The 143,005-nt window shown below is 44.5% G+C and overlaps 5 protein-coding genes across 7 annotated transcripts; 2 read left to right on the top strand and 3 right to left on the bottom strand.

Annotated features, from left to right (window-relative positions):
* Positions 1 to 24,458: 24,458 nt before the first annotated feature.
* On the bottom strand, positions 24,459 to 46,957 carry MRPS31 (mitochondrial ribosomal protein S31). 2 transcript variants are annotated; one of them, XM_075717797.1, is made up of 8 exons: positions 46,812 to 46,957; positions 46,150 to 46,239; positions 44,329 to 44,619; positions 43,511 to 43,669; positions 37,516 to 37,662; positions 34,382 to 34,455; positions 30,005 to 30,148; positions 24,459 to 24,812 (listed from the first exon to the last, which is right to left on the bottom strand). In XM_075717797.1, the coding sequence occupies exons 1-8, from the start codon at positions 46,955 to 46,957 to the stop codon at positions 24,601 to 24,603; spliced, it is 1,263 nt and encodes a 420-aa protein (XP_075573912.1). In that variant the 3' UTR covers positions 24,459 to 24,600. The 2 variants fall into 2 exon arrangements, with proteins under 2 accessions (XP_075573912.1, XP_075573920.1); XM_075717805.1 differs by lacking the exon at positions 46,812 to 46,957 and having other exon boundaries at positions 46,189 to 46,361.
* Positions 46,958 to 55,468: 8,511 nt separating this feature from the next.
* On the top strand, positions 55,469 to 67,196 carry SLC25A15 (solute carrier family 25 member 15). Its single transcript, XM_009487270.2, has 6 exons — positions 55,469 to 55,523; positions 59,741 to 59,999; positions 64,360 to 64,497; positions 64,829 to 64,998; positions 66,001 to 66,159; positions 67,072 to 67,196. Exons 1-6 carry the CDS (start codon positions 55,469 to 55,471, stop codon positions 67,194 to 67,196), a joined length of 906 nt encoding a protein of 301 aa, XP_009485545.2.
* A 4,830-nt stretch (positions 67,197 to 72,026) lies between these two features.
* Positions 72,027 to 91,814, bottom strand: LOC104034310 (phosphatidylinositol 3,4,5-trisphosphate 3-phosphatase TPTE2). The gene is made up of 19 exons (XM_075720424.1): positions 91,678 to 91,814; positions 90,782 to 90,847; positions 88,737 to 88,814; positions 86,382 to 86,429; positions 85,680 to 85,841; positions 85,145 to 85,264; positions 82,239 to 82,338; positions 81,337 to 81,400; positions 80,739 to 80,803; positions 80,103 to 80,163; positions 79,119 to 79,200; positions 78,948 to 79,036; positions 77,619 to 77,680; positions 76,581 to 76,661; positions 75,469 to 75,574; positions 74,715 to 74,812; positions 74,241 to 74,336; positions 73,679 to 73,749; positions 72,027 to 72,129 (listed from the first exon to the last, which is right to left on the bottom strand). The coding sequence occupies exons 1-19, from the start codon at positions 91,812 to 91,814 to the stop codon at positions 72,027 to 72,029; spliced, it is 1,689 nt and encodes a 562-aa protein (XP_075576539.1).
* An 8,910-nt stretch (positions 91,815 to 100,724) lies between these two features.
* On the top strand, positions 100,725 to 108,763 carry LOC104029415 (fibrinogen-like protein 1). The gene is made up of 7 exons (XM_009480753.2): positions 100,725 to 100,802; positions 102,125 to 102,335; positions 103,442 to 103,601; positions 105,706 to 105,803; positions 105,884 to 105,972; positions 107,366 to 107,556; positions 108,574 to 108,763. The coding sequence occupies exons 1-7, from the start codon at positions 100,725 to 100,727 to the stop codon at positions 108,761 to 108,763; spliced, it is 1,017 nt and encodes a 338-aa protein (XP_009479028.2).
* A 4,603-nt stretch (positions 108,764 to 113,366) lies between these two features.
* On the bottom strand, positions 113,367 to 133,820 carry THSD1 (thrombospondin type 1 domain containing 1). Of its 2 annotated transcripts, XM_009480734.2 has the most exons (4): positions 133,763 to 133,820; positions 127,400 to 128,365; positions 118,960 to 119,118; positions 113,367 to 114,742 (listed from the first exon to the last, which is right to left on the bottom strand). In XM_009480734.2, exons 1-4 carry the CDS (start codon positions 133,818 to 133,820, stop codon positions 113,367 to 113,369), a joined length of 2,559 nt encoding a protein of 852 aa, XP_009479009.2. The 2 variants fall into 2 exon arrangements, with proteins under 2 accessions (XP_009479009.2, XP_009479016.2); XM_009480741.2 differs by lacking the exon at positions 118,960 to 119,118.
* Positions 133,821 to 143,005: the final 9,185 nt, after the last annotated feature.

Genomic DNA, 143,005 nt, shown 5'->3' with positions numbered 1-143,005 from the left:
GCTGGAAGAAAGCTGATTTTCTGAGGAAGGATGGGGGAGTTCAGCACCTTGAGTTTCCTCCCACACCTCTCAGAAGGGACGGATTTTGGTTTGTAGTCCACGTTTCTGCGGAGCCTGGGTAGCGGAGAAGTGGTGTGGCACCTCAAGCACATCCCCTCCCAGCCCAGGGTGGTTAAAGGTCTCCCCACACAGCAGGGTTTGGACATGTCTCAGGTGGACAGGGCATTCGCACTGCCCACCTGAGGGAGTTCAAGGTGCCTGAAGCTCTCCCAACTAGTCTGAGGCTTCTTATACAGCCGCTGGAGAAAGGTAGCCCCTCCGCAGTGCATTTCGGAGCAGGAGCTTAACTTCACTGCTGTAAGTTACCTCCTGGGACTGCACATCTTTCCCCATCAACCACACAAACACAGAGGGAATTTAAGGATCTCCTAATGCCTTGCCATGATTTGGTGGTGCTAATGCCCCCACTCCCTTTCCATCCTGCCCTTTGCCTCCTGCCTCGCACAGCAGCACCCACAGACAGGTCGGGGTCCAGCTGGTCCAGGGAGAGGTGGGTGTCATATTTAGGGTCACTCCATGGTCGACGGAGGGAAGCACGTCCCCCCGCAGATGATTTGCCACCCCAGATGGTGGAGCTGACTGGCCACGGGGATGCCAGGCTCTCGCTCCAAGTGGTTTTCAGCCAGCTGCCTTCAGGCCAGCAAATCCCACCCATCGCGTTTTACAGCACGCAGAAAACACGTAATCACCACTTCCCCTGCCATTGTGTCCCTTGGATTTTCAGGGCTCCAGAAGTGGCCGGTGGCTCGGTGCAAGCCAGAAGTGATGGGCAGGATGATGCTGATCCGAAGAGATGACTTGCTCGAGCAAAACAAGTGGCACTCAGCCTTGCCTGGCACAAACTTTGACGTTATTTCTTGTTATCCAATGTGTGCTAGCACCTATACACCCCAGAAGGGCTGCAGCCCTCCTGAGCTCAACAGTGAGAAAAAGGCAGTGCTGCACAGCGTCAGGCTAACAGGCTAACCAGGCACTGTGGAGAGATGGCAAAAGAAAGGCAAAATGATTAGTCCTACTCTGCAGGGGGGAAATTGGGCCACCATGGACTCACATAATGTGCAGAGGACCACACAGAGGAAGCAAGTGCCGAGACAGACTTTGAAACCAGGTCTACCAAGTCCCAGTCCTTAGGCCTAAAAAAATTCCTGTCACCAAACAGTTGTCAGGGTACTTGCTGGTGAGGGCTTTGAAGTTACCTTGCCTCAGCTCCACCTCGTGCTCCGCACAGGTGAAAATCCTGAATGCTCCCTGTAGAGGCAGTAAGGCCCTTCTGGATTTACATCTGTATGGCTGAAATTAGGGCCAGGAGAGCTTCGTAAATGCTGGCTGCACTGCCTGCCCGCCTCACTGGACATATTTCAGAGTCGAGAACTGCCAGATCCTCAAAGAGGGTGGTGCAGCTCCAGCCCCCAGAAAGCCTCCACACAGGCCACCCCTTCTTCTCAGTGGAGATGGGGAGCCATGGTTGGAGATGTGAGAGCTGCCCAAACAGCCAAATGCCTTCTTCACCTCCTCGCCGCCTGCCGAGGGAAGCCGGGTTGCTGCAACCAGGGCTCTGGCAGCAGCTGCTGCATCCTCCTTCTTCTTTTTCTCTTTCTCCTCCTCCTCCTCCTCCTCCTCCTCCTCTTCCTCCTCTTCACTGCCGGCAATCAACAGCGAGTCTCCAAACTGGACAGCAACAACCCACAGCCAAGCCCCTCCTCCTTCCCCAATTTGGCAGCAGGGAGCCTGTGAAAGGGAGCCATCAAGAGGGGCGAAGGTGGGGTTGTGGTCTCCAGACCGGGAGACGGAGCTGCTGGAGGTTGGGCTCAGTGCAGACCTAGTGCTGCTGAGGTTGGACCACCCTGACTTAGAAGAAATGCCGCAATAAATATTTAGTTAAATAAATTTTTAAAGGCTTTAGTGAAAAAAAAAAAAAAAATAAATAGCTAGTAAAAATATTTACTATGTATTTTTGGACAATTTTCTCTGATGTTGTTCATACCTCCTTTGTCCTCAGAATCTGCAAAAATATAAATGATTAAGATTTCAGGGCAAGGTTTCATAGAAAACATTTCTAAGTACCACTATTTGAAGGAATCGGAATTTAATTTTGAATTTCCTTGTGCAAGAGTTCATGTCAATGAAAAAAAAAAAAGAAAAGAAATACTAATATGACTTTACTGGTTGGTATGATTACTGCAGCTCAAATTCCTACTAAGTGTGGCCCTTACTTAGCATTTGGGTAAAACTATATTCACTGAATAAGCTCAAGTGAGGCATACATTACTGGGAACCACAGTCTGCTGCCACATTTCATAAACAGAAGAAGGTAAACTGAAGAAAGTATTTGAGACAAATTAATCTTTCGACTTCCTCACAATCTAGGCTCAAGATGTCCCATTTAAACATATATCTTCTCGCACCCATGTATACATATCCGTAAGTGAAAGACTGAAGTACAATATGCCTGAGCAATGATCCTTACCGGGATCAATACGATAAATACCAAAGGTGGTGTCTACGTAGCGGTATCTGTTTTTAATGTGTCATGTGCAATCACTGGCTGTGATGTAAAAACAGAAGGCAAGAGTTTATCAGGTTTCAGATTCAGCTGAATCACCCGGCCCACCCCTATGCAAAGGCCAATGTGCCTGGAAGTAAACACAGTTCAAGTGGTATGTATGTTTTCCAGGGTGTTGGGTTTCTGTTTTGTTGTAAATATGATCTATTATAATATTCTCCCACATCCTACGGTCAATGTTTCAACATTTTCAGGTGCGTTTCTCATTTCTTGTTTTCCTTGATATATGGCTGGAGGAAAAACTGACTGGCTTCGCATGATAGCTTTTGTATATTAAATAATTCTATTGTGTTTGAGCAACAAACTAAAAACAGGACGCTTGACAGTTACGGTATAATCAGTGGTTTTTCTTCAGCCTGTAGGAAGGAAAATTCATGGAATGGTATAATGCAGTGCTTGACAACTATTTCATCTTCTTTTCCTTTGTTTCACTGGAAAACTGATAGCTACCTGTCATCAACGAGAAAAATAATGTATGGCCAGAATCAGCACGGAGGTTTACTTTTAAAAACAAATATATTTTTCCATTGTTGAATTCGTGCCTGAAAAGCATATTTATGTATGTATACGACTGTATTTGCGTACAAATGAGTGCATTATGCATATGCTACACAAATGCATATGCATGGTATCGTTATATACATTTTACGCTAGATTCATATAGATGGACACGTGGTTAGACAATAATAGTAAGACAGTATTTTGACATATATGTATATATTCCTACACTGCTGGTGACTAACACATTACAGAGGGCAGTGTTTGGGCAGGATGCTCAATAGGTAAGGTTTGTAGCGTACAAATACTGTCCATGGCATAAATGTCCACAGCAAAAGGACGACAACCCCAGGCAGCTACCCTCTCTTTCTTCTTGTGAAACACAGTAACTCTGTGCTTTTTTTTTACCTCTCTGTAAAATGGGGATTAAAAATGACTGCCTATTGCAAACCTGTTAGTTAAAAGTTTAAGTGCTTTGTGATTTGGTGCTGCAAATGCAAACCTTGGTTACGCCTGGCCTGTGAGGAGAAGATACTGATGAAACTGAAACCAGCAAGGTCCCAGCAGCAGGTTCTGCCTAAAGGCAGAGGCACACCACGTACCAGCCTAAAAACAGATAAGAAGAGCAACCAGTAGTTTCAATTTTGCATTTGCATCTGCCAAACCCCAAATAATGAGCCTCAACCAGGATCGGACGAGCTTGTGCCACGTGATCAGTAATAGGAAGACACATGGCAGGCGGCAGCTTGGTGGCTTCTCTTCTTATCCAAGAGGGAGATGGAGATCTCCGATGAGATTTAGGAAGGGGCTCAAGGCAGAGAAAAGCATTGGGTGCGAAGAGGTAAATGGTGGGGCTGTTCAGATCCGTCCACCCACACGTTACAGAAATGTTGCTGCAGCTGCAAAGAAATCAGCAGTGGCTCCCTGAAAGCCACCCACTTTCACTCTTTGCTCCAGTTGTGGCTACCAACCTTGCTGGCTGATGAAGCAGTTTGCAACGAAAAAAAACCCAAACCCAAAAAAACCCCAAGCAAACAAAAACCAAAGTAGAGTCTCGGACAGCAACTGGACTCTCTGGTATCCCCTCTTTGCTGGGGTGGGGATCGGTTCATTGAGGTACAGCCTCACAGGGACACCATGGCCTCTCCAATGGGTGCCAGACCCACTGGAGAATGGGAAATGCAGTGAAGGGGCGGAAGGGAAAGACTGAGCGGAGAGAAAAAAGACAAGAAGGAAAGGGTGGGGGGAGTTAAGGAAATCACAAAAAGAAGTCACAATGAGGGAAAAACCAGCAAGAAAGGAAAGTTAAAAAATAAAAAGGAGGAAAATGAGCAGGAAACAGGGAGAGCAATGAGACTTGGCCAGTGTATGAAGAAAGAGGATGTGGATCTATCAAAGCACTCTGAATTGGAGCTTTTGCAAAACAAAGAACCCACAAGAATACTTAAAAGGCACTGAAGGACTGTCATCCCAGAGCTGTGCCTCCAAGGGACAACCTCCGCAGGTGTCCAGGGCACGCCTGCATGGGTGTCTCCCAGCGGGCTCACCCTGGCCACAGTCACGTCCCCACCGCAGTGTGCCTTGCGGAGATTTAATGGGCGAACAGATCCAGAGCTCCTGCCCCTGGTGCAGCCAGAAGTAATTTTGCATCTCCTTAGTTTATGCTGCAGTGAAGTTCACCCGGTCAAGCAAAGCTGGTCCTGCACCTTGCTTTCTGCCATGCGTCAGCCAGTCAGCATTTCCTTTCCCTTTAATCCTGGGGCACAGCTGACGTTGCCCTGCAGCACCCACAAGTCTAGAGTAAGCACCCCTGGGCTGCGCTTCCCTGCAGTGTCTCCAGCAAAGCCAGGAGGTGCTGCAAAAAGACACAAGATTTGCAGTTAGCCAGCAAAGGAGCCTTCGCCCAGCAGTGCTCTGTCCCAAACAGCCGGGTACAACGCATCGACTGACGGGCTCAGGGATGCCAGGGACTGACAGCTCTTGATGAAGTGGTATAGCAGGCAGCCAGCTGCTCTTTCCTTGACCCACCTGAATAAATGCCAAGGCACTCTCAGCATTTCTTGCTAGCGTTCTGCCCAGGGGGACCCAGCAGTTACAGTCACCGAGTGTTTGGATACACACTTGAAGAAGGACTCTGGAGTCAAAGTAAAACAGACAAGGGACAAAAATGAATTTTAAAAAATTCCTTAACATATGTTGATTTTTTAAAAACTTGAGCCTTGTATAGTTTTGTTGCGAAACTGCATTTTTACATTACAGGAAATCTGGTGCAAAAAGCAGGACTGCTTGTTACTTTTCCAGATCTGCCAGATGTGTCTTCCTTTCAGTTGATATCTTCCTATAATTCTTTTTAGTTAAACCTTTTCTTACAGCTTTTTTTTTCTCTTTACATATACACCTAATCTTATTCTTTGTAAAATCACCATGGTGTGGTTGAAGTCATTTTGCAAACAAGCAAGGAGCACATTTTTCTCAAAAGACTCAAAAAGCATTGCCTTCTCTGCGCATGAAGCTTCCTGCAAAATAAGACTTCTATCATGAAAGACAAGACATGCAATTCTAGATGCTGGAAGTGTTGTGTTAAGGCTTTAACACAGCCAGGCAGAGCTGCTTTCTCCATTGTTCCTGAACAAGCCTTTCCAGCCACTTGTGATGTCAGGAGGTGCCATTCAGACAAATAACAGCAACCCACATCTCTGTGGATTCTCCTCAGCCTCCGTAAATAGGCACTTTCTTTGCTGCTCCATCATGTGCATCTAACAAGGGGTTTTTTTAATATTGGAACTAAATCAGGAGTGCAAATACAGGCACCAGTCTGACCCTGTCTAGACTGTTCCTCCTCAAACCCCTGTTGCCCAAGGGGCACTTAGGGTGTGAAGCAGATGTACAGCCTCCTCCAGAGCAACACTCGACATTCAGCACAGCAGCGTGTAACCCATTCAAAGTCAGTTCCCCAAACCAGGCAGGCTCCAGGCCTCAGCCTGCCAAAAAGCACAGAGGAGAGGAAAGGACTTACCCTCCTGAGAGCCCCAGGGCTGTGGAGATGACTTTGTTTGCCACCAACAGTCTCCAGGTTTGTCACCCTGGAGACTGACCAATGGACAATAACTGCATTTTACACTTTTTATGTTACAGTGTTGGCACCTACAACATTCCAACCCCTTCAGGGCACCAACTTCAGCCAGTGTTGAACATCTCACAGCTTGAAGAGAGGGAGAAAGAGTAAAGGCGGCGATGTTCAGTCATCTTATGGAGGTCTCTGCGAATGGTGGGAAGGTAGCTCACGAATGGGCCTAACTGCTGAGATAAGAAAAGGAGAAGACAACAAAGAAAGAGGACAAGGGCAAAGAAGCCCCAAAGGATGTCATCATGTTCCTAAAAAGCTATGAAAATCTGGTAGCTGAGAGGGGACATGATCATAAAACTCACCATTGAGTACGTCAAATTTCTCAATAACTCACTGGTTATCAAAGGCTGTAGTTTGCAGACAGTGATGGCCAAATATTTCTGACTTACAAGAACAGCTCTCGGTTTTGTTTTGCTCATTTTGCTTTTCTGACAGATCTTGAGGAATATGTCTTTGCCCTACTGCAGTTTTGCAGCATTATGGGTTTGCATTACAATCTTTCTCTTCAATTCTTGTTTCTCCAGGGACAAGACAGTATCCTGTGGCCTAACACAGCCCAGAAGAAAGTCCCTGCAGAAGCAGTCACCCAGATCCCCTTCTTCCACTCCTTGGTTTCCAGCTTGATCCAGCCACAGGTGAGAAAGGAGACTCAGTGGTTGCTGGTGCTGTAAAATCAGCGCCCAGAGTAGCTCAGCGGCCAGATGGGTGGTTTGCAAAACATCAGCTGTGGAGCACTGGCACATCGATTACACAACTCTTCATCCCTGCTACATCCCTGTTACAGCATGGGTTGCGACACCTCCTCCATCATCAAACCCAAGATTTTCTTATGGTGGTCAGAAAAAACATCTATTTGAGCAATGTCTGTGAAGTCATGCAAATGGGTCTTCAAAAACACCTATGCCAATGGATTCTTTCTTTGACATTTTAATCAAATTCATGTGCCAATGTCAGATGAAATCAACACATCTCTTCCTCAGTGGGGTTACTCTCTAGCTGACAGAGTGCTGCATGTGCAGCAATGTCTGAGCCAGCCAACGAGATCTGCAGCTGAGCAAGGAAGTGGGTAAGTGCCATGGAGGTAAACACAAGGTCAAGAAAATGGCTATAGTGAGTGCAAAGGTAAATGCTAAGCAGAGCAGTGACAATCATCCAGAAGGGATTTTTCACAAACATGCTGGCATGCTGTGTTGCACAGCTTGCTCTGCTCCCATAGGTTTTGAGCAAAAGCAGTCTGTGACAATTTTGAGAGTGCTTCGCAGGAATCGAAGCTGCGAGATGTTGAATCTGCACTGGCAGAGCCAAGCACAAAAAGTGGTGAGCGAACTTTTTCCTACACAGATTGTACCGCAGAGTAAGTTTCCTGATTTGCAGCGGCTTTTTATACTTCTTGTCATAGGCAACCCTGCTATGACAAAGTATCTGGAAACCTCTTTTGCAAAACCTTGGTGGCATATCTTGTTTGAATCAACTGGGGGGAAAAAAAAGGCCAAAAATTTTGAAAGTCATATGAACGACCCACAAAAGCTGTTGAATGCTCATGTTGGGCATCGTCTTGCAGCAGACGAGGAGAGCAGCCTGACAGCTGCTGCGCTCAGCATGGTAGCGGCGCCGTGTTGTTCCCTCATGGATGATTCACAAGGGCTTGGTGAGGGAAGCAGACAATTTGCAACGGGGATTTCTTCTAATGCAGCAAGTTTAGCTAGAAACCAAAAGAGCAACCTGGGCCATTGGAAACAATTCAGAAGTATGATTTTCCTTTTGAGAAGACAACAGCTTTTGTTAGCCATATCACTGCGGGCACAGCAAGAACGTGGGAGAAAAGCCCTATTTCTCAATATAGTGCATGTGGCTTGCACAAAACCTTTGCTCAGCTTAGTTGGGGGAAAATGGAGTTAATGAACTTGTTATGGCAGTAAAACGGGCCTCTGCTGCCTTCTAACAATATCTCCAGGCAAAGGGGAAAGTACCTGCAATCTTCCCAGTCATAAGGTGGAAGAGCAGCTTTCAAGTCGTTTTTGTGCTGGCCAAGGCTTCTCGGGAGACAGGCATTTAAAAGCCTGCGTGAGGCTTCATTTAGCAGTTCAACGTGTGGGTAAGATTCACCTGCCGTGACTCAGGCATCTAAAACTTAATGTTTAGGTCCTTGCCAACCACCTTCAGCTCCATTTGTAGTCAAGGAAGAAAAACAGGCAGAGAGAATTCACCTATCCAAAGCCTGGCCTGAAAGCCAGGAAAGCTGAGCAGTCCTCTGTTTTGACTTGGTGGGAATAATGTAGAGGAGCTAGTGCTGACCTGGACACGAGTTACCTTCACACCTTTACAGCTGGGTGCAAAGCCCAACCTTCCTGCAGGCTGCTAGAGACATGAGTACAGCTGCTTCAACAGCCCGTGCTCGTTCTCCCAACCCTCACAAAATCAGACACCAGATCATGTCAACCATCAGAAGAGCTGGTAAGCTTTGGGTCTGGCTCAAACTTTACAGTCACACCACTGACAGGACATTGACCAAGAAAGCCCTCCCTCAAAGCAGTATTAAAAAAGAGTAATCTGCCTTCACAGTTGTCAATCAACTGCCTTTTTTTTAAGGCATGTCAAATGCTTTATCCAATCTTCGTCAAATACCAACTGATGCTTTTGAGGCAATTTCTGTGTTTGAAGACAATGTGTTGGCTAGCACCATCACTTCTGTTGTGGATGGAAAACCTTCACATATTGCTAAGTTTTGAGATGACTTACAGGTGCCCAACAGCAGTGAAGAGTGAGAGAGCGCGTATTTTCTTTATACAAGGGTGAATCGCATCATTCCAGGAAAGAAATAGAAGGCAGCAGCCATGCTGTATACAACACCATTTCTTAACCAGAAAGATCTTCAGCTGGAACTGCAAGCCATCTTCTTTTCTCTAAAATAAATTCACAGCTAAATGTAAAATTGTATGTTTGATAGCACCGTGTAATAATAGTATTGATGGTATTAATAAAAGAGTATTATTTAAAAGCATCTTTGTACTGTGCTTTGATAAAAGCTACATAAATTAGTAACCTCTGAGCATTGTTCAACCTCTGCTACTGAATTTACTTTGAAATGCCACGCCAGTGTTGTAGACTTAACAGCAACTTAAAAATTAATATGTTGACCTGAAAATGGGCTGGTGTCAGTGGAAAGGGAGAGATTGACAAGGACTTTAAAGTCTGATCTACCTGCATGGATTATAGTCAGAATTACCAATGGCCTTTAGGAGATCAGAATATTCTTGTCTGGAAGAGCTGCAGATGGAGTCAGCTGGTACTTGTACTACAGGGTAAGGTAGATTTCCCCCTCTCAGATTGCTCCCTTCAGCTGTTAACCTGTTATTATATACAAAGACTCGTCTTTTTTAGCTGCTCTGCTGTAGGGCTCACCTTATCGACTAGCAGAGAACGCTGATTTTGTATCAGAAGTGGAGGCAGGGCAAAGAGCGATGGGGAGGCAGGGCGACCAGTGGAGCAGGAACCTCACAGTAGCAAACAGGGATTACAGGGTGTCAAAGCATCCCGGGAATGCACTGAACACATGGAGAGGATTTTTTTTTTGTCTTTTCATGAAGGTAGGAAGGACTACTTTGTGTGCAGAAAGGGGATACAAACTGAGGGTCCAGGAAGACATCAGCAAGAAGCACTGAGAATGAACTTACAGAAAACAATGTGGAATACTCTCTAAAGCATGGAAAGAAACACACACTAGCAGCATCTGGCCCTCCAAAGATCTGTTTCACTTCAGAGAAGCAAAATGTTTTTGCAAGAGTCTTCAGACAAGGGCTTCTAGTACCTGCTGAGAAGTGGAGCATGCACAACCCGCACAGTTAAAAAGGGAAAGATTAAAGAGGAGCAGGAGAGACTTTTCAGAAGACAGCTATGTTCAGTGCCAGAAACATATCTTGACTATGAATGGGACTCTTCACCATTAGAAGTGAGACACTGATTCACAAAGTGATGTTGCACCAAGAGGCAGCAGGAAAGGTTTTGAAGAGCGAATCTGCTTTTGCTGAACACAGCATCTCATGGTCGGCTCAGAGCTAGAGGATCATTTCAGCAGTGAGTACTTGTGAACTAGATAGATAGAAAAGCAGAACACAGCCTCGAACATGCAAACTGTAAAACTGTTCACAGGAATGGAGGAGCAATGCTAGGGTCAGATGTCAAGTTTCTCTGAGAGAAGCTATACCATGGGACAAGGGCTCATGGGGGTAAGAACGAAATGAAGGCTCTCAGGCAGCCATCCAGGTAACCTGGGATGAATGCCAGGGATTAATATCCTCTGCAAGCCCATCCCTTTAACTCAGTAGGCAGCACCTGAGGGTAAAAATAGGGAATTCTTACACAGACTATGAAAATATGAAGCAGAAAATGCTCTGTGATAGCCCATGAGCTGAAACTCTGGCACATACAGAACCGTGTGCACATTTGTAGGGATGAATTGTAGGCTCACAGAAGCATTAGGTGCTTGTGGAGGCACTCCTGATTCCTTTCAGGTGAGTATTAAATCAAAGCAGACCTTTAAAACATTCTGGCCTGAAACAGCCCCAGCTTGCGTTGGCCTGTTAGCCAAGCACTAGTATCCTGATACCATGAGAAACACAGGTTCTTTTTCTCCCCACACTAGCTTTTTCCTCCTCAAACTTTTGCTTATCTATTGCTCTACAGAAGACACAATTATCAGTCCAGCTTATCACCTCCTTCACCAACACCAGCGTCACCAGCAAGGAGAGATTTCAGATGACTTTTGGCCAGAGCCAGAGGGGTGATCCTGCAGCGCCTGGGGCAAGTGCCCCTGCGGAGGAGTGGGGTGAACCCACCCACAGTGCTGACCCACAGCAGAGCAATCCTCCCACACGGGCACTCACGGTGAAGCTAAAGCAGCTCTTCATTAAAACACACCTACCTCATTCCTGTCACTAAGAAGCAATTGCATCAAGAAGCACCGCTTTGCAGCAACACCCGTTGGGGAGATATGATACGCTGGATCTGGGTCACCTCTCCCAGTCTTTGGGGGACATCTGTGCTGTGCTGGGATATGTGAGCATCCTAAAGCAGGTGTTGACACCTCCTCCCGGCAGTGCCTCTTCCAGGGGCTGCGAAACCCTGCTGAGCTGATGGTGCTCTCAGTGCTGCAGACACAGTTTATGGCAGCACAGCAGCTGGAGGAGATGGCCTCAAAAGGGCACTCAGCAGCAGAGCAGCCCTGAGGACAGGTTTCCTTACATTGGACATCCTCACCATTACCTCCACCACACAGAGGAGAGCTGCACAAAGCTATCTTGCTACAGGGATGTTTATGGGCTGAGAAAATCTCCCCTCTGCACAGGAAAGCAGCATATAAAGTGGGTGTACGTGGGGAAGTATCCCAGAACACGATAAACTGGTATTCACCACCCAGTGATTACACCGCAGCTCTCCCAGGCGCGTGCACCGATGGCTGTAGACACATCTTCTGCCTCCCAGCTGGAGCGGGCGGCGGACATTCACATCTGTCTCCCAGGGGACACAGGCAGGCAGGCACTGGGTGATCTGGGACTTCTTTTTTTATTTTGGATGGTTTGGGTGAGGATAAAACACAGGGGCATTATGAAAGGTTTCTGTTGTGTAGGCCATGTTCACACCAGCGGAGTAGGCACTGAGGAACTGTCACCCTCTTCTGTCTTCAAAGGGCTCAAATTCATCCACCTCCCACCAACTATGTCAGCCTTTCTGGGCTCCCGAGGAGAAGAATTAAGAATTACACTTTATGGGGCCTTCCTCAGATGCTGTCAGCCATGAACATACCCAGGGGCATCCATCACCCTCTGCTCCCAGCCAGCACCGGCGACAGCGAGCTTCTGGCACAGCTGCATCTTGTCACCCTGCTCTGTCACCCCGCTCTGCAGGCTCCGTCCTCCATCTGGGAAGCATCCTCTGGGGTGTGATTCCTCATTTTCTCCCAGCAAAGAGAGCAACGTCTAGAAATGATGCATTTCAGTGCCATGGTTTTATGGCCCTTATAATCAGCATGAAGCAAACATTGAGTTGGAGGAATAAGTAAATCATTGCGGACCAGAAAGAAGAATAATCCTTTGCGAGCACTTTCACAGGAGGTTATTGAAACACTGAACAAACATAATCTGAGAGACTTCGTAAGCTTCAAAAATATTTCTGTGAAGTATGCAAAAAAAGATAAATATATGCTGGAGCTCTCTGTTCACATCTGGGGTGGGAAGGTGTAGCTTCTTGGCCATGTATAGCAACCATAGCACCAGCAGTTAGGCACAGGAAGTTAAGAAGAATACCACAGACATTTTACATATGAAGAGATAAGTTAGCTAGTCTGAAAGTATTTTACCTGAGTAAGGGTGTGACTAGTCTATAGGGGTTAACATCTTTTTAGGGTGTAACAAGCTACAGCGTTCCTTCTTCCTCTGGGATAAATGTCCTCAGTCGTCCCATGGAGATTTCACCTGGGATGGAAAAGCCATTTATCAGGACATCGGCTCTAGGGAAAACCTTCCAATGCGCCGGGCGAGAGGCGGGGACAAGAGGCACAACATCTGGCTGGGACCAAGTACCACGGTGCCATTTGCATGCAATTTCTCATTCATTAATGCAACTTCAGGAGAGATTTCAGAGCTTTAATCATTCCCATTGATTGTGATTAGCAATGATTTGTTGCAGTGGTTTGCAGTGTATTTCCTTATAATCCAGTTTAAGTATAAATCTGCCTTGGCAGTTTCTGGATAATTCAGATAGCCTGTAAGAATTGTTCCTGTGGGAGCAAAAGCCTGGATCTTGTAACACCAATTTCCATCATAAAATGCTTTTTAAATAAATCAAAACAAATGTTTTCACTCAGGTCTTCGCACTGAAGCGGGAACTGTTTCTTGCCCAGCTGCTGCAAAACTATGACCCCATTTTTTAGAAAGCCTATTGTGACAATAAAATTGCTACATAAGCTTTAAAGGAATGAGTGTCGACCAGCTTGTCATACCACAACATTCATAACACCTTCAGGGAGCAGAACAAACGGTTAAAAGGAAAGTTAGCTGACTCATTTCATGAGTAGCTGGTGTTAGTCGTAGCAGCTTGGAAGTTAACAGATAAAAATGTTATCACAGCCAGCAGCAATATAGCTCTAACGACGACAGACAGACTTATGTATAAAATAAGTCCAATTAACTGCCTTAAACATGGGTGCAATTTGGATTTGTTATTAATATTCCAGCAGTATAAGGGAGACCGATTGACTGCTGTAGTGTGCTTTAGAGGAAAAGTCTTGCCTTTCCGCATCTTCCGCTGGAGAATAATTTTATTTAAAGACATACAGAGACTTCAAAGTGCTTCTCCTTTCGGGTAACTAGGCCAAATTTTGTATTCAGTCACACTGGTATAACTTGAGTTTACAGTAACTCCATTGACTTCATCAGCATAATTAACCGCTGGAACAACTTACCCAGCGATGCTGTGGACTCTCCATTGCTGGAAATTATTAAGACCAAAATATTTGGCTTGTTTGCTTGTTTTTTTCTGAAAAAAAAAAAGATGCTCTAGTTGAAATTAATAAGCCACCCAGCTCGTGCTGCACATGATACTGGATTAGAGGGTTATGTTGCCTCATTCTGACTTCATGATCCGTGAATGATGGGTCTTGTTCAGGTGGGGGATTCAGGAGCTCTAGGGTGGCATGGGACGGTGTGGACAGCCTTACCCCCCAGCAAGAGCGCCTTGGTGCAGCATAGCTCTCTCCATGTAGGACCATTTTAACGGGGAGTGAAGCACATTCCTCCCAGAGACAAACCCTTGTCAGGGACCTTTGAACTGACTTAGCCCTAGATGTCCTGGACTCAAATCTTTATCTTCATTCCTGCAAAAAGCCAAAGCATGCAAGCTGCTACTCACAGTTCATTTGTCACCATCGAAAAAACAGCATTCGGGTGTCTTCCTGTAAGATTCTAGGCAATTATACACCTACATCACCTGGATTATCAGATACCATGAGTTATTTGTTCTGTTTGGCTTCTGTGCAGTAAAATCATGTGTCACCATTTGTGGGGGTGAGCAGGTCTAGCAAATGGTTCAGAAAAGAGTAATGTCTTTCCATAGCCCAATTAAAATCAGGGACTGCTGCTGCTGCAAAAGCTGTCTGAGGGGAGCCACAGAAACTATTCAAATTAGTAGCTGCTCTATCTGGCCTAATTATGAGAATTGGAGGGAGGAGAGGTGTGTTAACAGCAACATTTAATTTTTATTGTAGTTCCTTGACAGCCACTGCAGTCATTTACTCCTGGGCAGGGTCATACTGCCAGGGCAGAGGAGGCACCACTCGTCCCACGCAACACTGTTACACCAGACCACAGCAAAGTAGGGAGTTTATGCTCCAAATAGGGTAGGTTTGGAGCCAGCAGCCCAAGGTAAATGCTTGTGGAAGGCCCCAAGCCCCTCAGTGTCTCTTCTTTAAGTATAGGAAAAGCAAAAAAGGTAGGGGAAACTTGCCATGGGATTTCTTCCCATGTTTCACATTTTATGCCTGCTATCCTGCCTCCTCTTGCAGCAGTAACAACTCCTCCTGACTCGGGTACGTGATGCTGGCGACCTCAGGCCACACACAAGTTGAACGCATGGGGTCCTCTCTCGGTGCCCGTGACCATTCCCGCACACCACAGAGGCGAGCCACGGCCAGAACCCTACAGCTGCTTCCAGACCTGCTGCCACAAGTGACCTTCTCCAGGACCAGCGCGTCCCATCTGGTGCCCGGACCCATCCCGGCTGGGTGGAAGGGCTGTTTTTCCTTCTCCAAGAGGCTCTCACGCCGCTCCAGGCATCACACAGAAACAGGCAGGGGCAGGCAGGGGCTGCGCTCCCTCTGCCAGCTTCCCCCTCGCCCGGATGCCTGCCCCCTCCTGCAGCCCCAGCACCCACCGCCCTGGCACATACCCCTGGTGCTTGTGGCCAAGAAATTGGGCTTGGGTTTTTGTTTTGTTTTTTTTTTTTTTATTTGGCAAGCATTAACCCAGCCTCACCTCCATCCATCTGTACCGCTCTGCCCTTCCTCATCTTTTTAACCACCACGCTTACCTCTTGTTCAGGTGAGGTGTGCAGGAAATCTCACCAAAGTGAGAATGGCAAAGTTATGAAAAGAAAAAAAAAAAAAACCCACACGTAAGTTTTGCTCTTTTTTATCAGCTTAGCGCCATTTTCTTTCCTGAGCAATGGCTTGAGTGACCTTCTCTGGCTGGGAAGAACTAGGACAAGTAAAAATAATAATAATTAAATGTTATAAATAACATCCAGCAACACCCCTGACACAACCACAGGTGGGACAGATTTTTCTCTGGGTCGCCTTCCCAGTTTGCCCTGTACTGTTACTGTACATCTCAGTAAATGTTTTCTCTACAAGTGGGGGTGCCACACTGCAGACTGCTCACCTTGTCTGCCCATTTCAGGTTTCAGCGGGCCCCAGTGTGGTCATCGATGGGATCCCTGTGCCCCAAGCCTCTCCTTTCTCCCTTTCCACATCCTCTTTTCTCATCCTCCTTCCAGCTACGAGGCAGTGGAAAGTAAATACGGCGTCTCTTTCCCATGCCAGCCAGGAGAGGAGGGGGGCAGGTTTTCCCTTCCCCATTTCCACATGGTGTGAGGAGGGAGAAGATCTGAGTAACAGGTCTCAGCGCTTTTCCCAGGGCTGGGTGAGAGGGAAAGCTGCGGTGCTCAAACCCTCAGCTCCGGCTGATGGCCAGAGGTGATGCTGCTGGGTCTCGAGGCACTGGAGATCCTGGAGAGGAGCATGGACACCCCCCATAGTCCCCTGACCAGGCACTAGCTCAAGCTTTGGCCTCCTTGGCCATGTCCAAGCCTGCTCCTGTTACTGACACGGCACTTTGGCAACCAAAGGAGATGCGGAGAAACCTCAGGGAGGGATGAAGAATGCCCCCCACACTGCAGTTCCGTTGAAATACTTCAGCAGTGGTGATAAGGCGGGTGAAAGCTGTCTGCTTCCTATATTGGCATCTAACTAAGCGTTCATTTGGGGGATGTGCTCCCGAAAGAGAAGAGACAAAGAACAAGTTATTGCCAGCAGCCATGGAGAGCTGGGAACGAGCCTTGCGCAGCCTCTTCCAGCCTCCAAGTAACAGCACTGCTGAGACAGAAACCCAGCTTCCTTTTAAAATGTTGTGAAATCCAGGGCTTGAGGAGCTGTGGGAGCTACAGCCCCAAGCCAGGGGGGTGTGCAGCCAGGTACACCACAGTTTGGGGACTGGGGTGCTGCGGGCCAGGCATCAGCCCACCCAAGCCCACCTTGCTTGTTGTCCAGTGCCGAACCGAAACACATTCCTTCAAAAGCACAGGGCCCGCTCACCTCCCCTCTTTACCACCATTTTTCCATGCAGAAAACGAACCACCGTGCAACCCAGGGCAGGGCAAGGCTTTGGAAAGGTGGCCATCCCCAGTCCCGTGGTTCACAATGGCAAAATGTCAGGGTTGGGTATTTTAGTTACAGTTTTAGTCAGTCCTATTATCATCACCCTGCAGAAAAACTGCCTCGGGTGGCAGTTACGCTCAAACCAAACCTACACATTACATGGTACGCACGTACCCGGGGAGTCACTGCAACCTGGAAGAAGGTGCATCCCCTCCATCACCTCTCCTTGGCAGATGCACAGCTGTGAAGTCTCCTCCAGTAGGAACCCAGCAGCTGGGAGGCCCCAGCCTCACATCCTGAAGGCGGGCATCAGTCTTGTCTCGCACGGGGATTGATGCTGGGAGCAATAGCTTTAATGGTAAAGCTCCTGTGGAAGTCAACGCACAGAGTCAGGCCTCCACGGCTTCTGTGAGTAGGTGACAACCTGCAGCGTTAGGCTCTGGGTGAGCAGGAGAGGCACGGCAGGCACCTGGAAAGACCACCGAGCTTGCTTCACCAGGTCTTTAAAAATTATTAGATGGGGAAAGGAGCCTGCCTTCGTTTGTTAAGAATTTTCACGCTTGCAAACGCCCCTTGGATTAGGGTCTTTTCCCTATGGAGGGGGAGGACACATGCTGAGCATCCTCCAAGGCAGCCCTCACAGCAGGGAAGCCTGCCAGTCACTTTTAAAACGGAAGGCGCTTCCTAAGAAGCAGGAGTTGTTTCAGGTCTGGAAGAGGGGAAAGTGGAAAATTAACAGCAGGTGGGACCACCGGCCTCTGCGGAGTGCCAGGATGCCCCTCTCCTCCCCACCGCATCCTGGCGGGACCCACAGCAGAGCAGGGCAACCCACCTGCGGCAACCTCACCAGCCGTGGGGGTGCCTTGAGTGGCTTTAGGCAGCCTTCATCCCTCCCCGCCGCTCTGGGTAGTGAATCACGCGGCTTGCAATGACAGAGGAACCAATTTGACTGCAGCCCTGAATTCAGGCCACCACCTTTTCACGCGCCTGGCGGCTGATTCTGATTTTGGAGCAATCGGAAACTCAGATTTACACCCTCACGATACCGGCACGATCCGGGTCTGGATATTGCCGCTCAGCATCGCTGCCAATCTGATATAGCACTGCCACACTCAGACCTGCATATCTCGTGACTGTCCTAAAAGAACCCTTTTCAAAAAATTGCCATACGAAGCTGCTTTCAGGAGAGAGGGGAAAAAAAAGTAACTTCCAATAATTTCATTAAAGCAATGTTTCCCAGGGTTTTAAACTCAGTGCTCACAGGGCCTTTCTGAGCAAAACAGCCGCTGATCGCATTGAGAGCAATGCTGCCGAAACATTCATTTTCAGCTTCAAATTGGGCTAAACTTGAAGTATTCCTTATATTTTATTTCATTTTCCCCCTTTTCCTTTTATTTTCCCCCTTTTTGTCTTATAGCTTGTGGGTTTATAAATCCAGCTTTATAAAACCCAGTTTTATAAAACACTTTTGCATTTCCTGCTATGTTATGGCTATTGTATCTTATATATATATGTATAATGGAATAAACCCTGGTCTAAGGGACTGGGAGTTTTTTAGGAGCAGCTGTTGGTATGTGCCTCCAGTTCCATTTTTCCCCTCGGAAAGCTCTAAGCAAACATCCCCTCACCAGGGAGGCTTAGGGCGAGTTCACAGTAAAGTCTTCTTATATCCAAAATGGTGTTTTGCTTGAGCAATCCCATTGATTTCAGGGGGTAATCGCTAACCTGAGGAACAAGCTCACAGCTTTGCCCTTAAATCCGGGCGGCTGTGTTGTTTGCACCTTTTTCCCTTATCCAACGTGGCTGCAGTGTGCTGAGCATCCAGGATTCATTCTATTTAAAAATCAGCTCTAAAGATAAGATTACCCCTTATCTTTGAAAACTGCCTGGCTTTGCAGAGCATCCCCTGTCCCGGGCAGCCCGGGAGCACATCCCAGCTGCCGGCCCACATCAGCGGCAAGCATGCAGGCAGAGTCTGGCCCCTGAACAGGGAAAACCCCTTTGCCAGCAGAAAAATAAGAATAACTCTCCAGCGTGGCTGCCGGTCAAGTGGAGCCCAGCAGCTGCCGTGGCGTGGAGAGCAGGAAAACAGGAATGCCTCCTCGGGAGCCCCTTGACCCCCAAAAGTCAGCTCAGCTGTCCCCGGGGTGAGCTGGTACATAACACACCAAGGGGAGAGAGAGTTTGCATCCCCGTTTCCAGCTGATCTGCACAATGCAAATGGTGGGGAGCGGCCAGGATGCTCTCAGGCAAATTTAGGTGAGCCAATGCTTGCCCGTAACGAAAAAGGGGCACTGCTTTTCTCTCCCGGCTGCGAGGCAGGCCTGGGAACAGGGCTGAGCACCGCATTGGTCTTCATCTCCCTCCCTGCCTCCCCACTTCCCCAGTGAAATGTGAAACGTGGCTATTTCTGCCACGGCTGACAAATACCGTCACCTTTCGCTCCCTCCCCTCCCTCGCGGGTGACAGGGTGCAGCGCCGGGGACCGTAAATGAATCATCGCTTGGCAGCTCCCACGGCTTTCGAGCACGGCGGTGGGAGCGGGGCCACCCACACCAGGCCAGCGCCACGGGGCGACCGCAGCACCAGCTGCAAGGAGAGGGGTGGGGGGGGTCTGCACTGCATTTGACTTTTACTGGGAAAATGGGAATAAATACCAGGGGCCGCAAGGGAGAAGAGAGGGAAGCTGGCTCTGAAACATCCCTACAGCTGCTGGCCACGCTGCCTCTTCTCCTCGCCGTGGCCACAGCAGCTGGGAGCTGGCAGCCCAGGGGAACCTCAGCTGGCCCAGCGATGCCCAGGGCAGGGTAGTCCCAGGAGAGGCTGGGCAGCGCAGGGGCACGGAGAAGCCCAGCCTGGCTGGGGAAGCTCCCCCCTGCACGGGGCCAGACCTGGGTTTGGGTCAGCACCTCCACCATCACTGCCAGCACTTCAGAGAATCTTCTTCCGTGGCAAAACTCCTCCATTGCTGACATCCATCTCAATGCACCTCGACGGGCATTAAAAAGCTTCTCTGACAGGCAGGGACTGCTATGCAGAAATGCTAAAAGGTGAAGGGGAACTCCCTTGGGTTGGACGCTATGTCCTGGTTTCTTTGCAGGGTGACAGCTCATTGCTCAGCGTTGCAAGACCACTTTTTGTACGTAAAGAAACAAAGCAAGCTTTGGATACCGCATGCCAGCAGTTAAGCTTCTCCAATACATGACTTGACCCAATGGCCCTCAGATCCTTTCTGCCACCCAGGCTGACCCTTCTAATTTTCTTCAGGCTTCCAGCTTTTCTTTCAGTAAAACATAGAGCACTTCATTGCACAAGTGCAATATCGCATATTACACATATGCAACTCGTCCCCAAGGGAGTAAGGGCACCTCAATATAAGCAAAACGTTGCCCTTTTTTTGCCAGGAGCTCTGCTCCCATTTCGGGCTGTCACTCGCAGCCTGCTCTGCTCCCATTTCGGGGTGTCACTCACACCCCTCCCCGGATGCCAGTGCTTGCCACGTTGCTCCTCCATGGGCGACACATTCCAGAGCACAATCAAACCTATTGTGCAGCACTAAAACAGTTTTTGCTTTAATCTGCTGGGGGGTGGGGGGGGGTGGGGGGGTGGGGGAACAGCACAAGGATTTTATATCTAATCCAATAAATCTACACTGACATCTTGTGGAGATCATGAGACCAGAATGCCGCAGCCACGCAGCAGGGTGGGATCTACGCCCTCGCTGTGTCCTGCTGGACACCATCGCAGCGGCAGCTGGACTTCCCAAAGTACCCACAGGTGTGTCCGCGGTGAAAACCAGGTCCTGCAATCTCCGAAGTTGTCGTTCTCTGTCCACGACCACCGTCTTGCTAAGCGATCCTCACAAACCCAACTAAAATCAGACTATTTACTTTTAAATCCTCACTGCAAGCAACACCATGGCCCCTCTTGCATAAATGTCATGATGCTTCAGGCTTCTCATCAAAGCATGAGCTTCTGACGAGGAGCTATTTTCATGCTGGAATTTTATTATCTCTGTTAAGTGCTGGAAGAAAATGGACCTGAGTAGCACTCCAGGACTCCTTTAATGATCCTCTTCATCTAAAAATGAGTGGTTTAAGCAAAAACTGCCTGCAGTTTGGGAACATCACAAGAGTTTCCTCCCTATTCATCCCATTCGTTTTAGCTCCTCTGCCAGGTCAGAAGGGTTAAATTAAGCCACTGCCATCTTTCTTCCAGTGCTCGGGTAAGTGTTCAAGGAGTACAACCCCCCTGTTAGGCACAGGCCGCATCAATGCCGTGGCGTAATTGCTTGGTAGGGGTTAACACCAAGAGCTGAAATCCCAGCACAGATAATCTTGCAACCAAACCATACAATCATTCCTCCAGCTTCTTCCTAATACCACGCGGGGAGCAAACGTGCATGCTTGCTCCATAGCAGGGGAAAAAGTTCTTATCAGGTCTGATCTCCAGCAAACCATTCGTATCGAATAGGTTCGAGAAGACCAAGGGTGCCATCAGGTGTCAGAGACAAGGTCTGGGCTGGCATATGACCCAAGGGGCTGGCATTTACACCTCACTGAGACCCCCTGGGTTAAGACAATAAATTATTTAGCCTTTCGTGGGGTTTTCACCCTACTCACTCCTATCCTTCCCTTTGGGCAAGGGACCATCCCCAAGAAGTTTAATTTTTTCCAGGCCAATTTCTGACCTGTCCAGCTGGGGGGGCATGGAGAGACACAGAGCTGGGTTCAAACTGGGTTGTGAGCAAGTGCTTTGGATTTAACTTAACTTTGATAATCAGTTCAACCATTGGCAGGGCAGGGCAAGATCTGCCCTTGGGAAGCAGAAATAAAGAAGTTGTGACAGAGATAGGCAGGTAATAAATTACATGCCTTGAACTTCTCCATTACACCTTTACAAACCATATGGGCCCCTTTCATTCCCCCCTTTCTTCCCAAGCTCTGCCAACACGCGGGCCTTTGCCAGGTCTTCTACCTGCGCCAGTGCCTCCGTCTCCTCCGAGATGGCCAGAGACCCTCTGGAACCGCTGCGGTAGCACCAGACAGGTGGAAAATGGAGACTACCTGGGTGTGATGGAAAGGGGGGAAAAGGAGCTTGGACTTCTTCACAGCACAGCAGCCAGCCTGGGGAAGCCAGGACCATGATTTCCAGCGCTATCAACAGCTGCCACGGTTGCCAACAGCGAGTCTCTGCACCTTTGCCTGCAACTTTGCAGTAGCTCAGCCATCTCCGCTCAACAAGACGTTCTCCTTCTGCTACGTTCCCGTTGTAGCCACCCCTGAGGAAAAACTGTCACCTAAAAATCGCACACCGACAACGCTGCCCGCAATTATGGCTCTGGGTCAGTCTGCTCCATCTTCTCGCTCTCCTCAGGGCAGCATCAACTGCTCCAGCCCCGCCGAAGCCAGACAACTTTCCAATGCAGATGTCATGGAGGCATAGCATTAGCAGCACATTAACACCACCTCAGCTTCATGCATAAAGAAGGAAATGTAAGACCGCAGAACATGACAAACGCTATTTTGCCTTGGACAGATCCTAATGCTGAGTCCACTAAGTTACACGTAATACCCCCTAACCAGTTACGAGAAGGAGAAAACCAATCATCATAAGAAAAGCCTGAATGACTCCAGCAAGGGAATCACTAGCTGCAGCACTGGCTCTGCTCTGAACAACGGCGGACAGCTTTTATCCTTAGGGCCGCAAAAGAAAAGGCGTGATTTTTATGCTTCTAAGTGACTAATCTGTAAGCAATGCTTTAAATTCCTACAAGCCTACTCCTTTGAGACTACCAGGAAGCATACACCCCAAAAAACCCCCACACATAAAAGCCCTGCCACTTGGGGTCTCTTAACATGCTTGGCAGTCCCAGCAAGCATCCGTACGTATGTGCAGCTACGTCTGATTATTCAAATCCTGTTGCCTAGTATTAACTCTCAAATCTATATTTAAGCACTTAAGTAGGAATTACTACAGCTTTCCAAAGATCCTAAGCACCAAGAGCTCTTGTTAAGAGCTTGTCCAAGTACTGACCTCCTAATGAATCTTTTTAAAAATGGTAACACTCACCTCGCTCCCAGTGCTGCGAAACTCAGTACTTTCATACACAGCTAATGCTCCCGAACCTCTTCTAGTAAAAGCTGAGCTTGTAAGTGTCCTGTCTTTCATATCAAAACAGCTTAGATACAAATACACAGAGGAGCTATTTCTAAAAGCCCACACTGAATTCAAAGTCACTGTACCTTGTTTGAGAAAACACTTGAAATATAGCAGAACGCAGGCTGTGCATCATAGTTTGGTAGAAATTCGGGAAAAAATTCGGTACTGAACCAAAAATTAAACCTATCCTCGTACTGAATGGAGATACTTTGATGTAATTGTCATTCTCTCCATTCCAAAGCCAGGAAGTCTCTGAAAACTTCTGCAGAATTTGAACCTTGCTGTTCTTACAGCTTAGAAAGTCAAAAAGCTGCTTTTCCCTCCCACAGCCCGTCTTGTCCTTCGCCAGACAGGCAAACTCACTTCCTGCAGACAAGCAGAACACAGCAACAATATTCCAACTCATAGAAAAAGGCCAACTCTTTAATTTTTCATTTGCTGTCTTGTAATTCTGATTTAAAAATCAGTCTGCATACGAAGCCAGTGTTTTAACCTTCATTCCATAACCTCCTCCTTCCTGCCTGAGTTACGACGAAATGCGAGAAGAAGGAGCATATTTATAGGGCCAATAGCTGCTAACGTGGTTGGAGTGAATGCAAGAGAACAAGGAAGAACACAATATGTGAGGCTGGAAATGCTATGGAAAGTTAAGCAGTGAGATGTAATCCAGGATTCTGAATGACCGAGTGAGTAATCCCAGATAAAAATTTAACAAAAGATAACTGAAGTAAAATATATTGCAATTGCTTAATAGATACGAAGGACCATACATATTTAATTAGAATAAAGGTTCATCTAGGAAATACGAAGTTACTTCACCAGCATCAGAGGACTAGACAGAAAACAGCAGTGGCTCATGCGACAGCAATCTGTAGTTAACAACTCTCCTTGCCAGCAGTGCCAACTCCTCTTTCTAGCCCTGCAGATGCAGCAGATAAGGCCTCAGCTCCAAACATTGTAGTAATCATAAAACTGCTTGCTCTAATGAAATAGAACTTTATGGATTACTTGACAACCAGAGCCATTTTTAAACAACAAATACTGACGGGAAGTTGGTCAAAAGCTTCAGAATGGATGTATGGATGCTAGAAGAGACTTCTTGCATTATTTTGTATAACTCACTAGTATTACGCTGTGCACACATCTCAGGAATACAATAGCCTTTCATTGAGCAGATGACTAACAAGCATTCAATTCAAATGACTTAGTCGTTACCGAAAATTTTAAAATGAACCAATAAAGATAATTAGTGAAAGGAGGATAGGAAGGATTAATACCATCCAAATACCAGTGTATTTAATGAATTAGCAAAATTAACTGTTACTATCTCAGTAACAGCTTTTCAAAATTAGAGCTGTATCAGGAGTTTTTAAAAATGAAAGCATTGCAAGGTTTCCAGAATGGGAATGATGATCAAAGCTGTCAAGATACACACCAAGTGTGAAAGGTGTAGAAGTGGAATTAGACCTAATATTTTGTATGGTCAGAAGATTAGTTTCAAATTTAAAAGACCACAATTTTGATAAACTAAATTTTAAGTGCACATTCTACAAAAGCTGTACTTTTCAGTTCCTTCTTCTGTTGTCAAAGAATATCTACATATACATGGACATACACACATAAAAGTAGGACCTTTAAATTTATTATTTAAAATATAACTCTCAGGTCACATGATTACTATGTTCTGACAGTATTTCCATTAGAAGAAATCATCAATTTGGACATAATGATTCTTCATTTCAAGGTTAAGCACTTTCCCAAGTCTCAAATCTCTTGAAGAAATTCCTTCTTTTCCTCAAAATACTTTTGAAACCACTCAATATGTTCAATCTTCTGTTTAACACTGAGGTATGGGTTTTTCGAAAGCCCACAGATGACTAGTTCCATGAAGTGGCGAATAGGTCCTTGCTTGGGAAAGTCTTCAAGGTGTTTCTCCAGAAAGATATGTTCATGAAATTCAGCATCATCCTCCATCCCTAACAGAATGGACAAAAAAAATGACAGTTATTATCATAATATAACAGCAAAGTTAACAAGTAAAAAAGAATATACTTTGCAAATAATCTTAAATTAATAAAATTAATGGTTCTGAGCCTTTTAATTCTTTTGCACAGTTGAGCCAACCACACAGAAGTGGAAGAAACTGCAGAATTTTAAGATATTAATTTCTCTCTCCACACAAAAACTGTCAGCATATATCATACTCCTGTCTACCATATTACTTCAATTTTGTGCTCTCATTAATACAAATATCTAATATTTAAGTCAACTTTCTGACTGGTAATCTCACTGAAAGCTGATGCCAGGGCCAGAGCAGGGGAAATAATTAAAAAAAAAAAAAAAAAAAATCAGTCTTCTTGCTAAAAACCTCTTTGTTCAATACGTGAAAATTGTGATTCATCATGGGTACCACCTTTTAGATTGGGGACACTTTCTTAATAAATTCTTTAAGAAAACACTGATTGCCTAAATTCTGCAGAGGATTAAAGAATACAAGCTAGTCTTGAACAAATGAGGCAACCTCATGAAGTACCTAATACTGAACAGCTAATACACACTTGCATGTTCATTGCAAGTCATGGTCTTAACATCTTATTGCTATCACACAGGCACAAAAAATTGTTCTTCTAACACTTTCTGAATCTTTGAGTGTATGCTGATGTAAAAATGTGGTGCATCTCACCAGCTGCTATTTTTAAGTCATAACCAGCGCAAAAGATGATGCATTCTAAAGTATTCACAGGAACACGGGACAAGGGATTATTGTCTCTAATCAAGCACAGCTCAGATCCTACGGTAAATTTTTTTTCTCTGTCCTGTGGATTTCCTTTGCTGTTGCTCATACTAGGATGCTAGAGTACACAAAAGACTCAGAACACAAATTCTTACATACAGAAAAAAGGCTGCTTTTGCAATTCCCAATTCTGAGACAAAAACCCAAGCCAAACTGGGACTTGCAACTGAAAGATTTTTGTTCAGTAGGGATACTTGAAAATTTTTATTTGATCCCAGTTTGCTATAGATTTGTAAATTACATTTGCACCTTTAAGTAAAAATCTGTTATTAGAGAAAAATATTGCATATAAACATTTCCAGACGACAAAAATGGGAAGTCTTCACCACAGACATAAGTGTATTTGTTTTTCTGTACTAGCTAGGATATGGTGTATTATTTGACATCATTAAACCAAGAGCACTGAAATTGAGGTAATTAAGCCACATCAGTCCTAGACTTCCTCTTGTGTTAGAGCTTCTACAGTTTCAGAAGAAATGATGCACATCTCTGGGATGGAGAAGTCTCTCAGCTTGTATTCATTAAGTTTGCATTATTTCTTTCCTGTTTTAAACTTTAGGTACTGCAGTATCTGAAGGAGCTGGGAAATACCTCTATTTTTCCCCACAGATTTTTCCCAGAAATACGTGAGTATATCAATACCAGCTACATGCCACATTGATCTCCCTTGTCCTTGAAAAAGAAAGCACATTTCCTTCTTCAGAAGATCTCTTCTTTTTCCTTTATGTTAAAAGGAAAAAAAACAGGTCATGCCAGCTTCAGGAGGTATATTTCTGCTGTGTTTGGAAACCTGTGTCCACTTACAGAAGCACAGATATGATCCTTTTACCATGCCACCCACACTGACTTTCCCCCACCAAGGGAAGGTGGAACCTCACTGTACCTGGATGCTTCTGGTTGCTTTCACAGGCTAACATCCTTTCCAGATTTCCATACTTTTGCTGGTCACAAAAATCCAAGAGAACTAAACCAACGAAACCACTACTGTAAGAACCTGAATAATGCTGACAGTAAAATTTGGCCTTCTGGATGCTCTTCTTTTGCAGCTAGATACAAGGTATCCAGAGAGGTTATGTCTAATTAATAATTTCACCAATTTTCACCTCTAACCCAAAAGAAATTAAACCATTTATAGTTTCACAAAAATGCAGGTCAGAAGGAAATATCACATCATGTATTTTCATCTGCCATTTGTCAAAGACGTGGTATATATGGTTTGGGGATGAAGTGTTAAGTCCAAACATTTCAGTTAGACCACATAATTCAGTCCTCAGAAAATTAAAGTGTACATCACAAAAAGAGACCACAATTGCCCAAAGCAGCAGAGGCTGTGACCTCTGGTGGGTACTGATTAGATGAGAGATGCTCGCATGACTCCCCCCACCCCCAGCAAGTCATAACTCCAGCTGCATGGGACAAGCCTGTCCCTCAGCCTCTCTTGCACTGTCCTAGAAGCCTAATTTGAAAGAACATGCATGGTGGGAATCTAAAGTAGAGGATTTTCTTTATCAACTTCAAAGCAAGAAGTCACCCACTCTCAATACTCTATTTCTAATCCCCTTCGTACTACAAAACAGAAAGTCTGGAGAATTTCTCTAGCTAAAACACTAACCTTTCCAAGACAAGACCAACCTTGCCTTAAAGATGACATCTCAAATGCAGGTGTCCATCCTTATAGGGAGTGTTGCTGACATGCTATAAAGATCACCGAGTATTCTGATCTAGTGAAAGGTGTCCCTGCCCATGGCAGGGGGTTTGGACTAAATGATCTTTAAAGGTCCCTTCCAATACAAACCATTCTATGATTCTAGAATTTTCAGAAGGAAATAAATCATGCTCTTACAGTAGGTCCCTAAAATAGACCCAGAATTAGTAAAGCAAAGCCCCCCTAAAATGGTTGTGTACCGTTTGCCACTTCTCTTAGCAAACTAATCCAATACTTCTCTGCATCTCAGCAAAACAGCCAGAACAGGACTTGGTGAACTTTTGCCTACAGAAGCCATAAGGGGCAATTAAGGCATTAATTTTCCGAGACCTCCATTAAGCCTACCACTTCTGCTGTAACAATCTCTGGTGCTTCCACCAGAAGCATTTGCTCCTCAGAACGAGGTGCTAAAGCACAGTAGCACCGATAATCTTCTCTGCCCTTTTTAACGACTGCAATCCTCAGGATTTGAGTCATCAAGGCATAAATGCACAAAAATAATTTTAAGAAAAGGGGCAGAAATTGATGTTTTTCCCAACTTTTTGCCATGACAAGTCATGGAGCAGAACTAGAGCTACTAGAAGCAAGCGGGCAAGGAGGAGGAGTGAGCAATATTGTGCAAGCTATACTAATTAACAGTTTGCTAACCTGGTAAAAATTAATCAGAAGTCAGAGAGATGGAGGGAAAAGAAAAAAAACCCGTAGTTTTCTGCCTAACAGTGACTTCAACTGCATCAGACAAGGGAAAGGACATGCAAGCAGGAGCAGATGACAGGGCAGTGGGGTAGGGGGTGGGAGACGGCTACTGGCCACTGCAGCAAGCCAGTACATTTGCATCAAGGCCAGAGAAGTGTTAAAAACCATGACCTTGCCCTGATGCCTCAAAGCACAGCACAGTGCCTTGGTAAAGCACTCTAATGAGAACACTGGAGATGCTCTGGAGCTAAGAAAAACAGTTATAAGCGGTCTTCTTTCTTTTTTATATTTCATTTAAAACTTTAAAGGCTTTCATAATGCTAAAAGTTGAGTATATGCGCGTCCTCAATGGAAAATTTAATTACACTTATGTTTTTAAAGCCACATGCTTGTGGCATAAAGAAAAATGACACATTTCTTGATATAGAACAAGCCGAGGTAATGTCCTCCTATTGAGGGAGATGACTGTTACAAAATTAAGAGTAGGAAGGGGCATCTTTCTGTTGCAGAGCCACTAAAACTACAGTATGTTGATATAATTGGAGCAAGTTTCTCAAGCTTTTAACTGTGCTTTGACATACATGATCTGATTAACAGCCTGTTGCTGGCAGTTTGATAGGATGGAATTTACTGACTTGATATTTCAACCTGAAAGGTGATAGATTTTGGAACGCTCCACTGGAATTTTCCACATGACTAGTCTTTGTGGACAAATCAATAAAGATTCTTGTTTAAGTACATGTAAAGACTCTTTGTCCACTTGCCACCCCATCCCAGACAGCACGGTTCCGGCCACATTGCTGCAACAGAAAAACCATTGGCCGCCAAAGACGCCTGGTCCACTTACGGTCCCAGACAGCAGGGTTCCAGCCACATTACAACAACAGAAAAACCATTGGCCGCAGTGGTTTTAAGCTTGCAAAAACATGACTAGAGCATACTCGGATTTCTACATGATGGAACAGATCAATTCTGGGAGCAGTGATTAAATTCTGTGAAGAAACTGCCAAAACAGGATGAGAATAAACATTAAGAAACAATGAACCACATTATGCAATTTGCAACTCAGTATAGGACAGATTTTCAAAGACTCCCAGCTTCAGATACTAACCTGTTTTGCTTTCAGTGACTGAATCATTCTAAAGTAGTTCTGTTTGATGTCTTTAAAGTATTTTTTTTAAAAAAAAAAACAAAAAAACAACCCACAGCCAAGCTCCCCCTGATGTTATGAAGTCCCCTTTCCTAAAGTGTACACTTGCTTTGTGTAATTGTTCTTCCCTTCCTTAACATTCGCTCTCTCTCTGCTGGCTTAACTTCAGAGTTTTTTTGGGGGTTGGTTTTTTTTTTTTTTTAAATGGTAATAAAAGTAAATACCATGCACAAAGATGTGTAGTTAAAGACAGATGCTCAGAGTGAGTGAATATTGGGACTGTTTATTCTTATGAAACAGATAGCACAAAGGGAGCAAACAACTGTTTAACACTCAGCCGGCGCAGATATGGAACTGGCAGATAGCTGATTAGGATCCTTGGTCTGAGAGCCACACCGAAGAACAGAATCGTCATTATAAAACACACACAGCAGTTTTAAGATTCCCCATCCTCTGCTAGAAGCTTCTTTAAAGAAGTTGCATAGTAAAAGGTATTATGTAATAGACTTGAATGGCCTTTTGGTGTTGAAAGCATCAGGGCTGAGGGAGGGAGGGAGGGAAGGAGGGAGGGAGTTCTCTGCTTTTTGGCAGTAGCCAGTCCTCAGATCAGCCAAACCACCTGCAGAACTTCACCTGAAGAGTGCCAGAATGAGTTCATCTGAAGCATCGCTGATTTGGGACAGTTGGAAAGTTGTATTTGTTTACTATCAAATGCATGACTTGTAGCTGAAACACTATGTTAAAACAGTCAAAAGTCGTAACACGCTCTAATTCTCAAAAAAGATAAATGCAGACAGAAAATAAAAGTTAACAGTGCACTTACCAGCTTCATTGTCAATTGGGAACTCCCACAGTATTCCTTCTTTTGTCCACTGGATCATCTCCTCAAAACCATTTCGGGGAGGCTGTGCAGTTACTGCTGCAATCTCCTTCGCAAATTCCAGATCCCAAATTGTTGGTGAAGATACTAAAAAAGAAATTTTGTAAAGATCTGTCAGCATACCAAAGACTTCTCACTAGCTAAAACAAAGTCCTTTAACCTTTACAGAGACTAATACTTTCAGCTGCACAAATTTTTCTACCTTAGATGCCAGCATCACCTTTCTCAAATGAGAATTCTCTGTTGAAATGAAAGTCCATTAAATTCTCAAATGTCTGGTGTAAATGTATTCTGAACTCCTAGGGGACAATTTATTTTTAAGCCTTTCACACAGAGCAGGAATTTAATTTTTCCACAATCATCATCTCCTTTTTGTCTTTCAGAGATAGTACATATGACAAACTCTGAACTCAACTGGTGCACTCTGCTAAAGGAATCTTGCTTACTACAGGAATTTTCAGGTACTTCACAACTATACTCTCCTTCAGGGAGACAACTCAATCTACAAATGATGGCAGTTCCTTCCCCAACACTCTTAAGTGTCCCAGTTTTTGTCTTGTCTTTGCCTTCCTGATGCATATAATTTTTTTTTTTTTTTTTTTTTTAAATCAAAGTGTACTCATATGGCAGCGGAGTTACTCTTAAGGAGTTCCTGCCCCTCCACCCAGGAGAACTGGTCATGAGCCCAGACTGAAGGGAACAAGCTGTTACCACAGGACAGGGAGGAACCGCTGGGAGTGCCTTGGGCTGCTGTCTCATGAGCTGGCCCAAGTCGCATTCCCCTTTGTTTCCTTGTCTCCCCCCGCCCCCCCCCCCCCCCCAACCCGTTATCAATTCACCCGAAGCTCCTTAGAACAGAGATCTTGATGTGAATTCAAATGTTACAGTCCATTTGAAGTGGATCATGGCCAATCAGCTATTATTTTACTACTCGTAAGCTTAAGTGTTTGAAACTAAGATATAACTTCATCTTTGGTTCAGTGGCTTACAACTCAACTGGATTTAAAAAAAAAAAAAAAAAGAAATCTCCCCCCTTCTTCAAGAAAAAACAAAATGAAAGGGCAAACAGTATATTTACATACTGAAAAGTGTTTTCATTTTTTGTGTTAAATCAGAAGATACTTTTTCAAATTACCTCTTACTTAGCAGGGAAATTTCCAGTACTATATTCCCTAGCTGCCTACTTTGATTTGAGGGCTGGAGGCAGGAATACAATACAGATAAAAGACAACATGGGAAACCATATCAGAATGAAATTATTGTTCACAGCTTAAAAAATACCTTCTAATAACGCGCTACTAATAAATCTTCTAGAAGAGAGCAGAAACTCATTTTTTCAAGCTTGCAATAGAGGTGATAAACATTATCAGAAAATGAAACAGAAAATAATACTGATATTTTATGTTAACAGTTATGAATAATTTTTTCAGGGTGTCAATTTACTTTCCGGTTAACATTCAGGTTTTCAAAATAAATATTCAATACGTAACACAGAACTTGTTTTTCTGTCATGTATAAACAATATTTTAACTCATTATCTCCACTAATGAGCCAAGAAAGTGAAAGCAAATTAATCAAGGTATCAAGTATCACACTGGTATTTCCTGAGATTAATGCAAAATTTTTTTTGTCATCAGGTTTAGTCAGTAAGCCAAGTAATAAGCTTCCTGTCTTAGAATATATTGTAGATTTCCTGAAGGTTACCTGGAATCAAACAAGGAAACACCACATAAAAGGTGAAAGAAGCTTACTTCTTAATATGTAATTACAAATCCAATAAAGTCCACCTGCTTTCTTACACAATTTGTGCGCATTCCAGTTTTGTGCTAAAAAAAGCGTATCTCAACTTTTTATCTAGGGTGACTACTATGTGCCATTGCTTCTGCATTGTGCCTATGCACAAAAGAAAGGTTAAAATCTCACCATTTTACCTGAGTAAATTTTATTCAGCTCAAATGCCAGTTACTCAAACATCACATTTGTCAAGATAGCTAAAAACAAACGCTGCATCATTCATTATGTTTTTATATGTAAAACGGACCGATTAAGGAAATTGGCAGTCTTAAAAAACAGCAAATTGAATTCCATTCTAATAAGCAACTTTCATAGTCCACCACAGAGGTGGTTGCATTCAGAAAGCTCACAGCTGCTTGAAAATATGCAAATAGCACTATCTGACATTTTACTAAAGAAATTAAGTAAACAAATTAATTTTTCCCTGCCGTTTCAAGTGTAAAAAGAGGAGAAAACTACTCAGCTAGAATCTGGCAAAAGCTAACAGTCCTACTCTTGAAACAGAAACAAGTATGTATCATTTTCTAAGAGAGGAATACTATTTCTTCTGCAGCTGCTGGCTTTATATATAGTTCTAAGTCACTACACTGAAATAAAGTCTTTTTTCCAAAGGGCCTCAGAGTATCTTAGGGACATCAGCATATTAAAGATCAGTGCTGACAACACACAGTTCTATTGTTCAGCCAGAAAAGTGAGGGAGTTCTTTATATGACTTACCCATATTCACACTCTTAGCCAAAACCCAGTCTGTAGTAAAGCTAAGTCTTCATGCATGAAAGCTATCCCTCTTATGTGGCATTAAGGTTGCTCCTGCAGAGCTGCGCTATTCAGTGAATATGAAGGTGGGTAACACCTGTTTTGTCATTGTTTTTTGATTTTATCTTACATGAGCTTTGGCATGTATATTTGGTGGATAAGGAATCGGTTGGATGGTCACATCCAGAGAACAGTCGTCAACAGCTGAATGTCCAGGCAGACATCAGTGACAAGTGGTGTCCCTCATGGGTCTGTACTGGGACCAGTACTGTTTAGTATCTTCACCAACAACATAGTGGGACTGAACGCACCCCTCAGCAAGTTTGCAGATGACACCAAGCTGAGCAGTGCTGTTGACACGCCTGAGGGACAGGATGCCATCCAGAGGGACCTGGACAAGCTCAAGAAGTGGGACCACGTGAACCTCATGAGGTTCAACAAGGCCAAGTACGAGGGCCTGCACCTACGTCAGGGCAATCCCCAGTACCAATACAGGCTGGGGGATAAATGGATTGAGAGCAGCCCTGCCGAGAAGGACTTGCGGGTACTGGTGGATGAAAAACTGGACATGAGCCAGCAGTGTCCACTCATAGCTCAGAAAGCCAACCACATCCTGGGCTGCAAAAAACAAAGTGTGGCCAGCAGGTCGAGAGAAGTAATTCTGCCCTTCTATTCCACTCTGGTTGAGACCCCACCTGGAGTACTGCATCCAGCTCAGCACAGGAAAGACATGGACCTGTTGGAGCGGGTCCAGAGGAGGGCCATGAAAATGGTCAGAGGGATGGAACACCTCTCCTGTGAGGAAACGCTGAGAGAATTGGGGTTGTTCAGCCTGAAGAAGAGAAGGCTCCGGGGAGACCTTACTGCAGCCTTTCAATACTTAAAGGGGGCTTATAAGAAAGATGGGGACAGGCTTTTTAGCAGGGCCTGTTACAACAGGACAAGGGGTAACAGTTTTAAACTAAAAGCAGGTAGATTCAGACTAGATATAAGGACAAAATTTTACGATGAGGGTGCTGAAACATTGGAACAGGTTGCCCAGAGAGGTGATAGATGCCCCATCCCTGGAAACATTCCAGGTCAGGTTGGACGGGGCTCTGAGCAACCTCATCTAGTTGAAGATGTCCCTGCTTATTGCAGGGGGGTTGGACTAGATGACCTTTACAAGTCCCTTCCAACCCAAACCATTCTATGATTCAAAACATATATGACAAGCTTTACAGTAGGTAAAGCAAGGTGCCATTTGTCAGCCACATACAGGATCTTTCAAGCTACATATACAACTTTTAGTGTTGTATACGCAGAGAAGGCCACAAAGCAATCGATTGTGTGGTCTTGGTTTTTTTCTACCCGCTTATGCTTAGCCACCTGTAGAGCTGGGATCTGGGATCACAGCCTCGTGTTTCTTTGCCGTAAAATGAATGCAGCAAGTTTGCAACTTGACCAAATAAGCTACTGGAGCCAACATACCCATTCTCCATGCTGGTTTTACACTCACAGATGAAAGACTGGCCTTAGTGACAAAAAGCCAGTTTTACCCTTCAAGTCCAGTAACAGAATGTCATGATTAGTACAGAAAACATTAATCTATTACTCTGCATGGAAGTTTTGCTTACTACAAATCAGAGTTACATTGAAGTATTCATTTTTTTATAGGTCTGAAAGCAGGAAGTTAACAGGTCAGTCTCCTTCACAACACTGAATCTCTTGATATTCTAAAAATTCATTACTTGGCTTCACTGGGTTTTTCATTATTCAGTTTCCACTAACCTGTTTTCAGTGCATTTTCTGTTTCTGTAGAAGCCTTAGTGAATATATTAAGCCTCCTTCCTACTTTGAGACTTCTATAAACAAAAAAGAAAAACGATATTTAGTATTTCACAACACTTCACAACATTGCCAGATAACAAATTTAAAAGCACAAAATAACCAACAGATCTCTGGACAAAAAAAATGAGATAGTGACTCTCACTAAATCCTCAGGCTTTTAACCAGAGAAAGTGTTTATGACTTTATTATTTGTCTGTAACACAGCTTCCCAAAACATTTCTGTGTGAAAGAATGAGCATAAATCAAACATTATATTTGCAGTAATTGTTCAGATTCCTAAATATTTCAGTAAAAAAAGCTAAACAGAATCAAACCACAGTACTCAAGCAATTTTAAAGTTGCAACTAAAAAGCGAACCTGGTGATTTGAGTTTTTTCCCTGTAAAAACCTATTGCACAATTCAGGAAGAGAGGAGGCAACAGCTAAATCAAACAAGTCCTGCTTTATGACATAAATAGCCTTTTTGGAAGATTACATAGCCACCTTCTTTGCCATATGGCAAACACTCAAAGTATATCTGTATGATATATTTTAAATAGCATCACCCTGATGCTCTCTCTTCTGAATATAAAATATTTCACTCTGACCATTTATTTTTAATCATATTTATCTTTAGCATAGGCCTATACTAAAAAAAAATTTTAAAAAATGAAAGAGTTCCATAAGTAATTAAAATAAATTTTCTTGTAAGTGGAAACAAAGAAAAAACAATGCCTTTACTGTAGAACACACTTAAATTTAGAACAAATGATTCTTTTAATCGTACAATCTTCCAGTTTTCCACTGAAATTCTCATAGTTCCTACTTTATGTTATTACATATTCACTGTTACCCTGGCAATGCTTGCCCTTCCTGACCTTAAAATTTCACCTCTCTGGGTTTACTGCAGATTTCTGATGGTCACAACTATTTCTGCAAACCTGCTCTTGTCATATTACATTTTACTGATGTAACTACCCTGGATCTATTTCAGCACAGAGCAATCTAATTACAGAACCTTAAAAGAATGTTGATTTAGGATTATATTTTCCTATCTGTCTGTAACTCCCAATAACACTGGCTGAAGATACAAGCATGACTTGGAAGAACATTTATTTTAAAATGCCTAGTTCAAGTTACTATAAAGCAACATCACTCATTTCATTGAAATCTACTACCTCTATTTAAACTTACTCTTCCTAATCCATTCTTTTCATATTATCAATAGATAAGTATACCCATTAGATTTTCAGGGATGCAGGAGAAAACTGAAACTGGAGACACTCTGCTCATTACAGGGATTTTAAAAACTAGTTTAAGGTACTGTTCCTGAAGTTACATACCAAGTACAGTTCCATCACACAAAGAGAGTGGGACAGCTTCTCAGATATCATAAATTTAATAAATGTTCTCAAACATAAGTGAAATTCACTTTAGTTTGCAGTATGTTAATAAATGAAAAGTTTAGCAAAGATATAAAATAATATACACTGTACAAGCACATAATAGCTCAGGTTTTCAGTTTACACTTCTAGATCATACCATTTCTATTCTTTCAAACTTTGAAAAACTTTTAATCCAACAACTTAAATAAAATATTTCTCATAATCAGTCAAGAAGCATAGCCTAATAACAAAATTACTTTCATGTGACTACCAACTCTGTCTGATAATTATCCCTAGATTAAAAATATCTATAGAGCTATTCAGCAACTGACAATGAAGTCAGTTCCCTTGCTCCTTAAACCAGCAGCTATGAAAATCCCAGGACAGAAATATGTAAGTCAGGAGGGCTTGGTCTAGAACCTTGTTCCACTTCTTCCCCTCAAGTTCCATTACAAGAAGCCCCTCTCACACTTTCTACAAGCTTTGCATCAGGAAAAGAAAACACTGCTTGTTGGCCTTGTAACACTGAAGAGGCCAAAGAGATACTTCCCTAACACACCTTAACAGCTTCATAGTTCAAGAACAAGGAAGTTACTCAGAAACATTTCAGCAAGCAGGCTAAGTTCTTCTAATGACTGGCTACAGCCACTTCTTTAAAGTTTTTGCACTATCTACATGGCTTAATGTATATGTTACAATTTGTTCCTTATGAGAAGTCACAACTCTATGATACACTGAAATAGATGTGTTAGTGCCAAAGATGGCAGAGCATTGTACATCTACTCACCCATAAATTTAAGCTTTTTTTTTCCTTAGTTATCCAAATTCTGCCTTCAGCATTATCTGTGTAATAGAAATGACTCCCTCAACTTCCAGCCCCTAGCCCCAAGAGAAGGGGATTAATTTGCAAATTAAATTAATGATTAGAGAAGTTAATCTTACTAAAAACAGAACTGCTAGAGAAAGAATATACTGAGAAAGAATGTGATGATGAGCTGCCATGGGAAAATCAAAAGGCTGCAGGCAAGAAAGCACAGCTTACAAGGGGTGGGGGGGGGAGAAAGAAGAGTACTTCTTAGTTCATTAAGAAATAGACTGGCCACATAACCAGAAGCAAGACAGATTTAAGGAGTATCCTGAAATCATCATGTAAATCATAAAGTCCATTTCATACAAATTATAATGTCACAGACAATAGAGAAATCAATTACAGAATGACTTATCAGTTACAACAATGTGGTAAAAAAAAAAAAAAAAACTTTAAAAACTCTTTAAAACCCCAACAGAATGGATTAAACTTTTCTAAACATAGAACATTTATCAAAGTTTTCCATGAGATGAAAGTAAGCCTTCAAACACTCCGTTTCCCAAAGAGTTAAGAAAAGTGATATAAGATTGTATTATGCATAAGTGAGAATAATTTAAACTAGTTAAAAGAAACAATTACATTTCAACACCAAGGATTTTTAATTATATAAAATTCAATATTAAAAAATGCACATTATTTCATTAGCTGGTTAACATTAACTAATGTGTTCTCACAGAAGTTTATTTTAACGCTAACAGCACATTTTTTTGAAAAATACTTAAGTAATTTCTTTAAGCTCTGAAGTATCATGGTAAGATGAATATTTACAACTAAATCCAAAATATGATCCATCAGTAATCTTTTGCACACTCTTCCTATTGAAGGGAACACCACAAAAATACCTTCTGGAGTCAAAAGACTGAGGTGACAATATTCCAGGCTTGATTCTTTGCCCATCCTCATCCAACTCCAAGGAAATGCGACTGGATATCCTCACACCTCTCTGAGCTGGGGACTGTCTTTTAACTGCCATTTCTGAAATAACGTGGCTGAAATTAAAAATGTGAATGTAAAAATTCAACAAATGGACAAAGCAAGGAAGTTTGTCACAGGTATTAACCAGAAACTCTGCTCTCAATTGTTTGCATAAGCCTTTATAAGACAGAATTATACATTCCTCACAAAATACACCCATTTTTAAGTCATCAAACATTCAAGTCTTACTTTTTAAACCACCTCAGTTGATACATTCTATATAGATCAAATGAAAAGTGTTATTTTAGCCTACTAAATCTATAATGAATGCTTTCTTTGAAATTATTTAGTTTCCAACTAAAAGAAAAATTTCAGATATCTGCATATCAATATTCAGAGAGTGTGCCAGGTGTGCTTTGCTTAAGTAAACGCGGAGTTTCTCTGGATACAAGGAATACACTGAAATAGGGAGATAAAAATCGCCAGTTTTTTGGACAGGAACCAGCACTGCCCAGGGACAGAGCTGTGCTGCTGCAGACCAAAAGGAAGCCTGCCTTCACACATCAGCTGACATGGGTCAATCATGCCACCCTAATAAGTAGGTCACTCTTCCTGATCCACTGCAATCTGTTGTGTTGCGTAATCATACTACAGCATTAACAGACCACATCTTCCTTCACAATTCTGTAGTCAAAATCATACATGAAGAACAAATACCCTGATCTCTTCCAGCGTGGTTTGCAGCTCATTCTGAATGCAAAGGGCAAAACACACCACCGTTCTACCTCCACCAATTAGTCCCCTTAACTGGTAAGTCTGTTGGTTGGTAAAGACCAAGCTGATAATTCTTCCTCACAGCTATCCTCTCCTCCCAACCGCTTCCAGTAATGCGCAGTCATCCAAAACTGCAGCGCTCAAGCTTTAAGAGAAAAATGTGGTCTCAAAAACCAAAAATAGGCCAAGCCAAAAACACGGCATAACCACTTTATGAAAATCTGAATGCTTATCCATTTTATGAAAATCTGAATGAAGTTCAAACTATGGTTTTGGTAGGTTAAGTCAAAAGAGATTTTATTAACAAGAAAGAAATACTCGCGGAAAATTGTAAAAGCTAATTGCCACAGCAACACAGTAGGATTTTCTCTTTGGTCTTAGATGTGGTTTCGAATGGCAGAACAAGAATAGCGTAGCACTTCAAGTACCTACTCTGAAAGAAAGGCGTCTGAAAACAAGTTTTAAATCATTTGTTTCTTCTTGAAGATTAAAATGAATCTCAGATTAGTTGCATATCTCACCCTAGAAATTACTCTATGAAGTGCCTACTGGCATTAGTGAGCTGGTGTTGGGCCAGAGGCTTGACACACTTCTGAGGGCCAAAGGGACATAATTCCTAAGGTCAGTCACACACGGCCCAGCCCAACTGCTTGGCTTGGCTCCAACCTACAAGGCTGGGGTGTTCCTGTGCTACAGGGGCATCAGGCTTCCTTAGAGCAGCTCTTCTCACAGCCAACCTTGAGTTATTTGTGGTTTTGCACAGTAGGTCTGGACAGACTATGCTACCAAGCTATCAGAACATGCAGTCAATGGTATCATATTCTCACTGGAAAGTCCTAATGTCACCCCATCATTGGTATATGAACATTTCTGCCAGCAACATTTATCACTCCATCATTAAAAGTGCCCCTGTATTAATTGAAAATAAAACTACAAAGATGTTTTTAATGTCTTTTGTAATGAAAAACATCAGATTACGAATTCATACTCCAACCTCAGTGTACCTACAGTGGTCTGATATTACATGATATGACTCATGTCACAACAGGAGGTTAAAAAAATAAGCTCCTAGATACTTCTGCCTTCGAGAGATGGGAAGAGCTTTTGTAACAAGCACAGATCCTCCCTCCTTCCTGATCACCAATCAATAATTATAACACTAAAAACCGAGACCCAAGGAGCTCTAGATATACTTTAGCCTAAACTCTGAATTACTTTACTACTTCTTCACCCAAAACAGGAGCTGAAATTTCAACTTGTAGTGCAGCTGATTCTATTTTGGTATAGTGCTGTTGTAATTTCCACTGAGTGAAACTTCATCCCACACTGAGAAAAATAAATTCCTGTATCATTAATATTTTCCCCTCCTAGTGAACACGCTGTCCTCACGCTGCCTACAAAACAAGACCATGAGCCGACTGCATACAACAGTGACCTCTGGAGGCCATGCCACAATCCTGGAAAAAAAAAAAATTAGTATGAACCAAAAGATCCAGACAGCATACAATTTATTTCATACCCTCATAAATCTCAGTAGCAGTACCCCAATTTTTTGCAGTTGTGCACTACATGGCTCTACTGCTTGTGAAGGTATCTCATTTGTAAATAGTTTTAAATAACAGAAGACTATATATTGGGTTTTTAAAATGTATCAGTATATTGAAGGCAAAACCTTTATGGAAAAAAATAGAAAGTTAAACTGCCCATATTCCCTTGTTGTCAAGTAAAAATCAACACAAAATAATCATGCATGAATAAAAGTAATTGCTTTCTAATATATTAAAAGCATTTTAGTGCCTTCTGCTGGACTTTTTAAAATCAACAGTTTTAACACTGACCAGAAAGCCGAAAGTACCAAATTAATCTCAGAGTCTAACTGTGAAAGGTTACTACTAACTAAGTTTTCAGTCATGAAAATCATCAGGAGTTGCTGGTCTTTCTAGAAAACTCATCCATTGATAGAGTTTCAAACTGTTACCTAACTATTATGGAAGAAAACAGAACTTTTATTCTTTAGTATCTTCTTCAATGACAGAGACAGTGGGACCGAGTGCACCCTCAGCAAGTTTGCAGATGACACCAAGCTGAGCAGTGCTGTTGACACGCCTGAGGGACAGGATGCCATCCAGAGGGACCTGGACAAGCTCAAGAAGTGGGACCACGTGAACCTCATGAGGTTCAACAAGGCCAAGTACGAGGGCCTGCACCTACGTCAGGGCAATCCCCAGTACCAATACAGGCTGGGGGATAAATGGATTGAGAGCAGCCCTGCCGAGAAGGACTTGCGGGTACTGGTGGATGAAAAACTGGACATGAGCCAGCAGTGTCCACTCATAGCTCAGAAAGCCAACCACATCCTGGGCTGCAAAAAACAAAGTGTGGCCAGCAGGTCGAGAGAAGTAATTCTGCCCTTCTATTCCACTCTGGTTGAGACCCCACCTGGAGTACTGCATCCAGCTCAGCACAGGAAAGACATGGACCTGTTGGAGCGGGTCCAGAGGAGGGCCATGAAAATGGTCAGAGGGATGGAACACCTCTCCTGTGAGGAAACGCTGAGAGAATTGGGGTTGTTCAGCCTGAAGAAGAGAAGGCTCCGGGGAGACCTTACTGCAGCCTTTCAATACTTAAAGGGGGCTTATAAGAAAGATGGGGACAGGCTTTTTAGCAGGGCCTGTTACAACAGGACAAGGGGTAACAGTTTTAAACTAAAAGCAGGTAGATTCAGACTAGATATAAGGACAAAATTTTACGATGAGGGTGCTGAAACATTGGAACAGGTTGCCCAGAGAGGTGATAGATGCCCCATCCCTGGAAACATTCCAGGTCAGGTTGGACGGGGCTCTGAGCAACCTCATCTAGTTGAAGATGTCCCTGCTTATTGCAGGGGGGTTGGACTAGATGACCTTTATAGGTCCCTTCCATGATTCTATGATTCTTTTCAGCATACAACAAAAAATGTTAACATGTAGTCCCAGGTAGAAGCAAGCTAGTTCAAAGCTGCCTCAGGGAGTAGAACTTGCCAACTCAAATCAGAGCAAGCCAGCTAAGACATTCCTAGCCAACCAAAAAGGCTGCTTTTGGTTGAGGAAAACGCATTTTTCTAACCATAGTGATTCATCCACAAGCATGTTATAAAATATTGTAATAACACATCTTAACCAATCAACCAACTACACAGAGAGAGTATACAGCTGCAGGGACTTCAGCTTTTAAATTTCTGAAGAATTTAAACTCTTTCAACAGAAAAAAGCCTTTTTGCTTAGACTACAACTTCCTTCGGTGCCTTCCTTCTTCCACAGCAGCCACAGCTGGGTAAAAGTGCTTCAGGGAAAGTGCAATGGGTGGTGAGAACAGCGAGGCCTTGTTGCCAGTAGGCAGACCAACCACATTTAGAGAAGAGTACATATAACTTAAAGAATAGATGCAGGCTCATATGAGGTTAGCCACTGCACGTATTAGCTCAGTCAGTATCAGGATGGTCCTCCAACATCTTACCAGGAACTGAAGTTGGTTCCAATTACATTTAAGTTGGCCACCCAGAGCCCATGCCATTATTAAGACATTTGTGTGTTCTGCTCTTCTAAAAACCCCAGTGACAGAGACTGAACAACCTCACTGGTAATTAATAGTGAACATATTCTTTATATAAAATACTCCTTAGTTATTCTCCTTACATTAATAAGTGTCTCAAGTTTTTGGTAACACTGCACACAAAAAAAACCCCAGAGACACATCGATTTCACATAAAACAGCCAGACCTCTAACCTTTAAAGCTATTCATTTTGGCTCCAAAAGCCTATGGAGAGAGAAGATTCTGTCAAGTTCTTGAGATCTCCTATATTCAGGTTGAGAGGACATTATGAAAACAGAGCACACACACAAAGCCTTTGGAGATGCTTGTATGTACTACCTAAAACTATACTTCCTCCTCAAATAGCACAGACTTCACACATTTGGAGAGAATTTCATTCTGCTCTCTACAAGCACCGTTAGCACTCTTGGTAGAGAGAATCGTGAATACAGGCTAAAAGGGAAACACGCACAATTTCTCCCTTTTCCCTTCACAACCTCTGAAGAATACACATTTTGTTTAACAAAGTTATTCACTGAGCATTGTGCTTCCCAATCTATTTGTAACCATCTAACTCGATCTATTTGCATTCGTCACATTCTTCCTTAGTTTTCACTCACATAAAGGGCAGACATCAGCCACAAACACCATTAGTTTGTTGGCTACTCTGCAGTTCACTGATGAACACCCAAAGCAGATCCTTTACTGATCCCTAGAGCAACCTACAAATAATAATTCACGGGTCAAACTTAAATCCTGGTTTAGGACAAATTCATTTTCACAGAATAAATTAAAACTAAGATGATAAGCAGGTTGCAGTTCACATTGCAAACAGCCATAAATAAAAGGTTTCACATTCCTATTTTTTGAAGATCCAATTTTGTGTTTAGTTCAGCATTTCACCTGGATTTAACACCTTATTTTCTGAGTAGTTATCGGAATACTAGCTGAAAAAAAAAAAAGAACAAAAAAATCTGTCTTTAGCCATCATCCAAAAGAGCAGTATGCACAACTGTTTCAGTTTCCAAACAAATGTTTCTCATCTGTTTGAAAGCCACACTGGAAACGGAGTTAAGCCAAGAGATGAGTTTCTTGGGTTGACTGGAAAGTTTTGAAAGGAAGGGTGGGGCTATAAATAGAGCTGCTCTAGTTCAGTTCTGCAGAGCTGTCATGAAAATTCACCAGTCCAGACAGAATGTCTGAAACATTTACAAATCCATCCATTGTGTGAGAATTTCAGAAGCTTGGAGGAAAAAAAAAAAAAAAAACAACCCAAAACAAAAAACACCCAAACAAAAAAAAACCCTGTTATTTTGCTAGCCTGTCCAAGAAAGTAATGATCCTGGGCAGGAAAACAATTCCATTTCTGCAAAACCATTTTAGAACGAGGATGGCAAAATGTAGGGAGTTTGGTATAACCAGACCAATGATGTTCCCATTATTCATTAATTCCAAGTATAACCTGTTCAAATGTATCTTTTAGGGCCATCTTTCCAACACAGAACACAGTCACCTTCAAGATGACATTGCAAAATTGGAATTCTGAACATTACTAGAATAACATTCAATATACAGACCGTATGTTAATAGTTCCCCCCTTTTTCTGTTTATCTGTGGTTTCTTCGTGTCGTCTTAGCTGTGCGAGTAGTTCTGATTCTGTCTGTTTCTTGTTGAGTGGTAGGGAAGATGCGACTGCAGAAGCGGCCTCCACCAGTTCTGGATTTAAAGGCTTGCCTCTGTAAGAAACACAGCAGACATGGAAATATGAAAAAAGCCTTACTATATTTAAATTGTCATTTCTGTACTGTCATTTTGTCTTAACTCAGAAGTTAGTTACACATTATCCCAAATGGGGGTTGCAGGTGGACAGAGGGAAGGCTAGGTTTGCCCTATGTTCCACTAATTATCAGCTGCTAAATTACACTGAGAAGCTGTTGTACTCAAGCGGCCAAAGACAACAGGCAGCACAGACCTGCAAGATTATAAACATGACATGGTGGGGAGACATCCATAAGCCTCAACAATCATGATGCCATTCTCAATTTGCGGTTTGGCTATTTTTTTCCTTTTTCCTCAGCCTTCTTGTATTTCATCTGAACAATAGTTTCCCCCTCTTACTAAAATAACTTCCCACAGGCAGCTGCTAGTGCTACCTTTCAAGAGTCTCAGTGCAGAAAAAGGTAACATATTATAGAAAGCACACAACATCTTTTATCCAGATTATCCCCTGTGACTTACCGCAATCTACCTCTACACTACATTCCCTTACAAGACTCTTTTCCATACTTGGAAATGCTATTTGATACTTTATTTTGTCCTAGATAATAAAAAAAACAATTTGGGGGGGGAGGGGGTGGTGGAGATAACAGGCGAAGAAAAGTTTGCTATACTTTACCGCTGGGTGCCTTCTGTAGTTTTCTGAAGCATACTATCCCCACTGTCCAGGCCTTCCAGCTTGTTTGTGGCTTGCTTTTTGATCTCACGTGTTTTTAACTGTTGGAGTTTTTTCCTGTAGCTCACTTCTACTTTCATATTACCAATAAGGTCTAACAACTTCTGCTTTGGTGTTTCTGCTGTACCCTCCTGACGCTTTGATGCCACTCCAGTGCTGCTGTCTTTGGAAGCGGTAGATTCATCTTTCTCAGTAGAAAGCACACTGCTTGTGCTGAAGGGTTTCTGTACTTTGCTACATGATAAACAAAGTTTAAAAAACAAAACAAAACAAACAGACACATAAAAAATCAGAAGTTACAAATAGGGTCCAATGCTGAGTTTTGTAAGCCTACAAAAAAAAAAAAAAAAACAACAAACCACACCACACATCAGTTACAACTGTCTAGGCCTAACTGAGTGCAAACCGAGTATGTTAAGTACATGCCAAACATGTACCTTTTGATTTCTGAGATGGGCTAGGACACTCTTGATTATTTATGGTTTCTTAAAACTTTTAAAGTATCCCTGCATTAGGTAGCAGACTGAGAGTTTGAATCTACTGGTATCTGATACTTAAATTTATTAGAACTACAGAAAACTCACTGTAACTCCTAAAATGAGGCAAAGAGATCACTGCTAGCCACCTGAAAAAAGATTGTACGCACACATTTAGCTTCACATTGGTTTACACTTGTGGCACTACTTTGGACTACATTCCCCTACCCTGTGTCCTGCAATATAGCAGTCAAGCATTTGTGCAGCCTTATGAGGAAATGGATCCTCCTGCAAGATAACCCAGTAAGAAACAAAAAAGTTATTTTTGGTTATTTTTCCATCTGGAACAGCTCCTCTACCTAGTTTACCACATCACTGCAAAGAAGTTAAAACTGGCATGGTGCAGGCAAGGATGTGAAGCCAGGGACAGTAGGGAGCCGCTTAAGATATTGCTTCAACACAGACACAAGTGCATTCTCTAGAAAAACTATCATAAAATTCAAAGAAATGTTCTCTTTAACATTCTAAAATGAAATGTTTAAATCTTTAAATTCACAACTACTTTTTTTTGCTTAAAAACCACCTTCAAGTTACTAAAGAAAAAAAAAAAACCTTTACAATTAAGTATTTATTTTGGTACAAGATAAAACACTTCAACAGATCTGAAAGAATTTTTAAGTACTTGCCACCTCCTCACACACATTTTGGCTAAAAAAGAAAATTCTGCTAGTATCAGCAGGCACCACATTATTACTTCAGTCACTGTGCACTTAATAAATTGCCAGCCTTAAACTGTCAGCATTAAAACCTAGATTTCGATGTTGAAAAGCAACAGGAAAATTTAAGGAAAGCTTCAGAACCACATTACTGAGAAGACGGTAGGAGTCCTGCTGTTTTACACAGAGCTATTTTCCACAGATCTTTTTCAAACACGTTTTTCATTAATTCAGGCTGCATGCTCCTTAAAACTATTTATCCATTCAGAGATCTTTGCCCACAGCATCAGAAAAACACAGCAAGACTGCAAGCCTTAAACATTTAAAGCCAGTAGTACATTGCAGTTTGCATTACCATATTTCACCTACCATCAGGTTCGTCTTCTGCTCGGAAGCCTAACCTTAGAAAGCAAACACAGCTACAAAAGAAACCAAACTGCTTTATACATGAGAGTATCACAGTATCGGAGCTTGTTCAAAAATACCACGGAGCTTTGAAATAAACAAAATAAAGGCACAACTGACTTTTCATTAAAAGCAGTTAAAAACTTTTAGTAAAAATAAAAACGAACTTCCAAATACTACTTTTAGCCACTGCTTTGGGCATGTACCTCTGCCAACAGGCAGCACCGCTCCGCTGGTACACACGCTGTAAAATTAGGCTCAGGTCACACATGCGTATCCTTCACCCCACTCAGAGATGAGGAGGGCTGCAAGGAAAGCAACACGAGAAACACAGCCCAAACCACTCCCCTCTACCTGACTTCACTTTCCCAACGACTTCTGCCCACTGGTGTCAACAGCCGGCAGCCCCAGAAGGACAGACGGACCCGGGCTTGGCCTGCGTGCTGCCCGAGCGGGTTTGCAGCCCGAGGGACGCGGCAACAGGGCAGCTGAAGCCAGGGCGGCGGGGGCGGATGGGGGGCGGCCGGAGCAGGGCGCAGCGCGGCACCGGGTGGGCCCCGCACCCGACCCAGGCGCCACGGTCACGGGAGAAAGTCGCTAAAACACGAGGCTCCCGTTTAACGCAAAGGCGAAGAGCGGCAACCTGCTCTCGGGGCGCGGGCCTGCCCCACCTGCGGCGAGCCGGAGCAGCGTCCCCGGCGAGCCGAGCAGACCCCGTCCCTCAAAAGGCCGCGGTTTGGGGCGCCGCGCCGCCGCAGCCCGGCCCCCACGACAAAGCCCCCCCCCCGCCCCGCCGCCGGGCGCCCCCTCCCCCAGGTGAAGGATTTACGGGAGGCGACGGTACCTGCGAGGCCTCCCCTCCAGCCGCGCTACCCCCGCCGCCTCCCGGCCGCTCGCTGGCCCGCCGAGGAGCCGCGCAGCGAGGCACCGGGAGCCCCCGGCCGCGCCGCCCCAGCCACGGAGGAGGCTCCACATCGTGCCCGCGGCGCGGCGGCCCGCGGCGCTCCGTCCCCCCGCTGTCCGTCCCCCTGCGCTACCGGCCGGGAACAGGAGCTGCGCCGAGCGTTCCGCGCACCAGCGTTCCGCCCCCCTCGCTCGGCCCCGGCCCGGAGCAGGGTGCCCGGTCCTCTGCCAAAACCATCCCAGTCACAGCCAGTTTCGTACAGATTTTTCACTTGGTGCCAGGAGTTGCAGGCACGTAAACCATGTCTTGGGATAGCCCTTGTGAAGCACTTAATGGTTGCAGAAGACCAGATACCCACGAGGGTTCCAGTTAGGGCCACAAAGCACTTACCTCTAATCATTCTGTAGAGGAAACAAAAATATCTGTGTTTATTAAGTTCACGTGTCTAGTCCAACAGTTCTCATTATTTCCATCACTGAATACTCACTAAATTGGGTCTGCATTAGAGACACCGGTCCTGTCCCAGTGGGAGGATGGCTCACCCATGCCAGTTTCCTAAGCGTTAAGTACATAATTGTTGATATTTAAGAAATAGATTTAATAGAATCCATAGATTTAAGTACCAAAACGAGTCCTTTTTTTGACTTGTCAGCAGTACAGATGAGGACAAACGAAACAGCAGCACCCAGAACTGTGCTGCTAGGGTATCTGAAGACCAAAGTTACCCCTCCAAAGGACAGACGATCCTGTATTTCAGGGCATAAATTGTTTTAAGAAATTTAAAAGTAACTTCCTTTACAGCCAGCTAATTCAAGCACCTCTCACCTTTCTCTAAAGCTTGTGGTACTCTAAACATTAAATATAAAACACCGGGCCTCGGGTTTCAGCCTGTACGGTGCTTTTGGTGCGTGGCTGGTTCCACAGCGGCATTTTGGCACCCAGCTCCTGTTCATTGCCTCGCTTCTTGCCGTTTTCAGAGGGACCTCAGGTACCCAAGGAGTGCGGAGCTCCTCTCTGCATCCGGCAAGGCTGCTGCACTTTTTTCCTTGTGCTCTCTTTCCACCTGGGTGGCAGATGTCAACCACGGCTCAGAGGTATCACGTAGGAAGCACAAGCTGGCAAGGGAAGGGAGAAAGGAGACAACCTTCCTTTTCCGGGCAAAATCTGTCCACAACTAAAGAATAACTGGGCTTACAAATGCCAGAGATGTTCCAGGATATGCCCGTGATGGCTTTGGGGTGTCCAGCCTGGGGTCAGACACATAGAGTGGATCTGCCTTGAGACCTTTAGCTGTTGCTGAGGAAAAGGCTTCCTGCTGTGAGTGCAAATACTAACAAGAACCCTGATCTAGCTGAAAAGGATCAGAGGAACTTCAGACGTACCAGAAATGGAAGGAAAATATTGGGTCTGGCTCAAATCAGTCTGAAACCAAACTGAAAACAAAAATCCAATGAACTGGGAACTGCTGCTGTTGGCCAGTTTCCTCAGACTCTGCCTGACTTTTGGCAATACTCACACGTCCGTGTGCTTTCTGTCCTCCAAAGTGGTTTTTGTTTTCCTATTGCATGCAACAGCAATTCCCAAGTGACTTTTTTACCTTTGATATACAAATGCCCCATATTTCCCCCACACAGATCTTTCAATCTAGGTAACTTCACTAACAAGTTACTTTTACTCCTAAAAATCCACTCTTTTGCATCACAACCCTCCTTCCCTGTGAGCTGCTGCTGGGTAGTATCACGTTGCCCCAGCTGAAGCGATGTACTAAGACAATTCCCAGAGTTTGGTTGATATTCAGTAACTAACTCTCCATAAATCCATTGCGCTGCCTGAACCATTACTCATTAAAATAAATTGATAGAAGTCTTACAAAAACATCCAAGAAATGGACCATTTTCAGCTCTGCGTGTTGGTCTTTCAGGTTGCTCGTTTTGCACAAGATTTTAAGGGTAAGTATTTGCAGCTGGTTAATAACCAGGCAGAAAAGGCTCATGGTGCCCCATAACTCCATAGCAACTGGTAGTTACCAAGAATATTAAGCAAACTAAGAAAAACTATTTATTGTGCAGTCAAAGTACAGAAAACAGAACCTGGAAGTACAATTCTTACCCCGCAAAGAAACATTCCTCCAAAGACCTCTCTCTGTGGGTGGTTTATTCTGCTGTAAATCAGACCATATCAACACAATCCTTGAACACAGCTGAACACCTCTGACGTTTTCACTCCTGTTGGAATCAGTAGTCACAGTAATGTCTGTGCCAGCAAATCTGCTCCAAATTATTTTGGTGGTCTTCAGCTGCCTTTTCACACAGCTATGCATCCTGCACTGCCCGGCTGCACTGTTTACCTACATATTCTCCATTGCTTTAGAGTCACAGTGAGCAAATACCAAGTGATAAAATGGTGGCTGCAACTAGTCTCTTCTCTCTCTCAGAATGATCCCCATAGGAAGAACATGAGCTTTTTTCCCCTCTCAGACTTGCACTATCCTTCATCCCTGTGCTTCCAGATAGATTTGCAGTCAGGTCTTCAATCTCCACACTTACTAGGAAGACACCACAGTTCAGGAAGTTCTGGAGTTCCCAAGGTGGTGGGACTGTCTACGCTAGTAATTAATTTGCAACAGAAATGGGCTAGCAGACTGAAATGCCTAGTGCTGAGGCTCCTCACCTCTGACTTGGGGAGTCTATTTTGCACTAGGTTAGGGCCAAAGATCCTTGTAAAACATGTGGTTCAAAGCTGTCGCCCAAACCTTCCCTTCATTGACTGCAACCTACTCTGGAAAGGCCAACACTGTCCTCTCACTTGCAGCTGACAGTAGTACATCAGTACCCAAATCACTATCACCTCTGTAAGGCCTTACATGCAGAAGCCATCTTACTTTCTCTCCATGTACAAACCCCATGCACTGCTTGACCCACCTCTCCAAACAGTCTGGACAACATCCGCTGCAAAGTTTTGATAGTCTCATTTCTGCAGCTCTGGCTGTTATTCTGGGACAACACTGGCAAAGAACTGATGTTCATCCTCCTGTGCAATGAGGATTTCTCTAAGAATCAGGAAAGGCAAAATGGCTTTCAGGGAGCAAATGGTTTGCCTGTGGTTGGCTGGAGATGGTGGGCCCAGGAGACAGGCTTGGACTGTTGGGATCCTGCAAGATGGAAAGGAATGCACCTTGCAAGGAAACCCTTTCCTCTCCTGCGTCAGACAAGTCTCCATAGCATCCCCCTCCCAGCTTTTCAGCTCCCAGAAGTTAGCCATCCCTCCAGTGCGGGAACACTCTGCTCAAGAGCGGTTGTGCCCCTCCCATCACACAGTGAGCTGTTGTCCAAAGCCAACCACCCATACCCCAAGCCAGACCCCTTCAACCCCAGAAAACACTTCCACGTTCCTGCAAAGCACTTGCAAGCCAAGCTCTCTGCACACATGTCCCATCTCTGTCCTGCCTAAATCCTTTGAGGGGAACCTTGAAGCAAAGCCCCAAACAAATTGTCCATCAGGACCTCCACACCAGCACAGTGCAAGGACAAAAAATACCATTTGACTCAGTAGACACGGGTGCAGGTAGCAGAAATAGCCATGAGGTGGCAATATGCTCATTGTAGCGCTGCATTTCACGGCTACAAAATCTCCCAGGCAACATTTCAAGTACTCTCACCAACTCCATCTTTTGTACGGGGTCCAAACAAGAGCAGACCAGGCCTGGTGTTCTGCCCGAGGAACGTGGTTCTGAACAAGCATCCTGGAATACTCTAGGCCTGTTGCTTCAGCTGGTAAACGGCAGCAGCAGGCAGCACGTGATTTAATGGCATCTTAGTCAAGCTTCATTGCATTAGGGGTTAGATACTTTTCACCAGCTGAATCTTCCAATAGCGCTACAGCCCTGCTAAAAAAGAAGTCAGCACACAGGTCAAAATTCTTTATGATTAAACAGTAATCTCAGCATTTCAGATCATCTGAGATGCACAACTAACTCACCGTCACTAACTGGTTACCACAGACTCAGCAATTATTTATACATTAAAGCAATAAAGTAATTTACAATTTGATGTATTGTTTCTAAAACCATTTATAACCTAGCCTGCTCTTCCTTAACAATTGCCATATTTTGAAGAACTGCCCCAAAGCATTTAAAAGGAATGCTTCAAGAAAATAACCACATAGAAAAATCAGCTGTATCTGAAGCCTACAATTAATTAGAAGTGACAGGAAAAAAAAATGTACTTTTAACTTTCTGGTATTTATAATGCTTTTTCCTTGGTTTGGGCTTTGAAAGTAGGAACAGTCAGTTTTATTTTGGGGAATACACCATGGATCTAAGCTCAAATATGTAGGTCTGTGTGTCTCAATCCACGCAAACACATGCAGCTCAGCAGGGATTGCAGGCGTACAGCGCTTCCCAGAAACACTGCCTGGTCTGGCAGAGTATCTCGAGTATTACTGATCACTGATATGCATTCTAGATAATGCTCATTAACCTTTCCACAGGCTGTACACTGTCCTACTGCTTTCACCTGGGCGTTGCTTCTGAAGAGCCTTATTGCAAGCACCTCTATTAATTCTTAATCCAAAGAAGAAGGGAAAAAAAGAAGTTTTGCACAGTTTCACCTGAGGAAAGTGGTATTAACCCTCAGCACGCCGGTTTAAGCCACCATATTCCACTTCATATTGCCAAAAAGTTAGGACTACAAAAGTGACATCTCAGCTTAGCAGAAGTCACTTGCTGATCTGCAGCAAATTGCTTACAGATTGCTTACAAATTGCTCACAACTGCAATGTCTGTCCACGTCCAATTTGTAGCACATAAATGTGCTACAGGTCACTGTCTTTTATGTGCAAGTAAAGCTAGAGTTTTTAGCAGACATCTGAACAGGAACACCTCCTAGTCTGCATCTCCACAATTATTTGATTATTGAATTCAACTAAAGAGGCAGAAGAAAATCCTTTTTATTTTAGTTAGTATCCAAGATATCAGGTATAACTATACCTTTAGATGTAAGATTTTAGACTGCTCTATCCTTATTTTTTAAGTATAAAATAGCTCTAAACCTGTATGGCTTAGTCCTCTCACATGTACATGAAACTTAATGGGGAATTTTGTATTTTAGGGAAGACGGAGTAGTCATTTTTGTTTGACATAACCTTTATTCAGGCATGCAGTACAAAAAGATGGCCACCGGTTCATTTTCCTTCTCCTGCATAGCTCGAATGACATTGAAAACATGTGTCAAATACTGCAAACTAGCAGGAGGCCAAAAAAAAAAAAAAAGCTCTAGTCAGACTGTGGCTGCTGGATAAATACCTGTGTTGGGAGTTACAGCAGCTCTGCTAGGGTTCCCCTGTAGGCACACACTGCTGTTACTTCAGGGTACTTAATTCCTAAAGAAAACCTTCTTTAAAAACAAACAAACAAACAAAACAAAAATGTTGTGGTTCTAATTCGTAAATTCAGTTAAATCCTGCTCAGTAAGCTTAAACACGGCCCACCAATCACAGGTTTTTTGGGGGAAAAAACGATGATGTGCTGCTATTCGGCCCGAGCAGCAGCAGCCCGCGTCTTGCCCTCACAGCCGCCACCACGTCCACCCCCACCCGCGGGCCGCGCCCTCAGGGGCCAGGGCCTCCGCCACCCCCCCCGCCCCTGCCGGGGCTTTGAGGGGGAGCGGGGCGGGGGCGGTGCTGCGGCTGGTGCTTGCCGGGGACCCCAAACCCTGTCCCCGACCCCCGCTGGGCGTTTCCGCGCCCGCCCAGCCCCGCACCGCCTCTCGCCGCCGGGGGCACCGCAGGCCGCCCGGCCCCGCTGCCCGCCCACCGCCTCCCCGGCCCGCGTTTTCCGCGGGGCCGCGGCGGCTCGGCCGCCTATATAGGGGAGCGGCGGCGGGGCCGCCCGGGCGGGTAGCGTGCTGTGGTGAGTGCTGGCGCCGGGCGGCCTTGCCCTCCCCGTTGCCGGGCCGGGCCGGCCGCAGCTCGGCGCGGAGCGGAGGGGTCCCCGGGCGGGCTGCGGGCTGCGGGCTGCGCCGCGGCCTGCGGGGCCTGGCGGGCGGGCCCCGGGTGCGGCGCGGCCTCGGCGGTGCGCGGCCCCGCGGGAGGCTGTGGGCTGCGCGCAGCCGCCCGGGAGAGGCGTCGGGGCGGGGGCGGTGCGGGGTTGGGTTCGGCGGCCTCCTGGCCCGGCGGGCCGCTGCCATCTCCCCGCCAGAGGCAGGCCGGGGCCCTGCTGCTCGGAACGGGTGGGTGTTCTGGGAACGCGGGGTTACCGCGGTCGCAGCCTGAGCCTTCCTCTCCTAAGGAAAGCTGCTCTTTGGCTTTGCCCGCCCTGGAGCTGGCGTCTGGGCAGCGGAGAGCCCATCTCTGCGCCGGCCATGAGCACGTGTGACAGCCTGCGCGCTTGGCACTGGTGCTGCCCTGCTGCTGCTGGGGTGCCGGCCTGCCGTGACCTGGGGAAGCGGAGTTATGGCCTGTCTTTGCAGGCTCTTGCAAGGAGCAGTGCTGCCTTCTGGGTGTCTTAGCGTTTGGAGAATGCATCGGCGGAGAAGAACATCTGGGGCTGCGGGTGGAGGACTCTGTGGGACCTGTTGCGCTAACTTAACGCCTCTGTGTTTCCAGGTTTGAGGCTTGGATTCGCTTTGGAAAACTGAGTTGTTGCCTTGCTATATCTACAAGCACTTTTTAATCTGCTACTATTATTACAAATAGGAAAAAAATAGGAGGGAAGGTATGTACATATATAATACCGGCGTAGTTTTGACTAAGTCTTAAATCTTCTGAAAGTGGCAATGTGCTCTTGCGGATCGGGAAACTAAACTTCCTTGGTGTTTAAAACTTCCATATTTTCATAGGCATGTCTGTTTTTCCTTCTGCTACCAAGCTTTCAGTGGGTATCTCTGGGTGATTTGGCATGTGCTCCCTTCAGGGACTGGCACAAGTTGGTAAGCACTCAGCATGATGCAAGCAGTGTACATTTTACTGAAGGCAGGCAATTGTTGCTCTCTAGTAATTCCCTTCATTCAGACGCTGTCTCACTGATCTGTCGTTCCTTTCTTCCTCTAAATGAGAAGCAAAACTGCAGAGTGCTGTGTGAACGCTAATGAGGTGTATAGGATAATGAAATATAACTTGGTCTTGGAGCCTCTGTTTTGAAATAACACCTAGCATACCATGCTGTCCATAGTGAAATTGTTCAAATCTGTAACCACAACTTGGAAATAGCATGTATTAATGTCATTTATTACAAAAGTAGTGACTATTTTTTTTAGACCCATTACATGCACATTCCTGCAACACATCTGAAACAAATTGGACATGTGGAGTTACTGAGTGACAGTATTTGGCCTACTGGGGTTTTTTTAGGCTTCAGGAATAATATATCTGTTTAGAGACAGGCTTTCTAAAAGCCTTGCTTGTATGCAAGTGTCCGTGCTTGTAACGTAAAAGTTGTAAAAAGAATGTCGTTCATATAGTGTGGTTTTTTTAAATTATTCTTTCAATGTAGCCTACTGGAAATTATGTTTACTATTCATATTACTCCAAAGTATATTTTGGGAGACAACAGGCTTCAAAGGAACCATTACAGTCGGTAGAAGAGTGAAGAACATTCTGTTTACTGATGTATTCTGCTTGAAGACAAGCTTAACAGTCAATGAATGGTGGATTCATGTGTGTATTTGTGTGGTTTTTTAGACTCATGCAACTTTTTTGACAGCACTTCCAGCCAAGTGTCTAGCTCAGCGACATGGTTCTGAAACAGTGGGAGATCTTTGGCTCAGTAATCTTACTCCAAATAAGCAAGCTTGTTTTAACTGCTCGCCCAGTGAAAGTACCTTGCTGCAAACTTGAGAACTGAATTAATTTGAATGTTTTATTTGAAAGTGTCACCTTTGTATTTCTGCTTTCCAGCTGTCTTCCTGAGAGATGAGGGGTAATTCTTATTTATAATATGCTGGTGTGTGAGGGACTTGCACTGGGAACATGACAGCCAGACACAATTCTAGATGTTCATATTCATTCCTTTTCTGCTCATATCTTCTGAGAGCCACATAGAAATACCTAATGTGCCTGTATTGTCACAAATACAGTTTTCTTAGCTGCTGTTCACCATAGGGAGAGCAATTCTCTGTTTTGTTTTATAGGTGGGGAGCTGAGACGGGGGTGAAATATTCCTGCCAGCTAGCCTTAGACACCTGATGGAGACTATGCTTCTATAATCAATAGAAAGGTAATGCTCAACACTGTTCCCTGGACATACTCTTTGCTTTCATTTGAGAGATCCAGGGAGACTAGAAGCTGGAAAGCCCAAGTAATCTGAAGCCAGGCAGTGATACTCCAGCAGACTTGCCTAATGTGGCAAAACTAGTCAGTCAAAATACAAATATGCTATGTCTCAGTCCTGGCATTTTCTGTCTCTAAACAAGCTAAATGGAAGAGTGGAAGCACAAGCATTCGTGTGATGCTTTTGCCTGTCAGAGTTATTGCTGTGAATCGTCTATGCTTCTTTGTCTTTCTCTTCCCTCAGGAGACAAGTATCTCTACACCTGCCAGGAAACGAGAGACTTCACTCTGAAGTGACTGATAAACAAGTGTGAAGCATGAGGATCAACTCTGCTATTCAGGCTGCTATTGACCTCACAGCAGGAGCTGCAGGTAATGCTGGAGAGAACTTAATTGCACAAAACTTCTGAGGGACAGTTTTAATAGCTTTGACAAATATAAAAGCAGTTTCCTGTTGCTAGAAAAAGCCTCTCTGTATTTTAAGGATATGGAGGTGAAGCAGCTGACCTCAGCCAGTGTTGTAACTGCATCACTGTCGCTCCTCCCTGGTGAAACCCCTGCCAAACAGCGAAGGTGTAACCCTTATTTCAGACTAACAATTTTCCAGAAGGAGGTTTAATTTTCAGTGTTGGTTCTCATACTTACATGAGTTTAAGAATCAGTCGCAAGTAGAGTTTTGGAATGAACTCAGTGTGTGAGTGATTGAGGTGCTGCTTTTTGTCACAGGAACCCTCTCTAATTGAAACAGGCAAGAGGTGATCTGAAGGGTAATTGGCTCAGACAACATCCCAGTGTGAATCTTTAAAAGCTGAGAATCATAGAATCGTTTATGTTGGAAAAGACCTTTAAGATCATCCAGTCCAACCATTAACCTAACATTACCAAGTCCACCACTAAACCAATTAAGGGTAGAGTAGCAATTTCATGTTTCCTGGCTTGGTGGCTGGGTTATTTATAATGAAGCTAAAAACTAAGAATCAGTAAGATTGGAAAGGATCTCTATCAGTCCAATCATCAACCCAACACCACCATGCCCACTAAACCATGTCCCAAAGTGCCACGTGTACCCATTTTTTTTAACATTTCCAGGGATGGTGAGTCCACCACCTCTCTGGGCAGCCTGTTCCAGTGCTTGACTACCCTTTCCGTGAAGAAATTTTTTCTAATATCCAGTCTAAATCTCCCCTGGTGCAGCTCAGTAGTGGGACTGATGATGAATTCGCTTAACTAACTTCCACTTCTGTCTAGTCTGTGCTATAAAGTTTTGCTGGACCAGTTGTGACAGTCACAAATGTGAAAACAGTTGCCATGTCTTGCTGACATTACGACCTTGGTAATGTCTGTGGCTGAGGGCTGAATTGTTTTTTAACTCTACTGGGAAAAAGAGGTCTTTTTGGCATTTCCAAGCTGACAATGTTTATACAGAAAAGGTGGAAGGAAAGATTTGCCTAATGTGCTGTTGTAACCAGTTTAAACAGTTTCATGTTTTTTCTTTCCCATACAATAGCTATTACAGTCAGTCCTTTTATGATGGTGTTAATGCTGTGATTATGACAGTATTAATGGTGTTGAGTGCATTCAAGGGTAGTTATCTGAGGCCATTTGTCAGAGTGGAGTTAACCTAAAAGCAGTGAGAAAGCAAGGGGGGACAGATAACATGAGTCCAATGTGGCACCTTCATAAAGCATTTCACCTGCTGCCACATTTTGCCCAGTGAGTTATCTGCTTTGTTAGCCTTTGCAAAATGTGTCATTGACTAGACAACAGCCTCTTTCCCTGCAAGGGAAGAGAAGTGTTTCTGCTATTATTCCTTCATTGCCTTAAAAAAAATATGTTTCTGTTAGTCTGTTCATTCTCCTTGGTTTTTGGGTCCTCAGTAAAGAACGGCTATTAATATCTGCTCTATTTTCCAAAGTAGCAACTTGGTATCTGTGCAGTTCTTGATGGGTTTGTGGATGGTCCCAGGTGCTTAAATGGGAGGCGTGATTGCTTCCTTCCTGGTACTTCAGCTCAGGAATGCTGCTATTAACATCCAGGGCAGTGGAGCACTCTGGCCTAGGAAGTTGTCTTTGTGAGTTGAAGCCTGGTGTGTCTCATCTTGGCTACTACAAGAGCTGGAAACTAGCATTAGCTTAGAAATCCATTGCTTGGTGATACTGTTCCATGCCCACATTCAGGCTAACAGGGCATGCACTTGAGGTTTGCCTGGTTTTTCACAGTAGAGCTTAGAGGATCTTAGAACTAATTGTGCTGTTTTCTTCTCTGATACAGTTCTCCTTCCTTCAGATAAGATGAAGGCATTCAGACCTTTTTCAACATGACTTCAATAATCCTAAATTATTGTTCTTGTTCTTTTTCTTTGCCACTTCTGTTGTAATAGATAGTTTTACCATTCCTCTAGTGTTTATTTTCCATATTCTTTCCACATACTTGCTTTGTATTGCCTATGTTCATTGGTAGTACTCATTTCTGTGTTACGTATGTCTCTATACCCTTTAGAAAGTTTATTTAACTAGGCAAACAGCTAGTTCCTCCAGCAAATGCGTGACCTGGTTTTACCTTCCTCTCTGGATACAGTCTCGACTAGCTGATAAGTAATGACATTGGGGCAGGTAAATTCTGAACAGGAATAAATAAGTCATTTAGCTGCCTGTGGGTCATAGTCCTTTGCCTAGGATCTGAGCAACCTCTAATCACTTCTTTGATTAAGTAGGACTCTCTTCCCCACCATTCCCATGTTCTTATTAGGACTACATTTGTCTAAATGATCAAGCAGGGTTGACTTTTGTTTTTCTGGTTTGTTTTGGTGGTGGTGTTGTTTTAGACTATTTACTGCTGGCTGGAAGAATTATTTTTTTCTTTAATATTTTAGATATTAACTGGGATTCTTGGTCTTCACCTTGAGGCTTACAAGTTCATTGCTGTAGTTTACTGGGCTTCTTGTGCCACCTCCAACGACAGCGTAAGGAGAGCCCTTTCTCTTTTTGGAGTGGCTTTCACAGTCAACTCCCAATTTTTTAGTTTTGCATTCCAAAGACCATTCATGGTTTTCTTGGGTGTCTTCCAACGGCCGTTATTTTACTACATGTGGATGCTTTAGGTCTACCTTTATACAGGAACCTAGTGTTTGTCCTGTAGATTAGTATCTACCTGACTTGCCTGCAAGTAGCATTGGCTGAGCCTTTTCAGCTCTGCTTTTCAGCTGAGGCTTACATGGATGTTACTGGTCTGAGCCAGCTACTTTTCTCCTTGGTTATCCCTCCCAGAGCAAGAAGCTCTTCATGCTTCCTTGCATGATTTGCTCTGAAGCTTTAACGATCTGCCTGGTTGAGAATGAAGTTTTATGGGAGCTAGGATCTTGAGTTCCTCTTTGCAGAGGAGCAACAATGTAACACAAATGTGTTTGCAAGGAGTAGAATAAGTTGAAAATCACCCTGGTTAAACAAACACTTGCTTACTCTTCTACTCCCCACTTAGAAGAAAAATAACTAATCTTAATTGGATTCGTACTTTTTTTTCTATTTCAGTTTCTTTACATTATCTGCATTTACAGATAATTATTTCAGTTTCATAGCTGAAAAAACATCCTGTTAACTTGCCCTCTTTAAGGTTTATGCATGTCAACTGTGCTTTGGACAAAGATGAGCTTCTGTTTTAGGATGGTTCTTCTCTCTTACTAAAAAAGCAAAACCATAAAGTTTATATAAGGTATGCCTATCTTGCTTCCTGTTAGGTATTGGCTCCTAATAGATTGCTGTCAGTGTACGCTGGTATTTCTTACTGAAAAAGTGTAACGTTAGCTCTTTCTGCAGGCTACTGAGTTGAGGTAGATCATGTGGAAGAACACTGCACTGTGGGCAAAGTGGTTATTGATGATGTTGATGGAAATATCTCACAAGTTTTCAGGGTATTGACCTTGCAGTTCAGTTTGGAAAAGATAACATGTTGAGAAACTTTGCCCTTTTGCCCTTTTTCAGCTTATCCTGGACGCTTTCTTCCAATATGTGGGAATAAATGTAAATAAGAATCATCTGGAGTTTTGAAGTAAAGAGCTGGAGTCTTTTGTTATCAATTTATAATGCATCATCAGTTTTAGCACTCTCTCAGCAGTGTTCCTCTTGTCCTGGGGGAATCTTTGTCTCAATTGATTACAGATCTTTCAGTTTTTTGTTATTATTGGAATGTAAAATCAGATGGCTTCTGAACCACTGCATTAATGAGCAAGGGAAAATGTTGCTTAACTCATTAACACAAGTGACTTGATTGCAGAACAATGCCTCTAATTCAGTACCTGTTTATGTAAGGAAACAGATTCATTTAGATGGTTGCTTTTAGTAAGGTAGAAATGTTTAATGAGAATCATTAAACTGAGCAGCTGTTACTGCTCTTATGCATGATTTTTTTCTTCAGGTAACTAAACTCACCACTGACAATTGATGCCATTGTGCTAAAATCAGTGCAGTTGTCTTTTCCTGCAGAGAACTTTCATTTGTGCTTTCTGCATGATTTTCCTAATGGTGCAGTTTGTGTATAGGCATTTTAGTTGTGATAACCTTCACCTGCCCTCTTAACTTCCACTGCTTGCTTAGGTGGGACAGCATGCGTGGTGACTGGCCAGCCCTTTGACACCGCAAAGGTGAAGATGCAGACGTTCCCCAACATGTACAGAGGAATTGTTGACTGTTTTGTGAAAACCTATAAGCAAGTGGGGTTTCGAGGCTTCTACAAGGGAACCACACCAGCGCTTGTAGCCAACATCGCGGAGAACTCCGTTCTGTTCATGTGCTATGGATTTTGCCAACAAATTGTGAGAAGAATTGTTGGAGTAGACAGGAAAACAAAGCTCAGGTTAGTAATAGAAATCCGTTTCATATTTTAAAATAAATAAAAAGTCATGCAACTGCTACTTGCAAATACTGTATTGTCAGGGTGCCACTGATGTCACAGCTCCCCCCTCTGCCAGTATGCAGTGTTTTGGAATATAGACCTTTGGGCTAGGCTATGGTGTCTAACTACAGCAGGGCCATCTACTTGTCACTGGAGCTGGCTGGTTTAGATAATCACAACTTAATTGAAATATTCAAGACCTGGAACATCTTACCAAAGGGAATGAGCATTGTAGCACCTGAAAGTTGGTATTCCTTTGGTCTCTAGGCTGTTCTGGTTTTGCAGGGGAGGTAATGGTTCCTCTTAGAGGGAGGGGAAAGGACGCTTTTCTAATACTGCCTTGCTTTTTAAATTTATTTATTTAAGTTTCAAAAGCTTGAATGTAATGGTAGTTAGACTGAGGGTCTAATTTTGTGCAGCGTGTCGTCTTCAGTACTGGCAATAAGTGGTTACCTAAGGAATGAGAAAGAAGGGAGGAAGTGTTTAATATTTACTGAGTCCTCTGCCAGGCTGCATTCTTAGTTCAGAGGATTTCTTGAGCCTGGTGTGATCCAGTCAGTGATTGTGGATCTCTTTTGAAGCACTTGTCCAGTCTCCCCTCAGTTCCTTGCATCTGTGGTGCACTTTGGCAGGGAGTTCTACAGGTGATAATCATTAGTTCTCTAACTGGAAGAGGCAGTTGGTCCTTAGCCACTGTCTCCATGCCACTTGGGATTTTGTAGACCTCTATCCATTGCTCCGTGCCCCTTTTTGCCACCTGAGTTGTTTGCTAGGTGGAAGGATCCCAGCCCTCCTAGTCAATGAGCACTCAGGAGCTGTTCCTTTAACTGTCCTTGTTGCTTTTCTCTGAAACTCTTGCAATTCTAATGCATCTGGGTTTGAGCTCATAAAACCAGAGCGGTGTGGAGTATTCAGGATGTGAACAAGTCATGGATTTATGCACTGGCATAACGATCACAATCTCTTTCTAGCTGGGATGACTTTTCTCCAGGTGCATCACTTTAGAGCTGTCAGTGGTCCAGCAGTCTCAGTGTGCCTTACTGTTACGCATTTCTCAAGGTATGTCTTCTGTGCAGCACTGAAAGTGGCTGCACCTTCTCCATCCTTGTGCTGCCCCACAGTGTGTAAAAGACTTCTCATACTGTCCTAACTCCATTCATTCAAAGAGTAATGCAAGGTTAACCACATTCAGCTTTTCATTAATAGCTTTGTTCTGCCTGTCACGTCTGTCTCCAAATGGAAGGATGCCATGATTCTGCATTTGAGATCTCTGACATGACATGGGTAGCTACCGAAGTGCAAGACAAGTATCTAAAAGTGGCATTATGTGAGGTGTTCTCCTGTCGTGTGTTAAGATGTGCTGTATCTTAAGACTGAGGCCTGCTATGAGGGAATATGAAGCGATGAAGAAACATACTAATGGTGCTCTACTTCAATTCTCTTTCACTATTTTCTGACAGTTGAGACCTCTCATCTGAGACAGAATTTTTTCCACCTTTTTACTGCTTTCTTAGGTCAGGGATTTTCTGCTTGCTCAGCTTACAGACCCCTCATCTTTTTCTACCCACTAAAATGTAGGAGATATGCCTACCAACAGCATACTTCACTTCTTAACCATCTTTTGTGATCCTCCTGGGGGGGTAGACCACAGACTTGCAGGGGTCCTAAGATCATCTCTTCAAGTGACTGAGACATCATGTTTAGGGTGTATATAGTGGAGGTAGCGCAGGAAACTTTCAAACAGTATACATAGGTGTACTACTCCACATCTTTGGAGTAGGCTACAGAATGGGAATGTAATTTTAATATGTAGCAATAGCAAGTGCCTCTGACATCTTACCCATCTTCCCTTGGCCAGGTACTGGTACTTTTCAGATCTAGTATGGCTCTTTAATTCATTGTTGATTGAAGAGCAAATAGTGTGACTGCATGACTGCACTAGAACATAACACAAAAGGATTTAAGTTTACTTGAAAGATTTCTACCTTGGTGCTGCTCCTTTGGTCTCTTCATCTGGATCATTGTGGGAGCATCTTAACGAGGTGCACGTATGAGAGAACTGTATTGACATAGTCTGCAGTGGTGCCCTGAGTACATGTGGTCTGTCCAGGATGTCTCCACCCATTCTCATTGTGGAAGAGTCGAGAAGCCTTTGTAGTGTGCTGTAGGGGAGGGAAGAAACCCTGATGAGGTAGCTATCCTCCAGACATAACACGTAAAGAACTAAATTACCTTCATTGCCTCTGCTGTTTAGAAACTGTCATACTGTCTTGGCCTGAAGAAGAAAATGTGTGAAGTCGCAAACTGAGGTGAACCTGACTATTTTTCTTACCCATATCTAAGCAATTGCTTGTCAGTTTCTCATTATTTTTATAGTGTTTGAGGTTTCTCAAAACCAGCTATAATACTTTGTCTTTGCTTTAAGTTGCCTTTTCAGTAATACCTTTAAATGGCTAGGAAATAAACTTGCCTAGCCTGCCTGTGTTTAGGGATACCCTGGTGAGTGCCTTGCAAAACAGTTACAAGGACAGTTACAAAACAACACTTTTTCTAGTTAAAGGAATACATGCCACTGATGCATGAGTCAAAAAGAAAACAAATGCAGAGAGAAATGCTAAATTCCATTTATCTTTTAACATCCATTTAGTCCAACCAAACTGATTTCATTCCGTGCTAAAGTCTAAACTGGGACAACCATTATCCTTGTTCACCTCAGTTTGACTTTCTCTGTACGTGACTAGTCATCTTCAGCAGGTTATTTTCTTGGGGGGGTGGGGGGAAGAAAAGATAAATGCCTTTTATAGAAGAAGCAGCAGTGTAAGAGTAGAGGATTCTTGCTGTGCTCTGTGATCAAAACTCTCCCACCCAGAAAAAATACTGAATTAGGCATTTTGAGTTGAGAGGGAACTTGAACAGGATTCAAGGCTTATCACTTCTGCAATGAGGTTCATTGTATTAAAGACCAAAGCTTAAACAGTGGGTGTAGCTGAATTTTTGTATGTAGAATTAAATGTCAACAGGCAAAAGTAGAAAAGATCTGAATTATGGCTAAATCGAGGTCTTTATGTACCTGTGTCCGAATTCTTCTCAAGTCTGATAGCATCTGTTTTCTTTCTCACCTGAAGGAGATATGAAGGAGATCCTGTGCATCCTTCAGTGCATAGTTTTAAGGCACTTCTTCCATATTTTCTTATCCTACTGTGTAACCTTATTGCCTTGCTCTAGCTTATAGCTTAATGACCGCAGGGCTCAGCCACATACTGTATTTTTAACTCTGCCTTGCTCTGTCTTGAGCTTTATTGGGTTGCATCGCAGATCCCTGTTAAGCCAAGCTTTGTGTGCTGCAAGAGGGTTGTGCAATTAATGTTGTCGTTTATTTACTGCATATTATTCAGTTGCTGCTCTGTGGCCGGTTACTGATTTCTTCCATTTTGACAGTTCTTGTTACTGCCGTATCTGAATGTCACAAGCTTTGCTTTATGTCACAACTTTAGTTCCGTGATGCTTCTGCAAGGTGAAAAGTTGTAGCTTTAATCTCTGATACTCTAGGTTATAAAACTGCTGGGCACAGGGCAAACATCTCCCTTGTATGGAAAGAATTTCTGTGCAGCAGTGAGGTCAGTCTCTGCTGTGCTGACTCCCCAGGCTCTGAAGGAAGAGAGAAGTTCCACTTGTCTGTGTTATTGTGCGGCTCCTGTCCAACACACCAATGTCTGTAGGAACCTGTTTAAACTGTATCATAAAGCAGTACCATCCTGGAGTACCAGGACTTTTGAGCCCTGGCAGTTTAGCAGCCCAGACTTTGCGATATGTGTAATACCACTGCAAAGTAAGTCCCAGTTTCAGAATATTGTGAGTCAATGCAGATTACGGTGCTGTCCTGTTCAGTGGTGTGGTTTATGTTTGTCTGCGCTATGTCAGATTCACATGGTTGCATTCATGGCAGCACATCCACAGAAAGATCATAGTGGTCCATTGTGCCTTGGTTTCAGATTTTTAGCATCTTCCACTGAAAACCTCTATTAATAGTCTATTCTGCTGCAACCATTAAAGTATAGCAGGAAGGGTAAATGTTGCAATATATCTTCTCAGGTGTCAAAAGGATGTATTTGAGTTGTATATGAAGATGGGATGAGCTAGGTTTTCATTTCCCTAGTTCAAGTAACTGCCCTTTTCCTTTGAGACTCTTTCCCCCAAGACTGTCAGTCAGTTTTTCGTGATGATATTTAGAGTACAGGTTCAGGAAGCTGATAGCTGGTGCAGCGGCTCCACTGCACCGAAGGTCAGTGCCCAAATACCTTCTGCAGTTTCTCTCTTGCAGTGATCTGCAGAACGCTGCTGCAGGCTCCTTCGCCTCTGCCTTTGCCACCCTTGTCCTCTGCCCAACAGAGCTGGTGAAGTGCCGGCTGCAGGCCATGCATGAAATGCAGTTGTCAGGGAAGATAATCCAGGGACACAAGTAAGTATACACCCTGCCCAGTATCTCTGAAACCCTTTTATGTGCATTTATTATTTTTAATTCTGCATCAGCTCAGCATCACATTTGTAGTGCGCTGTTAACCAGAGACAAGTTGTAGCTGGGAGGGTCGCAGCCTGGAGATCTTTCAGGCACTAGTAAAGCTGGGTGCCAGTGAAGGGCTCCTGGCAGGATCTTGTTCTAAGTCTTACTTGAGACCTGTTGTCTACACAATGGATCTAACCCTTCATTGTAGCTGCAGTTGCTTATTGTTCTGTAACCTTCTTATTATCTGGCTATTAAGCGTCGCTAACTGGATCAACCTCTCTATCAGTACAGTTTGGTCAGTAGTGAAGGGTGTTATTCAAAAGGATGGTCCCCTTGGATTTTACCGTGGCCTGTCAAGCACTTTGCTGCGGGAAGTCCCAGGCTATTTCTTCTTCTTTGGAGGATATGAACTGAGCCGGACGTTCTTTGCCTCTGGGAGATCAAAAGATGAATTAGGTACAGTGCCCCTTTTTGCAGGAGGATTCTAGCATGCTGTCGTGGGGGACGTAAGGGAGGGAGATATTTCACAACAGCAGTTGTGAAATACATGTAAAATGAAGGAAACTGGACATACACAAAATGCAGACCTCCATATTCTGTATATATGGTAATGAAATATTGAAGTGACCACTTTCCAATGGAGCAGGATGCATCGTAGATGGAGAATAAATACAGTGGGCTAACAGTAATATTACAAAACTACTTAAATGTCTGATTTTAGTGTAACACAACTCTGAACTATTTCATTTCAGCGGCTGTTTAGAGTGATTTTGATGGCTTTAGCTGTATTCTCTTGAACTGTATGTTCAAGTGTATGCTGAAAAGTATGCTGACCATTAGTTGTTATTACAGTGATAGTAAGAGAACACTGAGATTGAAAATTAGACATGAAAAAGATGAGGAGATGCCAGAATAAAGATTGCTTGTCTCCTGTTGAAAGACTGCACAATCATACTTTGTCTTGCTGGGAGTTAGGATTTCAGCTGCATGCATTCTGGTCTTTGTTGTTGCAAAATGTTTATAAACATGTGATCTGAAACACAAAATGAAAAATGACTGATCACAAAGTAACTTCACTGAACTGAATCTCTATAGGTGATTAGTGACACTATGTGATGTTACTCTAAAACATTTCACAATTAGCATTGGAAAGTGATTACAAGTGTGAAAGGAGTGGAGTTCATTTAGTTAATACAGTCAAAACAGAACTCCGAGTTATGTTTTTTTAGCATGGCCAATAATCTAAGAGGCACTCCTCATAACCTTTGAGCTTCTGGTTAGACTTGCAACTTACCAGTGGCTTAAAATTAACTTAAAGGTTTTGGGGGGAGCAGAAACTGCTCTTTTGTCATAAGCAGGTTCCTTTGTGTTCTCTTTGACTTCTGTAGATGAAATAATATGATATTTCTGTTGGTGAATATTTTGCGGTGTGTATAAAAGCTTATTTCTTAACTTTAGGTCCTGTTCCTTTGCTACTAAGCGGAGGTTTTGGAGGCAGCTGTCTGTGGATTGCTGTGTATCCTGTGGACTGTGTCAAATCTAGAATTCAGGTTCTTTCAATGGCTGGAAAACAGGCAGGCTTTATGGGAACATTTGTAACTGTTGTGAGAACTGAAGGTGAGTATGTAGCATATCACCTGAACCTGTAGGGCTGCAGACTGAAATCTATACCCTCCAATACCAAAAATTGCTTAAGAAATCCAGTCCACTGATAACGTGTTAGAGACAGACCATAACTGTTTCTAACAAACAGAAATCGTGTTGCTTCATGTGGTCTGGAAAGCTTGGAATCTAGAAACTGAGACCTGCTGTATCTGCCATGCCTCTTGGTTCAGGAGGCAATTCACTTAAAGCTAACAAAAGCTCAGTATGCATTAAAAGCGGATAAAGGAATGAGCTCTATCATCCATGACCAAACCTATACATGAAAATTGAAGGAACTGGTTAAGTTCAGTACAGAGTTTTTCTTCACCTCTAGAAATTAATATATGGCTGGCTGAGGGCTGTTTGATAAATCAGTCCTATCTAGCCTGGCAGCTTGGGGCATCTACCTCACTGTCTCACCTCTGGAAAAGGCCTGCACCAGGCACTTCAGAAGATGGTGGAAGAATGTACATGGCAGCAGATATGAATCCTGGCCCTCTTACTAGGGAAGATACTCATCAGAGCAGGAGTCTGTCTCAGGGCAGAGCTCCAACATAGTCCTGCTGTTCTTTCTGTCTCCTTGCTAGCTGTGGTACAGCTGCTGTGAACTGTGTCCTCAGGTGACCAAGGTAGCCTTCTGAAGACTCATGTCATACCTGAGATAAGCGCTTAAATGGCAACACTCGTGTTACAGCTCGAGATACTCAGTCTGTATCAATATCCAGTAACACTGTGGTTAGCTGCTACACCAGTGAGTTCAGCTCTGTGTGTGTGTGCCCCTCTAAGCCGAAGCATTACTTCAGTATCCTCCAAAGGTAAAAGCACAGTGGCTGATGCAGATAGGCATTTTAATAAAATGCTAACTGGTTCTGATTTCATTTCCAGGTGTACTTGCCTTGTATTCTGGACTAAAGCCAACTATGATCCGAGCATTCTTGGCCAATGGGGCACTGTTCCTTGCCTATGAGTACAGCCGGAAACTTATGATGAAACAAATAGATTCTTACTGATGCCTTCTAACAGCTGGAGAACAAAAGGTTGTTTAAGGATCATTTAAATAAAGGATCAAAAACCTGTAGATCACATCATGGTTTGAGCAGGGCCAAATCAGTGACCTAATTTTAGGAACTCAAATCTTAAGCTGGAGTTGTAATTTTTTTAAATTCAGGTGATTTTATAGAGATGCGTACATGCTGCTTGAATTGGACCAGCAGAACTGTCTCCATCTTGCAGATTCTGCATTAGGTGCATTGCATGTCATAAATGTATCTTCCTGACCTGTAATGGTGCTAAGAAGAGTTATGTTGACCTGTTGGATTTAATGTAACATACAGCAGTAGGCTGTGATTTAAGGCAAAGCACTGTTTTAAAATCTGTGCTGTGGTGGTGAACTTTCCCAGTTGTTGCTGGCAAGCATCTAACTCAAAATAACCAGTCCTGTCTAAACGTGCTGAGTATGACTGACTGACTGAGACGTATCCCTCAGCTAGGCCCCTGTCCTTCTCCAGCTCCCTTCTGCTCCATGGCTTTCCAAGGTCATGGCAAGTGCTGTCTGACTTGCGTACTCTGTCCCAGTGAGTGGGCTTATAAAAGTAGGAATTGTTTGCTCCCTACCTTGTATGACTTAGAGCTGAGGTAAAAACATACAGTCACTGGGTTTAAGGACACCATGCAGCATTTGTAACAAGTGGGTGGCAGCATTTTATTATTTTCTAAATCCTTCCAAGAAGTGCTGGAGTATATACTAAGCACCACTGAATTAAACACTTAACATAAGGGAGACCACTGGAAATAGCTGCTGGTTCAGAGCACAGAATTGTAACTTTGTGCAGGCTCCGGTTTGGGTCACCTTGACATGAATGAGTCCATATGCTTGAAGGGCAGGAAGCTGAAGAGGAACAGAAAGCCAGAACTGAGTTCTTAAAGATGACTGACACCATAGTCTCTGTGGTGTAGCACACACATACTTAGGCTGGAGTCCTGCCACTTGCTCCGTGTGTCTCTTCAGCTGAGTGGAAAAAGCTCACATGGCTGGATAGCTCATATCACTTTCAGGCCTGGAGGGCATGCCTGCTTGGTCATGTTACTTGATTAAACATGCAGTATTAGTGTTATCCAAAAATGATGCAGTAACAACTATTTCTAGATGCCACTTTTATTCTTGAAATAGGATGCTCGTTATACAAGCATGCTCTGCCTTGCAAGAAGCAGCTACTGCCTCTCCTGGGAGAAGGCAAAGCAGGTCTCAGAGCAACACAATTCATGACTGAGGGCTGGAGTTGTACAGAGGGATGTTGCCCGTATGCTGTAAGTGACAACCCACCCAGCTGCCCTCTGGGGTTAGCGGAGCTCTTTTGCACACCAGGCTCATCAGAGCTGCATAGCAATTAGCAACTTGTCACAGCAACTGCAACTTGTGAGTAACTGACAACAGTCACAGGTGGAACAGCTTAGTTCTGTGTTACAGCTTCCATTTCAGACCCCAGAAACAGGAAAAAGCTTTAGGCATAGATGAAAGCACCTCAGTACCTGCTGCCTCTTGCAGCATAGCCGGTGTGTACTTAACCTGCCTACTCCACTGCACTGTTACGGCTGCTTTGGTGAAAGGTGGTTGCTGCAGTTCCACAAACTCTTCTTGCTCCCCCCAGCCTTCACATACAGCAGGAACCGTTCATCTCCCTCTCATACACCCCTCAGAAAAAGCAGGGCATGGCTGAAGAATTTTCAGTGTCTGTTGTGCCAATTTACCTTGATTGACCAGTACACTGGGGCAGTAATACTGTGTATCATCAGTACTTTAAAAGGCATTTATGCCAAATGTTTAAATAATTCAGGTACAAGGGTGAGGGTTTAAATAAGAGTTGTTAGACTTCCCCTTCTTTTCTCTTGTCTACCCAAGAGAAATCATGTATTTGTATACATTTCTAATAGTTATGAAAAGGTGAGGACTGACTCCACAGCAGTGGAATACTTCAATCTATTTCTTAGATTTGTCTCTGCTTTCATTTTTTAAAGCTGATGGTTGCAGTTTTTAATACAAAAGTTGAAGCTTCAAGAGAAGCAGGATATTTAGAACTGAACCTACAGCAGGGAGCTGGTAGCTGAAGCAGACATGCATTTTGAGCGTTTACCTTTTGAACTTTATATAAGCAGTAATTTTTCCATTCACAGCTACTTAAGCTGTACACATGTATCAGTGGTTCAGCTCAGAACTTTGTATGTTAGTATAGGAATTCACAGGAATAAAGTTTGATTTGATTAACTGAGTGCCTGATGACCATTTATGCAACAACACCGAGCTTGTCTAGCTGAGGAGCAAAGAGAGGTTGAAGTCAGTGTCACCACCCCTCCAGGGCTAAAGGAAAAGGGGTTTTGCAATCAATGAATGTATAAAGCCCTCAAAACTGAAGGGAATGTGCCAGCTATAACAAGGTGCTGTAAGACAACTACAGATTTCACATAATGTACTATGGGAAATAAAGCCCATAGTTTAGCCCTTAGCCTGGTGCTTTGTTAGTACCAAAGTCAGTTCTAATATTGGAACTCGAGTTGAGCCTTAAGTTTCTAGATTGTTGATTACCATGATACACACTGTAAGGGTAAGTTTTGTGCCAGAAGAATGCCAGGAGTCCAGCACAGGTCACCTAGATTCCACATGTGTAAGGGACAAGTGTCCACTGTCCGCTGTCACAGCTACTGCTGCTGCTACGCAAGGAGATAAGCTTACTTCATAAGCAAAAAGACGGTTCACCTTCTTTGCCCTGTGAGCAATTGGAAAGGGCATCCTAGGACAGGGATATCCAATTGCCAGAGCTAAGCCAAAAGGAACTGAGTCACCAGCCACTTCTAGCTGCAATAAAACAGCATCCTATTCCAGCTCCCAGTACTGCCTTCTTGCTCCGTCGCCCTCTAGCGATGCAGCTCTGGTCCCACACCTTTGCAAGCAGGCGTTCCTTCCTCTTCTCAAGCCAGAGATGCAGGGGTTGCATTAACTTTGCCAGCACCCCTTAACTTCGAGAGGCAGTTTACTAAGTTTATGTGCAATAACACATGCAGCCTCTGAAGCAACACTGCAGTTTGGGGAACAGTGTTGCAGCAGTTGAGCGTGAGCCAGCACACCCTTGCAGCAAAGGCTAGGCTGCAAGAGGAGGCTCTGGAGCCAGCAAATCAGACAGTTCTGATGCTCTGCTCATACCTCTCGCAGCTGTCAGAGTGGACCTGGAACACCACATCCAGTTTCATGTTCCCCAGCACAAGAAAGCAAGCAGAGGGCAACCAGGATGGATAGTGGAGAGAACTGGGTTTGTTCACCCATAGCAGAAGGCTGAGGAGAGATCTTACTGCTGGCTGCAGTTGCATTGGTCATGGGAGGAGATAGAACCAGGCTCTTCTGGGAGATATACAGGGACAGGACAAGAGTCAACAGCCACAACATGGAACATAGGAAATTCCAACCAGGAAGGAAAAGTACTTACAAGATTAAGGCTTGTGTGAAATCCCTATCCTTGGAGATCTACAGAACTGAACTAGGTTGTGTGAGCCTGCTCTAGCTGGGCCTGTTTTGCACCGGAGTTTGGACTACACAACCTCAGCTCCTTCCACTCAAATATCTAAGTAACCCAGTCTTCCTCTACCCTGCACCTAGAACCACAAACACTTGGTGGAACACTTTTTGTCATTGAAGACAGGTTTCAACCTCCACACTTTAGAAGTAGAGTGCTGACAGAAGCAGCTTCCAACTGTGTGGGAGCTTCCAACAGCCCAGCTCCCAACTACCGGGTAATTACACAGCAACAGCAAAACTTGAGTGCACACATGTACCTCATAGTATGCCACTACCCTCAAGTAAGCACCTGGAAGGTATGAGATCTCTCTGCCTACTCCATTAGCAAGCTATTAGCTATGGAAAGCTATGTCAATCCCCTTCTGCTCTTGGTTCCTAACAATAAAAAACTAAAGCAGCAACAGAACCAAGCAGCTAACCTCAACACATCTCACATCTGTGGAGACTGTTCAAGCCTTCCTTGAAGAGCTGCACTATGAGAACAGCCAGAAGCAGAATAAGTAAGCACTGTGCATTACAGGTCTTAGTCTAGCTCAAGAAGGGTCAGTGAGCATTTGCAGTGTTAGCTCAAAGGAGTAAGTGCACAGACCAAACCTATCACATGCAGGTATTGAGGCAAGCATGGCTAACTGACTCCAGGCAGTTGGCATGCTCATGAGCTGATGGGCCACCTCAGCCCTTTGTGGGGAGGTACAGTGGCAGAGAAGCACCTGTGCAGTCTCCAACCCCCAGTGTCAGCTCCCAGGCCAAGTGTTGCTCAAAACCCTACATCATGGATTTCTGATGAACAGTGGTTCAATACCAAGACTTCTACTCAAGAAGTATTAGTCTGCCTCTGCCAGATTACTATTCCTCCCTCCAAATTCCTATATTCTGCTGATCTGTGGAAAACCCTGATGCAGAGGGAAGGTGTGTCAGATTCTTCCACCAGTCTCCTGGTGGATGCTGCTGGTCTCCACCCACCATCAGGTTAATACCCTTGCTTAACAACAGGCAATTGTCTTAAAGTATGGATTACCTGTATGTAGAGACATCTAAGCTCCAAGGGATCCAACAGCTCATTAACATGACATGACAGTCAGCTGACACTAAGTAACTCTTCAGAGTGTTATTGCTCTGCACAACAGAACTTCACATAAGTTTATTTGAGAAGTTGTATCTACACAGAAATACATTAAGTACATCCAAATGAGACTGCTTCAATTTATACTGAAGTAGCAAGACATTCTCCAGGAAGAGAGATGAATTTTTGTGTTTCCCTTCTTTCAGCTTGCCCTTATGGTTCAATAAAGTTCACTTCCACAGCAAATGTCTCACTATAGACTTTCCACGTTTTAGACTTGTGAGGGTTATCCAGCTCATTCCTGGGAAGGTAGAGTCTGAAAGACAAAATTCAGTGGCATATCTTACAGCCCAAGACATGTTTTTCCTTTCAGCCAGCCAAGAGAACTTCAAGCTCAGCCCTGGAATATTAAATATAGCCCCAGATCTTGAATTCAGACAGGTATCAGCCATGCCTGCATAGGGCTTTTGGGTCTGAAGTAGTCTGAGAAACATACAATCAAGCTGATGGGTTTGTGGGTTGGGTTTGGTTCCCCCCCACCCCCCACCCCTTTACCACCACCCAGAGCCCCATAATGCAAGGCTGTTAGAGTATAATTAGTGTTACCTTCAGCTCAAGGCCTCCTGATGAGATGCAAGTGGCAGGAACTTAATAACTAACCTTCCTAACAGCAAAGATTTGATTCAGTACTCAGCCAAGCTCATCAGGCATGTTCTCCACTTTTAATGCTTACCAAATTCACATCTAGTTATCACTTAATAGCACTTGCACATCAGCTGTGGCTGAATTAGAGGCACAGAGATAAAAGCACTGCCTTAGCAGCTGTTTCACTTCTGGTCAGACCTAGTCCACCTGAGGTCTACCAGAATTCTCTGGACAGAAAGGGAAATGAACACAATTTAGTAGAGATTAAGAGAAGGTCTGGTGGGGCATCCTCCCTAGCCCTGGAAGAAACAAAGCACTTGGGTGAAACTTTTGAGTGGTACAGTTGCAGGGCTATCAGACAGCAAGCATACATTTTTCCTGGCACTGGTTTGGTCTAACCAAATGTCTGCACCTGGACTGCAAGGAGCATTGCTGGCTCAGCATATTAATTTAGAGTTATGAACACAGGCTCATGGCTATTTCTCCACATGCTCTGATGGGATCAGTTAAATAAAAATTGTTTCCTTCCTATTCCAGTCATGGAGAAAACAGTAATTATGTCTCACATGTCAAGTTCACTGTTCTTTTGCCTAAATCTGTCAAGTTTGGTAGACAGAAGAGAAGGATCTCCTGTCTCTGCATTTCTACATCACTTTCCTAGCAAGACAGCCAAGCCCCACTTTTGCTAGCTGGAGCTCCACCAGGAGTTCTAGTCTCAACAAGAATGAGCCACAGTAGTTTCTAACTTGAAAAAAGTCATGAGAAGGAGTAAGTTAAAGAGCCTTTCTTCGGGATCCCAAGCATTGGTACCTCTAACTCTGGTCTTAATGTTTGCATGCTAAGCTGCTGAATGAGTTCCAGCCTCTCGGTCAGCCATGCTATAGAGGATGGCAGAGTTACCTTATGTTTGAATAGTTAACATTAGCATTACCTATTTGAATTCAAGTTCATTAACACCACTTAAAGTGCTGAGGAAAGAGTCCAATGGATTAAGTTGATTAAGATAAAGGAACTCAAATATGTTTAAAACACTTGGCACAGCCCAAGCAAGCATGTGCCAACTGGCCTGCTTGCAAGTTACAACTGGGAGTCAGAGACCAGTACCACACAGAAGCTAAGATCAGCCAGCCATCTCAACTTTCAGTACCATCTTTAGGAACTTTCAACTCTGTTCAGATACCAGAAATTAGGATCTGCAGGCAGTCACTATGATCACTTACCTGTTATTTTCAATAAAGGAAGTGTTGAACCAGAAGAAGAATGGGCAGGCATCATAGCCTTTTGGTAGATCCTAAACACAAAGACCTTGTTTAAAGACTCCATTAGACAATAGGACTCATTTTTTGCAGAGCAAGAGTACCCACCTGTCCTCAGTAGTTTGGTTTACAAGCTACAGTATCAGAGTCAGTACACTACAAGAGCCCAACATCACACCCAGGTCATGATTTTCACTGAAGTTATTTCAGGACTATGTCACTCAAACTAATACAATTAAGTAAGACCCATGTTAGAAGCAGCAGGTACTCAACTAAGATGTCTTGGTTGTACTGTATGACAAGCCAGATGCCTCCCCCACCTGCACAGACTGATTTAGCAATGTTTGCTGCATCACTCACTGCACAGAGGTGGAATAACAGCTGCTAGTGGGGCCACCCCACACAGCAGGAGTCACTGGGGAGGAATACCAATTCTGCCCCACACAGTACAGCCAGCACCCAGCTACAGTTTGCACTGCAGCCTCTCCTCATAGTCAAGTGAGCATCTTCATGCTGTTATACTTACAGAAGCGGATTCAAATCTGACTTTCACATCACCACTTATAACAGGGCTGTCTTCCAAGCCAATGACTACAGAGTCACTTTCAGAATCAAAGAAGAGCTGGATAACAGAATAAAGTATTACTTTTAAGAAAAGTTACTGCAGAGAGACAAGGGACCAATTCATGACAACACCTAGCTGCTCATTCGTGGTATACAAATACAATAGCAGTGCTAGAATAATAGCCAACAATGTAAGCTACTTAGGTCAGAGTGAGCTATTGCATTTAATTGACCTCTAGGGAAATCTCACTATCTTACCACTACTTTTCCTGTGATTTAGCTAAGCTTAGCTTTTTCGTTCTCTCAGAATTTACAGCATCCATTTATATAGATAGTTTTATGTCCAGTATTCAACTTTTACAGGAAGACACTTTTGACCTATAAGTCAGCTTTCACCTTCTGTGACTCAACTGACATGATTTCATAGTACACTCACCTTGCAGTTTCCTTGAGTGGCACAAACACATTCTAGTACAACTTGCTTCCTCACTATTATCTGCACCTTCATATCAGTTCCATTGCCTTTTCCAACTCCTAGGAAGGAAGTGTTGCATTATACCATAGTACATACATTAGCTAGAAACACAAGTGGTCATGAAAACCAAGTGCAATCTTATTTAAAAGTGCCTTCTCTCCAGAATGCCTTGTTATAGGAGTTGAAAACTCAAATCCTAAAAGGTAGCTCAGGATTCAGTGGTTGAAAGCTGTATTTTTAAGTAGCAGCAAATCCTGCTAGTGGAGCAGGAACAGGCTAATGTAGAGTCTAGTTCCACTGACTGAACCAGAACAGCAGTTAGAAGTCCCCTTGAACAAGTAGTGCTGAACTTCCAGCCTTTTATCAAAATTACTAGTACATATGTACAGAAACAGGTGTGTATCAAACTGAGAAACATTAGTGGATCCAGTTCCACATGTGGAGTTAATCTCACCTGAAAAGTGAATCCCCTCCCAAAGCAGAGCACATTGTATGTGAGCCACCATTTGACCAGACACCCAAAAAGTGACAGAACACATGGGGCAATTGCACTCCAAAATGCTCTTCATTGTATTTTAACTGTGCCATTTGAATTCTCAAGTCCCAGTAAGTCTATATTCTGCTCATGGGCTTAGCAAGAGAGACAGTAGAGATCAGCTGCCTGTACTAGGAAACCATAACCAGACAGAGGAATGCCAAATTCAAGAGTTCTTACCATGTATAGAGTGGATTTTGAGGTTTTTTATTTTGAGTTGTCTCTCTGGTGGGAGTTTCAAGTTATACTTGTTTTTCAGGATCTCATAATACCCAACATACCTACTCTGTAATGCAAAAAACCCAGACACATTATGCAGTTTCTGTACCCCACACAGACTAATTCTAGGCAGAAACAGGATTAAGTAGACCAAGTTCTTAGCTCTAAGTCCAAAGCAAAGAAGAAAGTAGCCATTTTTTCTCCTTCCCCTCCCCAGATAAAACAATCCTTTACATTTTTAAGCAGTATTTAAACATGTTCTAAGAGGAATTTTGTATTTTTGAGTTCAGCAAGAAGGTGAAGAGCTTTTGTATTGTATTTTAAGGGACAGAATGCTTAAGTGTACAAGATACTTTTATTTTACAGATGCACATACCAAAGGACAGCTGTACTTCCATTCTATTTTATACCAGCAACTAAAGTACCTTTGTCACCAGCTTCATCTCACAGTACATGGTGAATCAAAATGAGCAAAGCCCCAAACTGTGGTCTGAGGCAATAACTTGTTTAGTATTTCCTTGTGAATGCAGTCTCTAGAGGATGCATTCCTCCACCCAACCACATCAGTGCCATAGCCCTCCCCAGGCCAGGCTGCAGGCTTCAGTGCATCCTTGATGAACAGCCCAATTAGACAGTTGGGGTCATGCTCCTGTGAGGGTGGGCAAGACATTGCAAGAGGTTGCGGAGTCTCCATCTGTGGAGATATTCTACAGCTGAAGGACACGGCCCTAGGCAACCTGCTCTTGCTCACCCTGCTTGAACAGTGGGGCTGGACTGAAAGCTCTCCTAATCTCAACAACACTGTTATTTTAGATAGCATAATTCAGATTTGATGATATTATGCAGAGAAAGTCATAACAGATGTGCTTGGACAAAGCGCATGTCAGGGAGAAGATGCAGTGCAACCCTACCAGTTGAGTCTTCCATCCCTTGGAGAAAGAGTACATAAATTCAGGAATTAAGGATTAGTAAGAACCTACATCTCCAAAACAAGGCAGGGGAGGTGGGGTAGTGTAAGTGCTCACAAGGCTGGTGTTGGTTTGCCTACTGTTACTGGACCTGTTCAAGCTTACCTGGGATGGAGTTTCAACTCCTTGAAACTTGGTACTTGTGCTTCTATCAGTTCTTCTCTCCCCAAAGTAGTCCAAACTTTCCTACACAGGAAGACAATTCCAAGGATTAAGATATTCATCCTACCACTATTCCCCTTCCTGAGAAGGGGATAGTAAACTAGAATTAGACTAGTCAATTCCAATAAGGGAATGCAAGTGAAAATATGCAACAGTTGTTTTGGTACCTTCTAAAGGAGGCCTTTAACTAGAATAAGAAAATACTAATTAGGAAGTCAGATACATTAAGTCTGTGATCCATGAAAGAGTGCTAATAGAGTTCATTGAATGAAGAGAGCAGTATGCTTTAAGCAATTGTTTTAGAGCCACCTATGTTTCTCAAGCAGTCTGTGGCAGACCAAGCTGAACATTAGTTCAGATCTTCACAAACCAAACTCAGAGAAAAACAAGTGATTAAATGGATACACACTCTTGCCAGACTACCTTGAGTGACCTGGGCCTTCTGCAACCCAGGTCTCCAGATTGCTATATCAGACCTGGGATACTAAAGGAGCACATGCAGCTGTCCTGACTGGGACTTGCTGATCTTTCTTCCTTTCCACAGAAGGGCTTCTTGCTGCAACACTGGCAGTCAAGACAAGACAATTCTTGATGCCTCACACTACTTGGAGGGAGACTGGGGGAAAAAAATTGCACTTGAACACTGACATTATCTTTAGTAGAGCATGCTCAGAAGCCATCTACAGTTTAAGAAAGTTGTTGCTCAAGATCCTAGGTCTATTATGCCTCAAAAAAGTGCTTCAAAGTTGGTATCCTATTAAATTCTACTTTCCCAGTTCTTCCTGATCAAGAATAGTCTTCATCAGAAAGGAATTTACATAGTAGAAAGATTTGCAAGAACTTTTTTGTAAAACAGATTGTTCACAGTATCCTTTTTCCAGTATATACTTTTTGCAGAGTATTAGTGCATTTCACCAATTCTAAGGGCTCTAAAGGGGCATTTTGAATACTAGAAGAATCAAAAAATAAACACGTTTTTACCTTTGCACTCTCAAACTGGTCGCTGTCTATGAGCCAGGTACAAACCATTGTTCCAGTCCTGCCTGTATTAGAAGTAAGACAGGTTGAACTACAGGAGTTCAAAGGTATTTAGGATTATTTTTGTGAAGATGAAGGTATAATTTTTGGAATAGAAGAGATAACAGGAGATAAATGACATTAGAGTAGTCAGGTGCCTGTATTTCTGGGAAGAATGAGTTAAAGACAAGATACTGCAGCTTGTTAACCTGTTCCTTGAAAGCAGTCCCCAGTAGAGATACTTAGGAAGCTGGCCACTATCTGCATACTCCATTTAGCAGGCAAGAGTCAAGTACACACTACTAGATTAGGTTATAGACTAGCATTTGCCAATGCTCTAAGCCTCAATAGTTGCTTCTTTGTTCCAACTTCCCCCCAACCCTACTGAGAAGGCATCAAGACTGCCAGCACAAAGACTCCAACACAGTCTCAGTTTTGAATTTAAACTCTCAGACGTCAAGTCACCCCTCCCTACACTTGCTCTTCAAGCTGGTTTTGGCCTTCAGGTAGTTTCAATGTTCAGTTTTGCAAAACCTTTTAAGCTATGGTTCCAAGTGAGGGAAAGAGCCTTCTTTATGTTAAGTAACCACTTGGTTTAAACCAAGTATTTGCAGTAGTAACAGCAGGCAGCTAAAGATGTAGCAGATGTTTGCAGGGAAATTTCGCTTATTTGCATAGCTAGCTATGCACTTCAATAGCTCTCTCACTACTACAGGTTGTGGATAGCATCTGCAGGTCAGCTCATATACAGTAGCTTTGACCAGCCTGTTCCCATAAGACTACATTGTACTCTATCACATAATACCTTGTGTACCTTGATTTAAGATCCAGCAGTACCTACAACATTCCACCCTGCCACCACCACAAGAAATTAAAAAGCTTGAGGTATATTACAGTGCAGGATATTCAGTGTGGGTGACTGCCTGCCAGGGAGCCAAAGCAGCAGCTTAATACCTTTGCTAGTAGGAGTTTCAGTTGCTTCCTCTCCCCAGCCTCTCCTGCAAGACTGCTGTCCCAACAGTGAGGACAGCAGGAAGTTATTGAAGGCCATTTTAAGAGACCAGGTGCCAGCTTAGATTAAGAACTAATTTGCACTACCTAGAAATGGGGTTGTGTAATACTAAACACACAGCACTATACTGTTGCTAGACAAATTCTGCAGACGCTGTGATGACAAGTTACACTCTAAACCCATCTCATGCTATGGCTTAAGGCCATACTTACATCAAAGAAGCTATGATAAGAATAACATGTAGTTTGTAGCACACGCAAATTACACACAAGAAGTCCTACCTTTGCCTCCTTTACAGTGAATTGCTATGATGTTCTTTTCATCTTGACTCATCCATTCACGGACACTAGCAGTGAATTTCAGCATATCCCTAAATAAGAGGAAGATTATTGGATCAAAGCAAATGCCCACACAGAACTATCATCATGTATGTATTTCTCAACAAGACTCACTGTAGCGCCGGGACATTATGGTCATCAATAAAGATCCTTTCCACCCTGTAGTGGAAGTACTTGGGGTCATAGCCTTTTTCACCTGCAAGGAAAGATCTGGAGTTATGCCAGGAGAGGGAATAGACTTGCAACAAACAAAGAGGCTTGTGACACACAACTGCTGGTCTGAGCATATACTAGTGTTTGAAACACAGTAGTAAAAATAGACAGATAAAAGTGGAAAAACTATGAGGTAATTTGTCTAAAACCATGCCTGCTTAGCTTCTAGTTTCACACCTCTAACTTTTAAGTGAAAATTCATCTCCAGGCCCAGATGGCCATTGCTTTCTGTACAGGTTATTTAGGGATCTGAGAGTTAATGTTATGATGTACTGTCAGGGTCAGCCACAGCAACCACCAGCTATAAAGTGGTAAGGAGCAGCTAACACCACACTCCTCATCTACCCCTCTGCTGGCTCGAAGACAGTTTTACTTTTTCAAGACTTCAATACTGATGCTTCTATACCATACCTTGTGTGCTTCCAGCTCTGATGCTCAACTATGAAAGCAGAAACCACAGGACAGTTGTTCCTGAAGTATTTTTCATTGTTTTAGCCACCTCTAAACAGAAGAGCTTTTAACTATTCATCCACCTCATTCTTCTAAGCCTTCATGAGAAAAATCCTCCAACATCACCCCAAGGTTTAGCCCAGGTTTAGTTTTCCACTTCTTTAGTAAGAGTTTTGGAACACTGAAGCAACTGTTCAGCATGAACAAGGAAGTCTAAACTGCAAGGCATCCAGTAGCTCCTTTGCAAGCTTTGGTACAATATATTAGATGCTCAAAGTCAACAGCCACATTCAGGACAGAAAGTAGTCAGAGACAGCTGTGTACTTTCGACAGACTTTAAATTCTTAGAGATCTAGTATTGCCAGTATCATACCTTGAAAAGATGTTTTTCTCTTTAGCAGTATTTCAATACAGTCAGCAGCTAAACATACTTACTGCAGAGATTGTAGACTTTATAGTGGTCTGCATGTTTGGTGTCCAAAAATCTTGCAACTTCCTAAAGCAATAACAATACACAAGTTCAGAGTAGTTAGTGCTCTACTCCTTATTTCCACTGCCACCTCATCCCCCACCCGCCAAGTGGGGTCAGCAACTGCATTCATAAACAACACTTGGGCAGCAAGCCTTTCCAGCCCAATAGCTCAGGTTCTTGTCTGGAATAGAAGTACTACTGTGACTATCTTCCCTGCCCTACATATTTATGTTTCCACAATATCAGGCAGCATTGCCCTAAAGCGCATTAATGCAGACCTTTAAACATCTTTATTTAGATGAGTATATAGTTCTCAGTATACAGGTACTGAACAGACTTGGTTCTCCAAAGCATTTCCAAGGAACAGGAGCATCAGAGCACCAGTGTGTGCACACTGTGAGATACATCCCACTAGGCTTAGCTAAGAGACTACAACACAAGCAGCATAGCACAGTGGAGACCACCATTTAGTCATTCCAACCAGCCAAGACAGCAGGACCAGGACTGACTTGACAATCTAGTCCACATGCAAATTAGTGGGAACCTAGAAGCGAAACAGCACTCAGAAATGCTAAGCTTGGTAGATGAGAGATTTTTACCTCTATAGGGTTCCTGTAGAAAGACTGCTTCCCAGAAGATGGAAATGACATTGCAATAATGCGATCTGTGGAAAAGACAGCAATCAGAAATAACAAGGGGAACCCTCCGCATATGTAGGAACTACATGATTGAGAGCAACACCATTATGAAACAGCTTATTTCTACCCTAATTATAAGAAACACCTACCCATTTCTGAGATGTTTTCTTCTGCATTTAGTAGAGCTAGAGCAGGAGAATAATGCTTCCTGAAGCATCAGCTACCATTAAGTGTCAGTCCCCATAGAAGCACAGGCAAAAAATACTATGAGTTAACAGTATAGTTTTTCAGCTCTGGTTCCCTAGGCCTCAAGAAAATTTCTGTCATTACATACAGCATGTACAACCCCTCTCCCAGAGGGCTAATCATTGAGAACAGTGTCAGAGTCAGGAATCCGTATTTCAAAATCCCACAGAAAAGGAGTAGGCCTGGTTTGACTTCATACTTAAGTTTCATTAGTCTAAAACATTGCCTGTATTTCATGTCAAGCACTTATTAACTGAATAACTAGTGTTAGCAGGATGTAACATGCTGCAAAGTGTCATTTGCTTCTACAAACCAGTAACATAAGTGAGATCCAGATCAAAGCCATCTTTCATATAACGCCTTTTGTTTTCAGAGACCTGCCAAAAAAAACCAAAAAAAGAGTAGAATTAGTCTTCCAGAGGAATGCCAAGGATCAACTAGTGTTGCCTGTTACTAGGAAAAGACAACCATCTAGACTCTGAAGTTAAGTCATCAGTAGCAGAGCCTTTTTTTGCTATAGCAAAGTTCATAGCATTAGCCAAGAATAACATTTATTGTGTTAGTTTTTAGGTAGAAGCTCCATACATATTTTTTACCCTGAAGTATCAAAGTTTATTTTAGTGGAAAGAACACTGCAGATTCTTTGCAGACTGCAGCATGAACCTGTCATTGCTGCTTGAGTGTTTGGAGGCTGAGAGGAGGAAGAAGAAAGTTAAGGGCAGCATAACCAAGACAGCTTATTCCTGAGCAAGAGGAGATACTTGAAGCTTCAAGTACCACTTCAGAGCCCCTGATGAAAATAAGAGGCATTTACAACAGGTAGGGCTTCAACAGCTAGGTTGTGTTGTTTTCACCTGGAATAAGCAGCAGAAGCATTAAAATTCCTATCCTCCCCCATGTGAGAGAAAACAGTCCATGTACCACACAAACCTGATATTATCAATTGAGACACATGGTGGTGTGGCAATCACTTTGATATGCTGGCCTTCCAGGTCAAGTTGCTGCTTACTCAAGCAAAATTAAGAATTACTAGCTATACTGAAGTTGGAGGCAAAGCTCCAGCACCCTGTCCAGACATACTGCTTAGGCAATATCATCAGTTGCAGACCAATAGGCTGCGGGCAGTCTTGCTGCTCACCATTGACGCCTGCCTGGAGAAAGAGATAGAGTTGGAAACAGTAATAGTAGCCTAGATATATCAAGAGGTCAGCTTACCATTCTCCTGGTCACCACTTCAAGTTGCTTCTTTTGTGAAGCCAGGCGAAATATTCTTATTAAGATGACAATTCTCAGAACTCGGAGGAGAGTAACCATTCTAGAGAGTCAGATTCACCATGAAAGAAAGTGAACATGATTAAACTTAGATGAAAAACTTATTTAAAAGCTGTTTCAGAGACAGTTTAAAGCTTTGTTTCATATACTGAACTAGGACTTCTCAGGCCGATTTTGGAGAAAGAATACTATGCTTGAAGAATACCATGGTTTTAATGAGGGTTTTTTGGGAGTACATGTTCTCAACAGTTAACAGAACTAGGAAACCCCCTGCTTCCTTGAACAGACTTTCACAGGCACCTCTGCCCAGCCAGGAACAAATTCCCTTAACATTACCTATGTTATTATCCCCAAATTCTTGTTCCTTGAAGCTTGTTCTCAAGTATACATTTAAGTATAAGTAGCCACCTGAAAAGAGAAGCTAGACAGGCTATATACATCATGCGTTGATTAAGAAACCTGAGAACAGATTGGTATAAACCCTGTGTTTAATCATTCAGCAACTTGAGCAGATGATTTGGTTTGAGGAACTTTGAACTGCTGTTGAACTTTGAAGCAGGCAAGATGCTTATGTGAGTGGTTCTGCAGAAACAACTGAACAGGGGCAGTTGCTTTTGCATACCCTTAGGGACTAGGGCACACTAACATTCATTCCTTAAGGAGGTCTGTGAGCATATGCTTTTAAGGAGCACATGCACATATTTCAGGTCCTGATACACTTAGTTAAGAATTTTGGTGAATACCTACAGTATGGGGGACAAATAGTATGGAAACATTATTCCATCACCTCCAGTTGAAGACAATAAGCTCCACATCAGTGGAGAGCAGAAAGTCAGCAAGATGAGGTTGTCCTGGACACCTGGAAGAAAGCTTCAGCTTTTCCCCCAGCTTCTTCCTAGTTCCAGGATCACCCTGCTGTTTTCAAAACAGAGGTCCCTTGAGGCTAGCAGCCAAGGAGATGAACCAACACTGGAGTCAAAGCCCCATAGCCTCTCTCCCCAGCCTGAACCACAACTGAGAAGCAGCTCTTCAAGACAAAAGCAGTTTGCATTCTGCACTTTAGGAAGTTAACCAGTTAAGCATTAGCTCCCAGACTGATACCCAGCTCTCATTCCTCAATGTCCTTTTATAGGTCAGAATTCAAGAAAACAGCTAACTCTTCCCAATGAACACACCCAGCTAGACCAGATTAGAAATAGAGACCACACCCCTCCATCAGGGCATGTTACTCTATGGACTGCCAAAGTTTCACTTGTCACATATATGCTCTCATCCACATAAAAGGTGCTTAGATTCCAATTATTCTGAGATGCAACAGGTGCTTTAAGACTGCTGTTTGCTTCTGGAAGATGGTCTATGAGGAAAGAAGAGTGATAAACCTCAGGTAGGCTACCTGGAATTAGTTGGACTGTGTGGACACTACTGGAGTGTTAGGTAGGAAAACCATCTCATCTCAAGATTTGATATTTGGCCAAATCTGAGGTATCACCTACTGCTAGGTAGTAATATTTTGGTCAGAACAAGACTGAAGAGCCCTTAACAAGAGAAGGCTTAGAGGCCCTCAAGAATTGCATGGTTGAGATGATAGGCCCCAGCTGAGTATCTTCTGAGAACATCAGTGTTAACTCCATTTTATGTGACCCAAAAGCCTATTCTAAACCCCCATCAACTTCAGCAAGTCAGAATACAAGGAACTTGCACACACCAATCTACAACAGGATGGGTCAGTGCAGGATCAAGCCTACTACTAACACAGCCTAAAGATAGCAGTGCATATTACCCTGTCGCAGTGCTATTTCTCCTATCTTTAACTGGATGCTGCCATAAGATGAAAGCTGCTTTAGAACGATGTGGCCAGAGAGATCAGAAGTAATCATTAAACTCAGATTAATGTTTGAAAAGACCTAGAATGAAACAGCCTTTTATGATTCTGAGGCTGTAAAAGCTATTCCTTTGACAGTTCTACTTTTTGAAACCTGTGTTTAGTTGGCATTTGAAGAGACAACTAGTACTTCCAGATGTTTGTCCAACTCTGCATTCTTCAATAACTAGACTTTGAGTTTCTTTTAGAAGAATGTTTCCCCCCTTGTGCCCAGTAGCTAGTTGAATTGGGTGGGTGATTTTTTTTTTTAAAAAAAAAAAAAAAAGCTCAACTTCTTTCCCTGGCTGATGCAAGCAAGTTTATCTGCACTAGGTTTGAATTAGTGAAACTAATCTTAGAGTTGTAGTTCTGTCTCCATCAGGAATATATTCCTCTCACAGGTTATCATCCGATCAAGCTACAGAAGTCAGATGCAAATATGACTTGAATTAACCTATACACATGAACAACATGTTTCCCCTCCCCAGGTCATGGCTGAAAAATCCAACATATGTTACCGTGGGGCTTTTGGGAAAGGCAAGGTGTAAGAAACAAGACAGTGCGGCAACTCTTTCTACTTCAAGACCTATTACATGGGGATCCTCCCTCAGTTGTCTGTTCCATTTGCTATTATAATCCAAATCTTCTTTCTGACCTTCTTCAGATTCTCCTCTCTATCACGGCTGCTGCACACCTTCCCCCAAGAAAATGCTTAAGTCAGAGTATTTGATGGCCTCAGTATTCACCTTCAATTACCCCAACTGATATGTTTAGATCCTCTCTGCCTTCAAGACAGGGACAGTCTACAGTGTAACTGTAGACCAAAGTCAGGTGTCTCTAGCTTTCATTAGTCTGTACCATGAAATACTATCACAGCCACATTTGTGATCTAGTATGCACACACCTAGCTTAGAGGTGTCCAAGAAAATTCTTAGAAGACTATCAAGAAAAGAGAGCTCACATTTAACAGCTGCCATACCATTCTTACCTTGGTATCTGATCTGCTGCAGCAAGGTCTGAGAAGGAGTATGTTACATTAATTAACAGAGTGCCCACCACTATGAACGCATCCAAAATATTCAGTTTGGAGCGGAAGTAGTTCCTGAAGCTGAAACAAAGGAGAGTTTTAGACAGATGCCCATATGGACAGCAAAGACTGAAACACATCTTCAGGAAGGGAACCACCTATACAAAACTACTGCTAGAGACAAGCTCTCCTGAAGTAGTTCTTAACACTAAGCACTGAAGACTCACTAAGAAAATAATCTTATACCTGGTGTACACACATAAGTCACAACAAAGCTGATGCAGTTTCCAAGTGCTCACTTATACCAAAAGCACTTTACAGATTATTCTATAGAAGGGTAACAGCCAATATACATAGCCAAGAAAAGATGTGGCCATTGTCTGTGGCCAGAAAATTAGCCTACAGGTCATCCATGTTCATAGTCTAAGCTTGAACTATTGCTTCCTCACTAGCCTGAGGGCTTGCCACACTGACTTAGCTTTTGCCCATGTCTTACCCTTCAACAAACACCCTCAGGAGAACATCGATGAGAAAAAAGAGTGCTATTGCCAGGGAAACACCTTCAAGAATCTCTCTAACACCTTTCTTCTTCTCACTGATAGCCAGATCCACAATCACGACTATAATGTCCACAATGATAAGTACAACTCCAAATACTCTGCAAAAAGAAGAATACAACTTAAGAGGTAGGAATGAATTCCTGACATTTATCAATTGAAGAACAGAAGTCCAGATTTTTGTTTTAAGCTGTTCCAGCAAGGGTATGTTTTCTTATATACAAATTGAGGCCTGCTTGTATAAGCAGCTGAAGGATTCAAATTGCATTTTTAAAGTGATCTGCACAGAGTACATCATCCATGTGGAACTGTACATTTACTTTAGACTCAGCTGTAGTTATTAACCCATAATTCCACAGCTACCTAGAAGCAGTGCAAGCCTGAATGGAGTAAACCATTAAAGAGCTTTTATCCAAGTCAATGGCATTCACAGTTCTGACTTTGAGCTCTCCTTGGAGAATGTAGTCATATCTGTTTAAGACTTCTTTCCCAATTAAAGTACTTTTCTCAAGTCACCCTTTCAGTACTTTCCAGACAGAGCAGGCTGGAGTCACTGTTGTTCAATGGACTCTCCAGGTTCTTACACCAGAAATAAGGACTATTTCTACCTTGCCCATATCATTACAAGCATGATCTTTTACCTGAATCCAAATGACATCACAAATGGGGAAATTTTGCTCCTAATTGCACTGCAAGAGAAGAGAATTGGCATCAAGACAAGTGACATTTTGCTACTGATATTAGCCACAAGAGCACTGTTACATTCTTTTGGTTTTAGAATTCTGTATAGTAACAATTTCTTTAAGACAAGATTATTCAGTTGCATTCATGAAGTATATAGGTTAAGACAGTACTTGAAAGCAATAGTTTGACCACTTACTAGAAGTAGTATTCATCAGTTACATACCCTAGAAGTACAGTAGTATGTATGTATGCATAACACTATTCAGTGTCACTGGAATTGTGACACTAGAGGTCTGGCTTAATGCCCAGTTATAAGGTTTAAGAAGTGGGCTTATATAATAGCTATTGGTCAAGAGGAAGATTGAAGGATAAACACGTCTTAAGGTATCCCATTTGAGATATTAGCTTTGTATATCAGAGGATTTTTTTTTTTTCAGGCCTGGAAAAAGCTGCACTTGTTAATAGCTCTACTACTGCTTCTGTGCTCTTGGAATAGAAGAAAACAAATCCCTCTTCTACCTTTAAAAGGAAATATTGGTTTGGCTTTCAGATTGAAAACTCAAGAACCTTTTAAGAAAATGAGTTACTGAAGCTACGTTCTTCCAATTGTGAGAGTTATCTCCAGCCCTAGCAGGGTTCCAGCTCCTGTTTTCAGTTACAGAAGATTTGTTGCCTCTTTGGTATACTTTAAGCCTTCTGGTTTAAAGCTCGGCCTTTGTGTAACTAGCTTACTAGCTGAAGTCTCTTTAGGCTACACCAGGAACTAAGGCAGAAGCCATTATCTGCAAACCCCAAGTTCTGACAGTTTGAAAAACAGATTGCCAGTCTGTTAAATAATCTTGGGATTGCTCAACTACTGTAAGCACCGAGTCTTTTCTTAGACACTTAAAAGAAAACACCTTCTCCAAGTATGTCACTAACAGTAGGACCTACCAAAAGTTCTGACATACTGACAAAAAGTACCGGCAGATTGCTTTTCTGTTGTTCACATATCTACCCTATCTTTCCTGTTATATACACTTCCCCTCCCCACCACCATTAGAGATACCACTGTTACAGGAAATCTTTGTCAGCTCAATAACGCATATTGCACCCCAGTGGTCTTGTCCAAGCTACTTGTTTCCTCTAGGATAACTTGAGCATTGCATTCCACCTGGTGCCTACCCTTAACACCTCAATAACTCTGTTTAAGACAAGGCTGGGTATCTTTGAAGTGATGAGGAAACATCTTGCTGGGCTTACTGAATTAGGCCATACTTCTCATTATTAAGTTCAAACTTTAAACTAAGAAACAAGGTCAAGCCAGCAAACATCCACATCCTTAAGCAGGAAGGAGATACTTAGTTTGTGGTACCCACTTTTCCAATGGAAGTCAAGGATGTAATAACAAGTTTTGTCTTGAAGGCAGCCTAGCATATAGGAGGTTCTCCTTGCATTTAGAATGTCCAATACCTAAGGAAGCACTGCAATAGTTACACTAACAGTTTGTTGACCTATGTCTTTGCCCAGTCAGTCCTATAATGCAGATGTAGTAGCTATACCAAGACTTCAACTTCCACAGCCTAAGGACAAGTACCTTTATTAGGTGCACTAAAGACTGAAATGCATACACACCAATCCAATTTGGCCTGCCAACATCTTAAATCAGTTGAAGAGAATGTGGCACATTTGCTCACATACTTAGCTTAAAGTCCTTGTGAAATGCATTTGTAAATGCCAACTTCTGAATTCTAGAAAGACATGTTGTCACATAGAACTGAGGTAAAAGGCTTAATCTTACTGTTCTTGAGCTGCAGGAAGAGAAACAAGTCTATTCACTTGTCACTGACTTGACTAAGTACACTGTAAGTGTTAGTAACCTGGTGACAAGAGCTACACACTGTTAGAAAATAGAAGTACTTCAAGAACAGAGTTAATCACCAGCAAGTTCAGACAGTTTGATTTGCCCTTGACAAGGGCATGATGCTTATCATTTGCCTCAGATACTCATTCACCTCATTTTCTCACCAGCAGTTGTTCTTCTGTGCTCTCCCAAACTCATTCCTTTGGGAAAATTAAATCAATGCAGTTTGGACTACACATTCTCCATAATATGATGGACTTGCAGCTAGTTCTTGGGTTGGGCTTTCATCTCTAAAGGCATAGAGAAGCTTCCTGAACTTACTTGTCTTTATTATGTACTAGAACAAATGTCAATATCAAGTGATTTACTGGGCTTATCTCTACTTCAGCAAGCCATCTGCCACCTTATTTTGGCTCAAAAGTTTCCACTTTTGGGGGTAAGCAACACATTTAGTATGTCATTAGCTTACTTGGAACAGCTGTCTGGTTCATTATCCTCATCACGACCATCATCAATCTTTACTGTGGGCTCTTCTGCTGTTGGAGAGCTGGCAAAGGAATAACACAAGTCACATAACAGATACAGATGTCAACTTTATACACTGCTACCCTTCCTTGTCCCAGAGAAAAGACTATTAACTGTCAGCTAAGCAGTGAGCAGCAGCCTGGGCCATAGCACAGGCACAGTACCAGAGGAAGAAAGACTTCCCATATGCTGGCACAGCAGAACCCCTTGGCTTGCACTGACCCAAGTTCCTGTTAGCAATCCATCTTTCAAAAGTTTCTTTTTGGGTGGAGGAAGGGTACAGATGTTTTCAGCAACAGGATAAAGGGCTTTGAAGTAGGGCATCCCAGAGTCTGCCGAGGACTTACCAGTCCAGTCCAGACTATGGAAGTGCTGGAAACACACATATGCAAAATTGCTTCAGAGAGTCCAAAAGACATTAATGCTATTACAGTAAACTGCTTGTTCAGAGAATGAATGTTTTCACCAGGAAAAGCCATAGCACAGAGATGTGTTTGTGCAGAGCAGGATACCAGACCGGAAACTGGAAGACCAGAGCAGCAGCAGCTGAGCTAGTGCTAGAACAGCATTTTTCTGGGGTAGTGGCTGCTTGCCATAACTTCCTTAAAAGGGTCTCTTTAGATGAAGTTTTTGTTCAGCCACCTGAGAGGCTTTGAAGGCCACATGACTTCAGAGAAAATGAAGTGCAACATCCAAATCCAGGAGTTTTTAATTCAGCCTTCTCCACAGAAATATCGTGCTGCATAATAGCACAGCCACAGTGTTTGCTGTGGCTTTGCCTCTGCCATCATTGCTTCTTGGGCAGGAGCAACTATATACACATATTCAATATTGATGTTTCCATGCTGTTTGGAGGCAATCTAGTATGTTTGAAGCATTAGTGTACCAACTCAGAGGATCCAAGTATTCTTCATCCTCCCCAACAGACCCATGCACCAGCACTGCTTCTGCAGTGTGGACTAACCCTCTCTTATGCAAAAAGTTTAATGATGCATTTCCTACAGTGTCAGCAACCAGTACTGATGGTTCACCACCTGCACTCAGTATCAGGCTGAAAAGAGGAATGATTCCCCATCCCTCCCAACAATTTGGGTATTTAAAGCTAGTTTTCCAGTATCTCCAGACACCAGTATCCTCACTTTGTTCACAGAACTGAAGCAAAGCTCTAGTGATATACAGCCATTCAGCTTGGCTTCCCAGCTATTCTTATGGGATATTCATTTGGGAATTTCCACTTAATGTACAGCTGAAATGCTTCACTCATTAAAGCAGGTTGCTGCTGCTACAGCAATTTTGCTGCAGGTCCCTTGCTTATTCTTGTAGACACATGAAGTGCACCAAATGTCAGCTTCTTATCTACTGTGATTAAAATAAGCCAAAATAAGAACGAGCAACAGCAGTGTTTTGGATTAGGAAGCCAATCTTTAACACAAAAGGAAAACAGAAGCCAAGTCTGAGTATACTGTTTCCACTATGCTCTCACACAAAAATTCATTTCTAGATAATGCTTTGCTCAGAGGGAGTTTGTTTTGCTGAGCACTCTGCATTCACTTGTTGTCCAAGATGGACCAAGCTCTCTGCCACAACCTACTGCATCTAGTCTTTGACTACTGGGGTGGAAGAAAAGAAAAATGAGGATATACTAGAAGAACATATTTCCTCCCCACACACTCTGAACTTCAGACATGAGGATTTTAAGGAGAACAGAGCAAGAGCATCTTGCTCTACAGGAGAGCTTGACAGTGTTTCTGGAGGCTAGAAGAGGACAGGCTTTACTGCCATGAGCTTATGATACTGGGGCTGGGTGCTCTGTACATATTAGTTCTTAACTACTGGTACAAAGTCAATCACAGCAGCATATTTAAACTTCAAGCACACTGTCATTATTCTCTTTGTTATATTTAAAGCACTAAGAAACTCTAGACAGGGGACCACACGCAGCATACTCCAACCCCAGACCCACACAGTGGTGCAGTTCATTTTGCTCACCTGGATGCTTCTGCCAGCTCTGCCCCTTGTTCGTACCTCACGGTTGTCATTTTGCCTGTTGTTGCTCTGCTGGTCTTAAGAGAAGCACATCTAGTTAAAGAGAGATAAGTATGAGAAACAGTGAATGCGAGCATCCTATAGCAGCCTCACACGTTACCAGCAGACAGTTGACAAAGCATAACCTTGTAGATAAGTCTACAAGGCTGGTGAGAGGCAGTACACTCAACAGCATGATGAAGGGCTTTTTTGACGATACTTAATACACCACAGCGACAATAACTTTAAAACAGCATCTTTACCTCACCATGAAGCGTTTTCCCCTGCTTCAAGAAACACACAAGAGCCCCAGCTGGTACCTCTGGGAGGGGTGCGGCCCCAGGCGGCTCCGGCGAGGGCGGGCTGGATGCCCGGGGAGCGGGTCCCAGAGCTCCCGGCACACGCCAGCTCCTCCGGCGGGAGGCCCGCACTTCGTCCCCCTGCCTCTCTACTCCCTCAGCCCTGCCTCCGGCACAGCCTCACAGTCCCGGGGAGGGAACGGGCTCCCACAGCGGCGGGTACGGCCCCGCCAGCAGCCTCCCCGCTCCCCCGGACAGCGGCCGGCACCGGCAAGCCGCCGGCATCCCTTCGCGGAGGAGGCCCCGCAGGCCTAGCCCCGGCCCGGCGGCCGCCACACGGGACCTGCGGCTCCGCAGCCCCAGCGGGGACAGCCCGCGGTGGCCCCAGCCCCCCGGGAGCTCGCTGTCCCCTCACCGCGCCGCGGCCGCCCACCTCCGGCCGCCGGGCTCAAAGTCGAGCCCGGACACCCGCCCCCCGCGGAAAGTGGCGTTAAACTTCCTGAGGGCCGTTCTACCGACCCTCCCGCCTTCCCTCACCGCGGCCGGGCTGCGGAGCCCCGCTCACCTGCCGAGGCGAAGCCGAGCCGCGGAGCGGGAAGGCGCCTCAGCCCCCCCCGCGCCGGGCCGCGGCTAAATGGTCCGGCGGCGCCGCACGGCTGCACCTGGGCCGGGGCCGGGCCGGGCCCGCCCGCTGCCATGGCGACGGCCCCGCCGCCGCTCCCGACACGGCCGTCGCCTCGCAGTGGGCAGCAGCGGGCGGTGGGCGGCGGGCAGCGGGCGGGCAACGGGACCCCGGCGGCCCCAGGCGGCTCTCGGGGCCCGCCGGGCCAGGGCCTGCCCGTCCCCCCGGGGTCACGCCGGCCGGGGCCCGCACAGGCCCGCAGGAGCGAGGAGGCCGCCAGCCCGCCCGCCCCGGCAGTGCCTGCCGCCTTCTCCCGAGCCTCCGCCTTTCGGGTTTTGTGGGCTTTGCCGCTGCTGCGCTTTGACGCCTCTTCATACATTTCCCGAGGGGTGGCGGTTTTGAGGGGGCTGCGGTCGGGGCAGGGTTGGCGCAGGTAGGCCCCAGGCTGTGGGCCAGTCAGGCCCCCAGGGCCTGTGGCAGCGACTGCCTCCGTCCAGGCAGAGACGCGTAACACTGAGCACTTGTGTTCTTCACGTAACACTGAGCACTTCTGTTTTTGCAGAATCGGAGCCCGGCCGGCAGAACATGGCGTGGTACCCTGTGCTCTGCAGAGGCTTCACGCCTACCTCATGGCTTACCAGCACCAGTCAAGTGACAAGCAGTCCCTGAGCATGAGCATCCTACGGCAGACTTAACAGTGCTGCTGCTGGCGACCCGGCTGCGCTGGAAAGGTTTTCTGCAGCCCGGTCGGCAGCAGAGGGAGCTCAAAGCGAGCTTTTGGGGGCCGCTCCCGGGCTTGCTGGGGCTTGGTCGGGGTAGATGCGGTTAACCGATGGCAGGAGCCTTTCTGTATGCGCCTTGCCCAACAGAAATAAAATCTTTAAGGTGACTGCTGAGAATAGGGAGTATTTCTGGGCAGCAGACTAAATGGAAAGTTTCCCTTTCAAGTCTGTCACATATATAAATACGTGGGTAAGTAGCTGGTACAGACAGTGGTAGCAAGTAATGAGCTAAATATGCTTGGTATATTCAGATAATTACGTATTTGAGAAGCAGCTAAACATGGATGGAAACTAAGCAGGATGATGAGAAGAAACATTTGATTAATTTGTTCTTAGTTCTGAAAAAAAGTTTACATGTGCAAGTTATTTAGTAGAGGCTTGATCCTGTGGACCATGTGGGTATCCTGTGAGCTACTCTCGGCAGTATGTTATGCCTGTGGAGCACCTTCACGGGCAGGACCATATCAGAGAAGAGTGTAGAAACACAGAAGTCCAGTTTCCCCTGTACTGGCCTCTGAAAGCACCAAGGTGTGAAGGCAGTTCGGGTATAAGTGGACTTTTCACAGAACAACCTGTAACAGCCACTCAAAGGAGGGGCTGGAGGCTGGAAGGCTTCCAGTTTGGCACTCAGACTGAATGCCAGGGCTGTAAATGAACCAGCTTGCTAGAGGTTGCAGATGCATTTAAAAAGTTCTTCCCATTTTTCATCAAATAGGTAGACGCCACATTGCCAGTGATAATACCATAACTGTTCCTTTCAGTGTTGCTAATCTTAGAGCTTTGGTGGTGCTGTAGATTTGCCAGCTCTCATGCGTCATCATGAGTTTCCTGGTGGTTGATCTATTTTCTTAAAACCCTAACTTCTGGAGTCAGATGATGAAAATAAAAACACCACTTTTTTTTTATTAATAAAGTCAAATTTCTAGCTGTCAGCTAGTGGAGAAAAGCATAGGAACAAGATCCAAGGTTCATAAAGCTAAAAATAAAAAGGAAGCATTGAAAATATTCTGGTTTTTAAATTCAAGACTTGTATATCATTTTGATTATATTTTGCTGGTTAACTCATGATACTGACATTTAAAAACCCCTCAGAATCCAGTTCTGATCCCTGACAGTTATTCATTAGTGTAAAATAGCAGAATTGTCAACAAAATGCAGAAAAGATTGAAATGTTCAGTAAATAATCCAGTTACATACTGGGTAGAGAGCAGGATGAAGTATGCATATCTCAGAGGGGTGATGACATACTTTACGTTCCAAAAATAACGGAGAGGGTGGTAAACAGAATCTCTTAACTTGACAAGTTAAAGTAGGTATGACTACTTTAAAATCAGTAGGTATGGCTCATTTATATGTGATACTCTGAGATGGCCAAGAAAAATAATTTTATTTTTATTAAGTCTTGGGATAGCAGAAATATGGAGATAAGTGGGGAAAAAAATCAATTCTCTGCCAATATTAAAAGCAGGTAGATCAGATGACCTGATCATGATTGATCTGTCAGCCTGGCTTTGCTCCTGGACAAAATGAGAACAGAGTAGATAGAGGCTTCAACTAATAAAATATTAAAGAAGCTTAGTGATGATGATGATGATGATAATAATAATAAATGCCAATCAACATGGGATTAGGGAAAATAATTCCTGTCAAACTAATATTTCTAAAACAAGATTACAAGTTTGACTGATAAAATAAAAGTATTTTGTTGCTTCTGTAAGCAACTGTCTGGCTAGAAAATCACATTTGATTAAAAAGGTAGAAGAATATAAACTCAATCTGGTTCACCTTGCTGAAAACCCAGCACACTAGTCTTAAAATAACTAAAAGGAGAACCATCCTTAAGCAATTCCTTTCCAGAGAGGTTCTGCAGGGATTGGGTGTTGTCTTATGCTGTTTAATGTTGTGTTGTGTTGTTTTGCTTTAAGCCGTGCCTCAGATAAAATCCCAAGTGATGAAGTTTGCAGCTGACACAGAGGTTGGAAAAGTGATCGGATAGAAGAACAGCTGCCTAGCACTGAGCAAACTGTAACATCTGGTATGTTCAGATGAGCGAGCCACGTGCATTTCCATACATCCACTGTCAGTCTCAGAACAAAAGACCTCAGGATGGTGCTTTTCAGCCCTTGGTACCTGAAGGACCATGCAACATCTTTAAAATAAATCCTTGGGCTACTTACAGTCCTGCTGACTGTCACTGAGAGGCACTTGCCACCTGCACGGGTTATGTGTGTACCTGTCAAAAAGCTGGCAAACATTTCTTAACTGATTTCTCATGTGTTGCAAATCACAATCATCCTGACTGCAGGGAGTAACACTGTGGCAGGTCAGTGTTGGAGCATCAGTGACTGTGTTATGAAAACATGTAACTGTGAAAAGTCCTGAGGCAGCGGTAGGGAGTAGCCAGCCACAGGTGATTGTGGCATGTGGCTCTGTGGCAAAAGGAATAACAGGATCCTTGGATCCACAAACAGGAAAGATGCTGGCTTGGAAATACTGCTTGAGGTCTTTACTTGGCTCCTGTGTGCTCTGAGGTCTCCAGTCCTGGTAAGCACAACTCCAGAAGAAAGAGTGAAGAGCCATGATGTGAGTAAAAGGCTGTGAAGTGCCCCTCATCACACCTGTTGAGGAGCTCAAAGCTGTCCATCTTCTGAAAGAAAAGATAAGGAGTGACTTAATCACAGTTAGTCAGGGCTGGATCTGGAAAAAGGTCTAGGTGCCCAAAAAGCGGTGTAAGCAGACTTAAAGCTTCAAAATTTAGATCTAGAAAGGTACTTGTTCAGCAGCTGCCTAACCCTAGAGGCAATGAAATTGATTGGGCACCTCTCTGCTGGGCTGCAGAGATCCCCCCAGAACCTGCAGTTCTGCTCCTGTGTGTGCCCTGGACTGTCCTGGCCACATATCTCTGCTGCTTGTCCCTGCCGAGGGTGAATCAGGATCCCGAATCTAGGCAGAGGAGTATTGCAGTCCCTAGAGCCCCCTCAACAAGCCCAGTGAGACCACCTCCACCACACACGGCCATACACCACCCACAGCTCTTCTCACCTCTATGTACACGTTCTGCATTAAACAACCCTGAATAAAATCAGTGCTCTTCCCTCGGGATGTGCTTGTGCCGGGGTGCCCAGCCTTGCCCAGGACAAGCTCCGTGCAACCCCTCACTCTGTGAGCCTGCTGGCTTTCCCCCAGCACATATGCCTGCAGCCAAAACAGCTACCAGGGTTTGGGTTCCCAGGCAGGGGCAGGCACACAACTCGTATGTACTTGGACCTAGCCTTAAGCAGGGAAAAAGGCATTTGGCAGCAGAGAGCTCTTCCCCTTCGCAGAGTAAGGCATCGTGAGATTAAAAGGCTGCAGGATGAAACTTGGCAGATTCAGACTCAGGGCAAAAAACAATAATAATTGACGGTGTGGGTACTTAAGCAGTAGAAGAGCATGCTAAGGTCTGTGGCTGGTTCTTCAGTGCTGAATATTTTACGCCAAAACGTCTTTTTCTCAAATAGATGCCTTAGTTCAAATGGGAGTGAATTAGGTCAGGGGAGTTCTCTGACCTGAGGTAGGTAGAAGATCACGCAGATAATCCACATACTCCCTCTGGCCTTGTGACTAATTCCCTTTGGTACAGCTATTCCTGATGTAAGTGAGATCGCTCGGACCTGTGCTTGCCCTCAGGAACTTACAAACTAATTACATTTGTTGTGTCAACCCATTAGATACTCATAGGCTGCGTGCAGACTCATTAGTTAGACTGAATTATGTCTTTGCTCTTTGAACATTATCAAAACATTCAGATCTAGCATGTTTCATGGTCTGCCACCATTACTCCTTTGTACACAGATTTCTGTGGTTACTCCTTGCTAACAAACCACAGACTTTTAATGCACAGATGCTGGTTTCGGTTATTTCGTAGATTGAAACTACGGTGGCTGATGTTATCCTGATCTTTTAAATTTATCTTACTTTTGATGAAACCTTTTATTGTCAGATTTTTTTAAAAAAATAAATATTTGTTTCAGATCTCATACGTTAACTTTGTTTTAAAAAAACTGGCAGCCCAGATTCCTACAGATGTTTAGTAGGTCACACATCGAGAGCCTGCAGGCCCCTGGTACATCCACACCTGCAGTGCCTGCAGAGGAGCCTGGTCCACGGTCTCTCCCAGTGAGCAGTATGTTCATGGAACGTGGGATGTGATAGAGAAGTTTAAATATAATGGTAAATGCATAAAGCACCTGGATTCAGTGCAAATGAGCTGTTTTGCTTGGAGCTGGCTCTACACTACTCTGAATTTTCCTAGGGCGCAGCTAGGCAGGCAGACTCTTGCTGTGAAAACCTCAGGTCTCTGTACCTCCTTTGGAGTCTGAAGCAGTCCACCTCAATTCTTCTTCCCCCTTTAAGAACAAACAAAGAGCCAGGAACTGGACTTGGGAGAGTTTTGAGAGGCCACCACTGTCTTCCAGCTGCAGTGATGTTCCGCTGGGCTCTGGGGGAGTGAAGCTCCATTGGGTGTCATCTTCATGTCTTTATCCTGAGCCATGCTTTCTGGGGGATCCCAGCACCCTGTGACTGCAGGAATATCAAGAGCTGCCCCAGAGCCACTGTTCATTCACATTTATCCACTGGTTTGCATTCTTGCTGTGCTGCCTGTGCATTTAATGTGTGAACAATAGTTTTTTATGACTGTTATTCATCACCTAGGTACTTTTGCTGGAAGGAGGGTGGAGGAGAGCAGGGTGGGGAGGTTTTTAGTTAATGAAACTGTTATTATTTGCTGACAAGATCACTGAGTATCTTAAGAAGAGGGAATTTGATCTCCTTCCAAGTAACTAAACAGGAATTTGCACTGCAGAATATGTGTGAAGCATGCGTATTCCAGGAAAAAAAAAAAAAAAAAGAAAAGCCTTTACAGTCCCATTGCCTAGGGACTTCAACATCTGTGAGGAAACAACATCAGTGATCACACAGTGTCCATGTTCTTTACAATGATTTGATTATTTTAGCTCCGGGCCAGTGGAGCAGTACATGAACACACCCTCCCGTTAGACCCACCTCACGTGAACTCAACCTCATGGCAATGCCTCTCTTGTGCTTCAGATATTCCTAAAGCTTCATCTAGCCTGGAAAAGTAAATTCATCGTGAAGCAGGTGTGCAAGAAACACATTCCAGCTGACTGGGTTTTTCACATGCAGACACTGGTGAGGCTAACACTGGTGGAGTCCTTGAGAAAGCATGAGAGTGCTCCAGGTGCCTTGGCTCTGCGAGGCATTTGGGACATCCCTGAAGGAGAGTTGGACTTTGAGCCCTGCTCCTGCGAAGTTGCAGTCACATAACACATAGACACACGAATCCCACCGGGACTGCAGCTCCACTGCCCCCCTCCTACCCAGGGACCAGCAGGAGTTAGAGACATGTGGCCCGATGCTTCCTGGCCATACGGCCCTGCAGACAGCCGCGGGGACCGACCATGCTGCCCACTCTGCGACTCCATCGCTGCCACCGCAGACCTGGGCCCATCATCGATCCCACCCAGCATCGGGAGGTGCTCGCGGGTCAAGGAGGTTGTTGTCCATTAAGGCAGAAGCATAAATTGGTGTGCAGTGGCTGAAGCGCTGGCTGGCTGGCTCCGGTTAAGGAAGAGGCTGCTGTGGATGAAAGCCCCAGGGGATGGCGTGCAGCCCCCCTGGGCTCGGGAGCGCGGTACCCGAGCACCCTGCTGTCAGCTGCAGCCGCTGGCCAAAGGGGCAGAAGAAAGGGCCGAGTACCCACTAAGGAGGAGAGGAGACATTTCACTCATGTAATTTCACAGCTTCCAAAACCAGCCTGAAACTGGGGGTGGAGAACACGTGAGAAGAAAAGCACTGTTTATATAATCCTTTAGCAGTGAAATGGGTCAGTGGTTCTTGCAGGAGAAGAGGAATGCAGTTTTTAAGAAATAAACAGCATCATTGTGCTTGGTAATAGCTGGGCAGTCCTGCTTTCCTGGAGAGTAATACAGAAGTTTATGATGGGCTTATATGCCTTGTCTTTTTGCTCCACAGTCTCTCCTCCAAACACAGCTCTGTAAAATGGAACATTCCTGCTGTTTTCTTCAAACTAATCTGTAATTCCTTGGCCATAATGCAAAGGGAGGCACCCATCTGTTTGTTTGGGTTTTTTTTTTCCCTCTCTCCCACAAATGTCCTTGTTTGTGTTAACTAGCAAATCTAATCATCCAGCTCAGAGGAGAGTTGCACAACTGCAAACCTCCTGAGATTTCAGTCTAACAGCAAATCTTGCTTAATACCCCCTTGTTCGCTTCTTGCTTCAGATTTGCTGCTCCTTTGGCATTACAGCTGTGCTGTGCTTTTACACATAAACCAGATTAAACAGCAAAAGGAATGCTGAATGGAAAAGCTGTGTTATTTCCACCTTGCAGGACTTACTGAAATAAGTCTGGCTGTATTAAATGTGAGATGAAACTCCCGCGGGGAGCATTAGTCCGAGTGATTCATATAAACACTTAAAGAAGTCAGTCCTGGTTGAGCTTCCTACTCAAATAAGGTGGGTAATGGTGTGCAACCAGAAGAGCCCCTCTCCTTTGGAGAGCACCGCTGACAGAAACCTAGCTGTCGTTTATCCTCACTGGGAAGCAGCAGGATGAGTATTGGGTAACAGCAGATAAACCGGGGTTTAGGTAACTCTTTCAGGCAAGGAATTGCAAGTGTCTTTTCTGTGGAACTGTCTAGTGCTGTGAAACGTTCTTCGTCTGCGCCCTTGATGTGGGCCATCTGGAGAGGAAAATCTCATCCCTCTAGAAATGCAGCCAGGTTTACAATCACTTTCTTTTGCAGTTGACTTTTAAGGGAGATAATCTTATCAGGAGGAGTTCTGAAGGAAAGGCGAGTTACAGGTATGTGCATTTAATATGTGTCGATAAAGGCATAGATGAAGCTGCTTTCTTTCCCTCCGGTCTGCACTGTCTGGTTTTCAGGAGCCGTCGCTCAAACGCATCCTTCCTGTTAGCTTTTTGCCTCCACCCACGTGCTACGGGGCCTGATTCTGACCTCAGCACCGGTGCTGCAGCCACCGGCACGGCTGCTGCGTGGCGGTGTGAATGAACAGCACCAGCGGTCACGGGCTGCAGGGTCTCCTGCTGTAATACTGAACTCTTCTCTCTATGAGCTGAAAAAATGCTGCGCGTTGGGGCACCCACCTCCGTGACATCTTTTATGGGTGACTTCCACAGGGCGCTGCTTCTCCCAGCTTGCTATGGGCCCTGCCTGCCCGGCTTGGCAGACGGCTCCCCTGTCGCAGCGGCTTTGCCGGCTCTGGAAGCAGCCCTAGCATCAGCCGCTGCGGGGATGGCTAATGGAGCCGTAGCTGAAACAAAGCACGTCGCTGAGAATGTGGAGCTGTGTAGCCAAGTTTCTGCAGCACTTCCAGATGTGAAGCGGGGGAGTTGGTTTTAGCCTGTTTTACAGAGTTTTCTAATTGTTTCTTTTTTTTTTTTTGAAAGCACCATGCAAGCACACTGCGAACAATTTGTACTGTTCACTCGCATTCAGCTGCATGTTCCCAGTGGCAGTTGCTTAGCAGTTTTTCTAGCAGACCAATGACCATCTGGGTCAGGTCAGCAGCAGAGATCTCTTCCACTGAAATCCAAGCAAAAACTATCCCATGCCTGCGCTGTCCCATGTGTGACTTCTGCCCTCAGCCTCCAAGGTAATCCTGTCCTGAAAGACCTCTCCATGGACCAAGGAGGGGCAATGCCTACGCTCACTGAACTAGGACACAAAATTCCTCTTAACTTTGGGGAGTTTGGACTGAATAAGGACTGTGTGATTTTGGCCAACCAGTTTGGCAAGGAGTGCTCCAAGGAGGCATTATTGCTGAGTAACTTCCCATCTGCGTGGGCACTCAGGAGAAGGGGCAGAGGCTGATGGAGAGTCACGCCAGGTATTTATTTCTCCAGGGAAGCAGGCGCTTGGACCCAAACCTCGGTCCCCCTGTCAGCAGACTGCACTGGTGCTTCAGCTTCTCCCTAACATGCATCTTAGGGATCAACATCACCAATTTCGTCTTGCCTGGAGTTTCAAGCAAACTCCTTAACAAACCTTGCAGCATTTTCTGGGGAATTAAACATGAGTGTGAGGGGGGATTAAGTTGGGAGAGAGACGAAAGAAACTTGCAGTGCAACCTGTCAATGTTTCTTTTCAGGTGATAAGAAATGAGCGTGATGATGATGCCCTGGGCGCTGCTGCTCCTTCTCCTGGTCAGCTTCGGCTCACCTGCACCCAGGCTTTCGGTGTGTATCTCTTAGCTAGTGTCTGCAAAACCTCTCAATCGTTTATCATTCCCAGTTATGTAGAGGTAGGTGCTGCCCCACAAAAGGGATGTGGGCCTCCAAGAGCAGAGCAAAAAGGTGTCTGCCTGCAGCTGTATCAAGACACTCTTGCTGTCTTGGTAATACAGGGTTTTCATGGCATTAGAGGATGGGCAGCTCTCTGGATGGCTGGACTGACGTTGCCAAGAATTAAAAACAACAACAAAAGCCCCTTAAAGAAAAAAAAATGATATTATGGCCAATGAAGAAATACTCGCTCCATTCCCTCAGGGAAAACTGCCTTCATTTATTCATTGCAATTTAAAAAGCAGGAAGGGGAAGAGGTGGTAGGCATAGTCTGATGAGCAAGTTACTCTTGGGCCATCCCAAGAAGGTACAGAGCTTGGTAAGGAGAGTTTGGCAAGCTCAGGGCTGTCTGCAGCAGGCCCCTGTGTGCCTCCAGCATGGAAATCCTCTGTGAAGGAAAACCAACAGGCCTAGGAGAAGGAAGAGGCAGCTGGGAGGCTACGTTTGGGCACGCTTGTCAGTCTGCTGTCTTGGGCAACTGCTTATTTCATTTACGTCTAGAACTGGTCCTGACCTGGTATCACTCAAGCCAGCTTGCTCAGAGCAAAAATAGCAACTGATTCTTATTGCACAGGTTTTCTTGGTAGTCTTGGAAGAGATTTTGCTCTGTTTTGTTGTGTTTTTAATGGAGTAACACCAGTCACAGACTAGATTGTTGCTGAAAATGTTTATCCCAGTCAGTGTGGGCCAGATTCTGGTCTTGGTTATGGTAATGCGGCTCTGAAGTTACTCCACTGATCCTGGTAGACTGACTGCTTTCCGCTGATTTGCATCAAGTATCAGCTCTTTTATCTTCCAGTTTTACAAGATGTTTCTGGAACCTCGCTGGTTTGGCCTGGCTGCAGTGCAGCAGGTTTTCCCCCCTCTTACTATGCTGAGCAGTTTCATTGTCTGGAAACGCTCCCTTTGAGTCCATTAAATGGGAGTCAAGACAAATGTTTTTTGTCCAAAGTAATTTTCTGCATATCTGATCATATTCTGGGATGCTCTGAGCAGTGGCAAGATCATTGCAGAAAACCCTTTTCCACTGGGTTCAACTCAACAGCCCATGCTGTGAATGATTCGTATATCTCAGAGACCACCATCAAATCATCCTGATCCCCAGAGGAAGTGTGACATGTTAGGATAAAGGGGAGACAGAAACTCCTTCTCTCTCTGCCTCTCTGTTCTTACCACTGACTGAAGCGTGGGGGTTTTTTGTTTTATTTTCTCCACAGGAAAAAGATATCTGCCTCCTAGACAACAATAAATTAAGACAAAGGTTAAAACACCTTCAAGACTTGCTTTACTTATATGAACTGCAACTGAAGGACATCCTGGAGAACACTTACCATAGAACAAAAAGTGGGCTGTTCTCAGGCAACAGGAGCGTGCAGCATGAGGTGCTTTTACCCACAACCAGTGGAAATTTGATAGTCTATGACCAAGGTACGGTTTGCAGTAGCATACGTGGAAATTTCAGCTTGCCACAATGTTTATTTCTCCCTGCAGTGTCCCATGTGTCATATTTTATTTCTGCTAAAAGCTTTATAACTTTTAAAGTGGTTTGCATTTTAAAATGCAGTCAGATACATAGGAAGAAGAGGGCAGACCGGTGGCCCTGGTACCAGCAGACATTCCCTGGGGCCGGAGTCAGCTGGCCCAGCTTTAGGCAGCTACCACCCAGGTACAACACAGATGCCTGCAGCTGGGCTTCTCACCTGGGACTCTGGTGCAGAGAGGAACAGGCACCTCTCAGCTGTTTTCCATCAGACCTACATTAGACATCTGCTCTAGGAAGAGATGGGTCTTGCTCTTGAAAAGCCCATTTTCCCCAAGTGACTTACGGGAGCCCAGAATGCCTGGCTCAGCTGCAGGCACTGAAACCTGTTTGGAGGAGTCCAGCCTCCCTGTTCCTCAGCTCCTCCATCACTTCTGCAGCACAGCAGCAGGTGTGCATACGATGTTACTTGGTGTCACTTTGAGAACACGGTCATAACTGGAATCGTGGCCTGTGGCCAAGCTTTTCTCCTTCATGGGCATTATATTCAAAGTGTGAAGCACTGAGGTCCTGAAAGACACTCACCTGGTAGAGCTGGTCACAGGTATTTAGCCTCTTATTTTAGAAATTTTGGGCCCTGATCTAATCTGAAGTACAGCTGAGGTTACCTTCCACATGGAAATTAGCTTCCCTGCAAATGATCTTGCTGACAGAGCCAGTCCTGGTGCTGCATCGCTCCTGTGCTAGAGCTCCAGCCTGAGCTGCAGCTGTCCCATATCTCACCAAAGATTTGGGAATGACTCCCTCAGAGAGCATGGCTGTAAAGACTCTCAAGTCTTGCTGCTCTTCGTCAGGCCCAGTAGTTTGCAAACCAGTGTTGCTACTACCTTACTGAACCATTTGCTTTGGTTTTGCAGGGCTTGCAGAGCTGTATTACACAGGCTGGCAAAGTGTCCTTTTCCCATGCAGCTTCTCAGCAATGTCTTCTCTTGGCTGCACATACCCCTTTATTTTCCCCCTGCCCCATTTAACAAATCAATACTGTTCTGCTTAGATTGCTCTGCGTTGTATAATCGGAAGAAGACCAAAAATGGCTACTACCGGATCAGGCCCAGAGCAGACCGAGAGCCTTTCCTGGCATACTGTGACATGTCTGACGGCGGGGGCTGGACCGTCATTCAGCGGCGGAGTAACGGCAAGGAGAATTTCAACAGGTGGGTGCGCCATGGTTGCATCAACAGGGCTTGCGGTTAGGCCTCCAGCTCCCACCCCCCCCATCCTGCTGCCTGGCAAAACCCAACATCTGAGAAGCAGGAGATGCAAGGCTTTGCTTTAATGATGATAACTCTGTGCATTAGGACAAGGTGGGGGTACATATTAGTAGCAGGAGGCCATTTTCAAAATGGACCTATAACACCTTTTCCATGGCTTCTCTGCATTTAAGTAAGTGTGTGTGCATATTTGTTTTATCATTATTGGAGACTGTTGAAGGCTCCAAACTGGCAGGTATCTGCTGCCAGCACATAGGCATTGAACATATTATCTCTTCTCATATCGGGAATAATTTTCAGCATGGTGCAACATTTATTTCCTCATTCAGATCATTCAAAAAGATGCCAAAGCACCGGTCCAGATCGTTTTTTATGCAAAAACCCCAGAGAGGTGACTTTCACCTGGAAATTTCCAGGAGGAGAGATACTCTGGTAGCAAAGTAAAGAAGTGTCATGGTTTAGCCCCAGCCAGCAACTAAGCACCACGCCGCCGCTCGCTCGCTCCCCCTACCCCCATGGGATGGGGGAGAGAATTAGAGGAGTAAGAGTGAGAGAAACTCCTGGGTTGAGATAAGAACAGTTTAATAATTGAAATAAAGTAAAACAGTAATGATAATAATAACAATATAATAATAATATACAAAGCAAGTGATGCACAATGCAATTGCTCACCACCTGCTGACCGATACCCAGACAGTTCCTGAGCAGCGATCGCTGCTGCCCCGGCCAACTCCCCACTGCTTATATACTAAGCATGAGGTCATATGGTATGGAATAGCCCTTTGATCAGTTTGGATCAACTATTCTGGCTGTGCCCCCTCCCAGTTTCTTGTGCACCTGGCAGAGCATGGGAAGGTGAAAAGTCCTTGACTAGCATAAGCAGTACTCAGCAACAACTAAAACATCAGTCTGTTATCAACATTATTCTCACACTAAATCCAAACCACAGCACTGTGCCAGCTACTAGGAAGAAAATTAACTCTATCCCAGCCGAAACCAGGACAAGAAGAAACATTCCCATGCAGATCTATCTATCACAGCACACACAATTTCAGGGCATGGCTAGTGTCTCTTACAGGGAGTGCAGTCCATTGCAAAGCTACCTCAACTGGCTCTAAGCTGGCTTGCCCGGAGAGCGGTAGCTATCTAGCCATGGTAGTTCAGCTCTCAGCACAGGTGAATGAAAAACATCCTGAAGAGGAGCACTGACTAGCATCGAGGTCAGGCAGAATTAATATCCCTAATAAAAACATGAGAAAGTGAATAAACATAGCGTTAGTAAAACTGGAGATGTTGATGTACAGGGAGTATATGTGAATATCAAAGATAATACATAAACAACAGAGGAGATTTTTAAGAGAATGAAATGATGACAAGAAAGTAACAGCAGGAGATTTCTCTTAGAAAGATGAAACCAGAGAATGCTGCTGAAAAATAAGTATGTATCTTTGAAGGACAAGTTGCCACATCCAAAAGTGATCCTGCAAAAAAGCAGAGGTGAGAGTGGTCAATGAATCAAAAATAGATTTAAGTGGAACAGGAGCACAAATCTGACCCAGATATTTTCCTTTTAACTTCATTTGGAAGCTTTTGTTTGCCCCTTCTATTCAGGTTCTAATTCTTCAGCATACCACATCATACATCCAAGTTTGTAGCATATTTTAGACTGCAACATTAATTTTCAGCTAGGAGTGCATTTGAATTATGACTTGCTGAAGAACAGTATCAGATGCTTTGCTGAAGACCAGTATGACAGCTGCTGCTTTCCCTTTCCATCTGACTGACAACCTCATTCTGCGAGCACTGCACCTGGCAGTTTGAAGGTTTGATCCCAATATATGTGTGTGCACAGGTTTAGCATGTGAAGAAGTAAGCTGTGAGTTGTATTTACTTCTAAGGCAGAGTGACAAATCTCAGCTCAGCCTGCGATGAATCAGATACTTTTAGAAAACAATGTCTGCTGAAGTTTTACTTGTTACCATAGCTAGGTCTCACAAACTGTCTAATTCCCTCACATGCTGAAATTGATATTTGCCTCTCACTGCAGGAAATGGGATGATTACAAAATGGGATTTGGGAAATTCCAGGGCAAGAATGATGAATACTGGCTGGGCAATGACCACATCTATGACCTGCTCGCTAGAGGTGCAAGTATTTTCCCTCCACAGATATTTCTCCAATTCGCATTAGATCGTCCATTTAACAGGACACTGCTTTGTATTTAGGAGAGAACTCATTAAAGATTGACCTGATGGACTGGCATGGGGAAAGACGTTATGCAGTCTATGAAAATTTCCAGCTTGCGAATGAGCAGGTAATGGAGAGAGTGGCCATTTGCTTGTTTTATCTGTGAGGGTGGGGTATCTGCATGTGCAGCATCAGACTTCAGTATCAGGGTTGTAATTACAGCTCTGCAAAACTTACCTGCTCTGGTTCCCTGGGATTCCTGATTTGGTTGACTGACAAACAGCACTGGGAGCAGGGATGTAAACCTGGGACTTCTTCCTCACAACCGCTGAGTGCCCAAGCTGCTGGGTGACAGGATCCTGCTTGCTCTCTTGCTAACTCCGCTGCTGCACAGAGGGCAGCTCTCTGCCGCAGGGCTCAGGGGTTCCCATGTGCGTTTGCCTCCAGCCTCATGGTTAAAAGAGTCTTCCATGAGGGGGGAGATGAGGGTTTGAACCTCTGCAAGGAAACTGAACCCTGTTCTCCTACTTCCTAGGAGAGTGTTTCAGGCTGTCATAAAAGGCAAACACCAGAACAAACCCCCTCTACTGTTTTAAGCACTGAACTCTAATCAAAGCTTTGAAAGACCAGTTGTAAGTTCCTATCCTGAAGAGAGGTACCTGTAGCACTACACTAAGTAGTGAAAGCCCAAGGAGAGAAAACCCCTGTATTTTCATGTTTGCGTTCTAGCTTTAGACAGCGTTCTGCTCAATGCAGGTGCTGTTCCTTGCAGGCTTGCCTTTCAGAACACCACGGTGAACAGCCCTAATACCCAAGGACATGAGTTCCATTGCATGGACCAGTCCTAGTTCCAACTCCATCACCACTCCAGAAATGTACGCATTATGCTCAGTTTGCAATTAGTGTTTTTCTTATGAAAAGTTTGAGCAGCTTAATTTTAATACTTTACTGCTATTTTTCATAAACAAAAGTGGAATATGATGACAGGAAAAAGCCCACACCACAAAAGTAATCATCCATCTCATATCAAATGTCTCTTAGATCTGTTTGCTGTGCACAATGGAACTATTCTTCTAAGTATTCCTACCAGGACAGGACCATTTAGCTAGAAATCAGATGGCATCTAGTTCTTGGAGGAGCAAAATTCCTAAGGAGTTATTCTAGCTGAACAGCTGATCAGTTTATGAAGGTAACTACTTGGCACAGTTTCCTGCCAAGTTGTTCTTGATGAGCTAGGAAGAACCTTCCAGCTTGTTGTATAGTGTATCAAATGGTTATTGAAAGACAATAAAGCCTGAAGCCCTTTATAGCAGCAACAGTAATTAGCAATCCCTTCTGGAAGTTTAAATCCCATATTGATCTACACTAGGATCATTAAAGCATGGGGCCAAAAGTCACCCTTGACTTCAACAGTCATGCCTTTGACAGTGGATACAACGGCCAGAGCAAATTTGATCTCAAAAATGGGAGGAAGGGGAGAAAGAGCTGATATCAAAGATGTGTTTCACATATTCTCGCAGGACAATTACAGGTTATGGTTTGGCACCTATTCTGGTAACGCTGGCGACGCTCTGTCTGGTGGGAGCAATTTTGAAGATCAGTGGTCAGCCTCTCACAGAGGGATGCCGTTCACCACATCTGACAAGGATCACGATCGATTCCTGGCAGGCAACTGTGCATTAGAGAACAAGGGCGGCTGGTGGTTTAACAGGTATGGAAAACAGTTGATTCCTCTTGGATGCGTAGAGCGTGGGTGGCCGTACAGCCGAGAGGACTTGCCTGCCTTACAGCAGCTGGAGGTTGCTGTGTGCGTTTGCCACCTCGCACAGCCAAATCTAAGACCTTCACACCTACAGATCCTCAAAGAAAAGCAATTTGCTTCTTTCATTATGAAGCAAAGCAGGTAAGCTGCATTCATTTGAAGAAACTGGGCCACAGGTAAGTTGCATTCATTTTAAGTAAATGGGCTAGAATAAGTGCATGGGGAGGAATGAACTGGAAGGAGAGGAGCCAAATTAAAATTCCTTATATATTCCTTTTGGTTATATGCCAGGAAAGAAAACATTTATAGCCACTACAAGGTGAAGTGTGTACAAAGGACATTTCTCTATTGTGGAGCATGTCTAGGGGATGAACTACCCCTTAAGAGTCCTGATAGTATGTTTGCTACTTGGGCATAGCCCACACATCAACAGACAGGGACTCAGGTCTGGGAGCATGGACACACCGTTCTCAGTTTTTTGCTGCTTTAGTGCAGTGATTGAAATCAGTGGAGCTACAAAAATGTACCTCAATAGTGGGATTTACCTTGATTAAAAGACATCTGCATTTTTAGGTGTCAATACGTAGCTGCCGACACTTGAGCTAGAGCCTACCAAATGGTGCTACACTCCTCTGTTTGGGCAACTGAATCACGTCCCTAGTTAATACACTTGAAGGAGTCAACAGGTTGAATTATCTGACCAGCCTAGGTGTCTACTATAGGATGACCCACATACTTCTCTGGGTTCCACTAAATGCATTAACCAGCTCTCCATAGGCTATAGTAGGACTTCAGATAACCGGTTCAGTACAGAGAGATATACCTAGGTGTCTGAACCTGTCAATGAATCCCGCCCTGGTGTTTCTAAATGTATGTTGTGTGAAAATTGTACTTCACTGTAATGATGCAATGTCTTCCCATGCTAAACCCAATCTCCTGTTTTCCCCTCTGCTATGTCATTACAAGGTGCCATGCTGTAAACCTCAATGGACGATACTACAGAACAGGAAGGTACAATGGATCCCATGACAATGGCATCGTTTGGTCTACGTGGCATGGGATGTGGTACTCGCTAAAATACTCGGCCATGAAAATCAGGACTCCATTCTTTGTTGACAGCGAGAGTGGAGATGGTGAGAACAGTCAGGGCAGCTGAAACCTGCTGATTTAGAAAGAAAAAAGTACAGGCTGAAAAGAATTCTGTAAGTTAATAGCCAGCCCTCTGCTGCTGCCAGTCGCCAAACCTGCACCGTGATAACTGGAGTTGCACCTGCTTCTACTAGCTGAAGCTAACGTCGCAAGTTGTTTGAGCACAGCCAGCCAACAATTCAATGGCAAACATACGGATCTCAGTCATGGAATAACCAGAGTTTTCTTTTTCAGCAAGTTTCAGGACTTCATTGGAGAGTGTTTATGAAAAACTCTCTGGACCTTGAATGATCAAGCATGTTCTTTTAGCTGTCTGTACTCTTCAAGTACTAAATCTTTCTCATCTTGATTTTAACTGTCAGTACTTCAGTTACGAGAATGTAAGAACAGAAACAACAAGGTGATGGGGAATTGGACTTCATCGGGTGTGCCTTCGTTACTGCTTTGTTCTGGATCAGGAGAATGTTTTTAAGCAACTCTCCCTATGGTACCCAATTGCCACGCTTCAGTTGCAGAACGCCCCTGGAGTGTGTGAAACCAAACCAGCGGACAGACGTGCTCCAACTGCTAACGTGCATCCAGGCTAAGGCTACTTCAGAGTAAACCCCCACAACCCGGACAGTGTGGACACTGGATTTCAGTGCCAACAGCTTCCTGCTGCAGATCCACTTCTATAGCACACCACGACACATTAATGCAGACAAAGACAATGCTGCCGACCAGGCTTAAGCCCCAGATTAAAATTTTTACTAAAAGATTTTACTAAATTTAAGATGAGCACAGATATTCTTAAGAGTTCATAAAATGCAGTCATGATTCATCTGTATGTTGTCATGTAATTTACCAGATGACTTTGAGTTAGCGAAGGAATCAGAAAGTGGAAAGTGATTGAACCATAAGGCATGCTGCTTTCATCTGAGTGAAACAAAAGAGCAACACAAATGACTGAAAGAAATGGAATACTGAAAATTTATTTTCCACAAGTTGTTAATAACAACAATTAAAAATGAACAGTAATAACAGCTTGATGCAAATCATTTAACTACCATGTTGCAGAATGAGCCTATTTTTTTTCTGAATTACAGTCATTTTTTAGACTGGTAGTTCTTTTCCATTTATTTGCTTTTAGATCCGTACATATTGTAATTTGTATTAAATATCCATAAATTGTGAAATAAAACCATCTGAGTAGGACTTAACACTTCGTATCTGGTTTTCAACAGTAGGATCTTGAACAGAAAATTGGATGAAAATCTTGAGAAAGCTCATAATATGAGAATTTCCTTCTCTTGGTGTTGGCTCTGGTGCTTTTCCACCTGCTGTCCTGGGTAGTTTAGAGGGTCTGCAAGGTAAGTTTAATTTCCATGGCTCAAGTTGTCCTGGAGACAATGCAGAGACATGTGAAGGTTCAGTGTAAAACTTGGTTTGGTTCCTCTGCTTTGTCAAGAGGTAAACCCTGTTCTCACTTCGTCCTAGACATCCCAGTGATTGCAGACGTGAACACTGGAGCGCAATGGGCCAGCACTCCAAGGAGCCGCGCTCCTAAAGCCTGTGCCCTGGCAAGACTGCACCGCTGCCCTCTTCCCAAGCGTTGGCACGTACCCACGTGGAACGAAAACTTGCACCTACATCTGTGATACGAGGTTGCCCTTGTGAAGAGTGTGAACAACCAGTGCTTACTATTTCCTTTCTGATCACTCCTTCTGTATCTCACAATGGTAAAATCTTAGTGCAAGGTTGTAACTACATGTTGGGAACATAAGGAATCGCTGTGCACACGTTAGAACCGTGTGGCCACTGATGCAGTGCTGAGAGCAGTAAGGGCAATTTTTGTCTAGGCAGAAGACACAGAGAAATGTGAGTGAAATAAGGTCTTGTTAATGCCTGCTGGCAGATGATGCTCAACCCCATCCTTCAGTAGAGGGCTAGGGAAGCAGGGTAAAGATTGCAGACTGGTGATACTCAACTATGCATGTTGGAAATCAACTACAGCACCAAACGGACAACACGAGTGTTTTGACAATTCATTGAGCAGCCAATAACCCATCTAATAATGTACAAGCTGGGAGGGAAGAGGTTCACCTTGCTGTCTTAGATGTAAGATGTACCTAAGCCCATCTAATGTGTTACAGCAGCTGTTCTGAATGCAGCCCATCATTGAGACAAGGTTGCAGGCAGTAGCATCTGGCTTAGAGCAAGGCTCACCCCCCTCTGCCCTCCTGCAGCACAGAGAACCCCCTCGCAGATGCAGGGGTCACAGGGCTTTGTGCAGGACCCTGCAACTCCCACAGCAAACCCCAGGAAGTGTTTCAGAACCCTCTTTATCTTAATAAACAAGGTAAAATGCCACTAGCCCGAGTACTTATTTGATCTGAGGGCTACTGCCACGCTCAAACCACTCCTGCTGAGGGTTAGGGGAATGCTTGCTGAACGTTGCTGTGCTGTACATTTGATCTCCCGTTTCTCCAGGGTCTCCCATGCTGAGAGGCTCACCAAAGCTGCAGATAGATATTGTAGCACTGCGGCTCCAACGCTGACAGATCACTGCTTCAGGGCGAACGTGCTTCACGCGGCGGAGTTTACCCTAGCACAGGGGTGGTAAGTAACCTGAGCAGCAGTTGTTTCAGAGGTCTGACTTCCAGCTCATTTAAGTCAATTTAAAGACTCATTACATCTGATTAGCTTTGGATCACTCCTCAAGCGTGGACATGTTCTCAAATGCTTTAAACAGCATTTCAAGCTGACAGCTTATGGGAATGCATAGCTGGTACGAACACCGCGCAGGGCCAAACGCCGACAACGCAGCATGCTGGTGCAGCTCCTGGGAAAGAGGGAGCTCACATCACCCTGCGGGTCAGATCTGGCACTCCGGCAGCAGCTGCAAAATGTCACCCATCAAAAAGACCATGCAAACGGCAGGGTTGGACTCTGGTGGCCAAATGCTGAGTCTTGCTCCTCCTAGGCTGTCACAGCAAGCCCTCCCACTGTGCGCCTGTCAAGTTACCTGTGCATGCTCTGGACACTACAGTGGGGTGCCACTGGTAACTGGCTAATGCATAGCAATGCTGCTGTTCCTTTAAAATTGTTGTTGTTTTGGAAAAAAAAAAAAGAAGGGTGGGATTGGGAAATCTATCTTTCCACTCAGAAAGCCAGTTCTGAGAAAGACAGCAGCCTACTGCCAGAGAACTAAGCACGTGCTGATTTTTCCTTTGCACCCGCAAGGCGGGTTAAAGGGCACGTAGGGTTGGGCTTCTTATGGGAGAGTTGTTTTAAGACTGACAGTCCTCTGCCTGAACCTACCTTCTCCCACTCCATCCTCCACGGGCAGCATCTCCTCTTTTCTTGTTGTTGCCCAATAGCACTCCCCTGGTCTTTGCAAACTCCCTGAAGAAACGATTATCCTAACAAATGGCAAGCAAAGTCTCTGAGTCATTCTCACTGGCCCAAGCTCGCTCTCTGTTGTTAACTGGGGTTTCAGCCCAGCTCTGAATACTTGCAGCTGTGTGTAATCACCAATTTGTGGTTTTAAAGCATGACAAAACCCACAAGGTAACTTTTGTATTTCACCATAAGATTCTCCGGGAATCACCAGATGTTGTCAAGCCGTTTTACTTTTTCTTTTTGTCTGCAAAACAGATATTCATCAAATAAATGTGTTGTTTGCTGGTTTTGTTCATAATTTATTTTGAATTTGCCGTAGTAGCATTATTGTAAATTTATTTACACAAAAAAAGAAGAAAATGTTTCATAAAGGCAAAGATGATTATAGAAAAGATGGATGATTCAACAGTTCTCTCACTGCCTTTACAGGTACTTGAATGCTCCAGTAACGTTCCTGAGGGCTAAAATTTGATCATCAATTTTCTTTGCCCTCCCAGCAGCATGCCCTCTTCTACTCATTTTGTCAATGCAAATATTTGTAAGTTACTGTGTTTTCTTGGTATAAATATTAGCAGAAAGAAAATATCAAAGTCCTGAATGGTGAAAAATGCCCCCTCAATTTTAAATTCACTCCAAGTATTCAGCATCAATTGTTTGCACTTTCATGCAACCATCTATAAGAAACACCACCATATGTCTTATTTCAGCAATTACAACGCATTAACACAGTTCAATAACGACTACCAAAAAAATGATGAAAACTGCTCACAACTTGAGGTTTGTGTTTTCTAAATGGGAAATGATTCACTAATTAGGTTGGATGAGGATAGTGGACAATGGCTGCTTTAGGACATCATAATCTACTAGTACACGGTCCACAAAGTGAGAAAGGCTACATCAGTGGCATTCATTATGTACGATGCACGAAACGTGACTGCTTTACGCAAGAAAATCTGTCAGCTATTCCTGCGTCACGCCTTCACTAACACATGCTTTCCCAGGGTATTTTGTGTGTATTGTACACACATGCATACAAAAAATAATGATATGGAAGCATTTTCCAGTAATTAGAAAGGAATGTGTTCCCACAAGCCAGACTTGGGGCATTATTCCCTCCTGCTCCTTCGTGCGAAGGTAAGGCGATTCCTACTGCTCCTTCCACCAGAAGCCAACAGATCCTGCAGATCCTCTCCCGCGCACGCCCCTCCTGCAGGGCTGCGATGAGTCACTCAGATCACCAGCTTCTCAATGCTTAAAGTACTTGTTTCATCCTCTTCATTTGAGCCAAAATACCCAGGGAGGTCGATCATCTGCTGCTCTGCCTCTGTTAAGCCAAAAGTAGTATTATCATAAAAGGCAAACTCAGGGTCCAAGGGGAAGCTCTGGCACTTGTCCCTTCGGTACTGGGCAGGGCTTACACTTAGGCCTCTCTGGGAATTATCTTTGCCAGCTGAGCCCGTTTCCTTCCGCCACGCGCCTCTGGGGTTAGGCGAAGGGCCCCTCTTACTTCGGCTGGGCTCAGGCTTATCAGCTGCCTTCTCCTGACTGGCAGGCTGGCGGTCAGTGATCAGGTCCAGCTTCTTCACCGGGGGACCTGCCCTGTGGTGGCACTTTGTGCCATGGCCCTGCGGTTCGCACCCCGGCATGGTGCTGTGGGGCTGATCCAGCTTTTCACAAGTTGGATTAGCGTTTCTCGATTTTGGCCGCGTTCTGTCCTCCAAACCCTGGTCCCATGTTCTGGTCCTGGAGTTGTAGAGAGGAGTCTGTCGGGGGGTGAGGGTGGACATGCTTCTCTCTCTGAAAGGCCTGGCCTTTTTAGTTTCATGGAAACTTGCTGTTCTTCTAAAGGGCGGGTTTCTGTGACAGCCCCTCTCGGCCAAGTCCCCTCTGTTATCCTGGTGCTTGAAATGAGCTCTTCTTATCAAGGTTTGGGTAGGGCTCATTGCAGGATTGGCCTGTGAGAATGGAAAATCCAGCCTAGGGTGAGAGCTTTCCCCCGGGAATTTGGGCTGACTGGCTGGCTGGTCCGGAAATGGGGATTTGATCCTAAATTTGTTTGCTGCTGCCTCCTCTTGGCTTTCCCCACTCAGGGGAAGCATCGTGGTGGCACCAACAACTGTGTCCGTGAGGGGATTCTGAGAGACGTGGTACACCTTGGTGGTCTCAGTCAGGCCTTTCTTCTTCATCTCTTTCAGCTGCTGCTGTGCGAGGCGGTAGCTGAAAATCGGAGGGATTATTTTTTGGGCGTTTGGCTGAAAGTTCTCACTTCCAGAGGCATCACCTTCTTGGGCAAATTGGAGGCTTCGCCTGTAGGTCAGAGGAATGTTAACAGGGGCATCCCCTCCTTCTGCGAAGCTGTCCCGCTGCTTGTTGCCTTGGCAAATGTTCTCTTCATCAGAGTTTTTCCGGAAGCCAGGGGAATGGACAGAGTTTCGGCGTACGGCAGTGCTGCACTTCTGAGCTCTGCAGAGCTTCCTCCAGAGGGTGATGAGAACAGTGGCAAAGATGATGAACAAGCATAGGGAGATACCTGTGATGGTGACTATATTATTTGCTTTCTGGTCCTCTCCTGGCTGGACAGAAGGCGGGGTGGGAGGCTTGACAGCTGTAACAAAGAGCACACACATCTGTCAGAGTTGCACTGTCATCACCATTTTGGTATTTTAGGATGGATACTTTAGTACAAAAAAAAAAATAACCAATTAATACAGTACAGGAACTTGTCTGCAATTAAAATTTGCTCATTGCAGGTGACTTGCTACTGATCTCTTCAAACTGGCAGGAACAGATCTATTTACTTTAAACCAGGGCTCCCACAGACCTTTTAAATGTAATCATTACTTTTGCCTGTTCTGCCATTTCCATAAGGCACTCCTAAATACATGTAAAATGGGGATAACACTATTTGCCCTCCTTTATGAAGTACATTAAGATGCCCTGGTGAAAAGTGCCATAGAAGGGGTAAAAATAACCCAGCCCAGGCTAGTACTTCAGGTATTGCTTTAAAATTATTTTTAGGATAGCTTAAGTGGGTGTGAGAATTGCAGTGAGTTTGAAGAGTAGAGAGGCAGCACTAGCAGGGGCAGAGTAACTTTTCTAAGCAGTCCTCTGAGGCTGCTTCTTCCACCACTGCCTGTCATTGCAACCCCAGAGGACAAACCCTTCCCCTCCACAGCAGGCTCCTAGCTGAGAAGGTGGCCATTGCTCTAGTGCCCCTGGCATTCTAGTATTGACACTCTTCTGTCGTAGACTGGAGATGGGCCTTCAAACGGGAAAGAATACCCTGCAAACCTGTCAGGTGAACATCTCAGAGCTTTCCACAGCCCTATTTAAACCTCTCACCTGCACACTGCACTACACTACAGACAGCTGAACTAATGAGAGATTAATAATTCTTTTTTTGGACGAGGTCTCCAGCATTTCAGTGGAAGCCCTGAGCAGAATACAGCACGGTTGATGGATGAATTGGTCCAGCAGCTAATTTTAGCATCAGGTAGCACTCACTTCCCAAATTTTTGTGGCCAAATATCAGCTTCATAAGGCCATAGAAATGCTGTTGGAGGACAAGGCTGCTCAGTTGTGGTTGACAAGAGCTGGCCATGAAGCTGTGAGCTCAAACTGAACCACTTAACAACCTCCTCCCAGTCTCTAGTTTTATCCAGAACCCAGAACCTTCCATCGGGGTGATGGACAGTCTGCCTGTAAAACTTGCCAGGTGCTCCTGCCTGCATGACAGCGGCTGTCCAGCCATAGGAAATGCATCTGCAGAATAACAAGAAGCAGACACCATGTACTTCCCATACTCCAGAAGAACACTCATTCAACAGTGAGCTGGTAGCACAGCTATTAGGTGTGCAGGATGCACAAATGCACTGATGAACACAGGCCAGGCTGCTACGATAACAGATGTGCAGGGTGCTGGGTGGGCAGGAGACCCATTTCTTTGACTCAGGGCTACCTGACAGCCCCAAGACCTTTGAAAAATCCTGCCATGGAATGAACCTTGACCTTCATGACAGCCTGAGAGCTCAACATCAACATAAAGAACAAAACCACTGCCTGCTGAATCTTTTTTGGAGAATTCCTAAAACTTGCATTCAGCCCAACGCCATCATGCCTGGAGCACGGAGCACTGCCGTTCTGGGGGCCTGAGTGGGAAGTGAGCACGCTGACCCCAGGGGAGAAGGCAGGACCAGCATTTGCCCTGTTCAGTACCACCACAGCAGAGCAATTCATTCATTGCTCATCCTTCTCTCAGTCTCACAGCTATTTTCTAAAGACTCTGTTTTCTATCTGGAATGCACACTGTGCTGTATCATTTGGAGTAGAAAGCTAACAGCTAGCAAACAGCGAGGTTCAAAACAAGACTTAAGTCACTTAGGTTTGCTTCTCTCCACCTCATCTATCTCTGCCCCTAGACTGCATGGTGGTTTCATTTATTCAGCCATTTGCTCCATCTGCTGGACTGTCACGAATAACTGCAAACATAGTTATGCTGGAAAAAAGCTTGTCTGCTTCCAAAAGGTGCGGACAGTTGTGGGGTGGGGAGGAACGACACTCCCAGCCTGAGATCAGACAGTAGATGAACACTGTAAGATCACAGTGTCAAGTCACTTCTTGTGCAACCCAAGATTCAATGAGATGAAATCACATAGGTGATTCTGTAAAGGAAGCTGCCTGACATGGGAGCAGGAGGATTAGAAACCACGTGCAAGAGAGAAGCAATATAGTTCCTCCAGATGATCCCACGGCAATGGGTGCAGATGCAGGCCTCCTGTGCATCTGGGGTTTCTATACATAAATCCTCTTTATTAACCCAGAGACCCTGCTGGAATCTGAGGATTGTCCAGACCTGCTGAGCGCTGTCAGACAGTAACTCTAACCAGACTGCCACGGCCACGTGCACTGCGTATGCACAGGACAGCTGACCTCTCTGGAAAACATCAGAAGCCTCATACAGCTGCACACCTGCACAGAAAGAATGACACCTCCGAGAAGCACCAGAGAGGCCTGTCACTTCTGTGCGTGTAAAGCAAGGTGCACACCCAAATCACGCGTCCAGCACATGCTTCGCATGCGCACCGGGACTGCTCTCTGAGCTCCAGAGGAGTGGGGTGAAACTGGCCAGCGAGGAGCCAAGCCAAACACTGTGCTTACGGAAATACCCCTCCAGCAGGTAACAGGAGGCAAGGAATAGCACAACTTAGCATCCGCTTTAGAAAAACACCAACTACCCCACTGTGTTTTGCTGGTGGCATTACTGACCACAACAGTCTGACAGAGCTTTGCATAGAGAAGACAACTAGCCCTAGTGCGGGGCATTAGGTTTAAGCTGGGCCCCTAAACATCTGACTTGTTCCTCTCCACTTACACTCACAGCTTTACAAAATAAGCAAACCCACAGGGCCAGCACTTCCCAGTCATTAAAAACATCAGACACCTTAACAACAAACTGTTAAAACATCCCAAATGCTGCACTAACACTAACAAAATGCAATACCTGGCTTGATGGAATGTAATTTTTAGTATTTTCCCTTCACCCGACCTTTTGTTCAGTATCAACCCATTTCTTACAGTGCTCCACAACACATTTCAGTTCCACCTGTATACTTCTGAGGCTTTCATTCAACAAACACCCTGAAGCTTGTTCAAGCCAACACGTCCATCAAAAAAATAGTCCTGCCCTCTTCCTGCTCCAGCTACACATTCTCCCCCTCTGCTGCCCTTCCCTTTTCAGTGGCACAAGCATTGCAATGGCCATGTGATAAGCAACTTCCCCACATACTCAGACTGTCCATTTTTTAGCTGGCTCCATTCCAGTTCTCCACACTCCACTTTTGCCAGCACAAAGAAGTACATGGAAGCAGCCAAAGCAAGGGGTAAGGCATTGTTCACTTTGTAATAGCATAAAATATCTGTTAAATTACAGCCTGAGAGCCTAGGAGCCTGCACAGTTCCTGTGCACCTTCCCTTCCCCATCCCTGCCACCTGTGGCACCTGTGGGACACGAAGGCATTAGAGCTTACAGAGATTCTGAGCAGATGGACCTCTGGGGCCCCTTAGCATCAGCACCCTCCTTTTCAGCAACGAGTTTGCAGGAAGCTGAAGTTTTGCATGGACTGAGCACCATCATCCCACTAAAAGGGGCCACTTCTGCCCCTCATGCTGGCTGCAAGTACCCAACTACAGTGCTGGCACAGCCTCATCCAGCCTCACCGGGGGCCATGCGGCTGCTGTAACCCCCTCTCGCCTTACAGGAGGCCCAGGTCTCCTGTATCGGTACCCACTTGCCACCCGCCAGCATCAGCCAGCCTGCCCTGTCACTGGCCAACAGAAGTGGCAGGCTGGAGCAGGGGGAGACCTGGCACTGCCACCTCAAAAAACTCCCAGAATGGGAACCCCACACTGCGGATCCCAGCTGGAACCAGCCCTCTTTTAATAGGTTTCCACTTTTTAACAGGTTTCCATTGCCTGGAGTCTTTGGCCTTCGATACTGAACATGTCTCGCTGCCCTGAGATCTCTCCTCTAGCCCTTCCCCACCCCCTGGCCATGCTGGAGATTTTAAACCCCTTCCATGGCACTCACAGCATGCAGAAATCTTCTTAAGCTTTGGAGCCCTATCTTCAGCTGTCCCACACATGCATGTAGGCTCCCGCCCTACTCCATCAACTGCAGGAATGTGACACCCTCCCAAAATCAATATGACTGAAGGAGAGATCGGATGCTTCCATTTTACAAAGCCCTTCTAGTAACAGGCCCTTTGCTTTCGCCAGGGCAGACATACAACCACAGGGAAGGAAGAGGACAGCAGAGGTACATACACAAACACTCCTCCAGCGAACACAAGGAAGTCTCCCTCGGTGATCCAGCGCAGCCTGGTTTTGCTGGTGAGGAGGTGAGGCACTCTCGGAAGCGCTCCCGGACACCATCCCCGCAGGTGACGCTGCAGGGGCTCCAGGGCTGCCATGGGCTCCACGTTTCTGCAAATACACAAGCTCACAGCAATAAGGAACAAGTCTGCCTCCTTACCTTTGAAGACACAAGCATATGTCTTCTCTTATTTAAGAAAACCAGCAATGAATAACCGAATAATGCAAATGGCAACACCAGAAGAGCAAGAAGCTTCCAGGGACCTGCTCGTGTTCCCATCAGAGTCGGGGGCAAAGCTCCCACTTTTTTTTTTTTTCCCTTTTTTCACTCCAGTGCCAGCCAGTGACACAGTGGTCAGTTAACTGAGGCTGGCAGGACCTGCCTGGAACAACAGCAAATGGAAATTAATCCACAAATCTTTGGAATGGGTTCATAATTTATATATTAATCCAATTCCTGCCTGACAAATAGTGCTTTTACAGCAGGATAACTTCATTGACTTAAGTGTAGTTACTCCTGATTTATATGACTGCGAAAGGAGGATAAGCCTACAAGGCCTAATGAAACGGCAATATTGGTTTTTCGCTCTATTATCTTCTCGGCACACAAACGTGTTATTGCATCATTCATTTGACAGCTTACAGGTCCCTATTGTTTTATTGCTTATGTTTAGGCAATTAACTCAAGATGAAATGTTGCACGTTCACTTATTTATTTTAAGTGGAGGCAGGCTCAGGTTCTAATGCTACCTCCAATATTATCATTTTTTAATATGTAATTAAATCCCTCTTTTGCTTAGACAACGTCCTCATCCAGTGTTCAACACTCAAAACGTTACAGCAGTGAGAACCCAGAGAGAGAAAGGGACCGTTCCTGCTCATACCTGAAAGCTGTGACACTGAAGCATGACCACAATTTTAAATTCCAAACCAATGCACGAGTCCAGGTGCAACCTTTAAGGACAGATACCCTGCAGACCCTCCTGTGGGTCAGTTGACTCAATGATGTGCCAGAAAGAAAAACAATAGACCACTTACTCCATTTCACCACTCACAGATAAAGTGGAAAATCAGCTAAATCACAAAATGTAGATTAGATTTGCTAACGTTTGCTCTTTTAAATAATTTATGGTGCAGCTACTGCCAACACAGGTCACGATCTTTAATTTTCTTATACCATTGCTTTGCTGCTAGCATGCCACCGAGCTCTGATCGATGAACAATTTATTGTGTTAAAGGACTAGACAGTGTTGCATGACTGGAAATGGCTTCATGATTTCATGTTATATTGGTTGCTGTAAGGTTCATATTGTGTTGTTATTTTTAAAACTCTCGAACAAAAATAAATACAGCTGTGTTTTAATAAACATGAAATTTTAACTGCTTTGGGCCCTGTCCGACAAATTTTTGTGAGCATGCCAGTATGAAGAACGTTAAGGCAAGCAGCATAACAGAACCAGCGGGGCTGCTCTCCTGCGTGCAGGTACTCACCTGCATTGCAGGACGAGGCCCGGAGGTTTTGAGCTTACACTCGTGCTGTCAGCCAAGGCTGCAAAGCGTGTGCGGGCACATACTCATGCGCATCTGTGTGCATGCATGTTCGAGTACGTCTGCCTTGCCTAATGCAGAGTAGAGATGGGCACGGCGAGACACCCCAGTGGTGCTGTGGTGTTAAGCCCACGCAACACCAAGAGACCTCCCTGGCTATTTGCCACTGACTCTACCACAATATTGCGATATCCATGATCCCAGGCTGTCCTTCATTTTGTGCTCCCTGCTTTCACCCCTGTCTGTGGAACTGCAGAGCTGCTACAGCAGGGGAGAGGAGCCCGGAGGCTGGCTGAGCTTTCACACTCCTCCAGTTCGCAGCCGTGCCAGTTCCCAGTAAAGAGCAAGACTGGATGGTGTGTGGTGTTGGGAGGAAAGGGAGTCAGAGGATGCCGAGGGGGGAACTGGGGAAGTTTGGTGGCGTAAGAAGTCCCTCAAAGGTACAGACTCTGGACAGCTGCAACATTGTATCAGCTAGAGAGCAAAGCTATTAGTGAGGGCAGCAAGAAAAATGGCCATAATCAATAATCAGTCAAGTGCCCACTGACCCCTCCTCCGAAAGACTTCATGGTATCACAGGATTTGGGGATCTCATGACACTTTTCTTCGTATCAGTATCATTAAAGACTCCAGCAGTGTCCCTCATCACTGGCAGGGGGAGGTAGGCGAGCTGGAGAAGCATCCACCCACCCACCCACCACTCATAGACTATTTTATGTGAGCAGCTTGGTGAGTGCCTGCCATCATTTCCAGTGTGTGAGCTAGCTCATTTCCCTCTCTCTGCATTCCCTGGTCATTTAAACTTCTGTTAATTATAGTCAGGTACAGAGCCAGACCCAGAAACGTTCTGGTTGCTCCCAGTGCTAACACTGGTGATAGTGGAGGGTGCTCGGCAGCCTCCGCATTGATGTCTGTTTGCTTCAACGTACAAGAACATTTAGGATGAGTAATTTTCTAACTTTGAGGTCAAACCTATAATGTACCCATTGCTCCGGGGCACTTTTCACTGACTTCAGCTTCAGCTGAGGGCACAAAGTTCCACAGCAAAAACACTTGGCATCCATAGCTTTGGGGCTAAGAATATGCACCTTGAGCAGCAGGAGAGCAGGAAATGCTCCAGCTCCCATGAAAGACCGGAGATTTAAACTCCTGCAACTTGATCTGCAACCTCCTGCAATTACCAAAATGTAAAAGAAAATGAAGCATAGTTTATTCTCCCCCAAGGAAATGAAATGATTAACGTCCATTTAAGACAAACAGATCCAAAGCGCCAGGGGAAAAACCAGAAGGTATGCACTGCAAACTAGCTCTAATAAGTGTGATTTTTTTTCACATACAATTGAGGAATCAATTATCAACGTGAAGACATCTAACTGATGAGTGAGTCTGAAACAGCTGACAGTTGGCAGATCTGCCAACATGAAAGATAAATGCAATTAACTGTGTTAATTGTCGCTCTGCATAAATATCTCCCCTCAAATTTCTGTGTTCATAAGACCTTGAGGATGCAGTGCTATCCAATGGCGCAGTCAGTGAGGGATGCTCACCATCATCCTTCCAGCCTGATGCACGTGATAGTCCTAAGCACTTCAACAAGATCAGTGATATGGGACAAAATCACTAATTATTTACAGGCTCATGTTAACGCCTACGCTAGCCTGGGGGATTGCAGGGTATCTGGGGAAGGCGAGATCAGTTTTTAGGTCCTGAGATTGGGTGTACACACATTATATTGATGTTTGGATAAGTCCTGGGAAAACACCCTTCTCACTCATTCTGTGTTTCTCTATTTCCATGGAAATGAAGGCTGCGTGCACTGAAATGGTGGCATGCTCCAACAGGTTACTAACTTGGACAACGAAAGGATGAGGATCCCTTTAAAGGAAGAAAACCTAGACTCTGCCTGGGCAAATTACAGCCTTTTCCCCACAAACAGGCATCTTTAAGTATTGCGGAGGCACAGCCTAAAAATTTTTTTTTCAGAAGCTAAGAGCTATCCCAGTGAGTCTGTACCACCCAATTTATTCCCAAAATGCTGGGGGTGTGGAGATGAAGCATTCACTGACACAGGAGAAGTGGATGGGGCACAAACCAGCCCTGGCATACCTGGATCTCCTGCATCCGCCTGTTTCTAAATAAATGCAAGCCAGATACAGATTCAGGCAACAGAGCTAATTGGCTCCCAGATTTTCCTGCAGATAGGCAGGTCTGATTCATAAAGTCTTATTCAGGGAGCAAGAATTTGATGGAAGTTGTATATCCCTGTCTGACCCCTAGATACTCCACTTAGTCCTCTCCTCCCTTACTGACCACTTTTCCCTTCAGAAGGTCTTCCCCTAACTTCCTCTTTCCCTTTGCTGGCAACAGCTGCACTTCTTATGCCCTGCTGACCTCCCGATAGCTTTTTTTTGACAGTTAGCAAAAGTCAGATGAACAAAATTCATCTCTGTTGTCAGCATGCGCAAGAGGCTTCACTGGGAGTCACACCACAGTTGAAACTGGTCTCCGGAGTGTAACCAGGAACTGTAAAAGGAAGTTCATTAACACTGGAAATATGAAGAAAATATGCCCATTTCTATGCTGTAGCATTACTGGTTAATTTTATCAGTCTGATCCTGAATGTTTCAAGTGGGATACAGGCAAAGATATAGAATATCCTCCTAAGGAGTGCAGAAGTCTCACTGCTGGGGACACTTAAATCCGAGATGAGCAAAGCACAGGATAAAGTGTTGAAAAGAGTGAGCCTGCAATGTGTCTGTTGCTAGGTAAGATGATCTAACAGAGCTTCCTACCTCAGCCATTCAAATAATCCCATCAAACACAAGGAAAAAAATAGCTGCATGACTCCCTCTAAGTCACCTGGGTGAAACAGTTAACACCCCACTGAGATGAATGAAGTGACTCACATCTCACTGTTATTTTTTCACAGGTTCTCCAGCTGGCTGAAGAAACCTGCACAAGCACTGGCTCACATTTAATAGACGCATTCCCTACCTTTAACAGATATATTCACAGTCTTAGATAGCACAAGCTTTTCTGTGACACTCATTCTGAAGTGAGGATCTGAAGGCTGATGGCCTGGGCTGGAAGAGCTGCTGTCCTGGCCCACTCAGGACCACTGGGAGCCTTCTCCTTCCTACTCCAAACACAAGCCAGATTCCTGTTCCACAGGCTGGACCAAACCTGGCTGGGATAAGGACTAAAGAGCAGGACTGACAAAGGGTCAGGAATATAACTGATGCCTGATCTGTGGAAAACAGGTGTGGCAAAATAATCTTCTTTTATCTCATCCTCTGTGGATCGGATGAAGATAATTTTAATGATTTAGGAGCTTTGATCTTCTACAAGACGATATCTCTGCTTCATAATAATAGAGCATATGCTAAATGAAGTAAGAACTGGCTGAGTGACAGATTTGATATGCAATTGTCAACAGAAAACCATCACTGAGTGGGAATGCACTTGGAGAGATTCCAAAGGGATTAGTATAAGGCTCAATGCTGTACTGTGCTTGCCCAGTTGACATGAAAATAAATATAAAACCATTACTGAGACAATATGTCACTCCTGTGATGACATAAGTAGACAGTGCAGTTGTATGGAGCAACGTAGGTTACTTGCTAAGTTAGGATAACTAAAGCAAAGTATATTGTAAATCAGGAAAATGTAAAATGTAGGAAGAAGGAATACAAGTTGTACGTGCAGGATGGTAGACCACATATTGAAAGGTCGTACACAAAAACACCTCAAGAGGAGTTTACAGGGTAAAAGTTATGGCAAAATTAGCTAATGCGATCGGTGGAAATTAAAGCAGAGGAGCAGTAAGTAGCTGCTCAAGCGGCATCGGTGAGGAGGACATCAGAACACAGCAGCCAAAGCTGGTTACTCTGTCATCAAATAAAAGGACTGTTTAAAAAAATGGAAATGGAGTCAAAAAGAGCCAGAAAATTAATCAGATCCTGAAGAAAATACCTTCCAACTAAAGACTTAATCTTTTCAGTTTGTTAAAAAGAACACTTAGATTATCTGGAAGGGACTGAGATGATCTGGATGTGCAAACGCCTTTGTGGGGGGAAGACAGTGGATAGGAAACAGCTGCCTCCTCTAGCAGAGAGCAGCAGAGTAAGAGCCAGTCACTAGAGGATGAAGCTAGACAAGCTTTAGTTATGAACACAGAGAGTTTCCCTTTTAAAAAAAAAAAAGAAATCAGAGCAGAGTATTGAGAGAAATTACCAGAAGGGCCTCTGTTTTGTGGTATCTTCAACAGAAGACTGGATAACTCTCTAGACGGTAAGTGGCAGTCAAATGCAAAGACTAGTTGTGGGACTCAACACCAGGGTAACTGCATGAAATGTGATGGCCCATGCTGCACAGGAGCCCAGACTAGAGGATTTATCACCTCTCCTTGCCTTAAACTGAGTGAGCTCAGGAAGTCCAAAGCAGAAGATAACTGACTTGTGGAGAGGCACCTGTTGTGCAGCAGCCACATGTTTTATGTGAACAGCTAAGAGGGATCTGGGTCTACGCACAGTGCCCTGCAGCAGGGTGAGAGACGCTCCGGAGCCCAGGAGAGGGTTTTCCAAAACAGCCAGGAGGCGGATGGCCATTGCAGGCAGTGCAGGTTCACTCTGCCTGTCGTGGCTTCAGGCTAATGCGCCCCTCCCAGAACACCCCGCTCCTTTTAAATGCTGCCTGCGGGCTTTGAAGTCTCGCAGATACAGGCACGAAGTCAGATGTGCTGCAGTCTAATTAATTTCAGGTTGACATTTTATTTACGGCTACACGGTGTGGTTTTGCTTTCATCGGCTTTGTAGATTTGACACTTCTAACTTGGCAGCTATTGACTTAACTCTGCTCTTCACAAGCATAGCCTGATTCTTTCGACTGCAGTTGTAAGGATGGTGGTATTGGGGAACCCAAGGAAACAAAGCAGATTGCAGGGAGTCATTGCTTAAGGTGGATCTTATCAATTAAAACTGTGAAATACTGGGCACAGAAACATATCTATGTCATATCCCAGGTATTCATCTGTCAGGGTAATTATCTAGATCGCATCAGTATAACATACCACCCAAGCACAGAGAAGGAATTAGAATTCTCTCTTCCTTTTTCCTTGAGAATTATCTCCATTAAGAAAATAATATGCTTTCATTTTTAGATAGACTTTCTTATGCCAAAGGAAGAGAGAGCGTGTCAACAGCGGATGCAGATGGGAAGTTAGAATGAAGAGAAGAACTATGTACCAAGTTTGGCATATGGCGAAAATAGAGGTCATTTTTAGTACAGAGTGTTAATTAAAGAGCTAACAATTTTAGAATTTACGAGATAGTACAAAGTAAGACCACATGGCACTAGGAACCTAATTAAGGTAGGCTGTGTCTGGACTGTGTGCTATGGAGCATGTCCTGCACTCCTGGTCTCCTGATGACCCTGCTCAGAGACCTGCCCATGAGGTGCAATGACCCTTTTTTGGCTTGAGTTCCTGCACTTCCTTTTCAGGGAGACCAGGGTGGGGAGGTGTAGAAAATGGTGTACATCTTAAAGCTTTCAACCCAAACTCTTTGAATTGTTTACACGGGAAAGACTAATTCATTATGTATGGACACAAGCCTGTTCCAAACGAGAGCATTTACCTTTCCGTTCCAGGGTGTAGGCAACACAACCTAACCCAACCCAACCCCAATCCCCTCGTGCACATACAGCCCATCCCTCACTGTGGTTGCCTTCCACAAATGAGGGACGAGAAGGACATTTGGCTCATCTGCTTTCCCTGCCATGCTACTGTGATTTGTAGACTCCACCAAATGATGGACTGCCACCTCTGAAGCTATAGATATAAATAGAATGTATAGATACTCCTTAAACAGGGCTGCGGAATGGGCTCAAGCTCTGTCTTGTGATCATACTTAACTGTGATCATTCCTTAACCATGATCATTCACACTCCTGGACATCGTTTTGGCTTCTGCCAACCAGTACTCTCCCAGACCATGCCTAGTCACAGCCCAAAGGCCACAGACTGGCCCTAGCTGGAAGTTTGTATGATTCCAACCTTTCCAGGGAGGAAAAGTTTAGGTATACAAATGTGACCCATCATCTGCCAGGTGGCCTCATGGGTCAGAAAATGCACCCTGGTCTGTTTTAAGCAGCAGCAGGGACATGTCTTGAAAGGCTGCTTGAAAAACCTGCAAGCTGTCCAAGTGACACGACAGTGTCTTTCACTATGGCCAAATCCTGATTCATCTCACCAAAATTTGTGTATCTAACAGGTAGGATTCTAAACTCCTACAGAAAATGGGCTAAAGAAAAAGACCACCAGGTAAGGATTCAGCCCATGTATCTTCTCTACCCATGAATCACCTTTGTGAGATGACTGTCTCTCTGGACTAAAAAGCTAGACAGCTACTTAATGTTGGACCCTTGGCTTTTAGACACTTAAATGTAGGTAAGACTAATCCTACCTGTAGCGTCTCCAATGGGCCAGACCTACTGCAGTAGCTTCTTACCTCACTGAGAGGGCCAAGTTTTAGTTTCACCCAGACTAGATAGATACATCATTCAGAATGCCCCAAACGGTTTTGGTTGGTACTTAGTGTTAACTTAGTGCAGTTTTAAGCTACCACAGTGGCATTTGCTACCAAATGTCCTTGTGTATGCCTCTACATAACAGTCTACTCCATCTTGTTCCCATCTGTATATGACATCACAACTATTTTGTCTGGTGTAGGAGACCCAAAAAGTAGCTATTCAGTAGGGGACACACCTATCAAACCTATTTATCATTACCCATGTTAGCTGGGAAGAGTGCTGATTTTGGCTAGAAGAGGACAAACATCAGTACAAACCCATATTCCTTTGGATCATCATACACTCCTTAACTCTTGTTGGGAAATGGCTTCGGTTTGAGAAATTAAAGAGGTCAAAGCAGTATTTGTTCTTCCCCACATCAAACAAAGTGCAGTTAAATTCTGTCCTGTTATCCCCCGGGTGAAGGGTGTTTTCATACAGCCAAGCTGTTCTTTGACTAGGGTGCTTGACAGCCTCTTTATAGACGACAATTTTTCCGCTGATAGAAGTACACGGTGGAGAGACTACGAAGACCTGAACCAAAGTTTTGCACATTGCTTCCGGTGCCACAACCAGTCTGTATCCAAATTTGTGGAGGAGATCTATGGGTCCTATGGAGGCAATGATGGAATGAGTTTCTAATGATTTCAGTAACACGGTGATGTATGTTTCTTGACCAACAGGTGGGCAATCAAATTCTACCCACTGGGACCTAGAGAGCGGGATTCCTTTGCTAGTTCTAATGCCCAGAGTCTCATTAGAGCTTACTCTTCCGAATTCATAAAGGGTGCTGGTGAATATCACATCCAGTGAAAACACTGTCTTGTTCATGGTACACAACTGCTCATTTGTAAAAAGTCCAACCTGAAGGGAGCTCCCAAGCACCTCTGAGCTCTTGTTCAAATCAATGTGAAATACAGGCCACTCCACATGGAGGGTGGACATGCTGCTTCTGCTCCACCGGGCAGCGCTGCCGTTATCGCTGGGAGAGACCATTCTGAACAAGAAGTCCCCAGCACTCTTGAAATGGAAACACTCAAACTCTACCATCCCCTGGGACTGATTTGCTGGAAGCTGTTTTCTTGCAATTATCTCGTTGGTGCTGGCATCCAGCAATAGGATGGAGAGATGCTCTGCTGTCACATTACCACCACTATAGTACTGATATTCCACAGCCACTGTGTCATTGCTGAAGGCTACATGACCTGGGCGCTCCAACAGGAGATACTCCACTTCGCTGAGAACTGAAAGGAAAACAGTTTCACAACAGTATTAAGAACCAAAGAACAACTGATTAACTGATTGTTTATCTACCTTATGAAAGAAAACAATGATTTATAAAGTGGATATTTAAGAAGTGGTTCTCAAACTTTTTAAAGTGAATCAGTTCACACACACAAAAAAAAAAAAGAAAAAAGGTCCTAGCTATGGCAATTAAAGCTCACCACCTCTTCTTTGTACAGGGATGTGGTTTGGAGCAGTTCAAGTCCACTGCAGTAACATGTTCAGGAAGGTTAAAAACAAGGTTTAAAAAAAAAAAAAACCAAAAAAACCAACCCAAAAGATTCACAGAAAACTTTATTTATCAGGATAGATTCTCAAACTTCTTAACTTCTTTCACTTACAGATTCTTAAAGTCCACTTCACAGTGGCCAGCTGTTGTTCCACTTACTTTAGCTATAATTTAGCAAAAAAAGGACAGTAGTTTCTTAATACAGAAACATGAAAAATGTCCCTCAAATTAAATAAAATAGGAAGTCTGCATGATGCTTTTTGAAGCCTCTTCTCTTGCTCTGTCTTATGAATCTTTCATTTTGCTCATTTGCATCACAGAGACACTTGAGTGAAAGAGCTGAAAATAACAGTGATGGTGACTGCAGCACTTTTCTTGTCTCAGATGTGGTGCAACATGTCTAAATGACATCATTTCATTATAAATGGCGCAGTCTTTTTAAATGCACTTCTTGCATGACCATGTTTGTGCAAGTTGCCAAATTATCCTGAGACGTGCTGTAACTAGTGGGGATAGATGATATCTAAAGCAATGGATTGGGAAGATCACATTTCCGTTCTCAGCTCAGCTAGCTTTTCTGCATTGCTTGAAACTTAAGGATTTCAGACATAGAAAGGTTATCTGAAAAATGGGAACTGCATACATCTATTCCAGACACAGAATGTGCTGTAAGACATCTTTATTTAATTAATTGTCTGGGAAAAGGCTTCTGAGTCTTGGATGGAAGGTGCTACGGAAGTGTAAAACTTCAGTTAAAGCAGTCCTTTCCTAAGTAGGATCAACTAACAATACTTCAACTTGTTAAATCTATTACACATGTCTTAAGATTACTTCAAAGAAGGCTTTGCTGGAAAAACAGTGCAACTGCCAAGGCAAGCACTCGGCAGTCAGGAGTAGCAGGACTCATCTCACATAATATTAGACGCCTACCACTCTAAGCTTCAATTTGAGTTAGTCACCTTGGATTCACTTTCTCGTCAGCAGGGAAAATTTTCAGGAAGAAATTAATCTGACCAGCTATAGACATTTACATCAGGATGAGGTGCAGTGTGCACTAGAAGAGCCTATTACTCTCCACTAGCTATAACACGCCCTTAAAATACCAGCTCCAACCACATCCATAAAGTCCAAATGAAGGTGGCATGCACAGCCTTACACATATAAATCATGCATATCCTCTTAAATATAGGTACTATAACTCAGTCTTTAATTTGCATTTCCACAAGACACTGCTTCATTTGGCAGATGGATGGTGCTCGTTACCAGAGAGCTCGTGTTCTCATTCTTCCATGGGTGGTCCCATGTATTATTGACTGCACACCATCCAAAATCCATCCTGATAACACAGAATTATTCATTTCCCCCATGGACTTCTCTATTGTGCTCTTATCATAGTATATTAGTGCATTAGAAATATTAATGAGTTTATCCTTCCCATATCCCCAAAAGATGAGAGGATGTCACTATTCTTATTTAGTGTGTTAGGAACCAAAGCACAGGCACAAAGGTGAAAACTGTCAAGTATCAACTAATCGTGGATGCCCTAAGAGACCCAGGACCTGATTTTAAATACAATGGTCCCTCAGACGTCTAAAGCAGGATCCCATTGATCCTAGCTGTGGTGAGCACATGACACCCCAGAAATCCTGATCTCAACTCAGACACTCAGAGTGTAGGAAACAGACCCTGAATGCCTGTGAAAAATGCCCAGCAACACATTCTCCTTGCTCTTTGTGTTTTGGTTCTGTCATCTGTGCCTGCCCATATTTCCCACTCCTGTTCCTACCGTCACTATCTCTTGGGTACTCTCCTAACTCCATTACTGTTACCACAGTTCTTCAAACTCCTGCCCTTGCCTCTTTGCCTTATAGCTCTTCTACCTTCTCCTGTTCCTTGGACCTACAATTAACTCCAGCAAGTTCCCACCTTTCTTGCTCACTGCTAGCATGACAGTAGAGAGCACAGGACAAGCAGCTCTAGTGCCTGATATTACAAACGCAGGGGAACTCTGCTGCCCTGGGCTGGAGCACGCACAGTATTGCATGGGGCTGGCAAGAGATGCCAGCAGGAGTTGCAGCACACTCAAACCTTCAGAGAACTTCATCACTAACTCACGTGCAAGGACTTAGATCTGGACCAAATCTGGGCAAATCTTCATAAGGACAGCAGAAAGCATGTCGCAAGCCACCATGAGCACTCTAACAAACATAAAGCTCCCACAGCTGTGCTAGAGTTTTCCAGTGAAATGGTTGCGAGCTGCTGGGTTTTCGTTTCTTTGAACATGGGCAAAATGATGCATTTCTCTACAAAGAAATTGGCTAGATTCAACTTAGCTGAAACATTATAAGGGAAAAAGAAATCAGACCATGGCAAAAACCCAGCATGAAAAATTTCAACTTCAAGCTGTAAACTTACAGCAAAAACATTCAAGTGATAGTAATGAAAAGTACTGATGTTTGTATGTACTGTCCTTAGTCTCTTTTACAACTGTCTTTACTCTCTCGCACTATTTTTCATTTGGAATGGCTCAGAGAAGAAGAATTAACATCACTGTGTATGTGTGTGGGAGGACTGGAGAGTGGCCAGGGGACTGCCATGTAGATCTCATCAACCCTAACGCAGATCACTGGGGAAGCGAGGAAAGTGAGCATTACTGGAGGATGCTGTTACAGCATTGCACAGCTCTGGCTGGTGCACCCCAGCTCATAGCGTCCTTTCCCCCATCTCTGGTTAATAACACAAGAATTTTGCACTCATGGACAGCCCACATAGCAGTTTTTCACAGTGCTCCACAAGGCACCAGTCAGAAGTAGCCAGCTTCCACTGCAAGCTCCTTCAGCTGCCCTCCAGCCTACTGTGCATGCATGACTGTGTCACATGCCAAAACTTTGTCCCAGTTGTTTGGACAGCCAGTCAGGGGCAGCTTTCAATGCATTTGTATATTTTTGGTTGTCATTACAATGGTCTCCCATTGAATGGGGCCTGGCTGTGGCGCCAACAACCTGCCAGAAGAGTCTTTGCAAGAACTCACACTTAGAAAGATCAAAAGGAAAATCCTTGTTTTCACTGAAGAGTGAGAAGAATTATTTGAGGGTGCTATTCTGATATTTATTTATTTTTAATTGTGTTTAAACCAACTTGAGTTGTGCTGTTGGCTTGTCAGCCACTAGCAGCACAGAGCTAAGAAGAACAAACACATCAGAAAAACTGATAAGAAATGAGAATACTGTTTTGTTGTATGTTAGGGCTTTTTTAGTATTACAGTAATTTTCCAGAGCATACTGGATCATTTAAAACATAGTCTTGATCTGAAAAAGAGAAGTATGAGTGAAATAGTTATCTAAAAACTATGTACACATGTGATACTCAAAGATGTGTATACGCAGAACTGTTTGGAAGTAATTTTCTGAATTATGGTCTATGCTTTAACTGGAAATAAGGCAAAAGATGATGCACCTAAAGTTTGCAGCAGAGATTAGCTCTTTCACTGCACCTTGTAATTACCTACTGTGCCATGCTCTACAAAGTTCAGGAATAACAGCTTTTACCTCTGAGTCAAGTTGTGAATGCCTACAGGACTGGCTCACCAAGAACTAGCGGACATTGCAATCATTCACCTCACTTCTTGGGTTAAGTGAATTTAATACTTATCTTCACTGTGTTCCCCACTCAGTGCAGTGTTCCTAACTTGGTTATTTAACTTTGTCTTGTTAGAAGAAGAAATGGTACTAAAAGCCATAGACAAGTATCTCCACTTGTACTGGAATTAAGTTCATCTAAAAGATGAGATGGCAATTCTAGGTTCTTTGCACCTTCTAGGGATCCCTTGTTCTAGAGCAGAGATGGAGCAAGCACAGAGGCATGAGTAGCTGAGCATACTTAGTATTCCGTCATTACCTACAATCAGATTTTTCTCACTCATACAAGGAAAGCAGACTGCATACATTTTTGGTCTATTTCTCTCCTTTGTAATACATCTTCCGCCGTTTGGTGTGTGAATTACCTGCTACCACAGCCCATTCCATAACCAGGGACTAAACAAACCTTCTTCCTTTTTTTCCATGCTATAGATGTTTCCGCAGTGCATGCATTAACCCTTTAGCATGGTTTGACAGTGTACTGCAGCTGTCAGAACAACAGCTGCTTTCAAATTAGGAATGTAATTTTCGAAAACATATGTATTATTTAGGAATTAAGAGTCCCATTTTCAAAATTTCTAATTCACTGTGCAGGAATTAATTCCCTTTGCAAATCTACTTCCTACTTAGCACAGTCTTGGAAAAGATAAGACGCCATGCACAGGATGCCCCTCAGCTTGTAGACATCTTACAGTTGTCTAACTTGAACTTAGATGTCTAACCTCCCTCCTTGGCAGCTGATGGTGAGGAGGAGGTGCCTTCTCATTCCACACATCTCAGATTGCAGATGGGTTGGAGCTGCTTTCATTATGTGCTGATTTGTGCATGGACTACTCAGACGAGACTGATTGCCTCTGACTAGCTGCCTAATTTTACATGACTAAAATTGAATGAGTATGAATACCATCTTTTGGCTTCTTATATAGTCAGAGGAAAGAACCTGAGGAAACAACAACATCTGTTGCTCTCCAAGTGGCAGCTTAGGTCCATCGGATGGGAGCTCACTCAGTCACAGGAGGTTGCCTGTACTGTAGATGCTTACATCTCAGCCAACTACCATGGGTTCCTTTTATAGTTAATGGAGAGAAACAGGTTCCGTCCATCCTGGTATGGATACCTAAAATAGGTCTATCTTCCATGATGTTCATTAAATATTATGAAATATGAGTCTTACAAGAGACGAGAGTTCGTTACTGCTTCTAATGCAACCAGTCCCTCAATGGTGCCCATAGAAATCTGTTCCTTTATCTTGTTTATTTCTCTGAGCAAATTTACAGCAGGAAAGGTTCCTGCCACCCTGATCTAAAGGGGCAGTTTATGCAAGCTGCATTTTCCACCTAAATATTGCATAAGATCTAGACTATATTCTGTGCGTATCAGTGGTGGTTTCTGTGGCATTTGATTTCAACATATCACTGGAAACAGCACCATCCAAAACCACCTTGTGAATACACATCTCACAGATTTCCCTTGATAGCTCTAATACTCACCGTAGTCACAGAGCACTACTAACAATAGATTTGAAAAATCTTTCAACATCTGTTTCATTCTGACCAGTGAGATCCCGGGTCCTTTTACTCCTCATGTCCTTCTTCAGCTCCGAAGTGCAGGCACTTTTTTCCAAGAACACCTGAAAGTTAAAACATTACAGCTGTGTTGACTTTGCTTCATAAAATACAAGCACAACTGCAACTCACTGTACAATACATTTTCCCTCCTGAAATGTCAGCTCCTGAGCCAGAACAACAAAGACAGGTCACAACAATTTACCTTTGCACTGCAGCAACTGGTGCTGTGCCTGTCTTAATATATATTAAGATCAAGACTCATGATAGCGAAATAACAAGTATTTTATACAAAACGTAACTCTGACCTTAGCACATATCAATATTGGAGATTTACTGCTGCTACACAATTCATATCACTTACTGGCAAGCATGAAAGAGACTCAGTAGAAAACTACCATTTTGGTCCTCAAACTGCCCCGTTATTCTAGAAATATATTTAGTTATCTTACTAGTTTTATAAAAGACCTATAACTGCCTTTTATGTCATTCAGACTGATCAGATGGAGAAGGTGCTAACTTCCACTTTTTCCTCCACCATTTTTTAAGTTTACATTCTCTGCGGCCTTGGTTAAGCCAACAAAAAAAATAGTTCCTTTTGGCAAGTTTCACAATTTTATGTCCATGTGCTTTAAACTAGTCTTTACGAGTCTCATAACAATCACATAAACCAGGTTCGAAGCACAATAATAGCAGCAAAAGCAACAGTTTTCTTCAGAAACAGAAGTAGGGGAAAATCTAAAAAGAGAAGATCTAGCTCAAGGGAACAATTCTCAAAATGCAAGAATTGCTCTTTTGTATTGCATAGAAGTGCCTGCAAGTCAGTCTTACTGGGCTCACCGTCATGCAAACATGCAAGAAAGTTCTTGTTCTGTAAAGCTGACAACCTAATTTTATGAGAGAAATCTGGCACCAGAGCAGGCAGAAGTTAGGAGCGAACAAAACTGCAGAGCATTAAGGTAAAACGTAGGAACCAGGTACAGCAAAGATCAGGTATGTCTTTAGGAATCACAAATGAGATATTTCAACAATTACATTGCTAGACTTGTTGAACTAAGAGACAGCAGACGTGCTATTTGAAAGCTTTTTAAACTGCTCTCTGTGCCAAGTGGCTGGAGAGAATAATTTCTAAGAAAAGACTAACAGCATGGCTTTGCTCAGTAAAAGCCCATTACAATAATAGCTGCACATATCTGAAGCGAATAATCATCATCCAGCCCACGAACTTGACAAGGCTCCAGAAAGAATTAGATAGGGACAGTGATACTGCCACCACCCACAATTTCACTTGATACGCCGTAAATTACAGGAAGACAAACCTTATGCCTCAAGACAGGGGCGGGCTGCTAGCAGAGGGCGGTGGAGAGCCAGCCTGCCCCGGGCGGCTGCTCCGTAACTGCCCCTGGCTACCAGCAGCCCACATGGCATCGCGTCGGGGATATCGTTCTTTTCATGTATCATTATTGATCGTTAATTGGTTAATCAAAACGAAGAATCAAAGTGGTCCAAGGAAGAAAAAGCGGGTTTCATTTAAAAAAAAAAAAAAAAAAAAAAAGCGATAGATGCCTTGGCCTCTAGTGTAACTGCTCGAGGAAAACAGCAGAAGTTATGTGGCGTTGCTGTAAAACTGCTCTGAAATAAAGAGGGGAAAAAATGCTTTGTGGGCCACAACCGTGATTTTGCTGGATGATTTAATGGGTCTTTTCCATTTCTACCTTTCCTAGCTGTGTATTTTTCAAATGGCTTTTACAAATACTTCTTTCAGAGAGTGCCACACTGACAGGTGAAATTCAAATAATCCTGATCTCAGTCTAATGAGTGACACACTGCAGAGAGGAAACGAAGCTATGGAAGGGAGAAGAAACCCTCGGAAAGAAAGAAAAAAGCCTGCATGGGAGAACACTCTCAGTCAAGATAGTCACCTTGCATCTTAATTTGTGCGTGTCAGCCCAACCCAGGCAAAAGCAGTGTGGTTCACGAGGCAGGGCGCCAGCGGGAGGCACAGGAGACATGACTTCTGCTCCTGCCATCGCCAGGCATACGGTGTCAGCAAACTGCAGCATTAATCTGCTCCCCTCCTTCCCACCCCATCTCTCCTGCTCTGTATTTACAGTACAGACTTTTCAGGACAGGGACTCTTCCTAACCAAGCCCGCGGACGGAGCCCAGCGCCAGGGCCCTTGGGTGTTTCGGCAACGCCAATCATTCGTCAGACCAAAACCTCCTTCCCTCTCACGCTTCCCTTGGTGTTATCTTGGCTCTCTTGGGAAAAAGACTCCAGCGTGCAGCGTGGGCAACACCCAGGCTAGAACTGGAGTATTTGAAACGGTACCAAAACTAACTTCCAATTAGTGAGATCAGGTACCTCTGGAAGCCTAGCCCGGGGCTACTTCACCCTCCCGCAAGCCTCTGCTGTCACTGCATTGCAGCAGGAGCCCTCCCACCTCACATTTAGGCTACCAGCTGCAATACAAAGCTCCGATTAAAGTGCCTCCATGAAGCCTCCCTGAGTTTTTGCACCTTCGCTAGCTCACTTCTAATACCAATTTTGAATGCAAGAATTGCTGGCCCATTTCTGGTCTGGTATTGCCCCGCTCCTTCTCCTCTCTTTCCCCACAGGTTTGTTCCTCTTCCCTCCTTCAGTTTTCCCTCCTTTTGCCTTGCCTTGGTTTTGGACAGGCTTTATGCTGACCTCTAAGCTCGGTTGAGACTTCTCCCCTCTCCTCTCAGTCTTCCCTAAGCCAACTTCTTTCTAGATTTCTTCTCATTTTTAGGTTTTCTTCAAAAATCTCCACATCTTTGCCTCCTGCCCCCCACTCTACTATTTTTCCACTTTTCACACTCACATAAAATTTTGCTTTTCAAGGCAGACAGTACATCTTAAATGGTTTCTACTCTATTCAGATCTTCTACCTCAAGTTCATTAACTTAATGAGATGAAAAATGATGAACAGAGAAGGCTATCAGACTTTGAATAATTGGCTTTTTTAATTTATTGCTCTCGTGGACAAGCCCGGACTGAGGCTCTATTGTGTGAGATGCAGCAGAAGCACAGCAACATAAAAAGATGCTTTCTTCTTCCAAGAGACGGTGTAATGGGCTGATTGGAAGTGGAAGACTTCCTCTCCAAAGGGAATTGGAAGTGACAGATGAGGAGGGGATAAGCCATAAAGGGCCTTGGAAGCGAAGACCAAGAGGCTTGCGCGCAACGCAAATGACACAGGGAAACTTCAAGTCCCTACTCTGCAACAGACTTCCTGTGCAATCTTGGTCACATCACTTTGTTTCCCTGTGTCATAGCTCTCCACTGGAAATAGTAACTCACTGTCTGGTACGGCTAGTATGAGAATAAACCCATCATGAGCTGCGAGGCTTACAGGCACTATTACAGTGTCAGGAACCGTGCAAGAACCAAAGATGCAATTTACAATTTTATTTACAGTCTTTTTTGCAAATAAGTAACAGAATAGGTTATATATACACTATTAGAGTTACATATGTTAATCTATTCAAATAATGTCCCTATTTCTCTATGTCATTAAAATCATAAAGTATTTTGTGATCCCTTTTGTTTTCAAAAAAACCCAACCCAACCAACCCAAAACAACAACAAACCACAAGCTAACTGGATTTATGACTCCCAGTACTTTTTGCAGCAGTATCCAAGGCCACGGAACAGACGTGACATTTCGCAAACCAACCACCTGTTCTGAGTGCTATTACCTGCTGATTTAGCACAGCTAACCAGTTACCAGCTTCATCCGCTGCAACAGTATAGCACTCAGCTGCTACCCCCCTTCACAAGGGACATGAGAGGCAAGTGAGCCCTGCAGTTAAGAAAGGGCCATCAGGAATTAATCAGCTACTCCATGACCAAGCACTGAGTTTAATAAGAACGCAGACTCACAGCACTCAAAACCTCTGTGCTCTGGAGCCTCAATCACATGAAGGGGAGTGCCACTGATGGATCCCGTATTTTGCCCCAATCACGGGTACCCTCAGTCCTCCTCCTCTTTGCAAATCCCCCGCGAGAGCTGAGCCCTCCCCTGCCCTAGCCCCATCCTCCTTCAGGAATCGGGAAGATGCCTGTCCTCCCTCATCTCTCCTCCGCGCACAGCCCTGCTCTCTCCTTGTCCCCCAGGCCCCACAGCTGCATGTGAAGGTGGACCCAGCCACAGCACGGGGACCGTCCCACAACTCGGGGTACACGTGACAGCAAGGTGGGAGAAGGGCTCAGGGAAGGAGTAAGTGGGGGGTGCTCAGGTTGAGGACCGATCCCCTCCGGAGCCAGCCTGCCTCCTCCTCGAGCACTGCCCCCAGCAGCAGCACGTACCCCAGCCACCCTGATGGACCCAGGGAATCAGCCAGGGTCTGGAGTGATAATGTCAGAAAAATAAAGTTATCTGTTGGAATTTAAAACAAGCAAAATGTTGCCAGAATGTAAAGGGGGAAAAAAATCCCAGATGAAAAACAGTTTCCTTAATAGCTGTCCATTAGTAAACATTTTTCAGCTGCATTTGCAACCCGAAATTTGCACAATTCTGCTTATGCATGAGAAGCTGACAGGAAAATAAGGTAGAGGCGGAAAAGCCTGAAAGTCCCTAAATCCTCCCTACATTTCACTTGAAGGACACCAAGCAGCATGAACAGCAAAAAGAAATGTGTATCTGCAATGTTTCCACAAATTTAAGATATTTTATCTGTATGGCAGGAAAGAGATTAATTATTTCCAACCAGCATTCGCTTATTGCAATGTGGGATTAGGCAGCTATTGAAGTGTTACCACCTGCTGGGAATTTCAGAACTTCCCATATAATCCTATCCCTTCAACATTAAAGAGAGAGCACCTCAGGTGTGCATCACATTTTACCAAAATCTAATCACTGGTGACCAGTCAGAGTGGTCAGGGTCAAAAATATGCCACTTCTTGGAAGATATTGAGTTTAGCAAGAAAAGTATATATGTGATGTCCGCCACAGCAGGGGGCTAGAGCTGACATCCTCAAAGGCATCTTTCATTCTTATTTACACATCAGACAATTTTACATTGTTATCAGATAATGGCTTTATTAAAATTATGCATCTAAATTCACTAGGCTGAAACTGACAGCACCAGATTCTCTGTGTGCAAGGAAAAAAAAAGATCCACAACAATTAGCTGGTAAAGCCTATTTTCATCAACATTTGGGGTCTGATCTCACAAAATCCTGGGATTTCTCAGCTCCTTTTGATATCAGCTCAGCAATTCAAGAGCTAGCTGGCCAGCAACATCCATCCTTTGAAACCTAAGGGCTACAGTAGACCGAATGCATGGATGAGATTTACTTTGGAAAATGTACAGTGAAAATAGGTTTATTAAGCATAAGGAGATTTGGGAAAGTGTCCAAGCAATAATAAATAATGAATGCAAACAATGAAATACATTAGATCACCCCTTATGGCATAAGGGATGGAATGCAGTCATCCATTCTTTCCTTTCCCCTCTAGGTTTAAAAAATACATATATATTGTTCACTGTTTCTGGAATTCCCCCTTTTAGTGAAGTTTATCTTAAAGATCATAGTATGGGGAATACGTATTGCACAGCTGAAATAATTCGAAATACGTTTGAGAAGCAGGTCTGACATATCATGACTATCAGTATCAAAAAGGGAATCGGGAAGCTGTCTCCTATGCTTTACGCTGATCTTGTCGTATTCTCAACATGGTTGAGTCTAGCGACTGATAATAAAGTAGAAATCGCTCAACATACTGAAAAGCGCTAGAATTAATCCTGCTCATCACAGACTCGGAGCGACAAAAACATTACGATTACTTGCCGTGCCAGCGCTACCTGCACTTCGGGAGCGCTAAAACACCAGGGCTGCCCGGCGGGACGGTGCCTGCCTCAAGGGGAGAGGCGATGCCAGGGAGAAACCTAAGCGAGGGACAGACACAGAGCCAGGACCTGAAGTCACACGGGTGCTTTCACGAACCTGAACACCCCAGCGTTACGGCAGGCGCAGCACGGTCCTGTCAGCACCCCTCGCAGGCGACCGACGGGCTCTCCCAGCCCGCCCGGCCTGGGGTCCGTGCCGCCCCCTCAGCCGGCTCCGAGCCCGAGGCCGCCCGGCGCTCCCCCGCCGCAGCCCGCGGCCGCCCCACGCCTCAAGCCCCTCGGCACCCGCGGCGAGGCGAGGCAACCCCAGCCGCGGGGCGACCCACCCGCGGACGGCGCCTCAGCGAGGCCCCGGGACCCCCCGCCCCTGCCAGCTCCGGCCGGGCCGCGGGGCAGGGGACGCCGTTCCCCGGGCTCGCCGTTCCCCGGGCTCACCTCCACGCCGCCGCCCGCGGGACGGGGCTGAAGTGCGGTCCTTCCCGCGGAGGAAACGCCGCCGGGGCTGGGGCTGGGGCTGCTCCTTGGCGGCGGGCGGGCGGGCGCTCACTCACCTCCGGCGGCGGCAGCGCCCGGGCCGGCGGCGGAGGGAGGGTTAAATGGCGGCGCGGCGCGGCTGTCAGGGCGGCTGTCAGCGGGGCGCGGGGCGGCGGCGGACGGCGGGCGAGGGGAGCCCGCGCCCCTGGCGGCGAAGCGAGGCGAGGCGAGGCGCGGCCCTGCCCAGCCCAGCCCAGCCCTGCCCCGCCGCGCCGCGCCGCCCTCACACGCCCTCCCGCCCGCCGCCCGGGTGTGGCGGCCCCGCTGGGACCGCGCCCGCCGGGAGGGCTGCGGGGACGCGCCGGCACCCTTCGCCGAATGCGCCCCGGTGAGGGCCCCGCCGGCCCCCGGCCTCCGCCAGTTCCCTTCGCCGTGCGGTTTGTGCGGCCGCAGGGTGAAGGGGCGCGGCCTTCCCCTCGGTGGCGAAGCAGCTGGAGAGCCGCGACGCGAGTTGAGGCGACGGGCGGGAGGCAGGCCAGGCTTTCAGACCTGCCCAGGCCGCCGTTCCTCCACAGGTGCGTGGCTGCCTCCACCTCCTGCGCCTCTCCGCAAGCTTCCTTTCTGGTCAGCAGAGAGTCCTCGCCACAAAACCCGTCCCCTCCTGCGGGGCGGTGGTGAAGGCCCCCGTCCGTGCACAAGCTTGCATGGCGGTAGGCGGCCATTGGTGTTGGTCACTGTCTTGTGAGGAAAGCAGCGGGCAGACCAGGGGCTGCGTCCCGGAGTCAGCTTGCAGTGGTGAAGGCAGGGCATCACATCATCTCGGCAGCGGGGAAGAGCAGCCCTGGCTCCTTAGCGCGCCCGACTGCAGCCAAAGTTCGTGTATGCGTGGGTGTCGTGCCCGGTGTTCATGGATAACATTCAGGGACTATTGTGACAGGATAAAACTGTCCTCTTGCGGACAGACTTCTTTAAAAGAAAAGTTTCCATCTATTTTTATGCAACGGACTCATCCATTTATCTCAGACCATGGTTAAATCTATTTCCCTCTCATGGAATCTGTGGTTTAAATACAGACCGATGGATACCCACATGCCCACAAAGCTACGGAAGGTTTTCAAGGAGCGTTTAAATCCACTGATGTTGTGTGTAAAGAATCTTCCTGCTTTCCCTTAATTCATCTACAATAAGCGTGGGCACAACGTAAAGGCCTGAGAGGAAATAATTGTCAGCTTTTGGTGTCCAAAATTAAAAACAAAGCAAAATGTTGCTCCCAGTTAACTTCCATCATCTCTAGCACCAAGAAAATACAACTACCGTGCAACATGAGTATCCCTGGCCCCCGTGAATGCTGAGCCCGAGTGGCTGGTTAGGGTTGTCGTCCACCCTATCCCCCCACCGTCCCCTGCCTTCCCGCTTTCACTCGGCTCTGATCAGCCTGCGCTAAAACCCTTCTCCATATGCGCGCTGGGGTCTGCGGTGGTTAACGCTTCACAGGCACACTGCCATCTGGAGTACCATCAAAAACCTTCAGCGAAGCAAGAGAAACACTTTGCTGAGGAACGCGGACTGTATTCTGGTCAGCAAAGAGTGAAGTATTTATGCATCATAAAAGACTTTCCAGGCTGTTTTTAAACATTTTAATTTGAACAATCCAAATTCCTAATATTCTCCTGTTTTGTTTTAATAGAGGTACATACAGGGGTTTTTTAACTCGGCTGTCTTTTCGGTCTCTGTAAGATTTTGTTCGCTGTTTTGTAGGAGAAGGGATGCACAGGTGCGTTTGTGTCCAGTCTAACAAGTAAAGGTCACTGCATTTCGCCATCAGACACTTGCGGCTACACGATCTGTTCCATGTCTCGCAGTGGCGTAGCTCAACCCTTCCTTTGAACGCCGAGGAGTTTCCCGTGCCCGGTTGTGGTCTGCGTGACTTGTCTGGCAGCGAGGATTTGGCTCCAGGCAGTGCTGCCATGGAGGTGCTAAGGTGCAGAGGTACACAGTCATGCCAGAATCCCCTTTCATATTGATCACGTAAGGTATCAGCTGACACAAGTGGAGGTGTCGTGGCACTGGGTTTTGTTTGAATGAAACAGGCAATAAATCCCGTGTGGTAATAAAGAAAATAATACTGTAAGGAGATTACAGATGACAGGGAAGTTCAGAGGAGAGGAAGCGTGTGGCAAATGGCTCCCTGCTTTGAAACGTCTGCTGAAGTCCCAGGACTGAAATTCCGGTCTCACTTGCTGCCTACATTTAACATCTGAAAAATCTTACATCGGTGAGTATTTCACCAGGCTTTTTTTCCTCTATGACCACAACTTCTTTAAAATTTAATCACTAAGAAAAAAAATGTCACTCCTCCATTCTAATGCAGAGGAGAAAGTAAAGAAATCCACACAGCAGGAAAGAGTCAGGAACATGTGGAAAGATGTTTTACTCATATCGCAGTATTTTGCACTTATTGTAGTGCCTTTGATCCAATGGCCTTAGAGTATTTTATGAGTTCTGGGTGATCTTTGGTCTTTTTGTTTCCCGCTCCTGATGAAAAAGGCTTTGTCTTCATTTTTCTGCCAGACTAAACTGATTCACTGAGATTATGATCAAATTGTAAAGCCAGAAACAAAACCACGACTGCAGCTCAGGTCACTGTGCTCCCCCTCCATGCCTTCTTTTAGACCCATCTCACCTTTGTGTCAACATATCCAAAAGGGGACACAGTCCAAAAAATAGTGGTTAAAAAACGCAAGTCGGCCCCTATAGGTTACATGATAGAAATTGTAAAGACCCCAGATAACAGGAGGATGGGCACGGGATAAATACA

This window comes from Pelecanus crispus, chromosome 1 (genome assembly GCF_030463565.1).
Source record: "Pelecanus crispus isolate bPelCri1 chromosome 1, bPelCri1.pri, whole genome shotgun sequence".
NCBI classification, from domain to species: Eukaryota; Metazoa; Chordata; class Aves; order Pelecaniformes; family Pelecanidae; genus Pelecanus; species Pelecanus crispus.
This window is presented reverse-complemented; position numbering and strand designations above follow the sequence as displayed.

Coding starts and splice junctions, on each gene's coding strand:
- LOC104029415 (XM_009480753.2), top strand. CDS start 100,725: ATGAGCGTGATGATGATGCCCTGGGCGCTGCTGCTCCTTCTCCTGGTC. Junction 102,336..103,441: donor TTTGATAGTCTATGACCAAG/GTACGGTTTGCA, acceptor TGTTCTGCTTAG/ATTGCTCTGCGTTGTATAAT. Junction 107,557..108,573: donor GGCGGCTGGTGGTTTAACAG/GTATGGAAAACA, acceptor TGTCATTACAAG/GTGCCATGCTGTAAACCTCA.
- THSD1 (XM_009480734.2), bottom strand. CDS start 133,820: ATGAAACAGATGTTGAAAGATTTTTCAAATCTATTGTTAGTAGTGCTC. Junction 128,366..133,762: donor AGTAGTGCTCTGTGACTACG/GTGAGTATTAGA, acceptor TTTTCCTTTCAG/TTCTCAGCGAAGTGGAGTAT. Junction 119,119..127,399: donor GATGATCCAAAGGAATATGG/GTTTGTACTGAT, acceptor GTGTATTTGCAG/AAACGTGGAGCCCATGGCAG.
- SLC25A15 (XM_009487270.2), top strand. CDS start 55,469: ATGAGGATCAACTCTGCTATTCAGGCTGCTATTGACCTCACAGCAGGA. Junction 55,524..59,740: donor CCTCACAGCAGGAGCTGCAG/GTAATGCTGGAG, acceptor CTGCTTGCTTAG/GTGGGACAGCATGCGTGGTG. Junction 64,498..64,828: donor AAGATAATCCAGGGACACAA/GTAAGTATACAC, acceptor CCTCTCTATCAG/TACAGTTTGGTCAGTAGTGA.
- MRPS31 (XM_075717797.1), bottom strand. CDS start 46,957: ATGTGGAGCCTCCTCCGTGGCTGGGGCGGCGCGGCCGGGGGCTCCCGG. Junction 44,620..46,149: donor GCTAAAAGTAGTATTTGGAA/GTTCGTTTTTAT, acceptor TTTATCATGTAG/CAAAGTACAGAAACCCTTCA. Junction 34,456..37,515: donor CAGTCTTTTGACTCCAGAAG/GTATTTTTGTGG, acceptor TTTTGTTTATAG/AAGTCTCAAAGTAGGAAGGA.
- LOC104034310 (XM_075720424.1), bottom strand. CDS start 91,814: ATGGCAGCGGGCGGGCCCGGCCCGGCCCCGGCCCAGGTGCAGCCGTGC. Junction 80,804..81,336: donor GGATCTCACTTATGTTACTG/GTTTGTAGAAGC, acceptor TCTTTTCCACAG/ATCGCATTATTGCAATGTCA. Junction 74,813..75,468: donor CAAAATCCACTCTATACATG/GTAAGAACTCTT, acceptor CTTCCTTCCTAG/GAGTTGGAAAAGGCAATGGA.